A 134060-nucleotide genomic window follows, 5' to 3' on the forward strand; every position below is an offset into this window, starting at 1 on the left:
ACACTCCTTTGGTAAGAGGTTCATTGTGACCGCTCGATGCAGTGGCAACGTGTCCACGATGAAGGGAGGGGGACGGGATAAATGGAAAGCAAATGCATTCAGATCAATACTGAGTTGAAAGAGGGTGATTGGGGTTGAGAGGAGAGAGTGGAGAGGTGGTGGTGGGGGAGGGGGGGGGGGGGGGCTGTGGGGGTACTGATTAATCATTCCTGTATTGTTATTGACTTTCTGTTAAGGGGGTGAGTCAGACTCTGAATTATGTGCCACTGTGTGCTTCAGTCCTTATTGGGAGCACAAAGTAATCAATTAGTCCCAGACTTCCCAACGGTTTCATGCTCTATAAACCCTTTGGAAACTCTGCATGTAGTAACTTTTTTCACTGCCGTTTTGTAAATTCAGAACAATATCACAGGACGTTTAATTGGCAATACCACGTTGTAAAAAAAAAAAAAAGTGCAAATAATGTTTTCAACGGTGAACAGGAACAAGGAAGAGAAGGGGGCGAACAGGAAATCCCCTGTGAGGAGCTAATGAGGAGCTGACGACCGAGCAGACATAACAGAGGAGGGGGCTGGCCGGGTCACAGGGGGCAACGGGGTTAAGGGCGTTCTGACATTGGCTGCGACTTTGTTCGGAAGCGGGCAAGCGCACCTGGGCTAACATGCGAGCGCAAGATGAGGTTTATGCAGTGTGCACCCTTCACTATGTGAATGGAACCTCCACTCAGCATTACCTTGAACTTGAACAATGAGCCTGGTGTTTGTGCTGAGGCCACTTCCTGACCTTTCCATCCCTGTATGGAGGCAGCCGACCGCGGCCTCTCCTTTCATCTTACAGATGTGACCCTGCCGACCAGAATGGACGAAGGCAGCTTCGCTTCCTCCTTACTCATGACACTTGTAAAGTTTTGTTTGAGATGCTCTGCAAATAGCATGAGAAGTACGTCTATGAACCATTGTTTATATACAACAAGGTCATTTCTAGACAGACTCAAAGTGTGTGTTGGTATAAAAGGGCTGTGTAGGAAACCTACTGAATATTTTCTAACAAGAACAGACTTCCACCAAGACCTAATTTATTTAGCCACTTTCAGCGGTATAAAGTTCCTATTCTGTATATTAATCATTTGCGGAAAACAAACGTTTTATTTTCTCCGATTAACACCCCAGCCATTTGGTGGTTAAGATGTATAAGATCTGTTTTTATTGGGCTGGCAGCAGGTAAGTTTAAATGCATTCACTGCCATTGACAGCTATCCCAGTACAAAATCCATTTTAATTGGACGGGCAGCTCACAGCTCAGGTTGCGAATACCGCATGAACAAACCCAAAAAACAGGTGAACCTTCTGCACCTTGTCATTACCGGAGCCGTGAGCACAGTGATGTTATTTTCAGTCGACGGCAAGTGGCATTGATGGGAAAAGACGTCAAAGTTCCATTTTTACTTACACTGACAATCATATAAATCGAAAACACATTTTAACTGAGCTTGTGCCGAATGAGTTAAAAGACATTCATTGTACATGAAAAAAAGTTATCAAATTAAGTGTAGCAAGTTAAAGAGTTAAAAACATTAATTGTACTGTACATGAAAAAATAGTTAACAACTTAATTAAACAAATAATAACTTTGTCTTAGCCATTTTAAACATCTTTTTCACACCACTTTCTGTCAAATGAGAATGAGTTCACGTGGCTTAGGTAAGGACCAATCACAATTTTCTGGGTTTGGTCATGTGACTTTCACAACACCGGAATTGGTTGTTACTCCTACCCAGTGCACGTGATGTCATTTTCATAAAACACCACGCGGCAAAATGCGTTTTTAAAGGTACATGAAAAATAATGACGCAATCAAATGAACTCATTCACTGCCATTGACGTCAAAGATTCATTTTTACTAAGCTAGCAGCGAATGAGCTAATTATTCCATGTCCTATATGTAAGTTGCCGGCATACTATGTATGCAAAAATAAGAAAGCATTACTTGCAGTAAATAACTGATTTCACCTGACATTTTGTGGAAGAACATTTAAGTCATATTCTGTCATTGATGGCGATAGATGTCAAACTGGGCTGACAGCAAATAATTTAATTATCGACGAAATATTATTTTTTTACTGTTGAAAATGGCTTAAACATCCCTTTCAAATTCAAATCAGTAGTCGAAAACTTTCTAAGCAATAACATGGTCTACATGCCTCCCACTAGTCTAAACGTGTTATTGTGAATAATATTACATTTGTTGAATAAGAATTAAGAGTGATCCACCCATTTTCAGCCATCCAAAGAAGCTGGCATTTTATGCATTTTATGCCACCTGTTGTCGACTGACATTTGATGTCAAAGTGCCCACGAGGTCCAAACCTTGCGAACATCACGGCTTACCTGTGTTTTGGGTTTTGTCACATGACGTTTGCAAGACGTCCCCATGGACACTTTGATGTCTATCTCAGTCGACAGTAGGGGACGGAGCCATTAAAAAAGCATGGGAGGATGATATATTAATCAAAACACTAAAGGGGGCACATAGAACATACGTATACTTGAAAAGGCAATATTCAATTGACTTCTGTTCTAAGAAAAAATCATTCAAATTCAAATGAAAACAATCTGAAAATATTTTACCAATAATTAACAGGCACATACTTACTCAACATAGACTAGCAATGTAAAAGAAAGATGCACACCCACAGACCCATCTTGAAAGAGATGGTGAAGGTCACGATTTGTTGAGCAGATAATGGCCAAGAAAAAAAATGCTACTTTCCCCTCTCCAACAATTTGATCTAAGTCACAGACGGTTTGCTTCTATCTGCCTTCATCTTTCTTCACACAGAGTCCGCCTCCTCCTTCTCCTCCTCCTCCTCCTCCATGTCTGGCACCAGAGAGGTGGCACACAGGCAGATAATACTTCTGCTACTGGTGAGCATGTGTTTCACATAATGGAGAGCATTGTTTGCACAAGATGAGCCGATGTTAAGAATGATGAATTAAAAACGTCAATTTCGCACTTAACATTTTCAAAGCTGAAAAATGTTCATTTGGTAGAAACAGCCACTTCAACATAACGTGTAAAATAGTTTTGCTATGGATTACTATTCACTCTCAGTAGCCTAACTCACCAAAATCCAGACAAATACAGCAGTAAAACCAACGCAACATATTTGAGGGTGATTTAGGAAACAACAAGATAGAAAAGTTCCATCTTCGATCTGCAGGCGTCACAAATTTAACAAGATTTGGAGCCACTGAATTGCCTGGGGTTGAATTTACATGTAAATGGTTTTCTGTATCTAAATACCAGCCTTGTGACTAACTGGTAATCTGTCCAGGGTATAATTCGCCTCTCCCAGCGTCGGCTGGTATCGCCTCCAGACGGCCGTAACCAAGTACACGGTGAGCATTATGGCAAATGAGCTCAGGAAGAATACGCATAACCTCAAGCAACTGGCACAATTAGCCTGCAAGAGCACCGACTGCACAGGAAGAAAAAGTAGTAAAAGGCCTTCATTTATAGAGAGCCTTTCTAAATTCAAAATACCCAATGAGTCTTTACAAATGGTACCTCATTACCACAATGATGATGGCGTATGGTGCAGTGAAAAGAAAGTAAATGGCTCATTCACCCACTCATAAGGGTTCACTATCTAGCTCAAGGACATCAAGATCTGGGGGAATCAACCTGCAGCTTCACAGTTGAGAATGCTCCACCACCTGAGCAAAACCAGCTCATTGCACAATGCGCGTTTACATCCCAGTACAAAGTAAAAAGTTGTTAGAAGTGGTCGAACTCTGCTCTTCTTATAAGTCAGAGCTAATTGGATAATTTCATGTTCAAAGAGGAGACATGGATGGAAAAAAAGAATTCATTGTTCCAAAGGCTGATGACTTCAAATGAGTGTTTGATCATTGTTCTGAACAGGAAGATATGATGCTGAGGACAGCCCTGTTTCTCTGGGGTCGTAATTTTCTCCACATGTTGAAATAGATAAAAATAACCGATGACATGCACAATGATGGCACCGAGTCAATTAAAAAAAAAAAAAGAAGAATCAATCCACTGTCACCCTAGTGCTTTAGCCTTCACAAGAGACTTTCTAATAGGGGTTATTGGACCAAAGTTTCCACAAATTGGCATACATTGTCGAAAAAAACAAAACAGCATATGCGGTATAAAAGGAAGCGATAAAATACAAAAAGTGTTGAAAGAAGATCAAATACAAAAACATCACATTTTTAATGCTGACTTGTAAAACCTTTGCACTATTTTGAAGCTACTTATCCTTCCTCACCTCTGCCTCCAAAAGAATTCACAAAGCCACCACTCAACCTTTCTAACAGAAATTATATTTATATAAATACCGCTGTAGTATATAGTCAAATTCTTCATTACAGTCAAAAGTGAATCAGTAATATATACAAAATAAGACAAGTTAGTCTCTAAATTCCAATCCAATCAATATTATTTCCAGCATCAAGGAAATGCTTGACAATTCATTTGTGCAAAAACAAACAGGAAACATAGCAGACATGGTGCTACACATGCTATGGCATCAACCATGAGAACATGCGTACAAGGTAAACAGTTTTGCAGGTTGTTTTCAATTCAGAGAAAAAATGAAATGGCTTAGCTGTTTTAATGAAATTCTTTAAACTGGGATGTTAAAAATATTGTTTTCCCGGCAAAGATACTGTACATGGAAACCGTGAGCAATGTGATTCACCTCTTTGTCAAAGCCGCCAGACTCTAAATGACAAGCACAAATGGATGCTGGGTTAACCCGTTTGAAGATCAAGTCCATTCATCATCCGACAGTAAAAGATTTATATACCGGCTGATTTAATTTTTATCAAGAGGAGCATGTTTCATAACTGTTATCTTGTCGTACATAAAAAAAAAAAAAGATAAATTGTCTCCATGAATGCTGTAAAAAAAGACCTGCATCAACATATGTGCAATTTTGTTCTCTTTTTTTGTGCCTCAAGCACTGTCAGCAATATTTAACCTTACAAATACTTAAATACTAGAACGAGATATTCATAAAAACAGACATTTAAGTAATTTTCATATTTTTTTACTAAACACCACCACAATGGTCTCGAAATTAAATGATCACGATGTGATTTACCTGCAGGCTTTAAGCTTTAACTTGAAAGTGTTTAATGTATTTCCAAATCTGTAGAATGGTATTGAAATTAAAACAATTTGCATATGTGCCTTCTCCTTTTAAAGGAACTACAAGTAATGGAACAATCCGCTGCTCACCTGTTCCACATGGCCTGAACGGCTGCCAATGGAAGTGCTTATCTCGTACTTATTGCTGATGTGACTGCTGAAAAAAGCAGCAGGATAAATTCTTCTGTGTGGCAACACTATTTGTTCTTATAAAGCCAATTGCCTCAGGATTCATATAGGACAGCATTTCACAGTGTAGATGGACAATAACCCAAAGCACATTAGAAGAGCAACCAATATTTTCTTTTTTTTCCTCAAGCAAAAAAGAAACTTATAGAAACGTAAAGTTCCCCAAGAACAAGCAAGAACTGGAGACAGTCACAGTAGATGCCTGGCAGAGCATTATCAGGAATGAACACCATGATCTTGTGACGTCTATGAATTCCAGACTTCAGGCTGTAATTGACTGCTAAGGATTTACAACCACGTAATAAAAAGTGAAAGTCTGCAATTTACGATTGTTAATTTTTCCCATTACTTTTGGTCCTTTCAAATATGAGCGGCACATATACAAGTTATTATAACTCCTAAACCATTAACCGATTTGAATGCAACTACCCTCCAGTTAAAGCTGAAACTCTTTTTTTATATCAGCGTTTGTTTTATAATGCATTGCAGTGGTGGGTATAGCCAAAAGTTGAAAATCATGTCAAAGTCCGAATATTTATGAACCTGACTGTGAGTCAAGGTAACGCTGTTGTGATTAATGAGAACAACTGGCTTTGGAATTCCTGAAACAATTGTTGCAGGGAACACAATTTAGAGTGTTCTATAGCCGTGCAACAGTTAATTGGGGCCCTTTTACAAATCACCTGAATTATGTAAATTGTACATAAATTAAAATGTTGATATTTATTTGGGGGGGGGGCATCTATTTATGTGATCTTTCCAGGATTAATAATAATTTTAAAAAAAGAGTATATAAACGTGCCACAAAGCAAATGGTATTTGTTGTTAACTACATCACCAAAATTCAACTTTAATCTTAGTGCTCTGTCTCGCTGAGTGAAACTGTGCACATGAAGTAGGAACACCCTGTGGGTATCCAGATGGAGCTCTCCCCACGTAGCCCCATTTCAACCCTGTGTCCCAGAGAAGACAGACAAATGCAACTGGAACACTTAGTCCAGAGGGAATATATAGCACACTCAGACCGTGAGAGATTTAGCACAACACTCACTCACTCACTCACTCACTCACTCACTCACTCACTCACTCACTCACTCACTCACTCACTCACTCACTCACTCACTCACTCACTCACAAAAACCCCCTCACACCCCCAAACTGGATCATGCCTGCTGAGTGCATGTACACCTTCACACTAGGGCTGCATAACTGATGGGAAAGAACAAGTGATGTTTCATTACACAGCTGCAATCCCACAATAGTTTGGCACACGTTCATTCCAATGTTGCTGAGCTTTAATTTTCAACACTTCAAGCCAAATGTGGCAACAATCACGTTCACAATTCCGTGGCCAGACTAATCAATTTCATTTTGTCAGTAAAAGGTCAAGTTGGATCTGATTTTCTTGTAGGCTGAGCGTTGTATTAAAATTAAGCTTACTTTCAAATCTGCTTTAGAAACCCAAGTGCTCTGTTCAGAATAAAGAAATCTAAGGCCATGCTTCTCATATCTTTAGAAAGTCCTTGATAAAAGTCTTAAGGAAAATCACAGGATACAGGTGCGAACCTTGAAAAAACCTGACTCGAGATTTGCCTTCACTCGTTGGTTTAAGAGATATTTGCCACATCTTTAGACAGAATGCCTTTCAAACCTTTGTTGAAATATTTGAGATATGTTATGACATCTAGATTTTCAAATGAGTTGACAAATGGTGCGCAAGTTAACTTACAGCAGTGTCTCAAAAAAAGCCAAAAGTTGAATTGAAACATGGTCCAACAATCAATCCATCCATCCATCCATCACCACAAAGGATGCAGGCTTGCTGGTGCCTATCCCAGAACACAGACACGAACAACCATTCATCTACCCAATCACACCTAATTACAATTTAGGATGTCCAATATACCTGCCATTCATGTCTTCGGAGTGTTGGAGGAAGCCGGAGTGCCAGGAGAGAACCCATGCGAGTTCGGGGAGAACATGCAACCTCCACACACGGAGGCCAGAGTGAGCTTGGAACTCTGAACAGTGAGGCAGACAAGCTAACCACTGTCCCGCCAAGCCGCCAGTAAGAATGGTCCAAATCAGTCAAACTTGTTACATCAGTAAGGCTAATTTAAACCTTGAATAGAGGTTATCATCAAGGTATTTCAAGGACAGCTTTTGAAATTTCCACTTGGTTTTCTAAACAACAAAAGGCCAATTTCCCAGCCAATATATTTTTATGTTTACATATTGCTATTTACTGTTGTTATTAGTGAGGTTTGGGGCATGCCATATAATAATCACAAATAACATTTGGAAGCATAGTAATCTAAGCGGGACTGTGACTATTGGGTTTGTTAATCAATTATTCAATCAGTTATTACACATTTTAATTAGTTAAGCTGCCAGCACATTAGAGAATAGTAAAAGTAAGGAGCTAATGTTAGATGGAAAAAAACTACTTTCTGCCATGGAGCAATTCAAAACAATCCAAAGAGTAAATAGGCATGAATGGAATAACAGTACAGTATTTAATTTCTCAAATTTCTGAGCTACAGTATATCTTTACATCCAACTTCTTAAAGGTAAGATACAAATAGTTTTAGTTAATTACATCTCTGCGTTTAACACAGCACGAGATGTATGCAGTCTAGTGAAAGTGAGAGATAGAATAGCTCTTTATTGTCAATGAACATGTGCCGTGTACAACAAAATTTAAGTGTAGGTGTAATGTAAGTGTCATTTTTACTGTCATTTAACTACTGGTAATGACTGGTATTAACTCTCTAAATCTGTAAACATAATATTTTATGAACGTAATATTATTATAGGTTGATTGTCCCAATTGTGTTCTTGAATGAACACAGAGAAGAATTTAGAGTACGTAATTGTTAAGGTGCCATTGAAAAACTCTAGACGACTCCTTGCAAACGCTTACCTAGAAACTCCCTCAACCAAGACCACAGGTGTCAAACTCAAGGCCCAGGGGCCAGATCCGGTCCGCCACATCATTTCACGCGGCCCACGAAACGCCCATTCCAATTCAAGTTTTCGGTCAAAATATCACATTTGTAAGTCAATTTGAAATTGTTTGGGGGAAAAAGCAAGCGCTTTTTACCCTCACCCTCTTTCTGATTTCAAAACTTGTTGGAAGTGGGACAAATACACCCAAAATGTATTTTATCACGGTCATCCCGGCCCTCTGACAAAAACTGTAACTGCAACGTGGCCCTCGATAAGAACGAGTTTGACGCCCCTGATCTAGACAATGCCAGGTCAGAGTTCCAAATGAAAATCTTTTACCTGAATAAAAAAGGTCAGCAAAATAAATAAAATAAACAAGACATACATTTTCAAGTCAGATATTTGGTATGGTTCAAAATAAGTGTCAATAAAGGCTGAGCTAATGTATAGCTATGAAGACCATCAACAAGTCAGCCTCTGCGATTTTCTGCCCTCAGCTAAATGCCGTTCCCTAGCCGAGGAGCCAAGCAGAGGCATCTTTGTCAATTTGCATGCATGGGCACTGAAGTTCAAGGCCGGAGAGCTATAAGCAGGTCTCCATGGAGATAGGTAGGCTTGTTAAGAGCCTGAATTGAAAGAGGATGTATCACAGGCCCCGGAGGGCACATGTGGAGAGAAATGGTCACAATAGAGCACAGATAAGAGGGACACAATCACACAGGTACTAAGAGGTGTATGAAAACATTTTGAACCTAGGCAAAATTGGATGTTTCGTCACTGTGGAGGAAAAGGGACAGACAAATCAATAAAAATCTTGATTTCACCTTTTAGACTGATAAAAGCTCATTTGGACGGATGTCCTGTTAATTATATAATTTACAGACATCTAAAGTCAATGGAACCATTTTTCAATTCATCTAATGTGCCTTTAGCTAATAGCAAGCTGACATTGTGGCTACACCTTAAACTGGAAAACACAAGAGATAAAATTTATGGTCGGAATAGAGGAGAAGCTTGGATGCAAGGAAAATATTCCAGTTGAGTGGCAAACAGAAGCATTTACTTTACAAACTATGAAACCCATGCTCCAAATAGACAAAGCAAGTGATTACAAAAAAAGTTTAACTCTAAAATGTGTTAAATTTTCTTGTCAAAAAACTTCAAAAGAAATGTAATACTTTTTTTTTTTTTTTTTTTACCTTGTCCCGCGTTTTCAACCACTTGATTCCTCCCACTTGGCCCACTCAGGAGTTGGTCCTGTCTCTCTAAACTAGCAGGCTTACATTTCTGTTTTCCCTCCAGCCTTTGCACCAATCCACTCTTCACATTCTGTCCGCCACGAGTGGTAAAATGAGCGGGTCGAGGTGCTGCATGTGCTTCGGCCGAGCAGAACCGGTTCCTCTGGATTGGGAGAAGAGAGCCACCAAAGTCTCGGGAGCTGAGAAAAGCCAAGGAAGGAGAGTGCATCAATCGCCTCGTGTGTATGTGTGTGAATGTGTGTGTGTGTGTGCGCATGTGTAGGTGTGTGTGTTGTGTGTGTGTATGCATGGTAGGAATGAAGGAGAAGTGAGAGGGAGGGACTGCAATTCAGAGAAAGGAAGGTGGGAGGGAAAATGTGGAAAGGAAAAGGGGAGGAGACAAATATCCTCAATTTTTTCTGTTCCGATCTTTTTGAATTCCCTCCTTTTTTTTGTCCAAAATGATCCATAAACTGTGCACCAAGGAAGCTTGCCAACAAGTCATTTCTTTCTTCATTTTTGCAGCTGTTTTGTTTCCCTTTGCTATATTCTCCTTTGTCAGAGCCAGCTGTGTCTTTAAGCCCATGCACTTGAACTCCGAGTGCTTTTCTTTCTCAGTGTACTTCCCCTCTGCTGGCCCCCAGCATACAGGAAAGACACTCAGCTTGCAGGAGTGTGAGTGTGTGTGTGTGTAGGGAGAGGCAGATAGAAAGAACGCACAGAGGAGCAAAAAGGGGCCGAGGGAGAAATGCAGATGGGGGGAAGGGAAAGGTTTGTAAATGGTGGTTCAAGGCTAGGGCAGCCATTCGTGTCACATGAAACGGCATTTCCGAAGACTGTACACCGAACTGCGACATGTGCGCCATAATCAGCACAATGACGCCTTAATGAGAACATGTGTTCTTTTACTATTTTAAGGGCGGCATCAATATTAACGGGCTGCCTAATGTGTTTGACGACTGCTGCTGAAATATTGATTGGGAGGAATAACGTGTGTTTGTAGCAGCCAACAGTCAAGAAGAGAGTGCAAGGTTAATGTCAGACCACTGAATAGATCTGCTCATCTCCATAGCAACTGCTGATATGTTTCACAAGAGCGCATTTTCTTCGTGCTTGGGGTCAGATTTTTGCTTTCCAGCATTAGTCTTGAACACAACTGAGAAAAAAGGAAGAGCCGAGAGAGTGAGGACCGCCCGCTCACCTTGAGTGATTGGATTGTGAAGACAGCAAAGAGAGGAGGAGGCCAGTCAGGAGATCTGGAAAGATTCAGTCGGAGGCCAACAAGGGCACACTGTAAACTGAACCACCCTCCGCCTCTCCTCTTGCACAGGCTTGCAAATGTTCAATTGTTCTACTTGACACATGTGGCCCCTATTGAGGCACACATTTTGCCAAGACGCTCAAAATCTCTAGAATGAAACAATTGTAGGCTATTAAATAACTAAACAATAACATACAAATGTGGTTCTTGCTAATCACAGCGCATACAGTATTGTTTTAATTCATGGATCGGATCTTCATATTTTTCAATTCAAATGAATGAAAATGCCATACGTCTGTTGAAGCCTTTCTCCACATAGAAAATGAAAAAATAGTTTTTGAAAATCAAACCATTTTCATCACTGCATCATTTGAATAGCCGTTGTGCTGCTTTTCCTGTCGTGTCCACCTTGGCCAACAGGGGGCAGTCTACGACACATGCGCATACTGTTCATGACACAACACATCCTTACAGTTCTTATCCACATACAATAAAGAATACAGTCTATGACAATGACTACTGTTATATTGTCCATCCACATGCGCTGAACCATGTAATGCTTGGATGGTCATTTTAGCAGTCCTCAGAGTCAATATGTGACTAGCTGTGCTAATACCCTTTAACTCTTTCGGTGCCAAGCGTTATCGGAAAAGGCAACCTCTAGAGGGCCAGAATATTTCGCATTTTCATTCATTTTCCATTCCTTACTTTGAATTGAATGTTGGTAATACCTGTGTTGTATGTGTGGAAACACTGCCATCCAACAGTCACAGTTATCATTACAATGCTCAATTGGCTTATATTAGGTTAACATTAGTCAAGGGTCTCAGCTATCCTTCCAAAAAAGTGATGAGAATTTTATTTTTTATCATTGTTATTTCTAGTTCAAAAGATGTGAATTCTCATCCATGGCACTGAAAGAGTTAAGCGGCACAGTCTGTATCCAATCCCTTGCTTACAGATGCCATATAGCATTAGCATTATGCTAGCAAACTGAAAGGCTCAGCTTTGTGGTTGTTTTTAAATACACAAGGTGTATTTCTCTTTAGCTGAACAATAAAATTGAATTTTGAGTGGCAATAACTAAGTGAAGCCTATTTTGAGAGGTTCATTGTTTGCTAAAGAGTTAGTTCACTTCTACTAAACAGAGGGTATATCTCATGTCGACAAGTCGCAAGTCAAAGAAACAAAAAACTCTTTCAAATGATGGCATGCACTTAAAAACATGTAAATTGAGTCACATATCTCAAGGCACTAGCTGTATACAGTGACCAGAATCCTCTGCTGGGTCAAGGGTGGGTGAAATAACTAACCAGAGTGCTGTGTCTGAAAGCTAATCCAGGGTTATTTTGCCTAATAATGCATTCTGCTGATGAGTAGAGCCACCATGTTGGGTTTAAGATTTTGAATCAAAACCAATCCATGCTGCTAGGTTGAATCAAACAGGAATTGTGTTCCCCGGAAAAATGCAGATTTTTTTTACCAATATTCTTGGGAAAAAAGAAGAAAACAACATTTTAAAACAACAAGAAAAAGAAGCAGCAGCAACTGACAAAGGAACCCCTGTCGTTTGCCGCCACAGTAGGTCATTCGGAAATGTTGGAAAAAGTTGTTTTTGTTTTGTTTACGCCAGTCGCCCTTCCGGAAATCCATTTTCTGTTGGCACCCTGACCAAAATTTGAACCCGGATTCCTGTCCAAACTTTTGTGTTACCCAGTTAGCCATCCACCCATCCACCACCACCACCACTTCCTAATCATGCTACATTAAATTTACTGCAGTACCAAACCCATTCAAACACCACATACTACTCCAAATACATACAGTAATAACAGCTAAGTAAAGCACTCTTCTTGGAACCACAAGCATGTGGATTACTTGTCGCACTACTGCAATCTCTCAAGATGTGATTTATTTCTACTCCACAAGGTTTCATTCTTTTCATGTTTGTTTTGTCTATTCCCAACCCACTTTAAAGCGCAGTGTATATGTAATATATTCTGTGTTTTGATGGGACCAGAGCTAGAGTGGATCTGTAATGCTCTCTGCATTTTGAAGGCACCAAAGCAAGGAGTGGGAATGAAATATGGGCAATTAAAAAGCCACAAGCAACATTCCATCGAGTGAGAAAGAGCCAGCTTGCTGATTTAAGATGATATTGGAGTTGATTTAAGGCCAACTTAACTGCTGAGAAAACATCTTTACATCAGATATACATTCCGAGAATCCCCCCGAAAAATTAGAAGGGGTTGTAACTAAAACACTGTCAACTTAATTGATAAAATTGCATAATGGCAAGATCAAACCCAAGGGCACAGAGCTAAATGGTGGCCAGGCCACCATGTATTTAAATGTATATAATAACTTGGGTTGTCAAAGTCAAAGTGTTCAGTTTAGATATTAAATTAAAATGACGAAGCATTACAAAAAAATTAGCTCCGTTAACTCAGTTCAATTGCCATTTTGTGAGCTCTAATTAGCAAAATTTGCAACCAAATTTGGAGGCGAGACAGAAACAAACATGGATGCTGAAGTCATTTGACTTTAAAAAAGTTGGTGGCTTATTAGAAAAATCAAGAAAAACGTGCACTTTGTTAAGCCAACTTCAAAAATCAGGTCAGTTGTAGATATTTTGTGTGCCATTCAGAACAAACTACGGGTACTCTGCTCAAGTCACCACCACAAGACCTTGCAAACCTAAACCAAGCAAAAGTATGTAAAATTGTTTCTATGGAAAGACTATAAGAAAAATTGCCTGTATTATGAGTCAGGTTTGGTTATTTTGTTCAATAATTGTATTTTACTGGAAAATTCTTGTATTAAAGGATACAATCAAACTTAAAAAAGCCTTTGAAATGAAATATGTTTTTTATTTGAGGATATTACATCAAAGATTTTACGCAAGTTAATATTTGTTCCAAGCTTTGCTGAAAACAGTTGGTGAGAAAATGCGATTCATCACGATTATGGCATTTTTTTCACTGAATTAGTTAAAATGATAATCGTTTGAAAGCACTCCAAAAAATAACTTTACCACTTTACTTTTCATGAAATCATGAGTGCGTATGGTATGATAAAGAAAGAATGCAAGAATGATGCAATTATTATTCCGCTGTTATGAGATTATTATTTAAAGTTTAATTCTTTTTGGGGATTTCTATGATCAGTACAGTATAATGTCTTTTTCAGTGTGAATTGAAATGAGTAGTTTCAAACAATGCAAATACAAATAGGTATCGATCCACAGCAAAGTGGAGGAGGATATGGAGGAAAGAGGATGCTAAAGGTCAAAGGAGGAGGTGTGAGCTTCATTTGTCCTGACCTTTTGTTCAGAAGGCACAAGCGTGTCGACCGCATTGGAGGAGCAGAGTGGAGGGCCCTAATGTCACAAAGACACACTTTTGCAGGCAGACAAACCGGTCCCAGGCCCAAGGTCGGTCATTACCTGAGGGAAAGAGCCGGCATGTGACTTAGGGCGAGGAATGCTTACACTGATCTTGAAATGGCCGGACCGATCGATGGCATTAAGCTCCCTGTGAAAGAGAGAAATCGATAAGTTTTTTCAAAGCAAAGCAGGCTGCATGTGGCTTGTGCGTGTGGCCCACAGTGATGGCTCCAAATGTGTTTGGACTACAGCTGCTCGCCAAAAAGGCTAATGCTCACGTGCACTTGTGAGAAATATGTTTAAATCACAATTTTGCCGGTTTGTTACTTGCTCACAGCATAATGCGTTTGAGTAGCACAAATGCCATACCCACAGGGGAAAATCAATTCAGCATGGTGATGCACAGCTTGGAAAACAAGCATATCGTAAATACGCTGATAAATAAACTGGATGACCTATGACGCTTGGAGAAAATTAAGTGTTTGTTTAAAGACTCTTTAATGCAATAAGTGTTAAAGTTAATAAGGGGAAGGGCCTCCATGGTTTCAGCTCAAGAACTGGTGGGCTGGCCGTTTGACCCACTATGTAAACCAGTAAACAAATCAAACCACTAGGAAGCTGCATTTATACAAAACAAACAAAAATCATATACACGAATGATGATTAAGTAATGCAAATTAGTTTGATTTATGATTATAAAAATAAATTTTGCATAGCCATAAAGAAGCGCTAAAGAAGGTTAAGGGAACATAAAGTTCTTGGTAAAATACGTGAAAAAAGAGCAAAAATGGGAAATGCAAAATCAGGAGAGGAAATTAGAGTAACTAATGGTTCAGTCATTGTGAGATAATCACATACCCACAAATGGAAATATATGGGCTATAATCAGGCATGGAAATGAAAGGAATAATTTCTGACATCAAATTATTACATTTCTCAAAGTAACATGGACTAAAATACATAATGAAAGGAAAAAAACAGACACAAATGAACATCCACTAAAAGAAATAATGTTTTACGAGAACAACTCCATCTTAAAAGTTAGGTTGCAAAGCAAGCAAGGTGTCAACTGTCACTCAATTAAACTGAGTTAAAGCAGTAATTAACTTATAACATTTATGGTTTTATTTAAGATGAAGCGCGTCACGATTTTTAGATATAAATTGAGACACAAGGCTGCCCTTTAGCGGTCACAAAGAGAAACGCATGACAGTGAAAATTCTAACTGATGCATTGTTGATAGAAACACAGTAGTGCCTCCTTTTATGGGTGTGAGACATTCAGTTTTACGTACGGGTAAATAAATATAGATTTCTAGGCACATATTAGATTGGATATTTGAGTGTAGCGAAGGTAAACTGACACTAAACTAACAACAGTTGGGTCGAAAATAAACCAAAATGGATCAAATAGTTACTCATTCAACTATTTCGCGGGTGTTCATATAACCCAAAATGTCCTAAGTGACCGTTAATTCATCCGAACCCACCATTGTGGGTGTTTTATTTTATTTTATCCCAAAATGTGTGTCAGTATGCTTTTAATGATCAATATATGTTATTAACGACTTTTAAAAAAATGAAATCATGTTAATCCCTCCAAATTGTTATTTATTTATTTATTTATTTATTTATTTATTTATTTGCCGCCCGGAGGTTTTGATTTGCTATCAAGTCCGTCAGTCAGAGACATAAATCAGCCAAAAGAGGGCAGCAGATTGAAGGAGCTGGGACGGGGATCCGGTGCATCGTCCGACTTATTCGGCCTTCTCGTGTCGAGTTTCCATGTCCCCCGTCGCGAATGTGTGGGTCTTCTCCACATTCCAAAAACATGCATGGTGGGTATGTTAGGAGGTTTTCACTGCAAGTCTTAATGTTCAATTCCAACTTATTTTCTTTTTTTTGTGGAATCCGACTTTTTCGTGAGGTCATTCACATTCCCAAATAAATGAGACCTTATATGACTTGTGTGTGAACACCAAGCGGGGTACATCGTGACGTCACAAGCAGCGGGCGCACTTAACGTTCGTGTTTACGGAGGGGAGAACGGCTGTTACTCTGGAGACACAATATTTTTTAAATGTTACATTTAAGGTTGAAAGAATGGAAAAAGGTGCAGTATTTGGCCATCACATCAACTCTCTTCTCTCACTCTTTGTGCCCTGCAATTGGCTGACAACCAGTTCAGGGTGTCCGCCCACCTACTGCCCGAAGATATCCGGGTTAGGTACCAGCAAGCCAGCGACCATCGGGAGGATCAGTGGCTATAGAAAATGTTTGGATGGTTATTATAACGAGATGGTGTTATTTTTCTTATACCTGCTTTGGCGCCCCCTGGATTCTCTGGCACTCTGAGCATCTGCCTATTCGACCTAACAAACCCTGAAGTCGCGTTTGTGGGATGGCTATAAAATATGCACCAAGGTTTAGGGTCATGGCTGAGCTGGAGTCTATCTTAGCTGGCCTTGGGCAAAGGCAGTGTACACTCTGGACCAGTCACCAGAAAATTGCAGGATGTCTACTTTAGAGATAAACAAGCATTTATACTCCAATTCATACATAATTTACAATACATTTACAATGCTTAACTGTTCTAACATCTGTGTTTTTGGAATGTGGGAGGAATCTCTCACAGAACATGAAAACTCCACACAGGAAGGCCAAAGCCGTAATTCGATTGCAGAACCTTGTAACTGAGAAGCAAACATGCTAAGCACTCGTGCCAAATAGTGCAAAATATGTAAAGAAAAAAAAACATAATTTGGTGTACAATGCTAACTTTTAAACACCTTTTTTGACCATTGAAATATACATTTCACCTTTATAAATTTTTCTTTAAGCAGTGCTTAAATCTATTGTTAATATCTAACTAATGATGTAATGTACTACATTATTGATCGGTTAATGATTGACGTACAGGAATCTGTGATTGTAGGATTGTGTCATGACAATGAGTATTTATGTACACGGCGTCGTCCTTCAAAATACTGACTCACATTGTTATGGCTGGATGTCTGCGGTCTAAAGAACACCGGGCGTGTAAAAGGGAGCTGCATAAGACAGCTTTGAGATAAGCAAAAGGCCCTGAAAAAGAAACACACAGTGTCAAACCAGTGTAGTGCATTGCTCAACAAAATGACAAATTCAAAGCCTGTTGAAATTATTCACTGATTAAACCATTTCTCAACCATTTAAGATTGATCAGTTTTCTGTCATGGTTTGTTGGGTTGTGGGTTTATTTTGAGGGGTTCTGTTTCTGTTTACGTTTATAGTTCCGGTTTCTGCCCCTGTCGCGTCTCCCTGCGTTGGTTTTGATTTAGTCCACCTGTCTGTTACCTGCGCCTCGTGTCCTCCAATCTGCTCCCTTTGCCTGTTGTCCCTGCCCAGCTGCCATGTGTTAGTTTGATTAGTTTGTGAATGTATTTAAGCCTAGTGTCTGTTACAGCCCGTGTCGGATCATGTCTCTGTCGTGTCAGGTCATTGTCGTCTTGTAGTCCCGTCTCGTCTCGCCCATCAGTTTCGTGTATTCCTGCCAGCCTGCCCGTAGTGTTTGTTTTCCGTTTTTCCAGCTTGCCTGCGCCCTTAGTTTTTGCCGTCCTGTTTTTCCCGCTTTTTGTTCCCGTTCGTTGTATTAATAAACATGGATTTCATCAACCCCCTGTCCCGACGCTCCCCTGCTTTTGGGTCCTCCGCAACCACGCCGGCGTTCACACCCGCCGTGCACCCCCGTGACAGAATGATCCGACCAACGCAGGACCCAGCGGGAAGCCCGCGGCGGCGGACACGACGCCGCCGCCCCGTCCGCATCCGCTCTCAGCCCGCCGGCCAGCCCCGTTCCCCCAGTGTAAGACCTCTTGTTTTTTCTTCCGTGTCTTTCCCCTCGGAGTCCGCGCCTGTCCCCGCTTCTGATCTGTCCCCCGCGTCCGTCACTTCCGCGTTTCCCTCGTGTTCCTCCGACCTCCCTTACGACACGATTCTGTCCCCGCACGTTTTTTGTAGTTCCGATTTCGCTGATTTGCGTAGTTCACCTTCAGTCCGTCCACCTGATCACTCTTCCTCTCCTGCTCGCGCTCCTCACTACACGTTAGAGTCTAATTTTTCCGACATCGAGGATTGCCCTCCCTTCGTCACGTTTCGTTCCAGTACCGGTCCTGATTTTGTTTACCCGCGTCCCTCTTCCGTCAACACTTTTTATCATATTCCGTATTCGAGCCCGTGCACCTCTGATTATGATTTTGATTCAGATTTTGACTATCAGTCCGGCCAGTCCTTTTACAGTTCGTCCGAAGACTCCGATTCAGAGCCCCTATTTGACCGTGACCTTTTCGTGGGCTCCCGGTTGGCATTTCGTGGCCGCCGGTGGAGGGGCCCGCGAAAAGGCCACCGCCCCAGTGACCACCAGAACCCATCTGTTCAGCCTTCCGATCCGTTCCCTCCTGTCTCTGTGTCCCCCTCTTGCCGCGCCCTGCCTACTTCCTCCTGTCCTGTACCACCCTCTTCTTGCACCCTGTCCCAAGCTCCTGTCGCGTCTGTACCACCGGTCTCTGTTCCCCAAACTTCCTGCCGGCGGGCTGAAGCGGCACCCGCCCCTGTCCCAGCGCCAAGGCGGCTACCCGCCCCTGTCCCAGCGCCAAGGCGGCTACCCGTACCTGTCCCTGCGCCAAGGCGGCTACCTGTCCCTGCGCCAAGGCGGCTACCTGTCCCTGCGCCAAGGCGGCTACCTGTCCCTGCGCCAAGGCGGCTACCCGCCCCTGTCCCTGCGCCAAGGCGGCAGACCGCCCCTGTCCCACCATGTTTTCAACATTCATCCTCTCACCAGTTTATTTCAAAATGTGTGTTAGGGGAGTTTTTGGAAAATTATAAGAAGAAAAAAAATCCTCCATTCTGTTCATTAAATCAACTATATTTATATGGCACTTAAATCCATTGCTGCATGCATCGGTGTAAATCAGTGATGCAACAACAAGGTGAAAACAGTAAGGTAACACAAATCAAACAAAAAAAAAAAAAATTAAATAAATAACTAAAACTATTTAATACATGTTAGAATAATTCTATTAAATACGTTTGCCTGAGGAAAATGCACACTTTATTTGCTCATCATATTCATAGTTATTAGTAAGTAAGTATTAGTAAGTAATAGTAATTAGTGTTATTATTTTTGGCATATTTTTTTTAAATAAAATAATACCACAAAATGTATCCAACATTTATTTTACAACTCTACTACTTGAAGTCCTTCTAGAAAATAAAATCTATGCATCATACTCTACATAAATCTTGACCCTCAAATCTTGACAGTCCAACATGGCTGACATTATGCCTCTATAGTTCATTTGCATTAGAAACATCTCCATTGATGCCCCTGTCCCTCTTCGAGCAAATTAAAGAAGTGACAGTTTTCTATCACCTTAAAAATATTGCCGCATTTGCCCATCCATCTTTCTCTGCAGATGAAACCCTTAACCATGCCTTTATATCATCTCACATTGATTACTGTAAAAGCATCCTTTACGCCGGCAGACCCGCAAATCTCCTGAGCAAACTTTAATACGTACAAAACTCTGCCGCTTGTCTCCTCATCCATAGATGACTCCCATTGATCACATCACCCCTGTCCTCTACCCCTGCTGCCCTTCGTTCCTCTAACAATAATCTCCTGACCTTTCTGAGGACGAGATATCGTACTTGGGGGGGACAAAGCATTCGCTGCTACTGTGCCCTCTTAAATGTCATCTGTGACATTGTTTAAAATGTATTCACTTGCGAGGACACATTTAAATCACATCTATTCAACACTTTATTTTAAATCTCTAGTAACTACATCAATGGGAACGGATGCATCATCACTTAAATACCTGAACACTACATAAGCTGCAACCACTTTTATTTATTCTGCAGTACATACAGTATAGTATACTACTACTACATAGTACTACTTTAATCCTGGATTTAAACAATGAACTGCTTTTAAAATATATAAAATATATAAATATGCTTTTGTGTGTGTATATATACATATATATATATATATATATATATATATATATATATATATATATATATATATATATATATATATGTATATATATATATATATATATATATATATATATATATATGTCACTTCCGTACTATGTCAAAGGCGCAGTTTGCCATGACGTCGACTCGCAGTCTGTTCTGGAAGGTCAAGCCAGTGAGCAAGACGCACAATGACAATGGTGGGAATTCAAAGGCCCCGTCCTCATTGAAAGCAGTCTTGTGTGACGCACATAAGCCACCACGAATGTGAGTGCAACGTTTCACACCGCAACTAACAAAGTTTGCTCGTCACTAATCTGCTGATTAAAAGAGGCCTTTCCTTGTTGCGAGTCCCAAACACATTGATGCGTTATTTTGCCAAACTTCTATTATATAGATTGAACAACGAAAGGAATAGTGTTGTCATGTCTTTTTTTCCTCTTTCCCTCACAGGCGGCGACTATCCTTGTTCTAATGCACATGACTTAATTGCGCTGAGAGGAACATATGCAGTATTCATAAAGAACAAAGCAAATGGTCCATAATCAACTAAACTTCAGCATGTTCACAAAATAAAACAATACAGGATCAAATACAAAACAATGTATTCAAACTCCAAATTAATTCTCAAGTACATTACTCACATACATGGAAATGAATAAAAAATACTGTCTGTACTAAATAAATATGCAACTGTGACTGATAATGCTCCCGCTATGCTCACAGTGGCATGTTTCATGCTTTGCCCATGTTCTCAATTTAGCTGCTCACTACAAGAAGTACACAAGAGTATAGCAGTTGTCCCCACGCTATGTTTATGGGACAAAGCATGTTCCTTACAAATCAAAGCGCAAAATATGTAAAAAAACAAACAAACAAAAAACACTTTTGTCTCCCAGCAGTCTGATCTACGTAGTATGATAATTCTTTGCACATCTATTATATATTGAGGCAGAATTCATTTTTGATTGAATCCCATCCTATTGTTTTGAGTTGAAAATCATTTTGAATCGAATATCGATTCTAAATCGAATCGGACCTAAAAAATCAGAATCGAATAGAATTTTTAAAAAGCATTTAGTCAAAATGAAATACGTGAAAGGCATTGTTAATTTTGTTTTTGTCAATTCGTATCCAACCAGGAAAAGCTAACATTTTAGCTAGCAGAGCTGTAGCCAACACAAACTTCACACAATAAAGCTGAGCAAGCTGTCCCACCCTGTTATTGCTTGGTGTTCCTAAAAGCCCATTTGAGATCGGAGAAGAGCAGCGTACACTTTTCTTCTTTAAATGATTGGCGGATGCACGCAAGGTTCAGGAGAATACCGCCATGCTTATTTGGAAATCGCCAAGGTTTTGAGAGGCAGTTTGCCCTTATATGGTGTGGTGGGGGCGTGGCTAGTCGCGTCGGACTCGTCAGGGCGCGCTCATGACTGCTGAGTTACAGGAAGTGAGTCACACAACTGACGGTAATGTTGCGTGTTGCTTGCAGCAGCCAGCAAGCCGGACGACCACAGCCAAGAGAGAACGAGGAAGCAACATGTGCTGATCACAATAAGTCTATACCGGACAACAGAGATAAAGAGGACCAGCCCGTGATCGCGGTGAGACGAGTCGACTGGATACTCACTGAAAATACACTTTCAAGTACTCGACGGTGAGTTGATTTAAAGTCCGCGTGCTTTTTTTTTTTCTTTCTTTCTGTTATTTTCGGTTAACGGCTCATCTTAGAGTTGGCGTCATTTGCAGCCACATCTACAATATGGAACATGCGCAGAAAATATTACTAAGTTAAACCATTGATTTTAAAGTATACATTATTGTCTTATCAGTGTTAGACTTCGGCGTCGTTTGCAGTTGTCAATTAATTTCATATAGCCACCCACTTGATTTTCCACTGAGGGGGTTTCCACACCGCCGCCAACGTCAAATGTAGCATTTCGCTTTTCATCGAAACAAATCTCTGTACATATTAATAGTGTTAAAAGTTTTTGATTAGCGCGCTTCTCGCGAAGTCCATCCGAGCACGGCCACGTGTTGCCCCTGCTGTTTTATTTGTTTGCTCTTCTTTGTGGGTCGCGATGATGCCAAAACAAGTTTGTTGGGTTTCATCAGAGCTTAAATAACAATAAAACAGTCAAGTATCAAATTCACCTACAATATAACAATCACGTGTCAAATTCACCAGCCGCACTTGCCATCAGAAATTGGTGATTGGGTATTATAAATATAAGGTGGACTGATTATAACGATTTAAGAGAAAAAAACGACATGATTTCAAGTAGCATGTCTCCATGTTTTTAAATAAAAGAAAGCTTTTTTGTGTGATTCCAATGTTATCTGCAATTCATGTGGCCACTGGTTGGTAAACAGTGTCATTTTTGACCAGGAAACATTATTAGGTCAACCACTGATTGAATCAAACACATGAACATTATAAGCCAAATTAATCAGATCCTGCCTTGTAAAAACGTTAGCAATAATCATTTAAAGAGAGTTAGTTGCAGACCTACACATCTGGTGGCAATATGTTTGTTGCTTTTAAAAAACAAAACAAAATATTATACATACACATATATTTTTGTCTTTTATATATTATACATACACATTTAGCATATTATATTAGCAAGCCAATACTTGCTGTTTGTGATGCAGCCAAATACAACCTGCTATGAACTCATAGCCTTTCCAGACGAAATGCTCAGTCAGCCACATTTTATCTGCTTTCAGTTCCATAAACACAACTTCAGGATAAAGCCAAGTACAAGGTTGCATTTATCTGTGCCTTGAGAAGCTAGAAAGAGAAACAGTGGCAAGATGAAAAGCCAGGCGTCAGAATGGGCTTACAGTCTTATACCACTGGTAGAGAAACTGGAAGTACAAGAGCCAAGTTGTGTACGTGCAGATGTGTTTTGACCATTCAAACACAACTGAGAGCGCATGTTGACCTATCCATCCACCCTCCCATTTTCTATGCAAACCGTCATCAGGTTTGTGGGTGAGTTGGAGCCTATACCAGCTGACTGGGTAAGAGGCAGGGTACACCCTGAACTGGCATTCAGCCAATCACATGGCACATATAGATAACCATTCAGACTCACTCTCGCATTTAAGGACAATGTATAGTCTTCATTAAACCTAACGCAAAAGAACATGCAGACACAACATAGCATGGTTGGACTCTGGATGCAAAACCTCAACCTCAGAAGTATGAGGCGAATGTGCTTACTACTTGTTCACCATGTCACATTGGTCTCCCAGTTTATGTAATTAAGTACACAGAACTTAACTCTTCCAGCCCTTTTTAAAAAAAAAAAAAAGCGAACTTGCCAGCCAAGTTAGAGCATTCTGACAAGCCTAAGCTGCTGCCCCCTCAAAAAAAAATCTACATTTATTTCCATGAAGAAAAAAACTTAACGTCAAGTGACGTCGATGACACTTGTTGATGGTCAGTGTTAATTGTTAGAAACTTAAAGGTAATGCTACTATTGATTGATTTTAAATGACAACTAATCGATTATCGAATTAATTGATAACCTTTTTCATAACCGATTAATAGTTTTGAGACCCAGTTTAATTTAAAATTGTCCAAACCCTCTTAATGTCAGCTTCTCACTAGAAAATATTCTATTTCTGTAGTCCTCCTTGTAAGCAAACATATTTGTGCTGAATAAGCCCATTTTCCAAATATGTTGTGGAACAAACCAGTAACTGAATTTTAGTTTACTTATTTTATCTTACTGTCAATTTGAAATAATATATTTTTTAATAGACTTGGAATTAAATTTTATCTAGTAATCAACAATTAAAATAATCTTTATGTGCATCCCGAAACACCGTTTCTCAAATGTAGCTGTGTTCATCACATTTTTCTCGATCCCATTGCTGACACCCTTTTGCAGTTGCAAAAGCTCATTAAATCAAAAGTACAATTAGAGGTAATGCAACCAATCAGCTCATTTCCACAGATGTGTACGAGATTGGCATATGTCAAAGTGTTGATTTCATTGCCGATCACAAAAAAAAGTATCACTTTTAGCTGCACCCCGCAGCCAAGTGGAAGCTGACAAATTCTGTCAATCTCATGAGACCTAACACCTTTTTCTCTTGTGCTGCTACAATGACTAAAAAACAAGTTTTGACTTCCAAGACATTTGAGTTTGGAGGTTGCTTTTGTAGTTTCTTTTCAAAAGTCAGCACAAAATGGACGTATTTGAGGCGTACTGCCCCAATAACTTTTGACTTCAAAGTAAAACTTTGTATATACACCACATGGGCAGTTGATTCAGCCAGTTTGGCAGCCCAGCTGGAGTTGCCTTGGCCGTATATTCATCGACGTGCTCCTTTTTCCCCGGTCAGCCTGACACACGGACACATTATCTGAAGATAAACAAGCGGCTCAATGTGCAGGTCACTTGTGAGCTTGTCTGCACTGCTGTTTGACTTCATTCCAGCTTCGTTTTGCCAGCTGCGTCTGTAAGATTTCCAGTTGTTTTTTTTTGGATTAGTATACTTTTAAAGGCCATTGCAACATTACATCATGGAACATATGTGGATCAAAATGAGTGCTTGGAATAAGTTGCTAACTCTTGAGTTTTAATTTACATTTGCATCGGGATCATTTAATTCGACCCAATTGGAAATTTAAAACAGAGTAATAATCATCGTTCAGGTAACAAGAATCTGAGAATGTTAAGTAAAACCAAACACAACTGTTTGTTAAATATGTGGAATAAAAACATGGAGAATGGACAAATGTGCAACAATGTTGCATATCGCCGATTAAAGCAACAGTTGCACCACACACACACACACACACACACAAAAACCCCACAAAGAATCTTGTACATGCAGTCTGTCAGTAGACTGCTTGTAAACACGCACTCATAAAAACCAGTTATGTGTATTGTTGACAAGTGCAAGTTCTTTCTAATTTTGTCTACACAGGCAGCATGAAAAGAGAGGTGAAAGCCGGAGTCAACTTTTTCAAACGGCTTGCGCTAGCGCGTGGCAAGCTGGATGAAGCCAAAGCGCAATTGTTTGCCGAGAAACTACAGCAACTCTTGTGCGACAAGTATGACGGCCACTGGTACCCGGATTGCCCGAGCAAAGGCCAGGCTTTCAGGTGAATAGGCACTCTCACTGCAACAGTTACATTTATTTCAGCAATTTTGAAAATATAACTGTAATCGGAAATTTACATACCGTTTAATTAACTCTGACTTATTCTGTCATATTACACATGAGGGAAGATTACTGTTGTTCTGTTTACATGCTTGGTCAATTGGGCTGTACATTCTGTTCTTATTTTGTTGTTAGCATACTGTCAATTCTTCAATGAAAATAAAACTCGGCAATTCTTGTTTGTACCACCTTTTAGCGATGCTGCTATGACATCTCACTTCACGTTTCATTCATCTAGCACTTCCATAATTCAAATAAATAAATAAATACATTAAAGAGAACTTTACAATAAATAATAAGGAAGCGCATTCTGTCACAACGTGGTGTGGTAGTTAACTAATACTGAGACATTTAATTTATCAAAGAGGATCTTGTTCCAGAACCGACCTAATAGGTGAGAATCTGGTGAGAAGCCAACTTTAAAAATGGGTCAACTAAAAATACTCGCCTCGAAGCTTCGCCGGAACCATGTTTGCGCCGCCGTTTTCTACGCAGATCTTTCCTGCAGGCGTATGCCATTTTGCAATGGTGGCAAGGGACAAACACCTTCCCAAAAACTGGTCAACATAAGTTGGGGATCATTTCCTTTAAAAAAAAAAAAAAAAGTGACAAAAATAATGTTAATTCATTGCATAGTGGAATATGAAATGGTGCTCGCTTGTGCTGTAAGGGTAATCGTGATTGCTCATCGTTAGCATAGGCAAATTTTGTTGGTGTCTAAAAACTCGTGTAGAAATATGAATGAATGAATGATTGAAAAACCCTTACCCAGTGGTTCTCAACCAGGGTCGATCGACCCCTAAGGGTTTGGTGGAGCCTCCACTGGGAAGGCCAAGACACACCCGACTCATCGTATCAATTTGTGACTGGCTGCAGATAATCGCGTTACATTGCTTGCTAATCAGTGCAGTTCATGTTGTGTAGCAGAATAAAAAAAAACAAAAAAAAAAACATACAAATATCTTGAATCTGAAACATAAATCCCTAAAGAAGGGTTCGGTGAATGCCCATAGGAAACTAGTGTGGTTCCGTACCTACAAAAAGTTAAGAACCACTTTTCTAACCCTCCAAACACCTTGTAGTTTGCATTAGTTTAAAGATATTGTCTCTTGTTATGAAAGAAAATTCAGGATACGAAGGGTGAAAATGGTTGATGTATAATAATACGTAATGTAATTCCAATTTGTATTTGTTACATTTATCATTTATATTTTAAAGGGTTTAGGAGCATTTTTTTTTTTTTTTTTTTAGATGGGCGGCTTGGAACGGATTAGGCTATTAATATTATTATATATTATGTAAAGCATCTGTACTTAATGGAAAAACTCACCTTACCAAATGACTTCCGGAAGAACTTAATTTTGTAAGTACAGGTATCACTGCACTTCAAAAAAATAATCTATATTTAGAAAACAGTGAGGTCGCCTATGATGAATCAGCAGATCAATGTAATACTTACAAGAATAGGTATGTCTGTTAGGGGTTCTAAAAGGGAGCTGTTATTTATTTATTGATTGATTTTGCAGATGCATCCGGATAAATAACGGAACACCTAATGATGAAGTGCTCGTGAAGGCCTGTAAGGAGAGTGAGCTCACCCCCAGTGATCTCTGTCTTCCCCCAGAAGTTACCGTGTGGATCGACCCGCTGGAGGTGTGCGTGAGGTGAGTCACTGTCTAGGAGTTTGAGCGTGTAGTCATCTAGCCATTCATTATGCGATGAATCAACATTTCATCATCTTTCACAGATCCAGGGAGAATAGCTATCCATTCTCAATAGCATGTTTCAAAGATGAGGAAGAGCATGAGGATGGAAGTGTAAAAAAAGGGGAGGAGGATTCTCCTGCGGACTCCACAAACCAAGACACGTCCGACTATCACTCTGCTACATCTTCTGATTGTGGTTCGGCTGTGTCCAGCGACACAGAAGAGGAGGCAAAGGACGGAGAGATAGAAGACAAGCTAGAAAAAAAGGCACCAGTGAAAAAACAACAAGTGGCAGATGACACTTTCAAGATAATAAAGGTTCCCAGAATTCGGAAACGTCACGGAGTTGGATCACATAGAGTCAGATACAGCAGAAACTTGGTAAGCTATGTTTTTTTTTTTTGGTGGGTGGTATATATTTGTCTCCAACCTTTTAATGTTTGAGAAAAAATTGCTTGGTTCACACAATGTTTGGTTCACATATTGTACAGTATTCTAATCCATTTTAACCACGCACCGATATACAATGCACAAGTATAACTTTGGTCTGGGCTTAAACGGGTGAATTGCATTTTGGGTCATTTCAACTGAGAAACATTACCTAGGTTTACAAATGTTTTTAAAAAACGTTTCCTCACCATCTTACCAAGTGACGTCACAGGTCAAGACCCAAAGCAAGCCCAAATATCCGTTCTACTGGGTAAATTAGTTCAATCTGCCGGGTTTTGCAAAACAGCTGACCAAGACAAAGGCAAGTATGAAATTGTCTGAAGTAGGGCCCAGCAAGCCAGACTGTAATATGGAAATTAAATGACGTGTCACACAAGCTGGCAGCAGTCAACCATCCATAATAGACTTGTTTTCATACAATTTATCAACCAAGTATGATATCATGTAAGTAAAAGCTGAGAAGCTTAACAACAAGGTAAACAAAATTGTCCATTTTTTTTGTCCATAATTTCTATATTTATGTACTATCACATTTCATGACATACCTGTTCAAATTGTGTATTTCTGAATATGCACATCATAAATTACCTAGAAATTATGCACTTAAATCAATGGCAAATAGTGTTTGTTTTCGCTTGACGCATTCTTCCAAAGTATGGTTTCTCTGCGACGCTGTAGTATGCGCGCTGCATTCATGTAACACCAGTAAACGGCCTCTCTCAATAATCTGGCGGAAAAAAAGGACATTTTCAAACCTTTTTCGTCAGCCCACTAACAATTTAATCTAGTTCTCATCAGACAAAAACGTACTCGATTTTCGCCACATTTTAGTCTTTACAGGGCAATGGTGACGTGGTTAGTTTTGCCTGAAGAAAACACAGTTATTGATGGTCTTCACATTTAAAATTCTCAACCAGGGGGTGGAACACATGGTTGATGTTTTATCAGGCTTAGTCAACAGGTGCGTGAAAAAAATCAGGATTGGTTAACTCTGATTTTTTTCCCAGTCAGAGCTAGTAAAGGGACAAGGCAGTATTTATACATGCAATGGCTTTAGCATTGGACTTACAGTAAATGGGATATGCGTATGATTTAGACTGATTGGTAGTCTTAAATAGCAGATACGTACGAAAGGACATTACCAACATATTAATGACTTGATTTTCTTCCGATGTTCAGGTTCCAGCAAACCTCCAATATTTCTGCCAACCTGTACCAGTCTGGTCCCATTGCATGGCTGGCGCCCCGATGTTTGTCACCACAGTTATGGCCCCTCCCCCGCCGCCCCCACCCCATCATCTACTTGTGCGCTACATCTTGCCACAGGCTTCCCAACATTTCGTTGTTCCTCGGGCCCCGCTACACTCATGGGAACCTGCGAAAGATGAAACTGCCAGGCGGCGCTCCTCAGATCAGCCGGTTTAGCAAAACACAAGCCAGAAGAAGAACTTTTCCACAACAGTAATGTTGAAAGTTATTCCTCGCACATAATGTGTCTTTTGTGTCAAATGTTTGATTCTATATTCTGAGTTACTTATCCTCAGCTGAAGTTTTGCTGAAATGTGGTTAATCTACTGCTTTATTGCGTGGGACCTATCCAATCTGCACAGGCACTTGGGTGCTTGAATAAGCTCAGGGATTGTCTGCAATACACTTTATGCCAGATAATTGCCATTTTCAGGTATTTTTCCATGTTCTGCAAATGCCATGATGTAGTGGTCCACTGTACACACACACACACGCACATAATTTTTCATCTTTGTAAAATGTGATTTTAGTGTTTTTTAAGCTATTTACGTCTATTTTGGGAAGAAAAATATTTTCACTCGACTGCCTGTAAATAATACAAATACTGGATATAACAGACTAATTTTCACCTTTAACAGGTTTCTTTGATCACTGTTGGAGATAACTTAACTCAAAACGTACCAACATTGTAAATTGTTTAGATTTTACTAACAGGAGTTGCTGTATGTTGCTTTTAGAGCCCGGTTTAGGTTTTCAGTCTGTTGTGATGTTGATGTGGGAAACCAGAGCTGCTGCTTTATATATATATATATATATATATATATATATATATATATATATATATATATTAGAATACTGTGCATGTTGGGTTTTTCATCTGCTGTCATTTCACAATATTAATTACTTAGTCAATTTTCAGACAGCGTACATTTATTTCTAATTAATTTAGCTATGACATGATACCATGCTTTCTGGCTTGAATATAAATGGGTGCCCACTGATTCTTACATTCTGTTATTTAATTTTTTTATTGCTATTTAATTACTATGCAGTTGCAAAATGTTTTAATTTAGTTTTGCATTGTTTTACTTGCACCATTTATCTATTTGATATTTCTCAAGGAATAAACTGACGCCAAACTCGTGGTATTTTTGTCTTTTTGTGTATATACATGCTTGGAATGCGTCATGCTAAGAAGTGTCCCGTTGTCTAAATACGAACAAATCAATTAAAATCGGAGTATGTGTATAGCAGCATGACGTGCAGTTCGCCGTTTTGCAAAACGGGATCAGACGTGAAGGAAAAGACCACCAGGGGGCCCTCAAGAGTGATTAAAAGTAAACGAGTACTTAAGGAAGCTTTTGCACATTTGCAGCTACTGTACTTTGAAGACGTTATTCACTTTTATCCGTTTATTTGGACCGGTTTGTGTTATTAGCTGAATGTAATTGTTGCACATATTGTCCTGGCACTTAGTTTTTTTGGACAATACCGTTACAGTAACTAAACCAAACTACACATGCCTAGTGTAAATGCGTAGTGGGTTTTTTTTGTTTGTTTGTTTTTTAAAGTGGGCCCAGATTATGCTAATCATCACATGGAATGTTCAAACTCTGCTCTTCTCGAAACGAATTGCTAATACTAAGTTCATATGAGTTGAAGTATATGAATGATCACCAACTTAATTAAAATAGCAAGAACTGCATCACCTAAAGTAATCGATTACTTAAGTGCTTTCTTTTATTGAGCACCAAACATTTTTTAGACCGTGGATTGAATGTCTGAACTCTTGAAAAACGTAAGAATATGTCTTGATTTGAATGAGTTAAGACTCCTCATAAATAAGCACCTGCTCAGGGCTGCCACTAGGGGCCACCCAATGTTTTTTTTGTTTGTTTTTTAAATATGGTTGCGGCAGGACAAAGTATATATTCAGGTACCGCGCTGTCCAGTTATATCACAATTAGAATTGACTCGACATTTAATGTAGTTTTGTTTGTGTTGTTGCTTGCATGTTGTTAACTTCTCCGTGCTGTACATTTTATTATTTGTATACTGGTATATGATATAATTTGTTGTTGCACTTCATTGTTACTTTTGCTGTAGCATTTATTTCTTTTTAAATCCGCCAATATGATAAATATAATTCCTCAAGAGAAATCAAAATTTATTTTACAATCTCCTTTGTGGTTTGGGCTATAGTGATGCAATTTTTGCCTCACTTTGACTCTGTGTGTGAACAGAACATTCCTTGAAGTTGGGCATTCTTAAACCCATCCCGGCCTGGTTGCAAACACACGCCGCGTGAATCGTGCGTAGCGCAGCATATGCTGCACACGCACACATGCAAATAAGATAAGATAAAAGGTAGGCTAGGGACTGGCTGGCATGCAGCGGTGTGCGCAAACAGCAACAGTGCCGCGCCTCTCTTTTTCTAAAGGGAGTTAAGTTGACTTCCACAATTCGCGGCTTCCATGAACGTCAAACGAGACAAGGACCGTGCACACCTGCTACTATGTCCGGGGGCCGGGAGGGGACCGGACACGCGGGGGAGAGATCCCGATCACCGGCGCGCGACGAGAGGCACAAGGGCCGCCTCGTGTGCGCTCTCGAGATGGAGATGACCAAGCGCGCCATGCACGCAAACTCCAAGGTGGATTGTGACAACTACGACGGCTTGGTGCACAGAAACGGCGGGGACTCGGCGGAGGTGTCGGTGCCCGTGACTCTCGCCGGTAAGAGGGCTACTCAAATGGAGGGGGACGACCTGTACAGGCTGCGGGACAGAAAGTTTTTGTTGGAGGACAAGAAGCGGTTGTGCGCGCTCGCTTTGGGCGCAGCTCTGCTCGGAATACTGCTCATGATACTCCACACGGAGATGTGCCCCTTCTTCTACAAACCGGTACGTGCAACTACACTTATTTTTTTTCTATTAAAACGAACGTGCGTTTATATAAGAGGGTCTCTTGCGTTACACAAAGGTAACAACAATGTTCCCGTTAAAATGGCAATGTCATTTGACAAGGGGAGGTGGTGAAAGAGCCCATGCTTTGTAGAAACGCAGGACACCTGTGTAAAACAAAAGATAGATAAAAGTGGGAGTCCGGATTCAACTTCTTTACTCAACTAGAAATACAGACTTGTACCACGGAACAAAAGTATTTCTTTAAACCTGCATGTTGTTGGAGGTACTCAGAAAAAACATTCATTTGGGCAATATTTGGGGAACACCATGCTTCAACAAGTAAGTTGCCAGTCGTTCATCGTTCACATATTGTAAAAGTCTTCTAAAAAGACCCAAGTAAGGCTGAACAAAGTATCTAGCCCATTGTGACCAGGTAAGAAGAACAAAGTGGCTATATCTGTCTTCAAAACTTGTCAAAAAACTTCATCCATTTTCTACAGCCATTTATCCTTGTCAGAAAACTACTCAAATAAAATACACACCAAAAAAACGTCAAGAAAAGTGCAAATCACAAAAAACACAAAAAACAAAAAAGCTCATCACAAACAAAAGAAAAACACACTACCAAACATAAAACCCAAACAAAAACAACAAAAACACATTACAAGAAAGAGGCACACACAAAAAGGGAAAAAAAAGAACAAAGGACAACACAAGACACGAGTACACAAAAAAGGAGCACACGAGAAAAAGAGCACAAAAGAAAATAAGAGCGTGTAAAAAATAAAACTAAAGAAAAAGGAACACACAAGAAAAAAAAGCATAAAAAAGAGAGCATGCAAGAAAAAAAGGAGCACACAAAAAAAAAGAGCACATTAACTATTCCCTACTGGAAGTGATTGGTGTGGGTGGAGCAAAGATGGGTGTGGATTGGACAACAGGGGGCACCTTGATTGGATGTACACAAAGTTCGTCTCAATCTTGTGAGAACGTTTTTTGCTTTTTATAATTGAACGCTACCGGCGATTCCAGGACTCAGTCAAAATGGGGCATATACAAATTAAGCACCATATTTTGTGCCTTCGCATTTAATGAACACTATAGTTGAACGTCAAATATAAAATATCATCAAATAAAACAACTCTCAAACTGTCGCCACAGTCATTGTCCGATGTACTTCTTAGACATACAAAACAGTGAATCTGCATGCTTTTTAATGCTAGATTATTTTCTTTCCTGTGCGGCAGTGTGGTATTTTTTTCGGCCAACAGTTTGATATATTCCCTCTGTGGTTATTTGTATCATGTAGGATATTTATTTGAAAAGCAGTCGGGCAGAACGTCTGTGGGTGATCATGAGATTCCTTCATCTATCATGCAATTAATCTCCAACATTACATCATCGCACACTTCGGTAATGCCTGCAAAGCCAGATGCTCTTAAATCCTTACTAAATTTTATTTAGCAATTTCCAACAGGAAATATGTCAGTGATTTGTCTTTAAATAAATTGATAACTACATTATTTTTCTTGATTTTAATTCATACTTTTAAAAACACATTTTTCACTAAATTATTTTTCTTCTTAATTAAGACTTTTAAAAACACATTTTTCACTAAATTATTTTTCTTCTTAATTAAGACTTTTAAAAACACATTTTTCCACTTGCGGTTGTCCCATTCTGAAGGGTCACGTAATGAACAATCAAGGCTCATCTATTTTCTGGATTTGATCATGTGACATTTGCAAGCTGAGTAGTGATTGGTCATTACTTTAGCCTTGAAAATTTGAAGTCATTTTCATTTGAGAACAAATTATTGAATATGAAAAGTAATTGTGCTATCATATAAATTATAGACACATTATTAATTTTAATTTATAAAAGCTGACGTATATCTAGAAGAATGATGGGGAGAAATTACTTTTATATTTTCCAATAAATGGTCCATCAAGTCACTTACATTTATGATTCCTTAACCAAATAACAAGGTTTCCATTTTCCATTTAGTGGTTGGTTTTTCAATGACTCAAAATAAAGAATAGAATACTAAATCACTAAAAAAATCACTTTCCTCATAATTCCAAACATAATACATGTAAAAAACACAGGCACTTATTTGCCTCCATTTGTCATTCTGTCTTGCAAAGCAGACTGGGACACATAATGACGATTCTTTGCCAAACTCATTGTCAATCAAATCATTTTGGATCGAAAATTGATTTTGATTTGAATCATAGACCTAAAAATCAGAATCTAAACGAATTGCGAGAGTCAATGATTCCCAAGTAATTACAAAATAAGCCATGCGCCACATTTATTGGTCCTCATTGTTAAACTGTCATCACATTTAACACACGCAGAAAAGCACTGCAGTTAGTTTCTCTAGGCTCTTTGTCCCTTCACAACAATTAATCACGGATGCTGAAATATGTTACTATTTTACTATACATGATAGTGCAGAAAACCACCCACTTTGTTATTTGTCATCATAACAACTTCCATTAGCAGACAGGAAAAGCCCTGTCAAACCTGCACAGGGCCTTTGAAGCCCTCGCTGATTAGCGAGTCCATTTCCAGACACATAAGCTCATGGCATTAATATGCAGATCGCAGTGGATAATAAAGGCAGGCTTGTGCAATCAACACACGGAAAAAAAGGTTCCCATGCATGCAGCAAAACATGAGACCACCTTGCTGTGGAGTCCGTGATAGACGGACCCACTAGTGAAACCAAATAAGATGCAATTGTCTCCAGGGCGGGGGAAGTCAGCGTCAGGTGTTTAAATTAAGATGGAGAAATATCCTCAGAAAGCAGATTTGTCACTGATGGGGATCTTTCTCCTGGACACTGACTGAGGAACAAGGTGGAAAATTGCTGACGTTTCCGTGCGGAACTAACATACAGAATATTCTTCTGAAAGGCTGGCTTTGTTCATGTTATATGTATAAGCCCTCATGTTACAGCATAAAGTAAACCTATTAGTCATGCAGAGTCTTTGTGCTCGGCCAAGTAATCCAGCATTGATTGCAGTCTAATTGGCTTTTGTTTTGAAAACCACTCCAGTGCACTAATGCTGCCTGGTAGTGAAAGTGGAGGGCCCATCAAAGTTAATGGCAGCATACAAAAGTTATATTTTAAGATCGACCCTAATGCTTGTGCACGAAAAAGGGGTTATTTTGGGAGGATTTTTTCCACATTTGGCTTCTTCCCCCTGCAGCTAGATTAACCTCAGAACTTTCCGCGTCATTTAGTGTATAATGTGAGTGTTTGCACGGGCAGGCTGAAAGTCAATATAGTGTATGGTGAGTTTGTTGGCAAGAGGCTGCACTTGCCTTTTGCACTGTAAAGCCTGCATGTTGTTGTTTTCCCCCCACTGATTATTTAATTATGAGTGCCAGATTAACAGACTAATTGCAATCAATCAATGACAGTCAAAGCTAAAGTGTTGTGTTTTTTAATATCTATTAATCTCTATGCTGATGTATGCTGATTAGATCACTTTTTTATGCATCAGGCTTCTGTGCTTAAATTGTTGAGCGTTGGAACCCAAAGGTCAATCACTCCCTGAAGCGGACACTGGCTGTAATTGTGTTTGATTGGCTCCTTTCGTGGGGGGGCATGAAAATGAATGCAAATGTGAACGTTGTCTTTCCCATCAATGGTGAATTTATTTAACTACTGAATGAAAATGCTCCGACGGCACTTTTAACAAGATAGAGTGACAAGCATTTTTGTGAGGAGTTGGCTTACTACAAGAAGCAGCTCAAGTTGAGCCTACACATAAATGCAAAGCACCTACTGTAGTTGCAACTACAGCCACAATTTGGCATACCACAGAAATGTTGTCTGCCAAAATAAACTCAAGAACGAGTGTGCAATGGACAGGATGGGTGATGTTTTATTTTAATGTTCATTTCTAATTTGATGATCGGCAAAAGAAAAGTCCCGTTTTTCGTGATGGTTGTAACCTAATCTCTCATTTAAAAAAAATCTCTTACTAGCACTATTTACAAATATTAAATTAATAAAGACTTATTGGGGACAGCGCCGTAAAAGAGTGTTTAGAAAGTCGTTCTCTGAATTCTAATTCCCAGGTTTGATTCGTGCCTCCGGTCTTCCTATGAGGAGACTTCATGTTGTTTGTGTGTGTTCTAATTATTCCTGCTTCCTTCCACATTCCAAAAACATGTGTGTGAGGTTCATTGAGGACGTTAACACGTACAAAAGAGGGAATGCCAGTGTTAAGGGTTATTTGTAGTTATGTGTCCTGTGATTGGTTGGCAATTAGTCCAGCTACAACCCGAGTGATGCCTTAGGTAATGGATGTATGGATTTTGGCATTTTTTCAACAGAATGGAGAATCTCTCTCTGAATGTTCTGTTTCAATGCCAGTCCGCATAGATGCACCTCAATTTATGTCGCGATGTTATATAATTCTTCAGACGTCAAACTACAAGAAACAAGTCAATGCAAATCAATTGCACGTGTGTTGTTTGCAAGTCGAGTAGAAGTGCAACAACCATCCGCAACCATACACAAGAAATGATGGATTATCAAATTAATCTATCATTATTTGATAGATAATTTATTCTTTCAATATTTATTGATTGAATGATTGAGTTATTTATCATTAAACATGAACCCCAAACTCTGAATTTCAGAGAGAATCTCAGTTTCTCAACAATAAACTTTTTGTGGAATTAAAGTCAAATTGAAACATTTGCATTTGCTTTGGAAAACAATGATCAATGTTTTTGCTCAAAATAATTCAGGTTATGCTAGTAATTGATTTATAACGTACCTATGTGATCTGCACTGTTGAATTGAGCAATGTTTCTGTTTTTTGTTTTTAAGGTTTAAAAACAGATAAACCAGATAAACCAACCAAACAATCAGCAGATTTAGCAATCATTGAAAAAGTCGTAAGTTGCAGCTCTTCAGTCATTGCATCATGTCATCTATCACAGGTGTCAAACTCAAGGCCTGGGGGTCAGATCTGGCCCACTCATCATCACTCATCATCATCACTCATCAATCATGAGCTCAGACGTCAGGCTAAAATACAGAATCTGCAAGTTTTCTTCAACTTTTACACATAATTTTTGTGACCAGTACCCCTTTTGAACAGTTTTTATCGGCCTGACAGAAACTACAACTACGATGTGGCCCATGATAAAAATGAGTTAGAACACCCCTGTCAGATATTCTCAAATTGCATTTAAATGACTGAAACAGGAAACATCAATTAAAATTAATCAATTAATTGAGCGGAACGCCCATCTCCATTTGTTAGAAAAGGAGTTCAATGATGAAACATTCAAATGAACATGAGAATAATTTTACCTGAATGTTTTTTGATTTTTATTTACTTATTTATTTATTATGAGAATAGATGTAGGGAAGGTTTAGGAAAAAAAAAAAAAAAAAAAAAAATATATATATATATATATATATATATATATATATTTTTTTATTACTTATTTATTTATTATGCGAATAGATGTAGGGAAGGTTTGGGAAAAAAAATATATTTATATATATGTATATATATATATATATAATACTATATATAATATATAATACTAGGAGACATTTTAAATTGACTGTAACATTTTTAACTTGTCATAATTGATGTGACAGGACAATGTTAGACAATAGCAGCCTAAAGTGTACATAGAAAAAAGGATTGTATTGAATTGTTACTCACTGTGTGAAACTTACAATCCCCAAATCAGGTGCACGTGACCAGTCTTGGCTTCCATTTATTTATTACATTACTAACAAACCAGACAAATACCTTTGCATTGGATTTTCATTATGTTTTCCTCTCACTATTGCCCGGGGGAGGGCAGACCTGCTGACGATGTCTCGTCCAAGATTGTGAGAAACAATCTGCGCGAAGGTTAACCCCAAATTAAACTCATCAGGCTTGAGATGACTATTTCCAGCAGGAAAACATTACAAAAACACTTTTAGAAAACTGGCAGGAAACATGCCGTTGAACTCTGTGTTATGGAATGTGGTGAAATGTTCAGCCTTTTTTGTGGAGTCTGCTAATTAGAACCCTGACAGAATACAGACACAGTGTGGACGCTATTGCAAAAACGGGAGGAAAAATATAGGGAATGCCAACGAGGGCGTCACATCATACCACCTACACGCTCAACTTTCCTCAATGTCGAATGTTTGTCATTAACTTTTCAAATGTAAATCACATTTGAGTGCGTCAAAACTTCCACTGACCTTGCAATGCTTGGTGAATTTGAAAGAAAATGGATGAATCAATTCTGACTAGACAGTTTCGCTACTGTGAATTAGCCACCCATTTCCTACAGCCCTCGTCTTTATTCGGGCTGCGGGTGAGATGAAGATTTTTTTTACAGGGTGTCCGAAATCTCACTGTACATTTCTTTTTCTTTTGTCGGATATTATTTGGACAGACGTGAGGCCGTCAACGTTTGATCGTTTAGGTTTTCATTCATTTGCCGCTGGCCGGCCAATTGAAATTGGAGCAGCGTTGCAAATTTGCAAGAAATTTGAAAGACATTTTTGTTCCCGAACCGCAGTTCAATTTTATGGTCATCACTTGCAACGCGGCATAGCAAAAGCTCAATTCCACAGATGCTTCAGAGAATGATAAAGCTTTGTCGTTATTCAGGTTGTTCAAAGGCTCGGAGCGGGAGAGCCACTCTACTAAATGAGCCACAGCTTCCCTGACAACCCGCAGTGGGTACAAGGGAAGCTTCGTGACTCTGAAGCATTTACTGAATTGAGCTTTTGTTGAATCTGATGCTCTTCTAGTGCAGCCGCCCGGATAACTTTGATGATTTGTCTTGTAAATGTACAAGATTTGCACATGTGAAAAAAGTGTGTTCTTTAAAAGGTTTTGGCTACTATATGGATGGATCTCACAAACAGAAACCTTAAAAATAAAACTGATGATGTTTTATGATCTGTGTTCTGGAGTTGTTGAATAAATTAGATACCACTGCAATTGTATATTCAATCAAACGGAGATGGCACAGCATCAATTGTTTTTTTTTCATCCATAAATACTTTACGCTGTTGTGTTTGAGAATACATTTTTGAGAGTATAATTTAGTCGCTTCCTATTGATTAAAATAACAATTTTCTATACTTGTTCACAATGTTGTTTTTTTTACTTTATCCAGGGCACCGACATTGCCTTAATCATCAACTGTTGCATCACCCTGTCGACTGGATGTCTTCTCATCTTCATCATCGCGTTCCATTACAAGGACATCAGAGTGAGTTCCTCTGTTTCTAAAAAGTTTGGATTCCCTCATGGTACTGTTTGCCATATTTTGTGCAATATGCCAAAAAATGTCTAAAACAGTTTACTGTGACTTGGAGGACAATTATTGGAAGTCTCACTCCACCGATGATAGTCTCAACACCAATTACTCAGGCCCTTTTTATTTAAATTTATATATATTTTAAAATAGAAGTCCATGGTCCAAAACTTTTCCCACGGACACATACGAGTACACATTATGTGGGCCTGCAACATGTTTCCAATCCACATGGTCGTTGTGTGTGAACACAGTATGCATAAAGGGATTGGACTGGGATTAAACATAATAAACCCTCTCTCACAATTATAGCATGCATGTTATCATTATGTGCATCACAAAAAGAGTGCACACGTCTTTCCACACTCCAAAGTGGGCGGTCAGAGCAGGCCTGGTCTAAACACTATTAGAAGCCATGACTTGCATTTGCTCCCTAAATTTCAATATCGGTTCCATGAAATTGTAGTAATTAATTTTAGAGTTTCAGAGTTTACGTGGCTCTGATTGGCTTGGTTATGATCGGCCAATATTTGCCATTTTATGCAAGCTTGCAATTGGCTGTAATCTCATAATTTGCATAGTGATCAATGATCTCTTTAATTGAATTGAATATAGATTAAGTTACGATGGCCTATATATATATATATATATATATATATATATATATATATATATATATACACACATATATATATACTCACACACACACACACACACACACACACACACACACACACACACACACACACACACATATATTGGCCATTGTACTTTATTAGCAATTTAGCAATGTTTTTTAAACCAATCAGACTTGCCCTATCAAGCTCAGCAAGCTTCAGTGTCTTCAGCATTTTCCATCCTGTGAATGGTCACAGAAATACCTTAAATTCACCTGACTAATACTACTTCTGATATTAATAGTAATTCTCAACAATACAAAAACGTGAATCTTGTATTGGTAATTTGTGGTGTATTAAGTTGGGTGTCCCCATTGAAGACCCAGTCAGAAACATCTCACTATTGACTATCCTGCATGCTTCTCGTACTCTTTAGACGGACCAGTTGCTGATGCACATTGGCCTAAAGTGTTTTTAAATATGGTTAGAAGCCGTGTGCGATACAAGGAGGGGTACATGCATGGTGAGAGAAGATAAGGAGAAGTTAACACAGTCGGTGTTTTAAGGCCTGTAGTGTTATTTTTTTGGGTCCTTTATTGTCAGCAATGATAAACTCATCACATTAATGTTCTTACCGTTTAGATTAGTGCAAGCAAACAACATTAACTGCATTAATCATTTATGGATATACTGTATATGGTTGTGTTGATGTTTGTAGTTTTCATTGCTAAGCTTAAATGGTTATGTTGTCCTGAAAGATAATCCTGAGCACGATGCAGCACCCAACCTGATTTTGTTGGGAAAAACTACTAAAATGACAAATGTTTTTCAGCTCTTCATCATCGATCAAAACCAAGTGGACTGGCGAATTGCCATGACAAGCCACAGGATTTTCCTGATCACACTCGAGCTATTAGCCTGCGCCATCCATCCCGTTGGCACATATTGGGAGGTGGGCCTCTACGGCAACTCGTCTTTCTCACCTCCACTATGTGACTCCAACCATCACAACACGGCCTTGGCGGATTTGGAGCTGCTCCTGTCGGTGTTGATGTTCCTGCGCCTGTACCTGGTGCATCGGGCCGTCCTGTTGCACAGCAAAGTGTTGCTGAGCGCCTCCTACAGGAGCATCGGCTCGCTCAACAATATCAACTTTACCTTCCGCTTCGTACTCAAGGTGCTGATGAACAAGTACCCGGCTCGCACCTTGCTGGTCTTCATCCTCTTCTTCTGGCTAACAGCATCCTGGATGCTTACTCTGTGTGAGCGGTAAGAAACACATCAACACAACATATCCTAATCAATACGGGGGGACTATCGGAAGTGGATTTGGTTGCTTTATTTATATTGCATAAACATGATATTAATCTGAATGCTGTGTTTTGAGTAGTGGTGGATTATATAACATTGGACTGTAATCACCACACATGACCATTTGCAATGTTGCTGTATTTTATAAGATTAGAGCATAGTCATTTGTTTTCCAATATCTCTCTATAGCATTATTTTGATGCTAAAAAATGTTACAGAAGCAAGGAGTGGCTAATCTGGAGTAAACAATTTTGACTAGCAAACTCATTTGAATTTTCTTGGAAGTACTTTAAAAAATGTTTGCTAGTATATTGGAATGTACTTGCAAATAAATTCAAATGTACTATTAAATTCAACTATACATGTGGACTAAATGCTTAAAACTTTGTATTTTTTTTCCCATAATGCCACAGGGTACTGACGAGCACAGACGCAAGCAAAAGGGAAAAAAAAACTGGTGCTTTAAGCATTTACATTATAGCATTTTTTTAAATTAAGTAAACACTGTTTATTAGTACTTTTTACAGTTTATAAATATACCTATTTTAGTATTTTCCCTATAAACTTAGGTTTTTGCACATGCAAAAAATGCTGTTTATAGCATTTGGCCTGCCTATGTAATCAAATACATTCAAATCTATTTGCAAGTATTGTATATTTGAATGTACATTAAATACACACATTTAAACATATACTTCTGATGTTACTTGTGAACCAAAATGCTAATTAAAAAAAAACATCTTCTTCCATAAAGCCGCGTGTATTTACTTGAGCCACATTATTCACGTGCTTGTCTTAAAAAACATACAAATTACAATAAAACAATGGTTATTTACATAATTCTTTGTAAGTACTGGTGCAAAGGAGGTCAAATTTACACCAAAGTCATTTTACATCAAAAGGAAAACATTGAAAGAAGACACTGGGGTGCTGAAATTTCACCCAGATGGTGACAACATGTCATAGTTCAACATGGTACAACCACTTAGTTATCACACCACCAGGAGTGTGCCTACCTTTGGCTAAAATACTGATATGGAAGAAAATGACCCAAAAAGGGTCAAAATAACACCATATCTAAATTTTTTTAATACAATCGTATAATCGGTCTAGCAATTGCTAATTAAATGGTTTGCGCTGTGGCTAACAGAGGGTTGGCATGTTTTGTCAACATTTTTGTTACGGACGCACTGCACCACGGTCTAATAGAAATTTAAGAAGACGTTCCACACTATTGATTCCGCTCTATTGCAGGCAGACTACAGGCTCGACTGATCACATGGAAACGGCATTGTGGCTCATCGCCATCACCTTCCTGACGGTGGGCTACGGCGACGTGGCGCCCAACACTCGCTGTGGCAAGTCGGTGTGTCTCTTCACCGGAGTCATGGTAACTAACTCATTCTCCTTTTGTTCACCTTTCTTGCAGAGCCATGTTTCTAATAACCTCTGAGATGCTTTATCTCGCTTTGACTTTGATTTGAAAGATGCTTCTTTTTTCATGCGGAAACACACTTGATAAGAAAAAGCTTAGAAATGTTCCATTGACGTTCTGTTTCATCAGATTGCATCATGTGTCTTTTCCTGCTTTGTTTGCATTTTCTGTGGCGAGAAAGCAGCACAGTATTCATTTCTTCTTTAGTCACTTTGTTTTTAATAACACACTTTTGTACCAGCTTTTTGTAATTTAATCCTCATAGATTTTATTCTTGATTCTTCTGCCTTTCAGTCAATTACATCCTATTCTAATCATTCTATGCCACATTGTGCCTTCATTTCGCGTTCATTTATGCCTCTTTCTAGGAGTTGGAATGCTTCATAGTCTGACAAGGGATTAGGTGCCATTAAATTAAATGTTCATTCTATATTGAAAGGTGTGAGAGTACATATTTGAGTCCTGAATTTGTGGCTCATTTAAATCTGTTTTGGATATTGTCTTTGCTCAGTACTGTGTAAAGGCCTTGTGCCACAAAATCAATGAGTTTTTGTTTAATATGGGGAGGGGGGGTGTCATTGATGGCCTTATTTCAAGGCATCGGTACACGCAATGAAGCCGATACCAGTGTCACTCTCTTGGAGCAGTTTTACAATCTTGAACTTATGAATGACAAACTACGAACTAAGAAATGACAAATTAGAATAATAGAAAATAGCAATTAAATGTAGGAACTTTTAAGGCAAGTCTTTCATTAAAAAGATCTGGAATTGTTTTTGTGGGGAAATTCTGTGTATCAGAAGTACTGTTGGTATCATTACTTAGTATCAGCATCGATTACTACCCAAGGGTTGAGTACTGGTAACTGGAAAAGTGGTTTCAAACATCACTAATATTTAGTATGCAAAAGTGTCAAGACTTGTTTTGGAGTGTAGGTTTGAATTGGATTTTGGTTGAGATTAAGGTAAGCATTAGGGTTACATAGTCGGTTGTTTTGGTTAGGGTTAGGAGCGAGGAAGTGCATTATGTCAGTGGGATGTCCTCACTACGACACAAAACAACCCTTGTGTGTGTTCGTGCGTGCATGTGTGAGTGTGTGTGAGTGAGTGTGAGAGAGACCTTCATATTTTACTCCACCCATGCCTGCTTTAGGGAAAATTTCTCTGTTCCATCATTATCTAATAATAAGGTTTTAAATAACCAAAATGAGTTAAACTTGTTATACACTATTCTACACAAGCAAAACAAATATCTCACTTCTCATGGGAATAAGTAAGATAATATTTGACTAAATTTCATTGTAAAAGGGCGGCTAAAAAGAACCTGCCCGCATAGTGACATCCAGGTGTTGAAAGAGGAAGTGTGCAAGTATAACAGGTAGAGCAGTGAGTGAGCAGTTCGCTGTACTGTATGTGGGAGAGCAGATTAGTGGCGCTGCCAAAGTGAATGGGAATGAGACTGGAGTACAGTGGAAAAGTATCATTTCTATTTCTCCATCAGCTTTTTATAAGCTCCCCTTATAAGGCAAAACTTTCCATCCTATCCATTTTTAGGGTCTTTTTATTGCCTTTGGCAGCACTACAACGAGGGTGTGCCAACCTGTGCCCACCACTTGGAAAAGATAAATGTCCATTTCCCAACGGGGCCTTGGTGGGAGCTTGCGACTGGAGCTGTGCACACCTGAAAGATGGTGGAAAGTGGTTGGTGGTTGAACGGAATCATGGCAAAGATAGCAAGAGAAAAAAGAGAAAAAAAACAAGGGGTTCTGCTAAGGTTTTGCTAAGGCAAATTTAAACAGGCAAAAGAAAACAAGAGAGAGCCCCGTTTTTCAGCATTGGCTGGACTTTGTTGTTGCTGTGTATGGATCTTGTGCTCGCTGCTACTGGCCTGGACCGCGTTACAACTCAGGCAACAATGTATTGCAAAACACTAAACACGAGTCAATGGCAACAGCAGGATAAACTGTTTGGCATCAACAGTAAAGATTGTGAACATACTTTGTTGTGCTTTTTCTTTCACAATTAGGGCATCGTTTAAAAATAAAATAACATGGTTTTACAACTTGTATTGATAATTTGGAATTGTGAAACCCGGCAATTTTTGAGGGATCATGACTAAGCAATTCAAATAATAACAAGTAATAAGCCACACAAAATGGTTTATTGTATATTTGCCTAAAAAAGCCACATGGCAGCAAAGGAATACTTTTGCCTAAGTGAAGCTCCAAACTTCACATCAGCGTGGTTCTACAAGACACAAAATCCAATCTTATTTCTTTCTTCCGGAAGACATCAGTGACTTGGTTGAAGTTTTCATCTACTTTAGCCATTGTGGGTCGATATGTTTGTTTTTTTCCGGCTCTTTCTCTGATGTGTTCTACACTGTTTAAGCAGATCAACCAAGCTGTTGATTCTGAAGGCCTCGGGCAGATTTCGTACACCATGGAAACAAAAATTTGCGGAATTCTGATTGGACAAAAAATTGAACCTAAAACTGCAACACTGGAAGGAGGGTAACCAACTTGATAGAATATGACATGAAGAGAACAGGAACAAAATGAAACTGACTTTTATTATAATTATGATAATGATGTCAGGTTATGTTAGGCTAGCAGAGAAGGAAAGCCTTGATGGCTACATATATAGTGTATATTTTATACTTTTTTCCAAATAGTGTATATGAATTGAACAAATGGTGTCTTACATTTTCCTTTGTCCTTCTCTCTCTGACGCAAACTGAAGAAAACAAAAATAAAAGGTAAAACGTGCTTTTTGTTATTAACTGTGCAAGTCACGGGGTTCCAGCCGTGTTTTCAGTGTGTGTTCTGTGACGTGTGTGTTTGTGTTACAGTGTATTTTTGTTTTGTGGCCCATCTTAATCATTCTGTTGTGCGCTGCCCAGTAAAAGCAGCAAGCTATTCTCACAGGGAACCTGCACTATTATAGCTGTGCCACACAGGCTTATGTTTATTGAACTCTATGTGTAAATAGAAGTTTAATATGTTCGACAAAACCATAAGCGGTATGAGAAGTGACACTGACCTATTTTTTTCTCCTTCAAGATATTGTGTCACTATGGTATTAATATTTGTTGATGGTACAACTAGAGCATTTATTACATTTTGTGTGTTTGTGTATTTGTGTTGGTTTTTAGGGTGTAGCCTGCACCGCTATGCTGGTCGCTGTGGTAACCAAGAAGCTGGCGCTGAATAAAGGAGAGAAGCATGTGCACTTTTTTATGTTGGACATCCAAATCTCAAAAGGGGTAAGAGCTACAAAAACACATTTGTAACGCAGGTGGCATTCATTTACTCACAATATAACAATTTGATGGCCATTTCATTGGTATATGGAAAATTGCACTGGAATGACATTGCAAGTCAAGTTGTGATGTTTTACTATGAGGTTGAACAGCAATAAATGAGTGTGACTGTGCTTAACTGTATATATATATATATATATATATATATATATATATATATATATATATATATATATATATATATATATATATATATAAACATTTTGTCATCATTATATAAGTATATAAGAGTGGAAATTACAAACCATAACATGACAATACATTAACAAATTCTATTCGACCATCACCCAAGGCCTCAGCTACTCACCCTTTTTGTAATACATAATATAAGCAAATAAAAATGTTAAAATATAATTATTATAACATCATAAATCCATGATTTTTCAAATAAGTTTCAAAAAATTGGTAATATTTTAGATATTGTACATTAATATTTCTCTAGATGTAAATTATAGTATATATTTACTTGCATCCTAAAAAGGGAAAAAGTTTCAGTAACTAATTGTGTCTGATTAAGTTCTGATTTTTGAGCGAAGCATCAAAGTTCGGTATACAGTGAAATGAGGACTATAGTCTGAAACTATAGTCTATTATAGTTAGCATTAATAAACAATAGTCTAAAGAATGCCGAGGGTTCTAAAATGTGGAAATATCTGAGTCAGCATTCAATCACTTAAAATACAATTGCTAAGCACTGTATTTTCTGTTTATAACTACGTGGTTTTATGTTTACAGCACAAGATTTACATTATTTTCAAACTATTATGGTGACTCTATTTTATTCATCTTCACCTCGTTGCTTTGGAAAGCATTGTGAACGAAGAGGAAGAACTTGACCAAGTTCCACTTGACATGTGCATGTTTTGGTTAGTAGGTCTTTTCCTATTTATTTTTAGCCCGGCGAACCTTTTTACAGCCTTTTCAAGGCGTCAAACAGAGGAAACCATCTTTACTCTGGAAAGCAACATATGTCAGTTCAGGACGGCAGTAGTGATCGGCAGGAAATTGTATGCGTGTTTATAAAATGGTGGGGAAGAAAATGATGTACAAATGCATTCTGCAAGAGCTCCTTTTTGTCACATGGTTGCAAAAACTCATTTATGTACACCGAGTCATTGATGAAACCAGCAAAGTAGTGATCATATAATATGTATGAATTGGAAATATAATTTCTACAATTAATAAAAATGAGAAGAAAGTATATTGCATTATATAACTCGACCAGGAATTGTATCAAATGATTTCACAAGAAACTCTTGCAAGATGGAAGTCATAACTTCAGGTATTTGCCCTTCAGGTTCTTCCAAATTTCATGATTTGGTTGAGTAGGTTTGCTCTTTCAACTAACCCCAGAAATTAGGACTTCTGGCTGGTCATTCGTGCGGACCTTGACAACCCATCCATCTTCGAGTGTCAGCCACAGATCCTGTGATCATGAGTTTTTCATGACAATTCTTGATTGACTTTGTGTCAATTTGAGCATGTCTTACCTGAATGGTTCTCCACCATCTTTGCACTCGAAATAATTGATCTCCAAACTTTGTAATGTGCAGCTACAGTATCTGGGCATGCTCCTGCAGGGTAAGAGGTCTAGCCATGTTCATTTTTTGTAGGGTTTAGAAAATGGATGAATGGATTCCAAAGAAGATGTGATGACAAAAGAAAAATGACACTGGGAGTATGTGTTCTATTTGGACTGACTTATTGAATGTTTACTAAGCACTCCGATAAAGGGAGGAGTTTAATTCTAAACTCTTACTGTACAAAGAAAATACCGTGCGAAAGCTTGTTCGGCCTCATGATTGCTTTTGTGAGGTCTGATTCATACAAAGCGTTCTTAGCAAGCTAGTGCCTTTCGGTGCAATGTTTTGGAGGATACAACCGTTTCCTCTCTTCCACTGGCTGCATCCTGTCACAAGGTGCATCTTTACACATTGCTCACTGATTGTTTTGGTCCGTGTGTGTGTGCGTGCATCCTTCGAGGCCAGATTTACACTGACGGGAACAAGGGAAGACACCTGGCTGTGGGTACTGACAGACTCTATTAATAACCCTCGCAATGGGGCCGGTGTGACATCATCACAGGGCAGCTACGGTGATTGGGCAGGAAAACACGCACGCATGAACAGAATCAAAGAAAAAAATCTGCAAAATGTGATGCAATAGGCGGCAATCTTGCATAAGGCGTAGCCGGGCTTTTTTTTTTTTCTAGCGCCATTTCGATTTGTTTCCTGTAAATAGTGACTCACAAAAAACAAACTATGTTAAAGTACGTTGAGGAGCTTAGTTAGCATTTGAAGCGGCAATTATGTTTTGCTATTCACAGAAAGGAATAGCAAGGAAATAGTGTACAGTGGAGCTGTCAAGATAAATTGGTTATCCATTTTCGACAGCTGCTTATCCTCAGAGGCGGGGGACACCCTAGACTAGTAGCCAGCCAATAGCAGTATAAATCAATTATTCGACAACTAATTGATTATCAAATAATCAACAGCTATTTTATTAACTGAGTAATAATCGTTTAGAGCTATTCTGCAATTCTCCAATGTCATTTTCTCAAGAGTTTGTTTTTCATCAATAACAATACATAATAAACCACAATAAACTCCGAAAGGGAAAAATGGTGTTGCAATACCCTTTAGTAAAATGATTTTCAAAAATCTGATTAGTTGAATAAACCATCGATTATGACATTCTTACCCGCAATAGGGGAATACAGATATTTACAGTATGGAGTATTTTTGAAGACTTTCATTCCTCTTGCAAACCTTAAGTATAATTTTAAAACACTTAAGTTCATAACACACCAATGTTTGTTTTCAATTTCTACATATAAAAGAAAAGACATTCCTACATCATGCCCTTAGTCACTCCCTGTTAAAGTGTAATATAAAATTGACATAAAAACAAACACGAATTGTGTATTCACCTACTGTATCAAATGTTCACCTATGAATGTCTGCTAGCTTAATGCTAACATACTTACTAACATGAATAGAAATTAGCATAAATGACTCTTCAATGACGAGAGCTTCTGTTACACACGCACACCAAGAAATCAAATGGTGCATTAAGGATAACTGGGATATTGGAAACTTCCACATTCAGATTCTCTCGAAGTACACAAATAAAAATGAAAAATGAAAAAAGTCAGGCGACCACAAAAGGCAATAGTTGGGCATTCGGTGCACATTGCTGAAAATCAAAAAGAAAATAAACATTTTTTAGAAATCCTCTTCTATTTTTGGTCAGCATTAACTTTGACATGTAGGAGAGGAGAATCTAGTGACATATCTTTACACCTAAAAATTCAAAATTCAAAATTCATTGATGAAGCTCGGTCGGTCACATCTTTCTTTCCTTTTTGAGCAGATCCGCCATGCTGCTGCAAATGTGCTGCGGGAGTGCTGGCTTCTGCATCGAGCTAACCTGACCAAAGGAACCCGAGGGGAACACCGAAGACACCAGAGATGTCTTCTTGAGGCTATCAGAGTGTACGTTATGACGGCTGCAAGCAGGACGTGCATATGTTTGTGTGTGTGTTTGTGTTTGTTGTATTTGTGCACTTTGCTGTCATTGTGTAAAGATATATATTTAAGTGATCAATTTTCACCCAGAGGTGGGCAGTCCATCAGAACTAATGGACTGCTCAGAGGTCTGTCATTGATGGATTTCATTGATGGCCATCTTGCCAACAAATGATGTACAGTACCATCAAAAATATGTAAAACGCCTACCTCTGGTGGTGATGAAGTAATGACTACTTTGTTAAAATTATACCATAATTCCACGTTATGTACTCTTGTGTATGTATGCCGCAATGCTACCAGGAACCGTAGAGGGAACATTCTTTATCCTTTGAAAACCAGATAACATGAAAGGAAGGGAAGAAAATGTGCTCATAACTAAACTTGTGTGTGTGTTTTCCATTGATTTTTGCTACATAGTAGGGACCAATGCCCAGATTTTATTGTCTTTGTGGGGACTTCTTGCATTTCTGGGGACCATTTTAGTGGACTCTACAAGTTCTGACCCTTTTTTGAGGGTCAAGGCTTGCTTTTAGTGCGCTGTATTGGTTTGAATTGGATATCGGTTGAGGTTAGGTTAGGGTAGGCAATCGGTCATGATGGTGGAGTTTAAGGGCTAGGTAATGCATTTATGTCAATGACGTGTCCTCACTACATAGAAAAAAAAACGTGTGCATGAGTGCCTCACAGTGTATGTGCTTGTAGAATCTTCTCATAAATATTTTGTCATCATTTTCTTGTTAAAATCAAAGGCCCTTTACTAAGTTAGTTGTGATTTTTTTTTTTTTTTTTTACAATATGAAAATTGGCATTAATGTTTGATTGTGGCAATATTGGAAGTAGTGCTTCACATAGCTGACTGTGACTAACATTGAATGGGATAAGTAAAAAAAATCACATGTATGTTCGATTATGCAGACACAGAATATGTGAGAAAAAAAAAATGATTTAAAAGTTCCAATTTAGGGCAGCACAATGGCCGAGACGTTAGCATGTGTGTCTCACAGTTCTGAGGTCCCAGGTATGCTTCCAGCCCTAATCTTCCTGCGTGGATTTAGCATGTTCTCCCCTTGCCCGCGTGGGTTTTCTCCAGGTACTCCGATTTCCTCCCACAATCTCAAACACATGCACGGTCGACATGTTGGATCCTCCAAATTGCCCTTAGGTGTGTTTGTGAGTGTGAGTGTTGATTCGTCTGTGTGCCCTGCTATTGGCTGACAACCAGTCCAGCACGTGCCTGAACTATTGCCCAAAGATAGCTGGGATAGGCACCAGGAAGGCCACAAATCTTGTGAGGACAAGCAGTTATGCAAAACGGATGGATGGAAATTCCACTTGTTCTTTGCAGATTTCGTCACTTGCGACTCAAACAGAGGAAACTGCGGGATTACGTCAGCGAGATGGTGGACCTCCCCAAGGTAAACCACTAATAATTGATTGATTTTATTGCTAACGCTTGACCAAATGGAAAAATTGATGCAGGACCTGCCCGGAACAAAGAATGCAATGTTTCGGTTTGTCAATAGGTGCTGAAACACCAATTGACGTTATTATTAAAAACGTCAGTTGGAAAGCCAACGTAGAGAACCGGTTTATATGGAAAATTGGACCTGTTTATTTTTCTTGACTCTTGACAAGTGTAGGGATTCTTAGGACTTAAGCCTTTGAATTTGTTGACCAGATGCAGATGATCATGTGCGACCTGAGCGCCAATTGGAATAACTCGTATCGAGAGCTCGAGCAACGTATCCTGTCTATGGAGCAGAAACTTGAAGAGCTGAGTCGCTGCTTCCAAGAAACCTCAAAGCTGCTGTCTCAGGTCCTACGTCACCGCAACCAGGAGATCAGGTAAACAAAGCTCACAACACTCGCGGTTGATGTTGTGCAGATCAGCAACTTTCGACAAGATGGCTAAGAAGGGGCATCGTAATACAGTAGCGGGCTGTGTATTTCGTGGCCTTCAGTGAGGACTACTTGACCATATCCACCTCTAAATAATACTATGATGTTGCATTTAGCAATACTATCGAAGAAAATGTATACAGCATAGGCGGGAAATGCAGTCATGTCACCAAAAACAAACAAGACTTTCACAACTACCTTAAGTAACTCAATAAATTGTGAAAATATTAGTCATTTTTCGCTACAATAAAAGAACTATACCTAATGGGTATTGTGACATTGTCGGTCTACATGTGCTGATGCGACGTTTGTGTTCAAGCAACCATTATTTGAATAGAATACCTTCATCAAGGCTAGATTTTTTTGTTTTGTTTTGTTTTAGAGGCAGTTTTAACATTTTCTGGAGCTTTTTTGCCGGTTAACCCAGTTTGTTTTAATTAAACAATAAGTATATTACATCATTAACAATTATTATTATTACAGTTATTGATGTTTAATGCATCAGTGGCCTTTATTTCTGTATGAGTTTAAAATAGCTGACTGCATTTAAATGCGCCATACGTCTCGTGTTCACCTCAGTGGCTACTATAGAATTGTGCCGTATACGATGACAGTGAACGTGCTAAGCGGTTTCTTAGCGTTCGGAATCAGCAACTGAATATGATGTTTAATGCCGGTTTATTGGTAGCAAAGTAATGGACGTGTCAATCAGATCAGAATGCAATCGATGCTCAGAGGAAAAACTTCAAAATAAAAGCCTGATCAAGTTATTGTATTATTCGGTGTGCTTATTATGAAGTTGGCTCAAGTAGCACTTTGGTGGCATGTCACATTATGTTGTTGCGGAACTCGACTTGGCTACTGCTCCTACGCTTCTTGCTCCTCCTCTGACAACAAATTTGCAGTGTTACTTTACCATGCAGCCATCATGAGAGCGCTGACACTCTTAACCACAAATGGGCTGTCGTTCAAAACCATTTGTTTCCATATGTTATATGAGTCATAAGGCCAATATTTACATCGTAAATAACGACGTTAACCCGTTTATTTTGAGGCTTGCTTCATCCTCATTGTATAGCAGGTGTACAAAGAAACTGGGAAAAAAGTTTGAAACTTTTCTAAAGTAGAAAAAAAAAAAAAAACAATAAAGCCAGGAATGGCTTTTTGATTATTTTTTTTTTTTTTACAATATGCCATACATCTGCATTAGCTTAAATTTTGCTAGCAAACCAAAGCAAAAAACAAAAAACACAAACATAATGACAGATTATACCTCAAAATTCCCTTAAAGGGATAGTGTGTAAGATTTAGACTGTTTTTCATTACGGACAGAAGGAGGTTCTGCAGGTGCTGCATTTACCATTGTCCGTAGTTATAACAAACATGGCCGCCTCCGGAGAAGTGCCACCTGCCATGTAATATGATTTCATGACAATTAGACATACTGTTGGTCATTAAGAACACATTCCTTTGCAAGTTTTTGAAATGTACAACCATTTAATTTATTCCTTTTTAATGAAAAATGGTCTAAATCTTACGCACTGTCCCTTTAAGTCCGGTCACTTATATCTTAAGGCACCATTGAATAGTCAGTCCGTAGTTGGCTGTAACAACAACAGCATGATTGATTCTGAAGGCCCAAGCTGATTAGATTGGAGGTTGAAATTAGACGTAAATAAATTAATGAATATCCAACACACACAACACATACTGTAAACAGTGTGGTCGCGAGAAGCAGTACAAAATGAAGATGGTAAAACACTGTAAATTTTTAAAAAAAAATTTCCTGAAACAATTAACAAACACCAGAGTTTAAGTTGCGAACAATATGTGTAGGGCCTTGATGGTCCAGACTTAACTCCACTACCATAATGTGATGTTTCCTCTGCAGGTGACACAATCACCGCACACGCTTCAGAAAATCAGCGTTTGTTTAACAAAGCCTACAAAAGAAGGCGGTGATCATCTCCACCTGTGCAGAGCTACTTGCTTCCACTATTTGGAGGAGCGGAACAACCTTCTAAGAGTTCATCTTCAGGCCCGGTTTAGGCTATCCTTTACCAATGACTGAAGAAGAACTCATCGAGACCTTTCTAATCTGCACTGTCAAGCTTCAAGACTTGCTCCGCATTATTAATTTTATTATAGTAAGCCATTATTTAAAGGCTTTTTTTTTTTTTTTGATTGGACTCATTGTGCCTTATTTATTTTAAATTCTTTGGAGAGGTTGTTCAGTTTCTTGAACGATATGCACAAGTCAAAATGTTTCAACAAGACATAACAAAAATGCAGTAATGCATTAGAAGACGCCTTTATTTTAAAAGTGTTAAAACCTCGCCATGTTCATCTCAAACGTAAGACTGTCATAATGGGATGCAGGAGATCGAGTTTGTGTGGGGACATTGACAACAGTGCAGGCTGGCTGCTTCAGTAGCCCAACTGCTCCACCTAGCGGACACTGAGTAGGTCGAATACCTTTGTAATCAAAACATAATTTACATAAAGGATCATCAAACATATGAAAATATAAACCACCCAATATTTGACACACAGTGAACCCCCCATATTCGCTTTCACCTTTCTCATTTTTTTCAGGAATATGTCCTATTGTGCACTAAAAATGTAGTTGCTCTTTTTGTGGTTTTAATGAAGCATCTTTTGTGGTCATGTGTTTTTGGCGGTCCTTAAAATGATTAATAGTTTTAAGGAAACATAAATACATTGAAGCAGTTTATTTTCTCTTAGGTTTGCAAAGTAATCAAAGTTCCAGCTTGGATAATCACAAAGGGTACTTAAGTGTCAAAACTACATCATATGGCAAAATATGATGATCATTTTGGAAGCCTATTGCAAACAAATGACAAATTGTATGCTACCAAACTTAGTCACAAACTAATTTGTCCTCCTTAAAATTGAATGACAGTTTGATGGAATGGACCCGTTTGTATTTGTTGTGTATTAATGCCATTTATCACTTCATGCCGTTTATGTAACATGCTGGTGCACTTTTCATTTGTGTAATGTCAGGCTAATATGGTAGCTACCAATATTGGGATCTTATTTGAGGGTAGCTTCTTTGAATATTTACATAACTTATGAATCCTCATTATGTAATTTATTCATAATTGAATACAACCTAAAAGAATTCTGCTGTGACCAATTTTGAGTTTTTTTCTAGGGCTGCCACTTACCATTATTGTATTGTCAATTTTTCAATGAAATGAAAAATGTAATTTTCATTCCGCTTTTTGAAACTCTTTCATTCTGACAATGCAGAAAATGCACACAAAAATTGCTTAAAATTCTGTTGCAGATATGGTCTGAAACGTGTCAGAAAAAAAGAAAAGTTAAGAAAGAATTTGAGAATGGAGTTCCAAAGTAATAGCAGATGTTTGCACTCTTGTGATTAACGCAAAGATTATTGGCCTGCATTCGTTGAGGGCTACATAAATCAGAATATTTAAAAATAAGAGCCTAAAGTTTAGATATTTGAATACATTTAAGTTAAACAAGTTTTTTTTTTTGAATAATGGATTATATATGAACGGTTTATTTGATCAATTGAGTCAATTAATTGTTGCTCCATAAGCATTCTTTGCAACTATGTTGTGGCATCTATACTACCGTTGAATTCCTTTTTGCGGGGGCGTTAATTACTTGCACGTTTTCTCAATTGGCGGCAAGGCTGGGTTCCCATCCCTTGTGAATAGTGGGGGTTCACTGTATATTTTCCTAAAACTTATACCTCACTGGAAAGGAAGCACCCTCTGGGGAAACCTCACACTACTGGACAAACTAGCTATAAGGGAAGTATCAACTGGACATAGTTTAATGCATTGATGATCTGAGTAACATTTCTTGTATCTGCTATGTTGTCAAAATAAATTGGAATTTGCACGTCATTAAAACTGTCCAGGACATGCTTGGAATTAAAAGCTGTGTGGGGTGTTGACATGAGTGTTATCGCTAATTATTTCCAAACAAAAGGGCGGTAATACAATAATAAATAAGATATTCTTCTTGGGTTTCACACTTGCGCTCGTCATTTACAGACACTTTCAAAATGTTTAGTTTTGATATTGTTTTTAATCTGATGCCATATATAGGCAGATGCCCTATAAAAGAAGTGTCCGCAGCTGCATGCAAGGGGCATCTTGCACTTCCCTTTGCATTTTGTCTTTTTCCATGTCTTTCCCGTCAAATGCTCGGCTAAAAGTCTCGCTCCGGTAAAGGTGTTGCCACAGTTGACGCAAATGTAACTCTTGGCCTCAGCGTGCTGCACGCAGTGCCGCAAAAGGTGCAGTCGGTGCTTGAAGGCCCGGCCGCACTGACACCGGTGTGAGCGGCGGCCCCGGTGGAGGTAGCGATGGCTAATGGCGAGGTAGGGCTGCCGTAGGATAGCGCCGCACTGACGGCAGGTGCGCGGCGCTCCCCCGTTGGCACGCTTCGGCAGGGGCAACTCTTGGCTTTGATTGTCCAACAAGGCCAGAATGGTGGGACGTGGAGCTGACCCTCCTGGGTTATGGTGGCTTGTCTCAACCTCTGCAGAATAAGAATATGTATGGTCCGTGGGGAGTCGCCCATTAAGGACCTGTTTGGGAATACTCTCTGCGACCATGTTTGACAACTCCTTATTGTCGGTCAAAGCCGGCGATTTCTTGATGATGCACAACTTGGTGCTGACCACTGACGTGTGAACTCGGGTGACGTGGCTAAACAGGGATTTTTCATTGACAAAAAAGGATTTGCATATGGTGCAGGTTTTGGGCATGGATTCGGAGCAGAAGCAGACCAAGCGCAAGCCCGGGTTGGGAGGCGGGTGCTGATGGTGCGGGTTCCACTTACTGAACACTTGACCGCAGCCGTCACAGGAGTACAAGATGGTGCAGTGCTCCTTGAGAGCCGTCTCGTTAGGAAAAAACATCTCGCAGCGGAAGCATTGACATTTTTTACCCACAAGGTTGGTGCAGTGGCGCAGATGCAACTTGATGGACTTGAAGGGGCCTTGCCCGCAATTTTTGCACATGGAGTCCTTGCTATCAGGAAAGGCGGCCTTGCCTTGACTGAGACTGTCTGTAAAATCAGCAGACTCCGCCGAGCTTGAATTTGTCTCACCATCTGATTCTGCGTCACTGAGGTCGCTTTGAGGCGCTTTGAAGTCACAGTCACTTTTGTCCTCCGAGACACTGCTTGTTGAATCATCTGTACTCACGTCAGAGTCCAGGGGATTTCCCAATCCGTAGTCCACACTATTTCCAGACGTTCCAGGACTAGTTGCCAGCTCCATGTCTGATGCGAGGTCACTCCTTTCATCCGCAGAGTCCCAGCATTGTTCTTCCGCGTGCTTGTTAAGTTCCCACACGTTACTAAAAGACTGAGAACACTTCCAGCACACAGGCGGACAATGTGCATTGTCCAAGTGTAAGGAGAGTGATGTGATGCGTTGGAAGGTGATCTTGCAGATATGGCACGTGGTTGCGATGCTGTGGCTGGTGTTGCGGGACATCAAGCTGCTCATTCTGAGGAAACATTTACCACACTCCCAGGATTTCGCTTGCCATTGACCGGAAACCTCCTGCGCTTGCGTGACCACATGGCATTCATCACTACTTTGGTCCTCTGACCTAAGTGGTCCAGGGTTAATCTGAAAGCAAAGCATCAAATTGACATTTTTTTTAACTGTCATGAAATACAGTACAGCAAAACTCCTTCCCTTCTTTTACTGATGAGGTGACTGTTGGCTAACATCCTAAATTAACAAAAATGAGAAAACAGTGAAAATACGACTCCAAGAATATTAGCATTAATGAAACAAAAATTAAAAAAAAAAATACTGTCACTATGGCTTACATATAAATTAATTACAATTATAGCTGAATTGCACTCTGGATTTGCTTTTCTAAATTAATATCATGCATCCGCATTCTAGGTTCATTTTAAATCAATAAGTAATTATTTTTGTCTTGTTGCATATCTGTAGCTACAGAAGAACCAAGGTCATTCTGACTCTTGACTAACCCTAACCCTTTCATTAATCTTCCACTCAGCAATTAATCAATAAGTACTTTAAAACATGAGTAAAACTAATATTAAAATGAATAAAAACTAAACTAAAACAAGGCACAACCAAATTGATGATTAATGACAATACAAAAGTGACTTAGTCATAGATGACCGGGAAATTTCCACAGCTTCCTTTCACTATTTTACTCTGTACAAATGAGAGTAATGCAATGAATGCGTAAAAAGTGGTGGGTTTTTTTTCTCCCAAACGCGCCAAAAACACAGTGAGATCGGAGGAGAAAAGTCTGGGGTTTAATGTTTACTTGCTGTTGTTAGTGACTACTAACAGCAGAGATGACTGTGGTCGCAGCAGACCACAGGCTGGATATGAACAATAGATGGACAATAGATGGACGTGTGTCCATTACTTTCAATTAATCAGAAATAAGGACAAGAATAATATAATAGTTAAGTGCACTTTGTTTGTAATACCTAAAGAGCTGTCCACTTTGCAAAATAGCACCAGTAATTTGATGAACCATTTAGAACGGTGCCTTAGTAACCTTAAGTTAGCAAAAACAAAACACACAGATGATTGAGAGTGGGTATAAAACAAAGCAGGCAACATCAGCATGCTCAGGGATGCCACTTCGACCTCAAGAGGAGACTCGTGGTGGAGCATGTTGTACGTAGACGATATGCTTTCCGCTTTCCACAGTGGATTCACCAGCATTTTAAAACCTTGTCAGCAAGATCCCTGTCCCAACCAGCAATAATGACAAGGATAAAGTAACGCTAATTTTCACTGTACAATTGATATTAATAATAGTCTATAAATAGTTCTGGTCAAATTGTATCAAGATGAAGCAAACCAAAAGTTATGTTAAACAGTACACTAAACACAATAACGATGATGTAGGTTAGCTGCTAACTTTAGCCTCACGAAACCATTTAAATGTTTGTCCTTAACCTAGCTGACTGATCTTAAATTTGAATACTAACACTAAAATTGTGCAGTAAACCAACCTTCCACTTGATGTGTAATGAGCGTAATGGGCTCCATATAGAATGGCAAATCTATATTTCCAGTTATGGTGATGAGAGTAGTATAAAAGTAAAGCAGTAGTAGTGTAATGCATTACATTTCAAATACAGTAATATTGTAATGTAACTAATTACTTTGAAATGACAGTAATAAATAATAAAAAATGCACTACAGTTCTGAAGTAACTAGCACAACACTGCTTATTATTTGTTTAGCCGGCAGGAAACCACGATAACCTGAATGTATTACACAGAACATTTCGATTGTACAGTAAGTTAAACGACGTTGCGTAGTGGCTTATGCATGTGATGCCACTTTAGAAATTGTAATCCCTCTCAGCCACCGTAGCAATGCGAGTCAGGCAACAAAAATTCTAGTTTCGGCATCCTATTGTGTTGAATTATTTGATAACAAATCTTTGTCTTGATAACAAAATTGCAGTGAAAAACGCACACACTGTGATGCTTGCATTTTACACAATGCGCATTTCTTTGAGATAAAAATAAACACGTCTTTATGTAATACTGAGCACAGTATTGCGACAGAAATAATAGTACGTATAACTGTCATTTACAGACAACAGCTAACATAAAACCCCGTTGGAGACAAGTGTATTGGTTGGTTCAAATGTTTCCATTATTGTAGACAACTCGACTCACACTTAGCTAAATAAGGTGCAGCCGGGGAATTTATCTGGAATTAAATGGCGTATGTATCCATTTTGTGCTCGGGACGATTAAATATCTGATGAGCGTGCTTCTATGAAGCTACCCACACTAATAAAGGAAAAACACATTCTTACATTTCTTCATTTGATGACAGCGAAGTAGATGACGGCGGCACTCTTACAACCGGAACAATAATGCAGCCGTTTCCTGTTCCCAGAATGCACCGTCACAGACGGTACAAGTTCATTAAGCGAACGAGGCGTTTATAAGACGAATTGACAATGACATGTTAAGAAAAAAAATAATATTCTATTCATATGAATTATATTTTCTGTTGTTCAAGTGAAAATATTACAGTACGAAAACAAATCAAATGTGTCGGAACTACTAGTGTTCCAAACTGTTTCATAACGTCAAGATTCATGGACACATCGGCATTGAACGTCTAAGACAGAAAAATATCAAGAGGCTGGAGATAATTGTGTTTACTAACAAGCAACGCGTTCGATCCAAAGATCTTTACTCCTAAATTAATTTCAAAACCTACATCAGAACGCTGGCATTGTTTGTGTTTATTGACTGGCGCTGTTTTTTTTTACCCGTATAACATTCCGAGAGACAATCGTGATATGTTATGAATATGTTCGACGAGAATAAGGTTTGTTCTTGTCGATACAATTCGGGGGGACACAAAGTCCTGATTTTGTTTCTGTGTGAATCGGGCAGCGCTTCCTAGTGTCCCAAAAACTGGACATTTCAATCACTGGCTATTTGTATGTAATTATTGATTACCGTGAACTGCGTGACAAACATGTCAGAATCGGGCCACAGCCAGCCTGGCTTATATGGACCGGGACGCAGGAGAAGGCGACGTCGTGGCGAAAGAGACATCGGACCTCCGGGACAAAACCTGTCCGGCCCTAGTCGGGATCGAGAATACCTACCACGGGAACGAAGGGTAACGCTTCACAGAAACACCGATTATTCGGGCGTCCGCTTCACTGCCCTCTTAACTGAAACGATTGATTTATTTTAAGGATGGAAGTGAGGAACCACCAGGTCCCCAGATTCAGAAGACTCCCATCATTCTGGCGAAGCCTCCCGGGGAGAGGGTATTTGAACTATTCACACATTAACTACTTTACCACAAGTATATTTCTCTCTAGTGTCACTTAATATGTCCAAAAAAGTTTTGAAGGCTAAAAATAACTTATCTTTGCACATGCCACGTGTATTAGAATAAAATAGAATGTCTTTTATTGTCATTGTACAGCATGTATAAAACAAAATTGGGAGCGCTTCTTTGATTTGTGCACGTTAAACATGAACAATAAATAGGATGTAGTAGAATGATAGTTTCACAGAGTGCAATCATTATTGGTATTTTCAATATATTTTTGTAAAGGCGCACACATTAAACATTATTTCAATAGATGCCAGAAGGTGCAATTAACGTAACTATCAAATGCAATACTTGTGTTTTGCTAGTCTAACTTGGCAGTAGTAATCTTTGCTCTGACTCACAATAGCTTGGTCATTAATGTAAAATAATCAAATGAAAAAGTTTTGCAGTACCTTAGCAGGCCCTCTTGTGACAAATTATTCCTGTGCAAATTTACCAGTCGCATTTGTAATCTTAAGATAAATTTTGAATGAATGTTTGAATGTGAGTAATTCTTTTTTGAACACTTTTGAAGGCCAAGCCATTACAGAACGCACCTGTCAGCAGCGCTCCAGTTCTTGACAAGCCAATCATGCTCATGAAGGCTCGGGATGACACAGGAAAGACAGCACCTCCTCCAGAACCGATACCTCAGACTTCAGGTACTGGGCCCTCCAAGGTGGAGAGGGAAGGCCAACGACCAACCCAGCCCGTTTACCAGATCCAGAACCGAGGAATGAGTGCCTCTGCAACAAGCAGCGCTGTAGATCGTGAGTTAAAATTGATTTCACTTTAAAAATACAGAGAAAATTTTTAAATGAATCAATAATGTATTCATTTGAATGCAGCCTTGGTTGGCCAGTCTAAACTTATCCCGCCAGAGAAGATGAAGCACAGCATCAAGCTAGTGGACGAGCAGATGAACTGGTGTGACAGTGCCATGGAGGTGAAGTCAGTGCATAGACTTGCCTTTCATGCTTAAGCTTTCAGTAGTTTATACAGTATGTTGTATACTGTTCTGCAGTACTTACGAGACCAAACTGATATGCTGGTGGTTGGCGTCATTGGCCTGCAGGGAACTGGAAAATCGACTGTCATGTCTCTGCTATCTGCAAACACGCCTGAAGAAGACCAAAGGTAAAGAACACACATCATAAGTGATGCTTGATGATATTCATGTTTGGTCAGGACACGCCAAGGTTGGGCTGGAAACAGAAGAAAAATGAAATCACTTAACTTTAATTCCTATGTTGGTTCCACCACATGGATGTGACCTGCAATCAGCAGTGTGTGACCTGACAGTTTTATGCAGTGGATGTCAGTAAATAGCTTTAATTGTAAAAACAGTGGCATCAAATCCAGCCATCAAAAGACAACATAAACAACTAGTTTGCCTAAGGAACAAAGCACGTTAGGGTTAGAAAAACTAGTTGCCATCATTATCATTTTTTTTTCTTTAGGGCTTAAAGAGTGAAGAGAAACTTAAATTTGAGATTAAGTTTGTTGATATAAAATATTAATTATTTGTGAATTAAAGTGGTGAATGACAGAGGTTGGAACTTTTTTAACATTTCCTCCTGGGACCCAGTCACCTAGCCCATTTATTTATGTCCACTGTTGTGTCCAGTTTGTCTCAGCAAAGCATAATTAATTGTATCCCACCCAAACACACAATCAAATGATATAACCCCAAATCAAATGTCCACTACCGTGGACACAAATAAGCTAGGTTTCAGGAAGTTATGGAAAAATACATGTGACTCCGTTACACTTTTGGCATGCGGGTCCACTTTTTTAACACACAGGGACATTGTAGCTATCCATCCAGCCATCAATCCATTCATTATCTGGAGCCACTTATCCTCACTAGGGTCGCTGGCTCGCTGGTGGCTATCCCAGCAGTCAGGCGTGGGACACCCTGGACTGTTTGGTAGCCAATCGCAGGACACACAGCGACAAAATACCATTCGAGCACCAAACTACACCTAAGGACAATCTAGTATGTCCATTGCACCTGCCATGCATGTTTTTGGAATGTGGGAGGAAGCCGGAGTGCTCGGAGAAAACCCACGCGGGCTCGGGAAGAACAAGTAAACTCCAGACAGGAAGGCGGGAGCGAGCTGGATTTGAACTTGGGGCTCTGAACTGTAAGGCAAACATGCCAACCATTCTTCCACCAAGCCGCGCGTTGTAGCTATCCGGCCATTATCGAAAGTGGCTTATCCTCACTCGGTTCACTGGCTTGCTGGTGCTTACCCCGGTTAGTTGCAGGGTAACCTCTGTAGTGCTGATAAAGAGCAATTTTTTATGACAGTGCATTCATGCAAGAAATAAAACATTTCAAACCTGGGTGTGGGTTTCTTTAAATGTAGACAAACAAACTCAGCCGTATAAGTGAGAGTTTCCCAGGTGAGATCAGTGGCAAAGGGTTTCAAATTGCAAATTTGGCACCATGCCCTCTTCCTGTCACCACAGGATTAAAAGCTTTCCCACACACCAGCCTTCAATTACCATTCAAGTGAAGTGAAAAAAAATAAGCACATTTATTTTTAGTCAGATATTTCAATAATGGCGATAGAAAATGCATGGTTGTTTTTTTTTTTAGGTTTCACACCGGCAAAATGTTTTTCATTGAATGCAAAGCTTATTGAACATTGATGCTTGGGAATAACCTGGTTGTTTGTGTGCACAGGGGTTACGTATTCAGAGCCCAAACTCAAGAAATTAAGGAGCGAGGAGGAAACCAGAGCACGGGAATTGACTTCTTCATCACGCAGGAGAGGATTATCTTCTTGGACACCCAGGTGGGAATCAAAATAATGGAAGGATAGTATTATCTGGTTTAGTGTGACAAGCTTTGAAAAAGAATGTTTAATTTCTGCAGCCAATGCTCAGTCCCTCTATCCTGGACCACCTCATCAACAACGATCGCAAGTTGCCCCCGGAATACAATCTGCCTTACACATATGTGGAGATGCAGGTTAGAGGCCACCCAATGCTAAAAATATTAGCTGTGAATGGAGACAATGAGGTCATTCTGAATTAACAAGAGAACTTCCTCCCGTTAACCTCTGTACAGTCTCTTCAGATTGCCTCCTTCCTGTTTACGGTGTGCCATGTGGTCATTGTGGTTCAAGACTGGTTCACTGACTTAAACCTCTACAGGTGGGCACTTGTTTATTCCAGACGTGTCTGTGTTTAAAAAGAAAATAAAGTGAATAGACAGGGAGACAATAACTCCAAACCTACCAAGTCTCCCCTCAGGAATGTTGGGCATCTTTTCCTGTACAGTGATAGGATATTTGTCTTCTGCTCTTTCATAACTTCAGTAATGTTGATCTAAAGGAAGGCACGTGGACAAATCCAGGCTTGTTGAGAACAATTTGCATTGCATCAATTAGATTTGTGCTATTATTAATGCAATTATCTACTGAGAATTCCCGTGTAGAGAGATTATGCCAGCTAGAAGGATTAGTATTACAATAATAAGCTTCTTGAAGCTTGAACTAGAGTATTATATGCCGGTATGTTAAAATTGAGTGGCAGAGCCTTGGATTTGACACCTGTGCTGTCAGTGTGGACTGCTCATAAGAACAATGACCACTGTCACGTTGCAAATGTACAAAACAAGAAATCAATGCTGTTAAGACAAAACACTATCCAACTTGCAACTGTGCTGCTTGAATCAATTAAAAATCAGTATTTCTCTAATAACATGATAAAAATGTAACATCATGTAAAGTACATTATACTTACCAGAGATGATTTTTTAAATGAACCCATTCCTTCTGTTTGCATATTGCTGCAGTCGTGTTGTGTTAGTCAGACTTGGCTCGCTCTAACCAATCAAACAGTGACCTGAAAAACGCCAAATTTGATCAGATCGTATCAGATTAAAGAAACTGTCGCATTTATAACATAGGTTAAATTTCAGTTTTACAGATTCTGAAAGGTGACATGGCATCACACAGAGGCCACAGTCTGATTGGACTAAAGATGTTATGAAATGGAGTGAATACACGATTAGGAATAAATGAATAATTTCTATTTCATAGAACACACATTTCAGTTTTGTTTACAAATGTAGGTCAACGCATCTGATACTCATGCCGGCAGGGAAGTTGTTGCTGGCTCTAACATCACTCTTAAAAATATAAGCATACGCCGTCTTTTTTGTGTTAGGTTTCTTCAAACGGCTGAAATGCTGAAACCTTCCACGCCGTCTGCAAGCCACGACAGCTCGGGCTCATCTGGCAGTGAGGACGGCGCTGAGTACTATCCGCATATAGGTGGGACTTGCTTACTTATGTGCCCACCACCTTTACAATAGCATTTAATTTAATTAAAAAAAAAAAAAAAAACTTGCACTACTTTTGCTTCCAGTGTTCCTCCAGAATAAGAGCAGGCGCGAGGACTTCTGCCCGAGGAATCTAAAGGACATGCATTTGGTGGTGGACAAATTAATGGCACACTCTCACCTCAAATATAAAGGTATGTTAACTTCCCTTTTTATATTTACTGTGCTTTGTCAAAGCTTACTTTTAGTACAAGAAGAACAAATGCAAAAGTGGGGAAAAATAAATGGATAGATAGCTGAATAGTGCAACCTCGAGGGCATTCCACACAAGAGATGCTACTGTATGAGTTTTGATCATGGGCAAGTGCCGCCTCATGTAACATGTTTTAAGGTTCACTTTCCATGCTGGACTGCAATATTTTTCCTGGCCTGAGCCAGAACTACATGACAACTGAAGTCAACATGTTCCTGCTGCCCATGCAGGACACTGACGGAGAGGATAACCTCACTAAAACAGGTCAGAAAAAATAAAGGTGGCTGTCTTCTTAAGAACTCAGCTTTCTGTGTGTGTAGCTCATCAATGTGCTTTGTTTAGGTTCCACAATGACATATCCCCTCTTCTCCTTGCTCCCGGGTTACAAGGGACACCCTTCCTTTGCCACCATGGTCTCCAAGCTGCGCAGCCAAATAATGGCCATGCCCCGTTGTCAGCTGTCACATACCATCCTCACTGAAAAAAACTGGTGTGTAAACCCTGTTACATGTATTATGAGACATTTGTGAATCACACACATACAAAACCAATTCATTGCTGTTGCACATTAGGTAATCTGTTGCCCATGCTACCTTTCTCGCCAGTTATTCTCCATCTGTGCTCGTTGAGTTTTTTGACCAAGTGTCGGCATTTGAAACAGGACTCTAATTTTGGCAAAAATGTCTCACAGTTTTGGTCCGCTTGAAAAAATTGGTGGATATTTTTATTGAAATTTGTCAGCCAATTGGAGAAGAGGGTTCCCTGAGTAGAAAACAAAATTGAGGAAGTGTGAAGAACATTGAGGAATGAAGACGTTATTCCGGTTTACTCTTTGAAGGTGTTTATTGACCAGATTTGCATTAGGTAATATCTTGCAATTTATTCTTTATTCTTTATTCTTTATTCTTCCCCACACACTTTCTCCAGAATGATTCATTTGATTTTCAGAATTCTTTTTGAGTTGTATTCAGGTTCAAGAGGCCTTATTTACATGTTAACCGATTCTCATTTTTCGTCTCTTCAGGTTTCACTATGCCGCTCGAATCTGGGATGGCGTCAAAAAATCCTCCGCTCTCTCCGAATACAGCCGCTTGGTGGGCTAGAATGGAAATCCCGACGCTTTTCCAAAGCAGTGGGCCACAGAAGTCGGCAGAAACAGGATGCACGACTTTTGAGATGTTTGCAGCCCTGAGGCAAGAAAAGATGTGCTGCCGATGGCTAAAGATGACAGCACCCAGGAATGTGGACCGTTTGGAGCTCCTTGTCACGTTACCTGAACTGTATCTTCTTTCCCAGGGGAATCAGTGAAGTTTAGCAGTGGGAGCTGCACCCTGCACCGCACTGGTGGGAAAGTGGGAAAAGCAGTTTTGTGGACATGCCTCCACACGATGAAATGTTCGTTACTGACCCATAGGACAGTGTGGCTGCACTGTTGTGCTTGAACAGCCTGAGCAAGTCTTTTCTGATATCAAAGGAAAAGCTTTTCATGAATGTGATGTTTGAATAAAGTTGGAACGTCGCTCAACTCAACTCAAATGTATTTATGTTTAAAAAATACTTTGCTACAACAAAGTACCGTGCATACGCTTATACATCGATTATGTATCAGCTTCTTTCACATTAGTGTACAGGAGGTGAATTTTTATTGCTTATTTTGCACAGTCTGCATGTGCAACGTTGTAGTCGCCACTGCAAAATATATTTGTGGTGGGTTGCTGAAATGTTATTAAACTTCAAGATCATTGTGAAGTGATAATGGCATTAAAGAAAAAAAAATGTGGCTCAAAAACTGCCCGGCACATTTCACTAGTTTTGTTTTCATGTGATTCTGTGCCAGTTCATCGCGGAATCAGCTGAATATTTTAACATTTTTTAAGATGGTTATTGTAGCATATGGTATATGAATTTTGAGGGCTTTGATGCATGACCAAAAATGACACTTAAATGGATCTTGTTTTCTGTAGGTTAGTTTAGAAAGACGACAAAAAAATCAGGCTGCGAATGATTGCGTACCAATACATGTGCAATAGAGCATAGCGGGCATTTTTAGCATGGGAATGTTTCCTGGTGGGTTTTAAATTGTTTTTCAAGTAAAGAGAAGCATGGATGGGAGTGGCTGTAACTGAAACCCTCCTTCTGGAAGAGGATGACTACATAAAGGCGAAACAAATCCAATGAAAATTCACTTGCATGCCATTGAACAATGCATCACCTGCTGCTGCTGCTCCTTGGGATTTTACTCCTTCCTAAAGGCAAGTTTTTGTTTGTATGTGTGTGCGTTTGCCAACCTACTACAGATATTGAGTTTTTTTTTTCTTTTTTTTCTGTTGCCCAGCCTACACGTTGACGTGTTATGAGTGTGCGGCTGGAAGCTCAGCCACCTGCATGGAGACCAGAAAAGAATGTCCCCCACTGGCAACACAGTGTAGTGCACTCCGAATTATTATGTTTTCAGGTATGTGAGTTAGTGGTCTAAACACACTGACCTTGTTGTTGCTAACATGCAGCTTAGCTCTTAGGTTTACTCATGGCATGTCTGTAAAGTGAGACTATTACATTTGTAATGTATTTTTATCATTGGTCAGGTGGAAACTAAATCCTGGTTTGTGTTTGTTGACCTGATATGGTAATTGCTAGCATGCTAATGCTACTCGCAATGCCTAACCGTTTAGCTCTGGCACATTTTTGTAAGTGTAAAAGTTAATCAATTATAACATTTATTTCCACTCATTTCACTCACATCCATCCCAAGTAAACTTGTAAAAAGAACTACCTAAATGTATGTAAAGGTATGTGAGTTAGTGGTCTAAACACACTGACCTTGTTGTTGCTAACATGCAGCTTAGCTCTTAGGTTTACTCATGGCATGTCTGTAAAGTGAGACTATTACATTTGTAATGTATTTTTATCATTGGTCAGGTGGAAACTAAATCCTGGTTTGTGTTTGTTGACCTGATATGGTAATTGCTAGCATGCTAATGCTACTCGCAATGCCTAACCGTTTAGCTCTGGCACATTTTTGTAAGTGTAAAAGTTAATCAATTATAACATTTATTTCCACTCATTTCACTCACATCCATCCCAAGTAAACTTGTAAAAAGAACTACCTAAATAAACAAATACATGGATATCATTTAAAAATGGGGGAAGATTATCCAATAGAATGATTATTAGGATAATCAATTACGAAAAATTGATATTGACTGCTCCGTGTGACATTCGAGTCATTTTGGTTGTTTCTATAATCAAGATGTGACAGTAGTGGTATTCAGAGACGTACAGCTCAACAGACACGACCTGCCAATGGCTTTTGATGAAATTCTAAAGGCTTGTGCTACTTGGTGTAGGCGAGTCCGTTATTGCAGACATCAATGGGAAAAGCTGCAGCTTCACTGAACATTGTGCACAAGCCTCCGTCAATTTTGGAGTGAGCAGGACTGTACTCACCAACCAGTGCTGCACCACAGACCTGTGTAACAGCCTTCCCGCACCAGGTCATGCATTTGCATACACCAGATTTTTTCTTACTCTTTATTTAACATCTCTCAACACCTTTCAGTTGTGAGATGAAAATGTCAAGTGAGAACGACCAAACTGTCAGTGAGTCAAAGCGCAACTGGAATATTTTATTTTACAGATTACAGCAAGAGCAGGCCCAGTGGGAGAAAATGCTTCACCTGCAATGGGCGACAGTGCACTGCAACTGTGGAATGTCAAGGCAACGAGTACCACTGCATCTCAACCACAGGTAACCCACCTGTGCAACTCCCCAAAATATGACACAGGACACTCACAAGTCCGACTTTGTCTCTCAGTGGACATCAAGGGCCAAAAGACGACCATGAAGGGCTGTGCCTCCAAGCAGATGTGCACCAAGACGGAAGAACTGGAAGGTCTCATTGGAACCCAAATCAGCTGCTGCGAAGGCGACTACTGCAACAGCGGCAGTAGACCAAGAGCAGGCTTCCTGCTTTTAGTAGCGTCACTGCTCTCTTTGATGATGTGGCCTTAAAACTTTGGGCCTGTCCTGTTTAACTACAGTATAAGCTTTTCTACCATGCCGCTGTTAAGTTTCAAGTTGTAGAAACCAGGCCATATATAAGTAAAGTACTTTTTTTTTTCTAGAAATTAAGCCATGCTAAAAACTGTTCACCAGCCACCAGTGTTGCACCACCGACATGTGCAACAGCCTTCCCGCACCTGCTTGCACATTTCTGATACTTACCGGAGCTTTTTTTCGCCTTAGTACAATATTGCATAATTCAGATGCCAGATTGGGGAATGTGCTGCGTGACTTTAAAGGGAAATAAAAATGAATGGCCATCTTTTTCTCAGAATCTTGAAATAAGTGTCAGGTGTGAGAACTGAAGGGAAAGTGGGAGGTGTCCTTATTTTGGTGTATGCATGTGATGGAGATAGTGTTGTGATCGTCCCCTCACCACACACGTCCTTTCAATTGTGGAGTGAAAAAGGAAACTTGCACAACTCAAAAATTGTTAGGTCGAATTCAGGATTAACCTAAAATGTAAATGCATTTGACTTTAAGCTTTTCAGTGTACTTATACAACTGCTAGAATTTTAATCTTGCATGTTGAACTTGAAGAAATTCTCAATCGGGAAGAGAGTCATTTCCATAAGTAGTGAAATACATACTGTACTGTTGTAATGCTTTTGTTAGTTTTCTATTGCAATTCAAGCACATGTTTTCTAGATGTCCCACATTATTTTCTCTTATGAGGTTTACGTAATCAAAACACTCAATCCATCTGCTCCTGGCCCTTTTGTCAAATTCTAGAACCCTTTGCGGCCTTCGAGTCAAAAGGTTTGCCCACCCCTGGCTGAGGTCGTTGTTCTCGAATACACATTATAACATGCCAAAAATTTAATAGCTTTGCATATATTTCAATTGATGAAAACAGCAATGTCACTGGAATGTAAATACACGTTTATGAGCTTTAAACTTCAGAAGTTCCTGTACATGTTGAGCTCTCCTGTGTTCTCGTAATCGTCAGCATCGGAAACATCCTGTGAAAGGTCAAAAGATGCTCCCGTCAAAAAGGAGAGTCTTTAAGGCTTGTGGAATTATTGGGAGTAAGGCTCTTACTGGTTTGTTCTTGCAAGTTCTGGGCTGGCTGTTAGTCAACATCGAAAAGATGAAAAGAAAAAGAACATTAGAAACAATTACTATCACTCTTTTAAGTGAGCGTTTAGGTCGCCACCAGAAAAAAAAAAATAAATACAAACTAAGTCATAATTTTTAAAAAAAAATGTTGGAATATTCCAGATAGAACATATGTTTTAAATTACAATTATTATTATAATTAGTATTATTATTTTACATTTCTAACTCATAAATTCCAACTTAATCCTCGAAAATTTGTTGTTTTAACCTTGGTGCACAAAAATTTTGACTTGGACAACTTTATTATAGAAAAGCCTGTATGAAGTGTATTTTTTCATTTATTTTTTTGTAGTACTGTGACAGCAAGCTTACGCCATACTATTCCAGCATCATCCGCACAACAAATGCAGCTAGTTTTGTATTATTGATTGTTGATTATTATTACATTTTTCCTACTTTTTTGATGGAATATTACTGGGAAAAAGATTCATTTCACTCCCTCTCCTTGAATAATTCACTTTTCTCATTCTTTTCCACCTAGCCTAAAAACTGCGTCTGCAAGTTGATACCTTTTTGGAGATGGCAGACGAGGTTCCCAGAACTTCTGTCCAGCTCCAGGTGTGAAAGTATTTGGCCTGTTTGGATCACATTCACAATATGTTACATTTAAGGTTGAACCCATTTTTTTCATATACCTTTCTTTGCTTTTAAGTCACTTACGAATGATTCATTTGCATCATGTTCTCTCTCAGCCTCCTGCAATACAACATGTAGTGAATAATAACAGAGCATTTTAATTGAATTCAAATTAAAGCTAAAAGAAATGTAATTGAACGGATTAAAGTTCCATTGTAAACCAGCTCACAGCTGAACTGGTACACCTGCAAATTCAGAAGTCAGAAAAAAAAAACAGCCGCAAATGGACCAGCAGTTTGGAAGAGAGAACAGAAACTATTCAAATGAGGCATACCTATAAATAAAAATAAATAAATAGCTGAACTTCCTTTCTGCACAGTAGGGATTGTACACAAGAATGCCCCGTGGTTTATACGTGAAAGTTTAATATTAAAGCTTAATATTGTGTGTTTGTGCATGTGTGTGTGCGTGCATGCGGCTTGCCTTTGGTTAGCTCGGCCAAGCTCCAAATGATTAGCTTGGGTCCTGCAAATAGGATAAATTATGTTAAATGTAAATAGACAACGGACAACGAAGATAAAGTCTCTCACCTGCGAGACAATCTTGAAAGCCTGTACCGTTTGCTAGATGACAGAAACATTTGAAATTTTCAAAATTGTAATGCAGAGCTACTAATGGGTTCTCATCAGCACTCACCTGTATTGCTCTTGGAGTTCTGTAATGCGCTTCCTTGAAAAGGAAGCACACACACTTTGCTGACAAGCACAAAAGCTAAAAATGATAACACTCTATTCCTTAAAAATGTTTCTAAAATGTCTTACTTGTATTTTTTTACTATTACAATGAATAGTCCTCCAAAAAGTGCAATGATCCCAACTGTTACTACAGTCGGAATGATGATGTGGTCATATTTTTTGGTGCCTGAAAACATAAGCTTTGCTCAGAACAATCTGCATACTATTTATACTTAAAATATGTTTTAACCAAATTTATGCAAATGATTGACGTTTTCATGATAAAGTAGTAATTTTTTTACATCCACCATATCAAAATAAAACTGCAGACAAACCAATTACTTGTAATATTTCGAAGAAGACATGAAATAACTCACGTTTGACAAAAAGAGTGAACTTGTCAGAGGATGACCTCCCTCCGTAAAAGGTGGCCTCGCAAGTGACTTCATCGTGGTCGTCCTTTGCATTGGGAATGATGATGAGAATGGACTGAACCTCCCAAAAACCGGGGTGAATTTCTTTGATGATCGTCGTGGTGACGTCATGTTGGTTATCCCTGCTCCACTTTAGTGAGGGCGTGTGGGTGGGGCAAGTGTAAGTCACTGAGCAGATGATGGTGTAGGGACGTCCTTCATATGGGATGTTGGCATGGGTCAATGTGGGTTTGGGAGGGTCAGCTACATGAGAAAAAAAATCAGTTATAAAAAAGCATAATTGTACAGTATATTGACGTGATGTGGGACGGGCATTTGACTACACTCGCTTTGATCGACTGAGGTATCTTAACCATCGATTAAAGCTAACATGAAGTCAAAACGATGGCCCGAACGATTAATCATCCAGCCGATTACATCAGCCAATCATGGCCCTTCAAATATTCACGCAAATGCCTGCTAATTACCGAATATTTTAACAGGAGTTTTGTGCAAGTAACCGAAGTGTCATTTTTTTCTTAAACATATATCCATATTAAAATTATGTATATTTAAAATATATGTCATAAAGTTTGTTGTGGACCTGTCTTTTAAAACACAGCAAATTTTCTCCTTCACCATCAATAATTAGGTGACCAATACAAGAAAATTGTGCAAAGAATTGAACTGGATGTCACTACTTTACACACAACATAACACCACTGTTTGACAAAAAAAATTATAAATAACATAATTTAAATTAAGCAAGCAGCAAAATCCACCAGTTTTCCTCCTTATCACATTTTGTAATTTCCTGCCACTTGCTGTCGAGTGAAAATGACATCACCTGTTTTGTGTTGTGGGTCATGTGTCATTCATAAGTTGTGCTGGATTGATTGTTCCCAGATACTTGAGCAACTGTGATTTCCTTGTCTTTCGACAGCATGTGGCAAAATGGCCACCCCTTGAGATGGATAGAAGTAAAGTTTCCACCACACTGGTGAATCAGGTACTGTTATTTACTTGCGGATAAAAGCAACATGTTTTTTTTACTAGTTATGGTTATTGCACCGTATTTTTTCCTTTCTAAATTTGAGGGGTTTATTCCGCTTAAATGAATATGATATTCCATCCTAATTTGAGGGGTTTATTCCGCTTAAATGAATATGATATTCCATCCATCCATTTTCTTAGCTACTTGTCCGCTCGAGGTTTGCAGGCATGCTGGTGCCTATCTCAGCTGTCTTTGGGCAGTAGATTGCCAGCCGATTGCAGGGCACACGGATGAACGATCACTCTCACAAACAGACCTAAGGGCAATATGGAGTGTCCAATATACCTACCATGCATGTTTTTGTGAGTGTGGGAAGAAAACATAGTACTGTACCTGGAGAAAACTCACACAGAAACAGGGGAGAACACACAAAATCTACACAAGAAGCCCGAATCCTATACTGTATTTTATATTCCATAGCAGTGTTGTAATGCACTGTAATGCATTTCTTTTTGCTGTAACGCGGTAGAGTAATTTTTTTACACACAGAAGCAGTAATATTGCACTCATGACAAAAAGAGAGTAACACAATGCATTACAATGCATTTTTTGCCTGAAAGTGGTGGGTTTTTTCCCCCGAACTTGCCAAAAACTCCGTAAACATAGTAACGTCTAGTTAGCGAAAAGAAAACACAGGGTTGCGCTCTCTCGCTGAGGGATGCCACTTTCACCTCAAGAGGTTAGGTGATTTGTTAGGAGATATGCTGCCGCTTTCCACAGTGGATTCACCAGTATTTGGAAACCTTGTCAGCAAGATTCCTGTTGCAACTAGCAATAATGACAAGGTAAGCTAACGCAAATTTTAGAATATCGAATTCATATTTCCAGCTATGGTGGTGAGAGTAATATAAATATAATGCATTAGTAGTGTGATGCATTACATTTCAAATACAGTAATCTTGTAATGTAACTAATTACTTTGAAATGACAGGAATGAGTCGTAAATAACGCATTACAGTTTTGAAATAACTTGCCCGACACTGTTCCATAGAACGGAATTAGAATTCTCGATTTATACCCATCGGTAATAAAGATCTAGAAATCCTCGCTGACTTACGTAACATTTTCAACTTGACGCAATCTTCAACAAAGGAGAATTTGTCAGCATTGTATGCATCATTTTCTACTGGCGCCAATTCAATGCGGAAACAGAAAGGCCCATTGTCATAATCCTTAATTTGAGTAATCTCCAAACTGCAGTTCCCTTGGCCCAAATGCCCCAACAATCGAGTGCGACCCCGAAAGCTCGTCAGGACGTTTGTGTCATCCTGATGGTATATACGATGATCACGTTTGTCTTGCTGATGCCAGATTCCTCTGAGCCTGGAACTGGGGAGTTCCTCTTTCGGGTGGCTGAACGAGCAAGGAAACACAACACAGGAAGTTACCAGGGCGTCAATGCGCTCGACAACCCTGGCCTCCCATTCACCACTGTAAGCATTAGGGCAGGCTGAAAGAGAAATGTTGAAAATGATCTTGATAGCTCTCACAGGTAAAATACTGAATATAATGGAGAAGACACCGTTACCTGCTATCAGCGCACACAACACAACCAGCCTTTTTTTGATATTCATACTTTTATGATTTTATTCAGCTGCAACAGTTTCTGCAAAAAATAAACACATTATCACATTCGAAATATTTGGTTTGCAATATACGCTTCTTAAGAGTAGTAGTATTTTTTTATTGCACTCATATGACAATTATTATTATTATTATTATTTTTAATAATGATAAAAATGTCAATGACATTCTGCTTCAGCGATTTCAACCTGAACAATTTTCTTGCTGTCCCTTTCATTTTAAACATCTAGCAACGACTTAACATTTACTGTACATATTTATTTGACTAGAAACTGTAATGACTAAAAAATGAGACGCATGCAAGTTTTTTAAATGTGAGAGAAAATTTTGCTTTCCTACCTGCTGGAGGCTTCAGTTTAGATGACGAATCAATTGGAAGTGGCAAAAAAAAAACAAAAAAAAACTTTTTTTCCTTTAAATAGAATTGTGCTATTTTCTTTCAGACAAACTGATCATATGAGCTACAGGAGAAAACCCCCAGACTGTTTCTATGTAAAGAAGAGTTTCATCATATAAAAAAAATGCAGCGAGAACTAATGATGCAAATAAGTAGGTGGTGTCAATAATTGGCCAAAGGTCATACACATTTTCATTTTAGTACAGCATACATGTAATTTAAGCAACAGTGTCTCCATTAGATTAAAATTTCCCCCTAATTTATTTTTTTTAATTCATCCGTGGTCACCAATTGGCCAACTTTCTCTAAAATTATGCAAAATGTTGCTTCTTACAAACAAGTAAAAAAAAAAAAATGTACATCAAAATGTAGTCATTTCAAAATGTCAAACATACTTGGCCTGTTATAAATTTTCTTTCAGCTGAACTGTACATGAACCAGCTTCCCCAAAAGTAGATTTTCCCATGCAAAGCAAACTTAACCTATAGACTACATTTCCTTTTTAAAACTGATTGTGTGCTCCTGTTTGAGTGATTGATTGACTGTGTCTTTACTATAGAAATTGAATTATTCAGAGCCTTTAATCAGCAGTGATCAAGATTTATTGTTCCTGCCATGATTAAATCAAATTCCCTCATTCAAACAGGATTAATAGCAGACACACCTTAAAATGGGGAGGGAAGCAACTTCGGATTCAGCGTTGGAACATTAAGAATATGTAAGGACCTAGAACATGTCATTGTTGAATGTGCATATTTTTGTACTAATACTTCTTTTTTTTAAATAAAGAACTTTTCCTGTGATGGGTAACCTGGCATCCTCCAGCTTCATCACCCCAAATCCCAGGAGACTATCTTGGGGGCGACCCAAAGAAGACACCGTCAAGCTGGAGGATTTCTTCACCCAAAGTGAAAAAGATCTCTGGAATATCAAAGAAAAGCAAAGCTACTCTGTGAAAAAATTGCATTTGACCGAGAGCGTTCGTTATGTCCACTTAACTCTTCAAGAAGAAGGCGTTTGTCATCCAAACGGCAGTGGAATTCTGAACCCCGCTTTTGTTGCGGAATCATGATTTGCTCCAGTCACCAACGGGATGCTCCGAAATGGAGTTTTGTCAGGAAATCAACGGGACGAGAGACCTCAGTGGAAAGGCAGCGCAAAAATGGAAAACTGGGCTTCATCTTTTTTGTGTGTTTTAATATATTGTTATGATAATTTGTTGCTTCAACATTTGTTTTGGAGCAAAATGACCCAGGAGCAAGGCCTTCCTGTCTTTTGTGCACCATGTGAGAATAGGAAATCCTGTCGTGATGACACCTCTGACTTCAGGTACTGCTAGTAGAGAATTCATCTCAGTTTGAAAGACATTATTTAAAAATGAGCTGCTGTTTTCAACAACACTGTATCACGTATATTATCAAGCGTTGGTCTTGACATTTGTGAGACATAAAACTGAAATATCAGTGTTTTATTATTATATATCGCATTCTAATATATTGAGATACACAGGGTGTATATTTTAAATGTTTACAAGATTCAGGTTGAATGCATCAAATGAAAGAAAATAACCTTACTTTTAAGACAATTTAATTTACAAGAATAAGTCATAATTTGTTATAATTAAACTACACACAAAAAAAATCTGAATGCTAACAGGCAGTTTAGAGCAATTACCTTTTTAGTTTTTTTTCTGAAGGGGTGGTATAGTTGTAAAGCCACAGAGATGAACCTTACATGCTGGCATGTATCAATTCAGATGTCCACTGTTAAGTTGATTTGATTCATACAGTTACATCAATCATGTAAGTTTAACCCTTGTGCACACACTTTGCAAACTATTGCATTTTTTTCAAGTTATTTAGGATTTTTTTTCTTTCAACCACTTAAATTGTTCAGTGGCTTTTGTTCTATCCATTCATATGTAGGTTAAATGTATTACACCCACAAAAAAATAAAAAAATGCGATTGTCTGTCTTTCTAGTCTGTGACGTGATGATGACATTTAATACATAGCCATTAACTGGTCTCTATCGCCACCTACTGTCTTGAGGTGAAACACAAGTCAACAAAGAATTTTCTGTCTGCTGACATAGTTTGACCGCCGCTCAAAGGAATGTTGCAAAAATCGCAGGAAAATTCAGGTCATATACCCTATTGTAATGCATCTCAAAAATTGCAATTGGAATGGTTTTATATGGTCCAAAATTTGGACAATGGATATTTTTTCAAACAAAATCTCACACGTCATGCTGCAATCACATAGAAATATTGTTGCATTTTAAAAAGTAACGTGTTAATCACATGCTACAATTTTCAGCTCCCTAGTGTTTTTCTTTCCCATCGATTCTTTTACGCTGTCCTAAAAAAACAACAACAACAAAAAACAACAAAGGAGATTCCATAATTTGGGATGTAATGCCACAAGGTTTAATATGACCTGATCAAAATGTTAAATAATTTAAATCAGTTTCAACCACAGCAATATATGTTATAAGCAATATATGTTCCCTTAAATGTGTGTGTATCTGTGTACACTTTTGTGTGTGTTTCCTTGTCATTGTGAAGAATAAATATGAAGTCTGATATGAAGTCTGATGCCCCCAGGGCAGATGTCTCCACTGGCCACTCTACGGGCTTTGGCTCACCACTAAACCACAAGTTTCAGAATTTTAGTTAGATTCAAAATTCGGCAAAATTAAAAAACGATGGCACACTATGAAACATATATGATCTTCCTCAAATCAAATTGGTTATGTTACTTAATGTATGTCTCGTCATATAAAGCCTAAACTTACAATAAATAAGGAATTACAAAATGATTCGGTAGACCTACACATAATTATTGTACTGTATCATAACCACAATGTAATACCATACATTGACCAAAGGCAATGATTAATATTATCCACAAAGCAAGCATAAAAATACAAATAGGGAAGTCATGGTGACTAAAATAAAGATCTTCCTTTTACAAAGGTAGAAACGATACCAACAAAGTTCACCCAGGCACTTAAAAAGATATAATTTGGCAATCACAAATAAAACCTAAATGAAGTTAAAAATGTCTACATTTCTTCGAGTTACTTTATGTAAAATGAAAACAGGAGGAACATACGCATTACTCACTACTACAACTATTCGTACTACTAGTAGTAATAGTATTACTACTACTATGGTTTTTTATGACAAAAACAAAAAGGTAGGTGCAGTAAAAGTTAAGATAAAGATTCAGTCATCTTTGCAGTTGTCTTTTTTTCACACGTGGTTGCATGTGTTGCTTCCTGCTGGCATATTGTAGTCATCATGTCACATTTAGGGAGGTTGTACTTGTGCCACAGCCTAAAAATCTCTGGGACTTTGTAAATCACATCGCAAGAGGATACAATGAATATTGTAAATAGTTCTCTGTTATTTCTTTGCTTTTTCTCCGAAGGTAATGGCATCACCACTTCATTTACGTGTTTCAGCCTCATTACTGAATAATTACATTGGCGTGTTACATTCCGTTCCAGTCATATGTGTAATGGCATCTTCCTGGACAATTGAGGTGCCATCTTCAGTGAACGGACTCCCTGGATCCTGTGTGGTGATTCCTTGCTCATTTAACTACCCAACTCCACAGAAGGCCATCAACAAACTCATCGGAATTTGGCTGGATGCAGAACATCACCTAACCTATCATCCCAATGGCTCAAAGATAAACGAGTTGTATCAAGGTCGAACTGAGCTGGTGGGAGACGTCGGGCAGAAGGATTGCTCGCTGAAGATCGATCCTCTTGAAGAAAGCGACAAGGGGCCTTTTCATTTCAGGGTCGAAATGAAAAATTTTGAAAAGTTCTCTTACTTACGAAAGACAGTCGCCATACAAATGATACGTAAGTATAAACCTTTTAATTATAGCATACCTGTATGATAGTATTGTGTATACACACTGTATTTAGAAATGTTGTTATTATTTAGTAATGACTTGGCTATCTTAATAGTAGTAAGTATTAGCAGTAGTTAGTTTGTGAGTACTGTATATTAGCTATTTTATAGTCAAGTGAAGTAGTTTACTATGAAGTATACACCATGCATAATTACCAAGGATGGGACGAGATATTGGCTGAAAATAAACCTCACCATAACAAATAATATAAAGACACCAATGCCTTGGTACGCTTTTATTTTAAAGTTGTTCCCAACAGCTTTTGTGAAACGGACTCCTCTTTCAACTGCACAAACTGTTGCTTCTGGAGTGAGTTGTGACTCCAGATGTAAACAAAAACAACATTGGTCTGAAATGATATTCAAACACCAATTCGGGGAACTAAAAGAAAATTTCACTATGCTGACTGCTTTGTATGGCACCTGTTGTCTGCGTTTAGTGCAGAGTCTAGCATAAATTAGCGGCTATCGAGAAGATCTTGAAGCTCAAAGCTATCAAGAGTGTTAGGTTATGTTTCAAAGGCAGTTTAATAAATATAAATGACCCTGCATGCAGCCGCTGACAATCTGACACAGTTCTGTTGCCATTCCTTGCGCCTGTGGTTTGATGTCACTTTATCCCATTCGTCGAGAATTGATGAGAATTGTTGTGGGGGCATAATAAAGCCTTTAGAAGGTAAGTTGTGACTAAGATTTAGCGTACTCTGTACCTGCTTTGCTGTTTATTTTACGTGGATCTTTTGATCTAAATAAATAATTTGAGCTCCCATGTACTTCAATGTCAACTGAATCTTATTAGACCCTTGAGAATCAGTCATGCAAACTGACTAACTTTGCTAGCGATGGAAGTGCATTTTGTAAACGAAAATGACGTTGTAACTCTGTACCACTGCCAGATTTTCTGATGTCGTTTTAGGTAGTTTTTTTTTCAACTCATTATTACAACCAACCATTTTTCTGTTACATCCAGGTGAAGTAAGTCCTGTCGATTTGACGGTGATGCAGAACTTGGCAAATCAATTTGTGACTGCTTCCTGTTCTGTCATTCACTCATGCCCCACCTCTCCTCCTGTCATCCTCTGGAGTCACTCTGGACATCAACATTATGTGTCAAAACCCCTAGAGAACGGCCAATGGGAAGCTACTTCCACGTTGACCTTACATCCTGCCTACGCTAATAACGACACACATTTGCAGTGCCACGTCACATTCAAGGGGGGGCAGCAACAAGTGGCATCCAAGATCATAAATGTGAACTGTAAGTAGAATGCATATTGCTATGGAAGTGCCAGCATTATAACCTGCTTAGTACATTTGGTACCTTGGATTTCAGTGGGGACTTCTTAATACCACCAGTCTCTCATCATAGAAGTCATCATTATGATCTAAAAAAAAAAAAAAAAAATTCCCGAATGCAGTTAAAATAATCTACGGACATTCCCCTGTGAACATCTCACACAAACAGCACACTCGTGTTAAGCTCAGACGTTTCATGCGTCATTCTCAGGAGATTCCATAGATGGGTAGGAAAAACATGAAATGTGTCAAATTGTGCATAAGAGGAAGCTACAAACCAACTATGTTTATTGTACATGTTTCAATATTTTAACTTCTATATGTTCAGTCATTTCGTCGTTTTTTTTTCGAAATGTATGAAGAATATAGATGGTGATCTAGAAGTCTCGGGCACATTTCAAGTCCTCATGAATTGTCGTAGGATGAAATTGGTACCATTTTAAAACCACATTAATTTCTAATGCTAATATATTTTTTTCACTTTTTTTTTTTTCTAAATTCAGTAATGATGCTCACGCAACCCGAAAAGGTATTTTGCGTCCTTGAATTTGTTTTGATGTGTGCCATATGACCCAAAGGTGCGCTTTGAAAAATCCATGTAAAACTTGAGATGAAATGCTTTTGAATACATATGTCAGGCATATTTTTACATCCGTAATAGGTTTTGAGATATTCAATGTCAAAATGTGCCCAAAACTTTGGGAACTTTTGGACTTTTTTTGTTTTTAATGAAAATTATTCTCAACTCTCACCCAAAGCAATTTGTAGTTGTTAATCCGTTCACCAATCAAATACTGTAGTATTCAAAGAACTTTACTTTTTCCACACAATACCCCATTTTGTCAATGTGATTTTTTTTTTAACTTATTAAAAATAGTAAATGAAGAACTCACATTTACATAAGCATTCACAGCCATTGCCACGAAGCTAAAAATTGAGCTCAGTTGCATCCCTTTTCTACTGATTATCCTTGAGATCATTCTCCATCTTAATGTGAGAATTTACCTGTGGTAAATTCAGTTGATTAGACATGATTTGGAAAGGCATACACCAGTCTATACAAGGTTGACCATGCACGATGTTGAAGGAATTGTCTAGGCCTGCGGGACAGTTTGGCTTGAGGCACAAATCCGGGGAGGGACACAAAAACAATTTTGCTGTTTTGAAGGTCCCAATGAGCACATGGGTCTCCGTTATTCATAAATGGAAGACGTTTGGAAAAACCAGGACTCTTTCTTGTGCTGGCCATCTAAACTGAGCAATTGGGAAACAAGGACCTTAGTCATGGAGGTGACCGAGAACTTTTTTCTACAGATGCCCCTTTCAATGTTGACGTTCAGTACAAAGCAAATGTGCAGGAAGGCGAGGCCGTACGTCTCAAGTGCAGCTGCATCGCCAACCCACCTGCCAGCAGCTACGTGTGGCATAATGAAAGCGGTGGCGAGCTGCACAAAGGCAGCGTCTTTGTCCTGGCAAATGTGTCCAGACACACAGGCGCCCTGTACTGCACCGCCATCAATATCATGGGAAAAGCTATTTCATCACCTGTGCAATTTGATGTCACATGTAAGTAAACAATAAACTTTTTTTTAATTATATTTAACCAATCAGATTTCATTCAGTGAATTGAAATTGACATATAAAGTACCATATGGATTTTTTTATATGGATGGATGGATGTATTTCACTATGTTAAACACCAGAGTTCCCTTTGTTAGTACCTCTACAATTTATAGTTATTTCTTTAGAGATTTCAGCGAGTACTTTAGAGTTAGGGATCAAATATCATAGCATATAAAAACATAACTACTTGCGGGAAGTTTAACTGATCAACATGTCCTGTTAGCCTTGATCTCCGCTGTATAAACCTGTGCTTGTTTGATTTATTTATCTCTTTCTATACACCTGTTCGTTTATTTAAGCTTCTTTTTCCCAGTTCATTTAAGTTTTTGCCGCTTGGAAACTGTCATGTAGATTTACATATACTCCCTTTTCAATCAATAGCGATTGGCGACTTGAGTGTCCCTGACGTTTAGTAGTATAGTTCTTTGTTATTGACGTTGGAGAATTATTTACAGGGATATGTTTTAATACAACAATCTTGGGGTGTATGCATGACAAATGAACAGTATTTAAGGGTTAAAATGCCACTCCCGACCACTACTTTTTTTTTTTTTTTTTATTAATAGATGCCCCTGGGATTAAGAGCATCTCATCCTGCTCCTCCGAGGGGGAGATGGTAAAGTGTGTGTGCATTGCAGAGTCCAGACCCCCCAGCAGGATCCACTTCTTACTGCCTGACGCAGTTCTTCCTAGAACCAACGTAGAACAACATGATTCCATTACTATCGGCACACTGCAAGCTTTGATTTCTTCTTCTGAGTTCATCATCTGCGTGGCTAACAACACCATGGGCAGCACCAGCGCCAATATCACTTTACCTGTTCGAAGTATGGAAGAAAGTGTATAATCTGAATTAACTTGTTAGATGACATAAATTCTGAATTTTTCATCAGCTTTTTGTTTAATTACAGGCAATATGCTGCATTTTTATATGATTATTGCAGCTGGAGCTGTTGTGATGCTGGTGATTCTTTTAGTAGTGATTATAAAAAAATGGTAAGCTATCTCAAGACTATAGGAAACCTTGAAAATTGAATGCTCCAAAAGTCAAAACATCGATTTAAGATTTTCAAATATTGCAGCATGCTTCCATGTTTCCCATCTGCAAGTGCATTTTGGAAAATATTCACTTTATTCATTCTGAACTCATTGTGACTCTTGCAAATTATAAAGACAATCTGAAATGCTCAGTATTAAATATATACAGTACATGCAAACATCTATAACAGTCTATAAACCCTGACAACCTTTCAACTCAAGTAGTTCACCAAAAATGTGCAGTAGTCAGCCCCAAAAGTCTCCACACCAAGGTCGAAAAAGTGACAATTTTGTGGAAGAAAGTTAAACTGTCAAAATTTTCAAAACTGGTCAAGCGCTACATATTTAATTCAGAAATATGTGAACAATGAACATCAAACTCTCCAAATCTTTTTTTTTTCAGTCATCCACTCATGACTAGACGTAATTGTTATGGGAAAACACGATTAATCAGGGAGGTGTGGTGGTTTCAAAGTGTCCACTTCACAGCACATATGTACAGTAGTTACGTTCTGGTGTGCAACTAGCATGGCACATTTAAAAGAAATGGAAGCTGCATTGATTAACAATGACTTAAGCTGGTTGTGACCACTTCTACACTAGCACAGCCCTTCCTCTTTTAGATCTGTTCTTGCATGGGTTTGCCATATTACCAACATCAGGTCTGACCTGCCTCCGCGCAGCTTAGCGCACATGCTGTTTATGATGAACTCATATGGCTTCACACGTTTTGATTAGTGTATATTGGTCAGTTCACACACGTTTGTACTACTTTAAAAAATGATTGGCAATCTAAAGTGTTGAATCTAGCTTGCTCTCATTGACAAAGCAATGTACAAACCTGCCATTCTGATGAACTCAAAAGGCTGACATACTGTTGTTTTGCCACCAGGGGTAGACCAAGAGACGTACCTATTCCGAAACCTGAATCCCTTCACACTGTCGCGTCAGCAAGGTTCGAATTCTCATTTCAGTCTTTATCATGGAAATATTTCCCATAAGCAATTAAAAAACAAAATCTAATTCCTTTCTTGGCTACCTTCAAGGAAAAGCATCAAGGCTGATCAAGATGAAAGCAGCATGTGGAATGATCATATCTATGACAACACGAATGAGGTGTGTTAACGCGTCCTGTGAGTTATTTCATTTAATATCTGCTCGGGATGAATCAATCTCATTTCTGTCACAGGATGAGTGGACTATAGACTGTGATCCAGTTTATGCAAATGTATAGAGGGTTTTCACTGACGTCACATTGTGGGGAGTAACCCAGATGCGCCGCCATTATGGAGGGACTCGACAAACGGAGTGCAATGCCATCATGTGTTTCTTGGACGGATGAAACAAAATTATCAATGTCAAGAAAAAAAAACTTAGCAAAGCCTGTCGCCGATGCGAAGGCATACATCGAAGGACTCAGAACACAAGAGAAGGCCCGGTATGTGGAAACATTACAGTTTATCGGCTGACTCATCCTGGATAAACGACGATCCGACTATTCTTCCCACAATTACATTTCCAGATATAGTCAACTACTTTTTTTTTTTTTTTTTTTTTTTTTTACCGAGCCCATACACAGCCGAAGATCTTAAATCCTACAAAGGTTTGGAGGCTTATTACCAGATGGCGTGCGGATGGGTGAGGGAGACGCAACATTTTCCGAAGAATCAGAACAACACAACTCATTTATGCAACACGTGGTAGCTTGATAATAATAAATATGCCAAGATCAGTTTTATTTATGTCATAGCAAAGTCCCTTACAATAAAATAAGCAAACAGTCAGAAAAACACCACAAGCAATAAACGTTTTTACAAGTTACTATTAAAATGTCATAATTGCATTACAAACTTTGTTTTTAGTTGCTTGCAATCAAAATTTTCTTAACTGAAAAAAAATGAGCGGAACAAATTCGGATGTTGTCCCGATTTTCTCCTCTCAGATCCTGGTTGAGCTTTGCCAACCACAGGCGTCTCCTTCCCCCGATAATTTCTGGCATTCCTCTCCTTGATATTTGATCACAATTGGAAGCCTGTAATCGTCTAAATGTTTTTTTCGGCCTGCCCGATTTGTGCAACCCGAAACACGGCAACAATTTACCTTTTTTCCTAACGATGTTACAGCTAAACGTAGTGCCCATCCTGTGTTATATGGGACCTAGTACCTCCAAGATGGCAGCTTTCGGGTTTATGACGCGACGTGAAACCCCTCCATAGGGAAGCTCGAGCCTTCGTACGCCATCACTTCAAGTTTTTTTTGTATTCTTTTTGTTTGTACAAATGCTGGTTTTGTTTAATATTTTCAGTGGAAGTAAGTCTATGTGATGTTTTTGTATTCGAGAATAACCATGTAATTACTGTACTGCACAAATTCTTTGACTGTACATTAACACAAACAGTTCAAATGTGGATAAGACATAGCTGCATCAATTAAAGGAGGCATACATGTTCCCCAAGTGTCTCTCTCTCTCTCTCTCTCTCTCTCTCTCTCTCGCCCCCCCCCCCTCTCTCTCTCTGTTGGTTGTGTTTGTTGCAGCTAACAAGCTGTTCATGTTAGCCAAGGTTGTTACAGCATAATTTTCAACTAAAGAAGCAAGCAGACTGAACCAGCGTCAGAGTCTATCCTTGTTCACACACGTGTCTTATTACAGTAGCTTTCAAGAAGAAAGTGATTCTTGTAACAGAGCAGGTTACAAACTGTGTGGCTGGTACATGGATTGGGCTAACAGGCTAACGGCCCTAGCACTCAGTCATGAGACATCTCCTGCCCACACATACATAAATACACATAGCTATATACATACTTACACAATAGTCAAGTTACTGTGTGCGTGTGTCTCTGGACACATTGCACAACTATGCAAATAAGTATTTGGCCTGAAACTCTGGTCAAGAAAATGTCTTAAAGTCTATGCTGGGATCTCAAACATTTATCATTTGTCTCGCATAGCCAACACCATTACAGAATGAGTTAGTTCCCTGTGTGTTTTGATTTTCTGGGAAGCGTTGGTATTTGGGTTTGCAATACTTTTTACGAAAGAACAATGGTGGTACAAGAAGCGTTTAACATATACCAGTTGCCTGTGTTTATTATTCTAATTGTACCTAAATATAAACTAGAGAACAATTTAGATCCCTCGAAAGGAACAGAACAGAAGTTTCATAAGTGCTCACAACACAGGAAGTGAGTTGGCAAACCCATTGACATATTGTGCAAGGCAAAGAAGGCGATTCCACTTAACTGTTATCAACTTACAGATATGAATTTGATTACTGACAATTTTGAAAAGCAGGACAGCCCAATTTGTTACATTTTTACTTTTATACATTACCCGCTTGTTTGATTGTCTAAAATCGGATGTATGTTATACTGTATTGCATTTCTTCGAGCAAATGCCATGGACAGACATTTGATTGAATATCCTTCCTTAAGAAACTAAGTAACTTGTACATTTAATGAGTTCGGAGAGTGTTTCTCAATGTTCTGAACACCTCTTTTGATCCCAGTGATGTCTATTGTATATCCATATATATAGTATATATAGTATAGTATATCTATTGTATATCCATTTTCTATGCTTGTCCGCATCATATTCTTGGGTAAGCTGGAGCCAATCTCGGCTGGCTTTTGGGCACCCTGAAATGGAAGGCCAGAACTGACGTTGGAATTGTCACCGCTGTCAGACCATGCTGACCCAGCGTTGTTGTAGGCGGTTAATGCAACTCAGGGGAGTGGCCATGATGGGGATCCAGCTCAACTTCCCCTAAGTGACATCATGCTGTTAGACTGAATCAGGAGTATTTCATTTAGTTTCATTTGCTTCAAGATGAGATGAATCACTTTTATTCCAAAAAAGTGACATAATAGTTGACTATAAACTAATCGGCTATTGGGTCGAGACCTGGCAAAGCAAACATTAAGTGAAAACAGTGATTCCACGCGAAACGTGGTCTGTCATATGTGATGACATAAAAGCAAACACAAAAAACACTAAACAAATTAGATTTCACGATAGTCTTATCTGTGGTTCAACCAATCATATGAACATATCTCAGTAATTGCAAATGTATGTTTTGTTTGTTTGTGTGTTTAAGCAAACATTTAAACCCAGCTGGTGCTGGGACACAAAAAAAGACACATAAAAATGCAATATACAGTAAGTTTAGTTTCCCTTGAATTAAATCCTTAAGATAAATCTCACAGTGTACAGTGATCATATAGGAGTTTTTATTTTTCACAAATACAAAAATAAATGTTTGTTTGCTCACAAATGTATAATAAAGCACCTTTATTTATTAGCTGTGTTTTTCTAACTGTGCACTTTCAGCAATAGACGAACAAGATATACGCTAGATTGCGCTACTTAGCGTGAGTCACATTTTCATAGATGTTTTGATCCCCTCCTCGTGCATCCGTCTGACCCGCAGCGTGCTGCAAAGACATAAGGCAAAATTAGCTCCATTCAGGATTAATATGATTTTCGTGGGGTGTCTCCTACCTGCACATTAACATAAATAGGCTCCTCTATAACCTTCTTGTCAGGGAGAGTTTTCTTGTCTTTCTTGCTAATTTCTTTTCTAGAAAAACAAAGAGAAAAATCAGAACCTTTTTGGCTTTAATTGGAGTTGTGGTTTGATCCTTTCCCCTTTTTGTCTGTTTTTTTTTGTTGTTTTATTTGTGAAAAAACTGTGTCTAATGTTGGAATGTGTTAACACAATGTGTAAGATTTAGACCTTTTCATGAAAAAGGAATGAATTAAATGATTATACATTTCAAAAACTTGAAATAAATGTGTTCTTAACGACCAACAGTATGTTTTAAATATAATTGTAGGTCTAGTTATCATTAAATTATATTACATGTGGGGTGGCACTCCTCCAGAGGCAGCCATGTCTGTTATAGCTACAGACAATGGTAAATGCAGCACCTCCTGCTGTCTGGAATGAAAAACAGTCTAAATCTTACACATAGTCTCTTTATAAAACAAAACAAAACAAAACAAAAAAAACTTCAAACACAAATATCAGTGTCAGTAATCAATTAAATTGGCTACCCGATTATTTAATACATTTGTAATAAATATATCATGTAAATTGTTAATAAACTCCTCAAAAATTTGAACTTTTGGGAGATGATGACTTATTAGGTCCCTGGATTATTGCGATTAGCGTTTGACCATTTTTGCAGACTATTTATGTAGACCCCTGAAATGGTGGTATACTGTACATACCTTGTGGCTTGGTTTGGCGATGCCCTGCTAAAATTCGCATAATATCCAGAGCCCTCCCTCACAAACGATTGTGACCTGTGAAAAATAATGACTTTCTTATTTTTGTGTTGCAGACATAGATATTTACAGACGGACAGACGGACAAGCCATTTGATTAGTGGATAGATAACTACAGACAGAAGGATGGATGGGCGGGCAGCTATTGGGTTTGGGCAGTGCTTCTCCAATAGTGGGGCGAAGTGATCCCAGGGGGTATGCCAGAGTTTTTTTTTGTTATGTGAAGTGTTATTGCAATAAAATAGGAATTTTCAGCTTTTTTTGTTTGTTTCTTTTGTTTTAAGGTACTTTGGCGCACTTTGTTATTTTTTTCTGTTTTAGACTAAGCTGTAACTGAGCTGTAGAAGTACTGTAAAAAAATAATTAACATTTGTTGAAAGTTGATTAATATTACTTTTTTCTTTTGTTAAAGTGAAAAAGGATACAGGTTTAGGTATATGTCTACAATTTTTATAGATAATAATCTTATTTATGGACGGCGTGGCAAGTAGTGCGATAGATTTTTTTCATTTCTAGGGGGACTAGGCAAAATCTAACTGAGAAGCACTGGGTTAGGGGTGGATGGATTCATTGATTGATTTCATTTCAATACAATATCACCTTGTGTGCTTTTTCCAAATAAGAAATCCCGCGGCTAAAAGGATCCCAGCCGCTGCAAGCGGGACGAAGATAGCAATGTAGATTGTCTGTAACATGTCCCTGTTCATTAGATCTGTCAAGAAAATAGACATTATTGTCAACAATGAAGGAATTTGCTATTTGGATTTGATTTAGAGGTATACACATACGCTGTAGCTCACTTGGCATAGCTGAAGTTGGGAAAATCATTTCTGGAAAAAACAAAACAAAACGACGCCTATTGTAATGAATTGGTTAAAGCATCAATAGTGAATGTTAAAGACTAGGCTTTTACCTGGATTCAGAGTGACTGGTACTGCACCTGGGCCTAAATGGGAAATTGAAATGAAATACAGTATACTCAATAATACAACAACGATTTGAAACAACTATGACGGTATTTTGCCGTACTTCTTACCTGATGCAGATATGGTGACGCGCTGTCGGTAAAAACTATAGTTCTCCTTGGCAATAATCCTTAAATAAATAACCAGTCGGCTGTCCATTAGGTTTGCAATCCTGAGGGTGCAACTACTGTTTTTCTCTCGCGGCATCTGTGTCTTTCCTTGGTACTTGGCCACCACAAAAGTGTCATTGGGGTGATAAATGAACGCGTTGCCATCCCTGTCGTGGGTATTAAATGTGCTTTTCAGGCGCAGTTTCCAAAAGAGCTGAAGGTTTTCTGTGTGATATTTGTGCGGGTAACTAAACATACACGGTATAGTCAATCTTTGGCCTCTCACTGCTGTGATGCTTTGGTTGACAGTCACACCCCATGTTTCACCTGGCGATGACGAAAAAAAACAACAATTCAATGTGCTATAGTACAGAGCCCATGTGACAACATCCAAATCAAATCCCGATACTACCCACCATTTGAATGAGCGGCCAGGATCAGAGCGACGGCAAGCTCAAACAAAGGTTGCAGACGATCCATTACAGATATTCCGAGTCCAGATTCCAGTCTTGTTGATTTTGGAGAGCACGGTCCGCTACATGTGTCCACTTTGGCGCGAGCACAATCAGAAGTCAACAGGACAGCTCATTTAACTGTGTGTTAATGCTTTAGAGGAGAGGTCATTGCTCATGAATCCTGACGGTAATGTGAAATTTTTGGGTGTGTTTCCTGTTGCTTTGCAGTGGTGAATAAAAAAAGGAAGTCAGAACAGTGCAGTGAATGTTCATTTTCTCTCAGTGAGTTTAAGTAAGATTGGTTAAGAACACCTCAATATTGAATCCTGTCAAACAACTTTTTTTTTTTTGCGTAATTTGAAAATCTACATTTGTGGACCATTGTTGAACAAGGAAGCATATATGGTGATTATTCAAAATGGACACTGCCTCACTTATGGGAATTGAGAACAAAATTAGAGCCTTGTCAGTCCTATCCAAATGAATGAATGAATAAATGAGTGAATGAAGGTCAAGAGGGCACACATGTGACACCTGCGGCATAACACAAGGCAGCCAATCAAATAGCTTGTTCAAAAGCAGTTTTGCAAGTGGAGTGATGAGGTGTGTGTGAGTCAGGCAAGGAGTAGGGGAGAGAAATCCCAAGAAGAGGTTCGATGTAAATAGAAAATTAGGTTCTTAAATCAGGAAAGAATTTCAATGGAGTTTAGTTGTTGATATTTTTTCATATCAATCATAACTGAAACATCAATGGTTTCACATGTTCCGCACCTCCATTTTTGAGGCAGCTAATCAGAGTTGTGGCCATAAGGTCGTGGTCTCTTCGGGCACGCTGGCTTCCTCCCACACTCCAAAAAAAAACAAAAAAAAAAAACAGGTGTATTGGACATACTAAATTATCCTTAGGTAAATTGTCCTTAGGTGTGATTAGGTGTGTAAATGGTCGGCCGTCCCTCTGTGCCCTGCAATTGGCTGGCAACCAGTTCAGGGTGTCCCCTGCCCGGTGCCCGAAGTCAGTTGGGATCGGCACCAGCAAGCTTGCAACCCTTGTGAGGATAAGTGGCTAGAAACTTTATGAATATTTTGTCATTTCTAGTTTGTGAACATAAAATTGCTCCAACTGAGTTGCTAGTCTCAGTATTGCCTGTCATTGTGATTACTGAAACCCTAAAATCAGGACAGGTACCAGACCGTTATAGAGAATTGGTATCTCCCATTCCTAATTATTACTTATGGCATTTTACTGTAAAAAGTCAAAATATTGTATCTCTGGGGGGCAGTCACTTGGTGACAACAAAATATTTGTGTTTCAAGGTTGACTCAACTGTGGTGGTTTCAACAACGCTGACTCGAAAAGGGCTTAACACCCACACATTTTCCATTTGTGCGATTGCGTGTATACATATATGTACACAACTACTGAGTGTGCATTTATGTAACATACGTACATACATACATACATACATACATACATACATACATACATACATACATACATACATACATACATACATACTGTACATGTAAAATGTATGTAAAAACGAAAGAAAGAAAGAAAGAAAGAAAGAAAGAAAGAAAGAAAGAAAGAAAGAAAGAAAGAAAGAAAGAAAGCAAGCTTTCTTTTAACGGGTGTTTTGTGGTTAATGCGCCACTAGGTGAAGCGCGATATTGACAAAAGGAGAGTGAACTTGAGTCCAGACTCCATCCGGAAAACAGTGGAGTCAGTGGAACCCTTCAGTCTCATGACGCATGAGTGCAGTTTGCAGAAGAATTCCAAAAGAACCCAGAATGAAGTCCGAGAGGCTTGTTGTTGACGATGGATGACGGGATGTGTTCCGGTGCGGTTCAGCGGCTGTCTGGCAGTGTGCGAAGAGCACGCAGATGGAGCGTCTGACTTCAGCGGATGAGAGCAGCCAAGAAGGACGCCCGCAGCAGCAGCAGCTGCGCGTCGGTTCCAGGAGGAGGCTGGCCGACGTCGGCTCACCCGCTCTGGCAGCCGCACGGCTCACCCTGCCGGGGGTCATGGACGCCGAGGGGAGGGTGGATGAGTCACGACTGAGAATGCACATTTTCCAAAACGGTATTGATTCTTCACTCTGTCATGACAAAAGAATATATGATCATAATGATGTTTCCTACAACCGCATTTAGCCATTACCGTTTTGCAAGGTATAATTCCATTACTGGATTCTATTGTTAGCATGTTCCTGATCCTGAATGATAATTAATTAACAATTATACATTGTTTTATACAATTTCCTTAAAAACTGACCCCAAAACAATAAATTCCATAGTTTTTGTGACCAAAATAAAAAAAAATACAACATTTTAATATTATGACAAAAACAAGCTTACAACTCACCTAAAACTGGTCTAAAATCACAAATAACAACAATTTAGCTATTATATCAGTTAATGTAATTTGTTGGAACATGCATGTGATTTTGAACCCTTGTTAAAGCAATATTAATAATAGTTATACAATTTTTTTTTTATATCATCTCCCCCACAAATGGACAATTAAAGACTTTGTTGTTTAACTATACTAATATTTATAAAGGTTCTGATGTGGTTTATTCCAGTAATAAACAATTTACCATGCCTGTGACACTAAATAATTACTGATAAATAGTAGAAATTATGCTTATTTTCTTATTATGATACAATTTGCAACACCAAATATAGTAGATACAGTTTGCAACACCAAATATACTGGAATTAATGTTTGCATTGTTTGCATGCTAATATTTGTTAAATAAATAAATACACCAATACATAAATCAATTAAAACGCTTACTAAAGAGAGACATACATTGTATTTTTTAAAAATATTTTATTTGTGTCAATATATGAATGTGAGGGAGACAGTCGATCCCTGCCCTCAGAACAACAAAATAATACAAAGGTATTAACACTGATGATCAAAACTGAATTTATTGTCAGTCAGAACATGAACGTGCTTGTTAGAAAACTCACATAAGTCCTGTGGCTACCTAAACAAAGTATTGGTTGTGGTCACATGCACAGCGGTTGAAGTGCTTGTTCCTAAAAGTAGTCAAGTGATGCTTTGCCCTCAGTGTTTTAGTGGCTGTCAGACATGGACATGCACAGTCAACCAGGCCTCAAGCAAGAGTTTCTGGGAAAGTAAAAAGGCATTTCAAAAGAGGGCAAGGCTTATACAAAATCACATGAGTTTGAACAGAGATGTTCAGTGAAGTGTAAAAGCTAAAAAAGAGGCTGCATTGGCACTAACATTTCAGAACCCGGAATTTGTGATGTGAATATTACTTACAGAAGCCATCAATGTGGAATTACAATTATTGTTTTCCTGGGTAAATTGGAACAATAACAATTGATGTAGATATTCAAGGAAAGTGATTAAAGCAGCAGTGAAAAACATTGCGTAACAGCATCTCAAATCCTCTGGAAGCAGAGCAAAGGTCACTACATTATTGTGTTCCACTTCATTGATTTCCTTATGACCTGCTTTGAGGATGATTTCTTAAAAATGTGCAGTCTTTTGGAATTGTTCAATGAGAAGTTAAGATGGAAAATTATTATTATACGTCCCACATTGATTAAGAAGTTTAAGAACAGTATTAAACATAAATATAACATGATTTTTGATGTTATGGGACCCACAAGTAACTGTATTTTCCATGGATTTTAATGCAAAAGAAATCATGACCTTTTGCAGCCTTATCCCCCATCAAAAGTCTGGCCAATTTCAATCCCTGTCTAGGAGGCGTCTCCCCCTCTGAGCGTGGCCTGGCATGGCGCTTCCTGTTCGGAATGTATCCTTGTGGCTCGACGGCTTCGGAGCGTCCTCTGCTTCAGGAGCAGCTAGCTGTGCGTTACCAGGTTATGAAGGCCAAGTGGCAGAGCTTCCTCCCCTCGGCTGTGCGGATACACCTCAATGGCACCGATGGTAAACACCCAAAATATTCTGTCACCCAGAAGGAAGTCTCAATCACAATTCCGATTGCCTACCTTTTGTGCTCGACAGCCGAGCTGGTGGCCGCAGTCGAATATTTTAACCAGAGGCAGGCTCTTATCCAGCAACAGGCTGACAACTTGAGGGACGAGGTCCGAGAGAGGTTTGTGTTTTTGGAGCTGCAAGCACAGGTTTGTTTGATGAGCATAATTTTTGGTTCGATGAAGATAACACTTTTTCAAAATAATATTTGTAAACTCCTTGATTTATCTTTCTTGGAGCAACCTCTTTATGTTGTGAACTAACAGCAAGACTTTCTAGGATCAAGGCCATTCATTGCAATTTACTGCTTCGTTCTTGGCAGAGCATGCGCTGCTGGTTGCACAAAAACCTACCTAAACTAAACAAAAAAGTCTTCCAGTATCTGGTCAAAAAATAAATAAATAAATAAAAGCCTTGTTGTCAGTTTGACGTAGCAGTTTGGACAATTTTAGTAAAATAATGTGAATGTCGCTTTAATATAGAAAGTGTGATTCATAGGGCTACAACTCAGGATCATTTTAATATTGATTAATCTGCGGATTATTTTGTTGATTAATCCTCAAATATAGGAGTAAAAGAAACAAGTTTTATTTCAAATTGGCAGTGAAATAACATAAATGTATAATTAAATGTGCTACAATGTTTTATTTTTTTATTCAGCACAACAAGAACATGGCTGCTTACATGGAGCACTACAGAAATAGCTGAATATTTACTGGTGGAACACAAATGTACAGAGGACTTGAACAATTTAAATTAAAGTCTCAAAACAATTATTCGATCATCAGAAATGGCATTGTTTATTTGATACATTGTTAATTATTCGATGAATCATCGGAGTGATATGTCATAAAATTGTTCTCTGCGTGTCTTCAGATATTGTTTGAGCGTATCACATTTGACCAAGAGGAGCTGCAGGAAGCTATCCGAATTATTAACAAAGATGTCCCAAGAACTAACAGAGACTTGAGCTTCTACCAGTATGTATTAACAGACGTTTTGTATATTTTCATTTTTATAGTATTTTAATTGGAATTTCACAACTACACTAATTTGAAATAAGTTATGTTTGTGCATTTGGAAATTTTCAGTGGTTAGGATGAGTAGGTATTCATCTTTGATACAGTGGAAATTAAGTTGGAATATTTACTCACTAATTCTTTGAGTAGCCTTATTAACTTTCTTCTGTTTTTTTTTTTCTCAGAGGAGAAGGTTTAGGAAATCTGCTGGTGCTGAGAGACATCCTCATCACCTATGCTGCTTTCCATCCAGGTAAACCGAAACGGAAGAACTTGTTTTTTTTAGCGCGGCCTTGACTGCAGCTGCAGCTTTTGATCTGTTAATATGGCAGAGGTGAGTTACGCCCAAGGAATGAACGATCTTTGCAGCCGATTCCTGGAGGTCATGGACTGCGAGGTTGACAGTTTCTGGAGTTTTTCGTGCTACATGGAGAAATTTGCCAAAGATTTTCGTGAAGATGGCCTGCACAGAAAAATAGGTGAGGTCGACTGTGAGTTCTTTGAAGTACCTGGTGGTTCTATATTGTGAAATAGAGTTTGGTTGAATGTCTTTAAGAGTTGGAGGCAGCCCTGTTAAAGGAATTGGACCCTCAACTTCATGTCCACTTGGTTACGGATAGCATGGAGAGCTTCACCTTTTGTCACAGGTAACATTTAAAAGCAGAACACTAGATTCAGTTGTCAGCCTTGAGGGCGCACATTATAATATTTGGTCATTCAGATCATTGTGATTTTCTTTGTTTAACCAACATTTCTTTCCTGTTTCGGGGGCACAACAGATGGCTGCTGTTAGGCTTCCAGAGAGAATTTGAGTACAGTGATGCACTACGTTTGTTTGAGATACTGAGCTGTGACCACCTAGAGCTCATTTCCCAGCAAGTAGACAGAGCCCGTTATCAGGAAAGGTTGGCTCAAAAGTGTTGTACAGGTGAGACCTTGTGCTCCATTTTTGCACTTAGCATGTCAACATGCCAACAAATCCTGATTTACATATTTTTTTATAATTTTTTTTTAATCTCAGCAAGGCTCATAATGCGTCTTTGCCAATTTGGAAGAACGTTTCTTTTCAATGGGGGTTCTCTGACTGCCCATTTCAATGCACAGGTGTTGTTCTTCTGACAGGGGTGGCCAAGTCCGGTCCACAATTCAGTCTGTTTTCAATCAATCAATCAATCAAATTTTATTTGTATAGACCTAAATCACCAAAGTCTCAAAGGGCTTCACAGATGAAAATAGGTCATGTGGAGACTTCTTTCGAAAAAACAAGTCATACAGAGGCATCTTTTCGGTGTAAGGTACACAACAGCATCTCTAGTAAGCAGCCACCATGTCACTTTGAAAGTGGATGAAAGGAAGTGGTTTGAGTAGCCATGATTGAAATTTACCGTGACCACATCCACAGCGGCGCAACATTAGCACCAGATCTAAGCTGCCCTGCAGGATTCTATGTCAGTCATGAAAACACAGCCCTTTGAGTAAGAGTTGAAGTACAAATAAACACACTCGATTTACACAGATCTTTGCCTTGTCTGCAGACGACGAATGCGAATCGGAGCTGCAGGCGGTCAACACTGACTTTACATTTGAGCTGTTCATCTGTGCAGCCATCCTTTTAGACCACAGAGACACTCTGCTGCAATGTCAAGATGAAGTGCAGCTGATCCAGTTCACCAGCAGGTTTGTGTTATAATAACTGGCCATAGCATGGAGTACACAAAGTGATGCAACCTGAGTTTAAAACAGTGTCAGTTGGCTTAGTTCCGATTGACACTGGCAGTTTCTAATAGTGTAAACTTTACAGCACTGTACTTATACAGTAGATGTTTCTAATACTATGTAGGTGTTATTAAAGGCAAGTACCGGTAATGTGTACCCTTTGACGTTTCACAGCCTCCAGGGAACACTGGATTTGAACAGCACGCTGAAGAAAGCAGAGCATCATTTCTTTAACTACTGCAAACGCTGTGCTTGGGACTCCATGAACTGGCGCTGTAGAGCACACAAAAGCAAAGAAGAAGACTTTTTATTTCAACTTCGCAGTTTATTTACTTTAAGATGACTACTTCAGTCCCTATCACACTGTTAGTATAAAAGACCAAACATGTTTAAAGGAACACATTCGTTTTTTTTTTTTGCCTTAATTTTCCTAAGGTAAAATGATATACAGTATTAGTTTTAGTGTTGATTGTTTATTTGATCACTAATGAGAACATAGATGAACACAATGTGATTTTTTTTTTTTAGTTTGTAACTTAACATCGGCCTTTTTAAGACTTGTTACAAAGGGTTCATGCAATATTTAGCTATTGGAAGGTGACAGACAACAGGTGGTGTGAGTAACGTACTCCGGTTATATTTATAATGACTTATGTAACAAGTGTGTATATCCACGTTTTAGACACTGACAGAAAGAATGGGGTAGTGAGGCAAATTTAAAGGATGGAAAGAAAAAAAAATATGAGCCTAAGTTATATTAATGTTAATTATCCATATCATGTGCAAATGATGAATTATATTGCAACGTGATCAACTGTAATGTGATAAAAAGTTGAAAGAAGTTAATTGTCAGAGTAACTACACAGTGGATTTCAAGTCTACTTATCTCTGGTTTTTGTTGTGAAATAAAAAGAAAAAAAATCAACATTTCAAATCATTAACACACACTATTAATGTTACCTGTACTTGTGCAAACAACATTTTTCATTGATAATTTTATGAAAGGATGTATAAATAACTTGAAACAATGTGGTGACATTTTTGGAGGACAATTCTTACAGTTGTCAAATCATTTCCATCAATGACAATTACAAAGAAGAAACCATCAGCCATCAGTTTAACTCTGGATACAAGGTACTGTACTGCAAATGGTCTTTCATTTGGAAAAAAAAAACAAAAAAAACACAAGTCAAAATTCTCTTCATATCAAACCTAAAATTTATTCTTTAGCGACATTTGTCAGGAATACAGTAGAATACTATTTCAAGGTAGGAGCCATCAATTGTGCTTGAATTTTGAGTGACTTTTTTTTAGAAATATTTGGACAATTTTGTTTGGAATTTGTGAGAGCAGTTTGGGAAAGCCCCTTTTCATTTCCAGCGTGGTTGTGCCTCGGTGCACAAAGCAAAGTTCATGAGTTCAAACAGATTTGGAATGAACTAGAACAGATATTGTGAGACTTCAGAGAGAATCATGGAGAAAGTCTTCCCAGAATAGAAGCTGTCATAGCAGCAAAAGGAGGGGCCGTTTCTGTTCCTCGCACTGGATGTCTAAAGGTCAGCTGTCCCGATAGTTTCGTCCACTTATTAGAAGACCAACAAGCTTATTTAGGTGGGTCAGAAGGTTCTAGAACTTTCTGTGGAGGGTCACCTGATACCCAGTAGGGCTCCCCCTGCATAGCGCTCTATAAACACTGGGTGAGCACATGCACTCGGCCTCTTACGCTGCCTACCAGGACGCGGAAAGGAGCACTGGAGAGGAAGTCAGGGGTCGCTAGCACAAACTAATCTCAGTTAAGGTTGAACAGCTGACACAACAAGGTAACACGACTTCTAGCTGTGCTGCATCAAGCCTGGCTTCATAGTTTGTCTCGCTTCATTGCTACATTGAAAAGCTTAACTGCTACGTGTGAGAGGTTTTTAGTTTAATCACTGTGCTTGCATGGACTATTGACTGCAGGCGCAAATAGAATCAATAAGCTGCATTTTAGGTCTGGAAGGTCCAGCCCACTAAGTCTACATTGAAAGTAGGTTAATTGAATTATCCAGCAGGAAAAGCTTGAAAAAAGGCAAATAAATGTAAAGTGGGGACTAAATAATTATATAGCTTACATATCAATATTACAGTGTGTTTTTGGTGATGATGATGATCTTTTGTAGCTGGAGAAGCAACTGAGCTGTGTCAGCAATCTCTTTTTGGTGTTGCAAAACAAGATAACAAGTGAAAATTCAATATTCTGTAGCACCCTCTAAAAGTAAGTCCTGGCAACAAGCTTTCACAGCAATTATAATTAGAGGAAAAGAAAATATCAAGCAAAAATATGATTGTCAGCTTCATTAGCTAGCTAATTGAGAGGGTCTGTCCCATCTGTTTGCTGCTATGAGTGTGGCCCCAGAAAGTGAGCAAATAACCTGGCATGTACAAAATATGTTATCTTGAAATATATGATAATATAAATATATACATTTATCTGAAATCAGTGTGTGTATTTCATTGCCTTTTACTTGAATAAGAGTTTCACATTTCCAATGATTCATGTTTTTTTTTTTTTTTTTTTTTTTACACACTAATCATTTTCATATAGATACGATGACGCTTATTATAGTAACAGCAAAGTATTTAGAGTCAGCTGTTGGAAAACACAAGCACGCACGCACCCTGCATTCATACACACACAGGCAAACACCAATTACTGCTCTGGGATCAGTGTTACCGTCACATGATAGTGCTATGATCATGAGGGAGGTGTGGCAAACCAAAGTACAGAGAGGGAAATGAATCTGGCGTAGGCGTCACTTAAAAGTGATCAGAATTATCGTTAAAAAAAAATGAATACAGAAATGTTAAACTAACACTGTTTGCATAATTTATTATATATATATATATATATATATATATATATATATATATATATATATATATATATATATATATATATATATATATATATATATATATATATATATACATATATGTGATCATACCAATAAATAAATATCCCTGTAACTATCCTTCTGTATCCGTCTTTGTTTAATTCAGGATTTCGGGATGTCTAAAGGACCAGCAGTAGGCATTGATCTTGGTACCACGTATTCCTGTGTGGGGATCTTCCAGCATGGGAAAGTGGAGATCATTGCCAATGACCAAGGAAACAGGACCACACCTAGCTATGTGGCTTTTACAGACACTGAGAGACTGATTGGAGACGCGGCCAAGAACCAAGTGGCCATGAACCCATCTAATACAGTGTTTGGTAAACACGGCACAGTGATACGGCTTTAAAATTCTCCAAAGTCAGTTGAGAATAATTGGCTGATATCTTGTATTGGTCTGTCTGCAGATGCTAAGCGTTTGATCGGCCGTAAGTTTGACGACTCTGTTGTCCAGGCAGACATGAAGCACTGGCCCTTCAAGGTTGTCAATGACTCAACTAAACCTAAGGTGGAGGTTGAGTACAAGGGTGAGATCAAGACTTTCTACCCCGAAGAGATTTCCTCAATGGTCCTTACCAAGATGAAGGAGATCTCTGAAGCCTATCTTGGCAAGGTAAGAACACATACAGTAAGGCAAAAGAGAGCTTCATAGGGCAGCAATAAATGTTTACCAAGACAAATCTTTCTATCGTCTAGTCTGTGACCAACGCAGTCATCACCGTTCCTGCTTACTTCAACGACTCCCAGCGCCAAGCCACCAAGGACGCAGGAGCCATTTCAGGTCTTAATGTACTGCGCATCATCAATGAACCCACTGCAGCAGCCATTGCCTATGGCTTGGACAAAAAGGTAACCAAAAAAGTAGAAACCCTTAATTCCATTTTTTTTCACAATCCATAACCTATACAGGATGATGGGTGAGCAATAGCCTAATTCACTTGAGTTTGGCCGTGGTATAACGCGAACCAATTGTTATTTAAATGTAGGCGTAGCACACTACTATGTTACAGGGCTGCTACCAGTTTGGAGCCATAAAATAAGATGGCCGCAGTAGATCAGAACATCCAGTGAGATCAACTGTGATTTACATTTATTTTAGGTTGGAAGTGAGCGCAATGTGCTTATCTTTGACCTTGGAGGAGGCACTTTCGATGTTTCCATCCTGACCATTGAGGATGGCATCTTTGAGGTGAAGTCCACTGCAGGTGACACTCACTTGGGTGGTGAAGATTTTGACAACAGAATGGTGAATCACTTCATTGGCGAATTCAAACGGAAGTTCAAAAAGGAAATCAACACCAACAAACGAGCCGTGCGTCGCCTGCGCACCGCCTGCGAGCGCGCCAAGCGCACCCTCTCCAGCAGCACCCAGGCCAGCATTGAGATCGATTCACTCTACGAGGGAACCGACTTCTACACTTCCATCACGAGAGCCCGTTTTGAGGAACTCAATGCCGACCTGTTCCGCGGAACCCTGGAGCCCGTGGAAAAGGCCCTCAGAGACGCGAAGATGGACAAGTCCCAGATCCATGATATTGTCCTGGTGGGTGGCTCCACGCGTATCCCCAAGATCCAAAAGCTTCTGCAGGACTTCTTCAATGGCCGTGACCTCAATAAGAGCATCAACCCTGATGAGGCTGTGGCCTATGGAGCTGGTAAATATTTCTACTGCGAATATACTTGAACTTTTAAAAATGCATGTGTTGAATGTGGAAACTCTTTCCAGCTGTGCAGGCTGCCATCTTGGCCGGTGATAAGTCTGAGAACGTACAGGACCTGCTCCTGCTGGATGTCACCCCCCTGTCCCTGGGAATTGAGACCGCTGGAGGAGTAATGACTGTGCTTATCAAAAGGAACACAACAATTCCCACAAAGCAAACTCAGACTTTTACCACTTACTCTGACAACCAGCCTGGTGTGCTCATTCAGGTAGCGCCAAGACCATATTCCCAATTTATTACTCCTGTGGCACCACAGAATAAGAGTAGGCATTGTATTTCAGGTTTTTGAAGGCGAGCGAGCCATGACCAAGGATAATAACATCCTGGGCAAATTTGAGCTTACCGGAATTCCACCTGCTCCCAGGGGCGTCCCCCAGATTGAAGTGACTTTTGACATTGATGCTAATGGTATTCTCAATGTGTCTGCTGTGGACAAAAGCACCGGAAAAGAGAACAAAATAACCATCACCAATGACAAAGGTGCATTGATTTTTTTCCTTGGTATTTTTACACCTCGTGAGAGGATGGGTTTAGGGCTAACCCTAATCCGAACCTCTAACCCTGACCCTAACTCAAAGAGGTTTCTTATCCTATCAGGGCGACTGAGCAAGGAGGACATCGAGAGGATGGTGCAGGAGGCCGAGCAGTTCAAGAGTGAAGATGAAGCCCAGAGAGAAAAGGTGACAGCCAAGAACTCCCTTGAGTCCCTGGCCTTCAACTTGAAGAACACCGTGGAGGACGAGAAGCTCAAGGACAAGATCAGCCCAGAGGACAAAAAGGCCATCATAGACAAGTGCAACGAGGTTATTTCCTGGCTGGACAGGAACCAGGTAACTGAAGTCCAAGAGAAGCACTGGTTATTTTCAAAATACTGTCTCATAATACTCTTAGCTTTCAGACAAGCTACTCAAATGCTTGCTCTCTTTGCTTCTTCTGTTCTTTAGACTGCAGAGAAGGACGAGTACGAGCACCAGCAGAAGGAACTAGAGAAAGTTTGCAACCCCATAATGTCCAAGCTTTACCAAGGAGGCATGCCTGGTGGGATGCCAGGAGGCATGCCTGGTGGTTTCCCTGGTGGAGCTGAAGGAGGCTCCGCTGGCCCGACTATTGAGGAGGTTGACTAAACACTCGCTCTTTGCACTGCTGGAATTTCATGTCCTGTCATGACTCTTTCAAGGTTTTTTTCAGAAGGCTAATTGAATAAAAAGAAAAACGGGTAAACAAAAACAATTGTATCTCGCAAAAACTAAACAGCATACAATTTCAAGAAATAATCTTTATAATAAAGGGCATCCAAATATTTATTTATTTTACCAAAGATTAAAGTATCAGACAAATGATAAATGTCTCAATTTTGATTCATCCATTGATGAGATGGAGTAATATTGAACTGAAGTAATATTTCCTGAATTAAAATACTGTATATCAATAAAGATTGATGGCAACACCTGTGCTTTTCTTCTCTTAAACTGTTTTGTTGAAAAGCTCCACACTCAAAGAAAATGCTTTATGCATTTAACATACCTTAGTGGCATGCAAACATACGAGCACAAATGTTTGCAGGATTATAAGAATTCACCATCAAATGGCAAAAATACCATTGTGCTCATGTTCACATTCCCCTAGATTATCTAATTTATGAGCACAAAAGAGGTGTTTCTATAATTGTGCCACAACTGTATACCATAATCACCAATTGTATGGACACACCTCATTCAATGTGTTTCTGCATTTTCATGAGTATTTATATATAAGGTTGTCATGGAAGGTTTCAACACTATGAATGAACAACTAGAGGCACATACTTAACAAATAAAGGTCAACTCAAGACATGTTTGGTATTCTAGTTTCTTCAAAATAGCCATCCTTTGCTCTGATTACTGCTTTGCACACTCTCAATGAGCTTCAAGAGGTAGTTACCTGAAAGGGGTTTTCAACAACAGATATTAACAAATATAATAGTAAAAATTTATTATAATAATGGAATGAACTTACATGCAGCATCTATCATCATCTTCTTAATATTGCAACCACTGATATAACGTGGTCCATTTTGGTACAAAAGGCTGCTTTTTATCTTATATGTGTTGATTTGTTTGGTCTCAACATGTTTGTTTTGTTCCTCTTCTTCGGCTTCCGAAGCATTTAATTTTCGCTTCTTTACTTTCTGGCTCGTTATCACCTGATTGTGTATTATTTTGACTTGTGATACTGCAAATAGCAATATACTTATACTAACAAAAAATTGCAGTATTTATTTTGTTTCAGGCCTAAAGATAGCACCTTTTAGAAGGCATTTTAGAAGGGAGGATGTGGGAGCTTTAAAAAAAAAAAAAAATCCCAGAATCTTTGTAAGGAGCTATTGTTGATATCCCAATAACAAGTGTTGCAAATAGACCAAAATATATTAAGATAATATCTCCTCATTCACAGTGATATCACAGTATGCGTAAAATTGACCTGTATGTGTCTTGGACGCAGGCAAGCGAGAGCACTGCGGCATAGAAAATGAATGGAGAAATGGATGCAATTTTATGCTGTTTAAGTAAAATACCAAACCGATTTGAATACATTCCAAGTGCTTATCTGCACTTGTTCCATTCCCACACCTATCACAAATGAACATATGGTGCTCATGGTCAGTGTAGGTCAGGCTCTTATAAAAGCAAGTGTCCCACGCGTCAGAAGCTCACGGACGTGATTCACAGCCCGGACAAAGCCATGTTGTTGTTCATCACTTGTTTTGCACTTGTTGCCTCCGCACTGGGTGAGTCACATGCACTCATTTACTCTTGCTGTGGTTATTAATCCAAAGGTTCGGCGGTGCACATTTATAAAACCTAAAAACCTTTAACGGTTTATTTGAGACTTTTTGTTATATTATATATATAATATTGTGATCGGGTGTCAGGATGTGGAAGGCCTTCAATCACTCCCCAAGTCAGCGGCTACAACAAGATTGTAAACGGAGAGAATGCTGTGCCTGGGTCCTGGCCTTGGCAGGTCTCACTTCAGGTACCCCCAATCCATTGCACATTCACTCATAAATACCATTGTCAATAAAAGAAAAAAGTTAAATGTAAAGAATCTCTCTTTCCTAGGATGGCAGGGGATTCCACTTCTGTGGCGGATCTCTGATTAACCAGAACTGGGTTGTTACTGCAGCTCACTGCCGTGTGTCGTAAGCACCACCCTTCTGTTTTTTTTTTGTTTTTTTTTCCCAAACACTTGGCTGATGCCAAATTTGTAGCCAATGTTTGTCTGCTTTTATTTTCATTAGTAATTGTCGAAAATGTTAGGTATCATTATCTTGATTGTAAATCAGCACAGGTGTCCTTATCATTAAACACGTTCATTTTTTAAATAGGTTTTGGAAACAATACAGCATTAGAAAGAGAAACAAAATCTGGAGAGGCATTTTCACAATCCACTGGTCATTTCACTTTTTGAGGTTTAATGACTTGTACACTAGTATTTTATTATTACTAATGTTGACTCTTCCTGGTTAAATTTTTCTATTCATCATCAGTCAGAATCAGAAATTAAACTGACATTTCTTGTAATTTTTTTGAATTTATAATTCAATAACTTCTCCTGGAGTTACTGAATAAAGAATGCCTTTATATTTCTACAAAATCTCTCTCTATAAATCAGACACAGATGGCATGGTACTCTTTAAAATCTTTTTTTTCCCCCAGTACAAAAATGGTTTGTGCTTGTTATGGATTACTTGACTGAAAAAAAAAATCACAGAGGCTATGTCTTTGGAAAAAAGGATGAAGCTATGATTCTGAATTTTGTGCAGTCCCAGAAGCCATCGTGTGATCCTGGGTGAGCACGATCGTCAATCCAACAGCGAGCAACTTCAGGTCAAGACCATCTCCAGGGTAAGTGGCGCCAACATTTCACGTGCATTTACAGTACTGAGAACTTTGCTCGCACGACGACGATGTTGAATTTGATGTTTCTGTTCAGGCCATCTCACATCCCTACTACAACTCCCAGAACTTCAACAATGACATTACCCTTCTGAAGCTGTCCTCTCCAGTTCAGATCACCAGGACTGTGGCTCCCGTGTGCCTGGCCAGCTCCAGCACCAGCATCCCAACCGGAACCAGATGTGTCACCACTGGATGGGGCAGGACCGGACAAACCTGTTAGTCATGAATACCTATGTAAAATGGTGAAAGGCACTGCGGAAGATGAGATGAAACACACCCCTCTGTGCTTTGGGTTTACAGCAAGCCCTCGCTACCTGCAGCAGACTTCCTTGCCTATGCTCAGCCCAGCTCAGTGCAAGCAGTACTGGGGTTTCAACAGAATCACTGATGCTATGATCTGTGCTGGTGCTTCTGGAGTCTCCTCTTGCCAGGTAAGAGAAAAAAAAAAGTTATATATATATATATATATATATATATATATATATATATATATATATATATATATATATATATATATATATATATATATATATATGCACTGCTTGTTACTGCTCTGCACAACAGTAAAATACACTGCGTAACATGGTAAGAAGGTCAGCCAACGTAAAAATAAATCTCACCATAGCAAATACTGTACGGTCACCAATACCTTGGTGTGCTTTTAATTTGAAGCTGTTTCTGGCAGCAGGTCATGACAATGGCTGACTTGATCTTTCTACAGCACAAAATGTTGCTCCTGGATTGAGCCGCAAAAACCAATAGAAACAGCTCAATATTCTGAAATCGTGTTCGTTCTCAAGTTCGGGGTGTAAAAAAAAAAAAAAAAAAAAAAAAAAAAACTTACTTACCTTGATGTTTTATTGTTATGGTGCCTTGTTGCCATTTTTTTTTTTAATCTCAGTGTCTTCATAAATTAGCCACTAACTGGCAGTGCTCAGGTGCTTCATATCATCTGGCGGGAGAAGTCGAAAACTTTTCAAAGGCAGTTGGGTACATAGAAGTCAATGACTCTCCTTTGATAGGGAAAGCCTGACACAATTGCAGTTCCTACTGATCACTGTTTAAACATCCCAGGCTGCCTCAAATGGGTGTTATGTGGTTCTGACATCACTTTATCCCGGTGACTAAAATTCACGTTATCTTAAATCTGAGTTTAATTTACAAAAGTTTTCAAAAGATATAAATATCAAAACATAAAGTTGGTCATTCATAATTAAGTGGAAGTTTACCTTCTGTGTTTTTGCTTTTTAGAATATGCACTACCCAAAAAGGACTGATGGATAAACTGACAAAATGTTATTTCATATCGTCTTTCGCATATTTAACGGAACAATGGTTGTGGGTTTCATAGGGTGATTCTGGCGGTCCACTGGTGTGCCAGAATGGTGGAGCTTGGAGCCTTGTGGGTATCGTGTCCTGGGGCACCTCCAACTGCAACGTGCGGACACCTGCTGTGTACGCCCGTGTCTCCTACCTGCGCAGCTGGATTGACAGGACCATCGCCTCCAATTAAGTTGTGAACCATTCCTGTAAACTGACGACATAATGTGTCCGTTCATATGTCATCTAAGTGGCCTTCTATGGTCATTCCTATTTCAATAGAACTGGAATTCTTGCAACTATTTCTGTCCATCTAATCGGTGCATAAAATATAACGTTTGAAGTTTCACATGGGTCTTGCATTCCTGTCTGCTTAATTATTTGAAGAGTGAAACCCAAATCCTAAGTAGATTAAGCAGCATATTTTTAATCAGATGGTATAGTTAATTTGAAATTGGCATGGTGGAAGATTGGTTAGCACGTCCACAGTGTTAATTTAATTCAGGAGAGTACTTTTTTTCTGATTGATTGAAAAAAATAATCATCTAAAAAAAGTCTCAAGAACAAACTTGCCAAAAGTGAATCATGTTATTTATTTAGACCTTAACGTTAGCAATGTATTCAATATAAAATACCTCAATTCAAGAAATTGTGTTTGCGCTGCATAGAATATCTGGTCCATCTGTTGCTTAAAGTGTATATGTAGTGCTAATAAGTAAACATGGTTTATTCCCCCCAAAAAAGTGCACCAAAACATGTTTTTTTTTCGTCTGTTGTATTGAAGCAAACTTATCAAATCTTGGGAAACCCATTTTGAGACATCAAGCGCACACCTGCCAGTGGTCCTTACCAGCAGGGGACGCAGACGAGACATGGCATTGTTGACAACCAGTCTTTCCCGCCACTGCTTCCCGTTCAATGCATGTCATTTTCTTGACAATACTCTGGCAAATATCAGACTTTCAATTTTCGACGGAAGGTCCTTGAATCCAGCAGCACTGACTGAAAAATTGCAAGAGTGAGTCAGATTTGTCAGACTATGAGGAAGAAAATGTGGTGTAATGAACGATGTAAGGAAACACTGTCAACGATTGCCATGACATGTCTCTGCCCCCTACTGGCAAGTATGGCTGTCCGCATGCTGCCTCGAATTTTATAAGCTTACTTTTAAACCCGTAAAAGCAAGAACGTGGTTGGATGCAGATTTTTAATTTTTTTCATACACTGTACTATGCTTCCTCCTCATCACCACAAGTACACTTTAAGGTTCTTTTATACTTTGTAAATGGAGATGGGGTGGAATTTTAGCACTGACTGGTGCACCAATCACAGTATCAATGCACTGCACTCCAGAAGCATTAGAACAGTGAGGCCAATTTCTTTATTTTTGCTGTAGATGTTTTGAGATCAAAAGATGTGTATGGTAAAACAAGATAGTAAGGGGGAGGTGCCAACTTCTTTTAGTATCTCTATGCCAATGTTGAGCAAAAGAGTGTCTACTATTAAGAGCCTCATTGTATTTCTGCCTTAGTGTTGTTTGTTTCTTCCGTTGCAAATTTGGTAGCCAAATGTCCCTCGTAGGCGCGGCTGCGGAACAAGCGGCATGATCCAGATATGTGTTCGGCACCTCGAGACTTTCGCGTCTCAGTCATGGGCATGTAAGCTCCTTGTGGTTAAGACAGGTTAGGCATTGCATTTGGTATTAACTGTCATCTACATCCAGACACATTAGGAGTAAAGGCTCTGCGTCTGGGCTAAAATAGGCTGGTGGACTCTTCCAACCAGATCCATCCAACTGCTTTGTGTTAAATCTTACACACTTATAAAGCGCTTTTATCAACACCGTATGTTGCTCAAAGTGCTTTATTTTCAGCCATATTGCCCAGACATACTTTTGATGTTCTTACTGGCAGTGCATTTTAGATACTTAGGTCTTGAAATCTGCAACCAAGAAATATGTTGATCTCTTGTCTCATTCATCTCTTGATGTCAGACCCAAATGTTCTAAGTCCAAAGAAAAACCAAAAAAAATTGCTTTGCTTTTACAATATTTTTGAAAGGGAAAGAATAAGAACTTGCAAAGTCTTCAACTAGTGGTCATAAAAGTCCTTCATTTCTTTCAGGATCTTGATGCTCTCACTGTATCGCAACTGGTTTTTGTTTGAACATTCCTTCCACCTGAGGAAAAAGAAAAAGTACATTTTACTGATATCAACACTTGATCCACATTGTACAAAAATATGGACAGTAGAATTCATCACATTCTACAACCTTTACATTTTTTTAAGATTTTAATAGTGTCTCATAACTTAGATTTTCATCAATAGCATGTGTGTCTAGAGCAGGTGTGTCCAAACTATTTTCCAAGACGGCCATATTTGGTAAGGTGAACACCTGTGACTACTGTAGTTAAACTAATATAACTAAGTTATAATTTAATACCCCGATCAATATTTTTTTAATTAATAAACATTGAGTAATATTTAAGTTTTCAACAAATGCACATTTGAATAAACTGGCTTTGTTTGCTGCAAACTCTTAGACATTGTAAATAAACTGCAGTATACAATACAGTATGTTGCTGATAGCATCATTAAAAACTGTATATACACTTCATATAATATATGATAATAATATGAGTCACATACTTCTGCCTGATTTTTTTCCATCGTTCCATGTGATCACATATGAAGGAGTTGGGCCCAGGCGCAAAATCTGTTAACTGGAAAGAAGATAAAACATGATTTATTAATTTACTATCATTAGCATGTGTAAAAATTAGGGCTGTGCAAACGGTGTATCTTGGAGCTATAGTAGAAATTCAGTTTAACTTTTTTTTTTTTCTCTTTATACAGATTTAAAAACTGCAATTTGTGACTGATTAAAAAAAAAAAAAAAACTTATGTAGAGAACCGTGGTGACTGTGGGCTTTTCAGTTGGTGGGATCCTGAGGTTGATGGGTTCACCAGAAGGGCTGATGGGAGAAGCGGTTGGAGGAGGTAGTCTGTATACAATTTGCTCTTTGCCGTTGATCATGTCTGTGACCTGCAAACACAAGTTCAGTGAAGCTTTTCTCATTATCTCAGGTCAATACTGATTTCAAATAGGTGGCTCTTACCTCTTCCTCAAGCATGACTTGAGGAGATCTTGGGGATTCTTCACTAGGCTCTCGGACGGACGGATTATTTCTCATCCATGCACGACAAATAGGATAAAGGGGGGTGCTGGCATTAAACTGTGCCAAATCTACACTTCGGTCAAACAACTTAATAATGTAAGCATCTGGAAAAACAGACACAGTGAGGAAAAAGTCAGGATAAAACGTCAAAAAAAAAAAAATCTTTGAAAAGTGTATTTTCTGACTTTGTTTTTGAGTGTTGCTCTCTGTTATGCTTTCATCCATCTCTTTGCGCTTTTTGCGACGATGCAGCGGGAATCTTGCAGAAGGCCTAAGAATTCAAATAGGGCAATAAGCATGATATGCATATCTGTCTTTTTACTGAAAAATGAAACCCAAACAAACAACATGTAGATATTTTACCGTTTTCCAGCAGACAATGGGGACAATTCCCTATGAAACAGAAACTTATAATAAGATGACACACATTTTGGGGTATGTACACTGAAACATTATTCTAACATTTACTCTCACCACAGTGCCATGTATGATATAGGCTACAGTGAACTGTATACATCTTGTACTTACTTGTTCATTGGGTCAACTGATATTTTTCCAGCCTCACTTTCATTTTGCTCCCTGTTTCAAACGCAGCAGCATATCAGTTGAGGCAGTCGGATTATTATCAGTTGATTTAAAATTAATTAAAATACTAACCTTTCATTTTCAGTCTTCTCTACCAGTCCCTTCAAAATAGAGTCTAGTCTGTTGCGTGCTGTGGCCCCCTCCACATCTGCAGAGAAAGTGTTATTTATTTGATACAAATACATTTATCACCATATGTGGTCAAGGAGGACAGAGTCCCGATGCGCTTCAGTTGCCATAATACCATGAGAGGTAATAGAATATTTTCAACCGAGAATCGCTATCAGCCACAACTCACGCCGAGCCCTCCTCACACAGACTAGCTCTCCCGGGCTCCCAGAGTTGAACCAACGTGCACGATTAAAAGACCCAGTCTACATTTAAAATGTTCCACCGTTACTTGGTTTTCATCTTCGGGTGATGTCACAAGCGCCATTCAACAAAATCGCTCCAGCCCAACATTTAACAGTTGCAGATATAACTTCACGTGTACCTGCGATAGTTCGAGGAAAGAAAGTGTAATAGGAGCAAAAAAGCTTACCTGGTCTTTCGACTTTGATCTTGATGTGATGCATTATAAGCCTAAAAGTAGCACTGTCCTTCGATTAGAGTAAACAGAATAAAGGACTGTACAGTGGACCGTATGTATTCAAGCAGCTAGCAAGTCTTAACATTAGCTTCAGTCGACAACAGCGGTTGGCTACTCGGCTATTTCACCTTGAATCCAAATGCGGCAAAAAAACAACAATAAAAAAACCAAAACGGGTTCCGTATATTTCATTCAAATGTGTGTTAAAGAAGTAGTTCAATTTATGAAGTGGATGTTGTGTAGCTAAGGGATAGCATTACAGCTTTCTAAACAGACTTTCCTCTTCCGCGCGCTGCCCTTTTCCTATTTGCCGATTGGTGTTTTGGTATCAATAATGATCATCCTGATTGGCCAACTGCTATGTCAGTCATTACAAGGCCGCGTGTATTGGATAATCGCGTTTACGTAAAAAACGACCGGTAGTTTCAGACAATTGTTCGATTGTCAACAGCAGGACTAGAATTGCCACTGTAGTCTTGGAATTTAACCAAATTTATTGCAGTTATTCAAAGGAGTACAAGTAGCAGATTTCTATGCTGGCCAGCGTAGAATTTGTATATGTTGAGTGCGTAACCCATAGTAGATCTTTTTGTAAAACTGTTGTAAATTGCCGTAAGAAACTTTAATGCGCGCTAAACGTCCTTTGTTGTCCGCATTTGGTTGACGACGTGTTCTGGTTTTTATTTGACACCATCATCTATTATTAAATCGAGGTAAGATCGAGAACCTCGTTTTATGCCCCAAACTAATTGTTCTTGTTCGTTTTCTGATCTGGGGTGCCTTGCTCAAAGTCAAAGTAGCTTCTCACCAATAAGCTGTTGACATTTTGCATCTTTTAGAAACTGTGCGACAAGGCACCACTCATCTGAGCCTGCAACTTTTCCAATGACGAAGCCATCCTTCAGCCAGTCCCTCACCAAGGACTTAGTGAACAAAAGGAACAAACAGGTATAACTGGGTTAACATGTAACAAACATATGGACGTTAAACTACATGTTTTTGTTTACAGAAGCATGTTTTTCACTTTTTAGAGTTTGGTTCCTGTACGCTCACACCAGCGAAGTCATCCAAAAGTACTCACGGCTGACAAAAATGAGAATCATTTGGCTGACAAATATGGATCATCTTTCATCGCACATTCTGAAGGTTCCATTGCTCGAGTTTCTTCTCCTACCTTAACTGACGTGGAAAGACCTCCATTATCTTTCAGAGCTCCAAAATCGACTGTTTCCTCTCAGCCAGAAGTTCATCAAGATTCAGTAGTTTCAAAGTATGATTCCAATTTAAAAGCCAAATGAAATCATGCTACCTTAGTATGTAAAATTGTATGTTCTCATGGGTACATTGCAGGTACATTGATCGTTTTCGCTACGGACAACCACTGAGTCGAGAAGAGCGCCAACTGAAGTCCCCTGAATTTGAAGAGGAGATGGTGCCTTTGTGGTGGATGTCTTCGTCATCTTTACCTCCTAGTTCCACTCCAACTAAAACATCACACAAAGGTAAAGTTCAACATTTTGATCAAATGGTCATGTTTCTAAAATATTAAAATAGTTTTTTTTAATTGTATTTTTTCTGCTGTATCCAAAAGACTATAATAGCCAAGCTAGCTCTAGTCCAGCAAGACATCCACTTGATGAGGACCTTAATTCTTCACCATGCAGAGGAGACTATAACACAAATACACATGTGAGTTCACTGGGCATGTGGTTGTTTTTATGTCACCTGAGGAAAACGATAGAGAAAAAGAAAGCACAGCTGTGCCCTTAGAATTAACATTTTAGCAGTATGGTACTGAATGATGTTTGTAGTAATGTTTGTAGTTTAGGGACTTTTGTTTTTTTGTTGCCATTTATTAGCATTTACAAATGAATATTGATGAACTAGACTATCATAGAAAAGTTATTTTATTTCAGTTTTGTAATTCCTTTTAAAAAGTGAAACTCAATACTGCAATACTGAGTATCGTATGTAATACAGCATGTTTGAGTGTGAATTTTCTGTTTTCTTTAGCTGCATGCCAAAATCATCCAAATTATTTGGAAGAAGGTGGCTCGGTGTTGTAGTAATTAGCCGGTCCGCCTCACAGTTCAAAGTCCCGAGTTTGATTTCAGCTGGCTCCGACCTTCTCGTTTGGGTTTTGCATGTTCTCCCTGAACCCGCATGTGTTCTCTCCAGGCACTCCAGCTTTTTCCCACACTCCAAAAACATGCATGGCAGGTGTATTGGACACTATAATATAGAGTGTCCAATGGACACTCTTAAGCAAGCACACCTAAGGACAATATATAGACTCTATATTGTCCTTAGGTGTGCTTGGATGCGTGAATGGTGGTTTGTCCCTATGTGCCCTCCAATTGGCTGGCAACCAGTTCAGGGTGTCCCCTGTCTACTGCCCAAAGACAGGTGGGATCGGCACCAGCGAGTCAGTGACCCTAGTGAGCGGCTATAGAAAATGGATGGATGGATATTCAAAAGAAAATGTTCACAGTGTTTAATGACTCTATACAGTTTGTGATATGAGCTTCACTTTTTGAATTGAACTACTGACATGAATTAGTTCATCGTAAAGTTTCCAGTGCAATTTTTAGAGATGCATCTCCATATTTTTGAAGCTCCTCTCAGAAACATGGAGGCAGGCCTTTTTTTTTTCTTTCCCAAATGCAGTCCAAAGCTTTGTGGTGTTCTTTTAAAAATGTCTCCTGTTTTCCTTCAATATCTTTTATTTTTAACCCAGATTCTGTCAGACACATCTCAGAGTGAATTTGAGGACACAGAGATACGTCACCTTCAAGAAAGGGCCAGTAGACTTCTGCAGAGAGGGTTTGCAATGCATATAGCGTCCAACAATGATGTCGCATTACTTGAATCCCGCACAGATTATAATTTGGTTTCTTTCCTCACAGTGAGAGTATTCTCAGCAATGGATCGATTCCTGTCAGTTCAGAGGGCCTGGGATGCTCAGATTGTTCTTCTCCAGTCAATATAAATAAGACACCAGTGATTCATACTTCAATAAAATCTACAGCCAGTAAGAGATGAGTCTTCTCAGTATTTATTCACATTATTTTTATTTACTGTGTTCTTCCAATTTAAACTTGCTGCTCTTATGTGTATTGTGGCCTTTGCAGCAATGGCCGCGTTAGACTCAACACCAGCAGTGCCCCTCCATCAATACTCTGTCCCTTCAGTAATGGCACCACCAGTATTCCTGGAAGACGACATCCTCTCCCAGTGGCGTTTGAGAAGAAAGATGGAGCAGGCTAGTGAACAAAGACTGTTCGGGCAAAACTCCAGACTCTGTATGCCCACTTATGGGAATCTTGGCCCCAGTCTTCACTCCTCCTCAGTAATTTCACATCCCTACAAGGTAGGAGTCATAGTTGCAACATTCTTTAAATACTGAACCCTAACAGTCATTAATTTTAATTTTATTGTATCGTCTAAAGCAACAGCCATGTATTCAATACACCGAACCATTACAAGGAGCGTTTCCTGAGCACAAAGAAGTCCATGGACAGCTACAATCAAATTCCACGAACCTTGCCAGTGCTGTCACTGACACATCGGTTGCTCAACCACAGGCTCTTGCGCATGTTCCTGCACACATGCATCTCCTTTGCGATATTCTACCCTGCCCCGCTCAATCACCTAATTCTAACGTGTTCCAAGGAAATTCACACAAACCGGAAGAGACTTTAAGTAAAGAAACCAAAGTCTCTGGAAATTTAAAGCAGAGTTACATGGATGAGCCTCCTCACAGACACATTCCATCACCACCACTTCCTCCTTATAGACCTACAGATGTAGGTTGTCATTTTAGACCTACAGATGGCGATCTTTTGAAGCCTAGAGAAGGTAGAAGTTCATCTAGACCTTTGGAAGCGCACTGTAGTTCCAGATGTACAGAAGTCAAAGTCAGCGATCCTTTGAAACCCAAGGAGAAAAGGAGTCCGTCAAGACCTGGAGAAGAAGGTCATCAAGCGACACCCAGAATGATAAATGAGACGGCTAAAACGGAAAAAGATCAAGCAGAGCAAGTTGGAGAAAGTGAGAAGGGGGAGAGGGTTATCAGAAAGCAGAAGAAATCAACAAGGTAAAACTCAAGTCATGATTCCCCTTGACCCTTAGGCTACATTTTGCCAGCTGTTTGAAGTGACTCAATTCCGATTTTTATGCGATTATGCAGCCTGTATCTGATTATTTAATGGCAGTTTGAACGACACACATTTTCAAATGCAACCCATGCCATTTGGGTTTGTGGTCCTGAAACTGATCCATATCCATTTGTCATGCGCCTTCATCCGACCCGCACATTCTAATGTGAATAACCATGCTGTCAGCGAAACAAAGCACATCTCTCTCAACCACGCTTTGCTTCGACTCCTCACCCACAAGCTTCTCTACACACATCGCTGCCACTTTGCCACAAAATGCCAAGGTCCCCGGTTTGACAGCCATTCCAACATTGCTAGCTACTCAATTAGGTCATCCATTGTGGTACTTTCGTAAACACTAACATTAAGCGCACCTGCTGTGTGTGACTATGGTATCCTCTAGGTGCATGCATGGCATTTTGGGGTATTTTATAGTTCACACACAGGTCAAGTACAGGTCACGTTTATTTTGAAACATGATTGAACTCACAAAAAAAAAATCGTATTTCACAAAAAAAAAATCTGAATTGAGCATTTAGCCCTGCTGCATGAGCACGGCCTGAAATTGAAAAAAATATGTGATGTGACATTCCTGCAGGTGTACTGGATGTAATGAGCATGCTGATGCACCAAACAAAACTAGGTCTGTCCATCAGAAGCTTCCAAAAAAGACCAAGACGCGGGCAGATTCCCAGCATCAGGAAAGGCGCAAAGATTCAGGCAATCATGCATCACCATCTCCAGTCCATCGTGCCTTAAAACAGGTCAGCGTTTAAGCAACATCATCACTCGTCCTAAAGTTATTACATGCCTCATACACAGCATTATGTAAATTATGTATAATGTATGACAGGTGGAGTTAGTGGCTTTAAAACTGCTTGCAAGATTTTGAATGTAGCCTCACTTTCAGTCTTCCCCTGCTGCGTGTTTGATCCAAGCCATGCCTGTCACCGACGTAATTGTGCATGTTCATAAGCCAATTTTAGCCACAGTGCCTCATTGCTAGCATAATTTACTCGTGGTGGAATGTTGTAAAAAGCTAAATGTTACAATTTTTATGTTGTCATTCCTGGAATGTACAATGGACACCAAGGCTGATGGGTGTTCCTGCGTGGCGGCAGTGTGTGCCTACAAAACCCCTTGGCCACGCCTTCTGTCTCTATGGTTTCTAATAATACAATTCTTATCAAGGTGTGGTGTATTTTAAAATGCTAATTATAATAAAATCAGAGGGGTGAAATAGCGACGGAGAGCGATGATTTTTCTCATTATTTTATTAATATTCTAGTTAGGTCATCAGGTCTTGTGTGGGTCTTCTCCGGGCACAGTCAAAAAACATGTATGGTAGTTGTATTGGATGCTCCAAATTGCCCTTAGGTGTGATTTTGCATGGTTGTTTATCTGTACGTGCCCTGCAATTGGTTGCCACCCATTCGAGGGTGTTTCTTGCCTACTGCCCGAAGAAAGCTGGGATAGGTACCAACTAGCCAGCGACCCCAGTGAGGATAAGTGGCTATGGATGGATGTAATCAGTGTTTTTTTTTTTTTTTTTTTTTATTGAATCTGTCAGGTTGTTTCAGAGGTCCTGTTCCCAGAAGATGATTCTTCTCTTCAAGATGCAGCTGTCCCATCGCCATTTGAGCCTCCACAATCCTCACTTCCTCCTTGCAACGCACACACCTCACTGGAGGTCGCGTCTCAGCTGCTGCAAGAAGCCGAAGGTGAGCTAAGGGGGTACTCAACCGTTATCCCGCTCTTAATTTTGAGCACTGCATTTTGTTCGGCTGTCATCCCTCCACATTTCTAAACATCTTGTGTCAAAGCTCCCGCAAGTACTTGATGTTGTATTCTGTGTGGAATATAAAATAGATGGAACAAATTTGATTGAAAATCCCATTATTATTCATTGTTGTCAGATTCGGATGAGAAAGAATTTGAAGACGACACTTTACTACGAGTGCTTCGCGCACAAAGAAAATGGGTCAAGGAGCAAATCGGGTAATATCGTAACTCAAATAACACTTTTTCATTTGACCATATCATATCCTTGTGTGAGACCCATTAGTTTATTTTGTTTCCTTTCGTGAGGGCTAATCTGTTCTCTTAATTCTTTCCAGTCAAGTGGACTTCATGTTGCACAATTTCCTGGATAAGCAAGAAGATACCCCAAGTTGACTCAGGAACTTTTTTTGATTTGAATTTGTATGTAATTTATTGACATTTAAGGAGGAAATACAATACATTAAAAAGTTCATCATCAAAACTTGGTTGCTGAAAATAGAAACAGCTTTTAAATTGTGGACCCAGTATTTACAGTGTGCATTCTTGAAATACAATGGAAGGGTGGAAGGCTAACCCTAACCCTTTAAAAGCATTATTTACAAATCTTAGAGACTAGGCCATGTTAGAACCTAACAAACATGGGTTTTATGAGAATGGCTGAGACGTGGACATCTCTGTTGGCAGCATGGGTGCAGATATGATAAGGACACCATCTGGAGAAACAGCTGATTCCAAAGCCATAGTGTCCACTCCCTTTGGAATTCGATAGCGACGGTTAAACTGGCGTGTTGTCATCCTGGGACTATCTTTCTAAAAGAACACAGCAACGGAATATTATGCTCCGTGACATGTTCCATCGTTCATCACTCATAATACTGCAACTAACCATACACAACACCAACCTTTTTTTCTTCGTGCTTTCCTTGTACCTCGATGAAATCCCCTATCACTTTGACCAGCAGATCCTTGGGGTTAAAATGTTTGACATCCACTTGAATTGTCAATCCGCTATCATCGCAGGTTGCCTGTCAACATATATTAGCACAATTATATCATTGGAATAAAATCATATGAATCACACCACAGCACTTTTTTTTTATCTTTACACATGTAGATTTGAGATAGAGCTTTACTCTCCTCTTAATAGGTATTAAGTTGCATTTAGTGAGCATTGTTAAAGCCCGCACAGAATTAGACTCATTGTTTATTTTGTCCAACTATATTTACAGTTACTTTGGTTTCACATCAAACATAATTAATTACCTCTGCAGCAGTAGTACTATCAATCTCTGGAATTAGCAGTTTGGGTGTCCAGCTATATAGGTCAGAGGTCCCATGGAGACGGGGAAAAAGTGGCGGTAGAACCTTATCCCATTGGATGCCACCAACTGGAAGTGTGGTTGGTAGGATAAAATCCATGTCAGATCTGAGAAAAAAAAAAAATTGGAAAAAGTCAGTTGTGGCAGCTGAATATCAGAGGACAAGTCATCCTACCGTTCTCGTCAGGATGCGTTTCAGAATCAAGGATTCCTTCTGCTGAGCGTGACTTTAGAGTGGCTGTGTGACTCAGACCACTGAGCATAGCTGGGTTATATACTGGAGTTGCATAATGAGTTGGGAATTCATAGGGACACCTTGCTTCTCTTATGTTCTGAGCATGTGTACCCTTGGGATTCTGTTCGTGCAACAGGACAGTTTGTTTTGGGACTGAAGCAGCTGTCATAGGCTTATTAGTGAATTAATGGGATCATTGTTATCTAGATTGTATCCACCAACTGTTTGTTCAGGGTGGATAATGGCACCGTCGTCATGAACTAACTGCTGTCATTGTCATCAAACCGAACATGCACGAAATGTAGGTTTTCAAGATAAGCATATCTAAAAATAAGTTCAAAAGCCGTTGTGGTTGAAAGCCTGAGAGACGGCGACAGACGGCACGAGTGCTTCAAACACATGCCACTGCGTGTAGGCTGCCAGTAGTTTGCCGCTCAATTAAGTCAGTGTACCAAGTCAAAACATTCTCCTACGATTAGTAAAAATCCCACTTTATTATCTTAACTTGAAAGTGGCTTATGGAGTTTAAATGTACTTATGAGGCTGACAATTTGGACCAGTCATCATTGGTAACGGATGTCCTATTTTGTTGATGGATGGAGGACATCACATATTTTTGTGATGAGTTTTTCTTCAGATCTCTTCAAAAACTAATAACAACCTATAATGGATCCTTGAAAGACTGTCAGTTGTAACGGGCTCGATCAGAGATTGCAGGTACATTATTATCATTATTTTTGCCATTTAAAGGCAAACAATTTGCAGATTGAATGTCAAGCGATCAGTCCTTAACTGCCTGAATATTGGCTACGAAGGACTACCTCAATATTTTTAAGATAAGCTCGTGTTTTCTCTTTTTTAATGTACATGGATCATGGTCCAAGCTACACAAAACATGGTTTGTTGACATCATGTTGTTTCAACTACAATGTAATTCATGTTAAAATGGTAAATAGACTTTGTCTAAGTGCGTTTCTACCTTAGATACTCAAATTGCTTCGCGAACTCCAGTCCTCGAGGGCCAGTATCCTGCATGTTTTCAAACCCTTTCTGTCAAACACACCGGATTCAAATGATTAGGATCATTTTCAAGCTCCTGCAGAACTTTCTAAACTAATCATTTGAATCACGTGTGTTTGAGGACAGTGTTGGACAAATTACTTCAAAACGAATGCAAAACGAATACTTATTACTGTCATTTCAAATACTGTATTTAAAATGTAATGCATTACACTACTATTGCATTACTTTTATATTACTCTCACCACAACTGGAAATATGGATCAGCCATTTAAATGCACTTCATTATGCTCATTACACATCCGGTGAAAGTTTGGCTTAAATCTAAAACCAGTACAAATCATTTCATCTGTATTGTATTGTAAACCTTTAAGGACAAGCTATAATTTTTTTTTTTGTATTTTAATCCACTTAGCCTCACCGCATAGTGATGCATTGTTTATGCTGTAGGCAAAAACTGCATTTTACAATTTCAACATTAATATTCAAATTCAAGTTCAGTCAGCTGGGTTAGGGACAGATGTTTAAAAAAATAGATGGTTTCGGTGGGACGAAACAAAGTTTTCAAATGCTGGTGAATCCACTGTAGGAAGCGGCAGCATCTCTTCTACGTACGACATAGTCCATGAATCTCCTAACCTTTTGAGGTCAAAGTGGCATCCCTCAGTGAGAGAGCGCAATCCTCCATGTGTTTTCTATTTGCTAACTTTACGTTACTGTGGCACCACTTTAAATGGTTTGTCAAATCAATTGTCCCATTTCACTAAGTGGACAGCTCTTTGAGTGTTGCGCACAACGTGCACTTAATGATAGTATTATTCTCTATCTCTGACGAACTGAAAATAATGAGCATATGTCCGTCTTGTGAACGCATTGTGAATACTCAATCTGTTGTCTGCTGCTGCCACATTCATCTCTGCTTTAGTAGATACTAACAACAGCAAATAAACATTTTGCCCTTTTTTTTTTGGAGAAAAAACTGGAAAACATGCAGGATACCGGCCCTCGAGGACTAGAGTTTGACACCTATGTTTTAAACTAAAAACTTATTTACCTACTGATTTTGCAGCATCATGAAGAACTAGTATCTTCTTGATAATGATAACAGTCACAATGTTAAGAGGATCAAACCAACATCCTCTCAGTTGGGAGAAAAGCACTCTACCACTGGGTCAGCTTGCTTTTTATGAAAACCTTTGGGTTTGTAACTGAATTTATAGGATTACCATTATAAAATGTCAACAGGTAAGACCAGTGTCATCGTTAAAATTTTGAGAGACTGTACCTCATCCACTCTAACAAAAATAAATTCATAAAGGACCTAATTTATTCCCTATTATAAGTCTGTCTCTACCCTCTGAAAAGAACAGAATGTTCTGACACATCTAGTCACATTGGAGTGACACAGTAAGTAGAACCTGTCACCTTAGTTTTGACTGCACTGTCTAAATATGGCACTGAGTATGTTATGACTCAAAAGGATGACAGGGAAGTGAGGGCACATTTTAAGGGGATTAAGGTATTGGGTTTCACAACAGGCGCCAATAATGGTCCAGACTTTAGGGGACCTCTACTGCACTTCAGATTATGCATGTCCACAACATACCTCACAGATGAGTCAAAAGAACATATCTGTCTATCCACATGTCATACAGTATTATTGTGCTACACTGCTTTATGTTGGCATCTGTTACTGTTTCATGCAGGAATGTACAACATACGGATTGTTCAGAAGTTTTATTTCAGTAAAATGGTACTCATACACAAAGAAGAAGAAAAAAAAAGGTAAAGGTAAGCATGGATTCATCATTTACAAGTGGTTTTTAACTTTGTCGGAACTAATGAGCCCTGCAAAGTTCATGATGTCGCTTCCAGCATTCTATGGTCCCACACACTCAGCACATACACCCATCACCAAGCCCCGGGGCTCAAATGATATTTTGTTAAGAACCAATAGTCTAGCACAGTAGTGCTCAGGATCTATCTTGAGAAGCCCTCTCCAGCCTGATGTTTATAATTCCCTGCTACAACACACCTGATTGAAATAATCAGGATCGTTATCAGGCTTCTGCTGCGATTGTTCCAAACGTGTTGTTGAGGGAAACATCAAAAATAGCCTAGATGGGGGCTTTCAAAGACCAGGCTCAACACAATCTACCTGCAATAACATTAAACCTGAACGTTACATTGTTTTTCACATTTACAAATGCAAACATACTTGGGGACATACTTGTTGAGCATGTTTAATGCAAAACAAAAAGACTTTAAAGGACTTATATTTTGGCATTTTAAACTTCCCAGTTAGATTTATACATATAAATCATGAAATCTTACCCTTGGCACATTCGTGATTTAAGATTTTTGTGAAATGTGCATGTTTTTTAAAAGAGACATTTCTAAACAGCAAGTGAAATGTCAACGTTTTAACGGCAGTGCGGGGGGTGTAGAGGCAGTACGACACTGTTCATCCTCACTGTGACGTTACATAGAGAGATTCGACAACGTTATCTGCCGGTGAGGCCGGTGCTGGGAGCACATGAACGAGCAAGGATAATCAGCCATAGGTTCAGGAAGTAAAATAACTAAGGGTGGTTAGGGAAAGTAATTGACAATGTGACACTGTCATAGGCTTTGATACAGGCCCTTCAAGGAATTCCCAGTGGAATTGTGAAGGAGATGAGGTCCCCCACTTCCCCCCACTGAGCTCTGTAATGTTGATAAATGGTGATCCAAGTGGTGAGGACTGCAACCCATAACAGCAATCCCACTGCCGAGCGCTTCACATCTACGTGGAATTGAAACCAAACACAAAATGACACATTGTCAGTTGTCAGACACACTCACACTGGTGCCTTGACATTTGAGTGACTTTCGAATTTTTCCAATCACGAACCATCATTCAGCCGATTCTTTTGAGTTGCGAGCACAAACTTGAGATAAAATATTTGTATACTGGCAGTGAAATCAACTCATTTCATATCCAGCATTAATTTGGCAGATGGAATAAGCAAGCAATTCGTAGAGGCCTCCAATTGTCAATTGCTGAACATACAATAAATCAAAATATTATATGTGTATTTACACAGTCTAGCCTTTAAATTTGCAAGCTTTATTGCAAATGCTAACATATAATGGGAAATGCCACAGGCGGGCTAATAATAATCTGAATGGTGGCGTTACAACGCATTAACTCTTTTCAGTGACAATCGTTATTTGAAAAGGGAACCTTTAGAGTGCCAGTATATAGAGCATTTTCACTCATCATGGCTGACAGAATGTGTACTATGTCTATGTAAACATGGGTGGTATATGAAAGATTGATCTCCATTCCTTACTTGCAAGTATGTAATGTGTTGTATATATGGCAACACTGCCATCCAATGGTCATAGTTCTCACTACAGTGCTCAATTGGCTTAGTTTTAGATAAACACTAGTCAAAGGTGCCAGCTACCCTTCCTAAAAAAAAATTATTTGACGAGAACTTTATTTTTTTTGTTACTATTTTGAAAGATGGGAATTCTCGTCCATGGCACTGAAAGAGTTAAGCAATGAATATTTGGCCACAAGTAAACAGCCAATATGTTCTTTATCCTCTGTATTTACCATTTTAGTTAAGGGTATTTACTGTATGTGAAGACACTGGTCATGCTAATCTATAATTATGAAACAGATTAACATTACCATGCAACAGATTTGATGATCCTGACAGAATTCATTTTTAAATTGATCACTTTGACAATATTCCTAGAAAATTAGGAAATATCTCATAAGTGATAAGATATTTTTAGGGACAGGCCTGCAGGCTACGAATGTGGCGCTTGCAGGCAACCAGGTGACCACAATGGGAAAATTTAGAGGTATTTAACGTTTTGCATTCAGAATAAGGTTGACTGTAAGACATACCGACAATTATAATAAAATACAACCTTATATAATGTTTTTCTTCATAAGCATTTAATTTACAGAAAAGCATTACCAGTCTGCACTCACATGTTTTTATCTGCAGTTGTTCAGTATAGGCTGGTTTTACAAACGCTTCTCGGAAAAACCAAACAACGTTGACGAGCCACAGGAATGGCAGGAAAGCAAATCCACCTGAGAAAAACACAAAGTATAAATAATACAAAGAGTATTTGTGCTGTGTTTAGGTTGGCCTTTCTAGCACCTGAAGCATATAACTCACTCTGCTGACACTTTGGTGAGCTTAAATAACTACACTCACTGGCCAATTGGACTGTCCTGTCCTTGGTCGAGATTTCCCTCCCACTCCACTTCTGTACAGAATTGGTCTTCGTTGACCACTATTGCTCAGTCATCATCTCGTTATTTTAATGTGTTATTAACAATTTGTAAGAACAGCAACTTACAATTATCACATGTTTAACTTGTGCTTGTGTGTACTCATTTATATTACCATAATCTTGAGTAAAATCCAAGTCCAAAAAACAAAGTCCACGCTTACTGGACTCTTGGTGGTGAGTATGCCAAAGCACTGCACAGTTATGATTGGCCCAGCAACACTGATGCATTGGCACATGTCAAGCTCACAGAGCGAAATCCCATGTCTGTGCGCATATTGCTTTAAGAAAAACCAGGTGACCAACGATGCTGCTCATATTGAATCACATGACCAAGACAGCAACTTGTATTGGATCACGCGACCAATACAATCGCTGTATCGGTCAATCAATACCAATAACTGAGGCGCCAAAGTTAATAGGAAATGCACATGTTTGTGGGTTGCGTCTTTATCCGCAATGAAGATTAAATATTCCAGCTTGAGGGCCCATTTTGATCTCATATTGGCAAATCTCAGTAATTTAGTTTCTCATCCTTTGCCTTTACTTTGGCGCATTTCACAAACATATTTGAAGACATTTAGAGCAATGGTTAACATGTTGCGCTGAAATAAACATGTATATAACCAATGTGGGTTCCCAAAAATACTAGTTTACTGTCAAATTAGATTGATGGGTTTCATTTATTAGAACTTTTAAGTTATTTTCTTTTTTTTTTAATAAATTCTTTAAAATCTGTGACATCACACGTTTTGTCATAAACAAAGGTTTTTTTCCCCCCCACATGTAACAATAAAGGGTGACTTAAATGTTAATTGGAAAGTTCGTAAAATTATTTGGAAAAAATGAATCGTTTAGGGCTAATGGATATGACACAGATAATTATTGGCTCTACAAGACAAAACAATACAATTAAGAAAAACGTTTATAGGTTGGATGTAATCGAAACACGAGCCATCAGGTGTCCCATTGATCAACAAAATGGCCCAGTGCCAACACAGTATCCATTAATTGCACAAATTTGCCAATTGTATGCCTAACCTTCTCCCTAAACACATTAGGAATGTAAACAATTCCAAGTTTCGCACGCACAACAACAAAGCCATATTTAGATCTCCTCTGTGGCGTTGTCATCAACAGCACGGTGACGTTTCATTAAAAAATAACTGTCTATTGCTCTCACCGAGATAATATTTTCTGCATAAGCCAAGTTTCTCCTCATTTGGCAGTCTTTCCAGATTCATTGTGGCTGTGCGGCCGCTCCTGTGATAAATGCAGAGAAAAACAAATCTTAAGACAACATGACGCCGAGATTTATGCAAAAAAATACTATAATGGTGGAGCTTCTAATGTAAAATGAGTGGTGAATTCGTGGACTATGTAGCTTCAGAGGCTAGACCGCTAGCTAGATAAAGCAACATCATCTTCGTCGACAATCATCAAATCCCTTGAACCACTTATTGGCATGCTAACACATACTCACATTTCTTACAATAATAAGAACAACGTACCAGTGGTTCTTTTCGAGGGAAAATGCTGATTGTGAAGCAAAGCGAAATAGACGTTTAAACTCAAGTTACTTCCGCGTGCCTTTGTCTGCCGACTTGTTTGAGTCGTCACTTCTTCTTTGCCGCGCTCTGCAACTCAAGGTACAAAAGCGCCATCTAGTAGTGTACATGCATATTACAGCTCGATGGCACTTTGCATGACTGTGTGTACGGTAGTAGTTTTTTGTGCACTACATACACGAATGAAGTGGCTCAGATTTGCCTCCTTCGCCTTGAGTTCGCCACTTGCCTAGATAATCAATATTCAGCAACCTACTTAGAGATTTATAACTTTGAATGTTGTGATATTGAAATCAAACATAGGCTGCTTTTGCGGATTTTTTTCAGTTTTTAATTCAATGCCTCCTAATTCCACCTAATTCATTAGCACGTCCGCCTCACAGTTCAGTCCCCAGTTCAATTCGACCTCGCTCCGGCATTCCTGGGTGGAGTTTGCATGTTCTCCCCGCGCCCACATGGGTTCTGTACGGGCACTCCGGCTTCCTCCAAACTTTCCAAAAATATGCATGGTAGGTGTATTTGACAGCTTAATTGTCCTTAGGTGTGATTGGTTGCGTGACTGGCTGTTTGTTCGCGTGTGCCCTGCAATTGGCTGGCAACTGGGGCAGGCACCAGCAAACTAGCGACCCTATAGTGAGGATAAGCGGCTATGAAAAATAATGGATTGATGGATAATTCATCATAACTATTATTCTCCCTCGAGCCGAAATTCAACAAATCCCAATACGACCGGGAGGAATATAGAGCTACCTTGATAGTAGTATAATGAGAAGTATAATGACCTAATTTTTAAAAGAATAAACATAAACTGTATTTTAAGTGTCTTGTTTATTTATTTGTTTGTTTATTTGTTTATTTATTTCACAGTTTGCAACAAGCGCCACCAAAATCTACCAAACGTAACCTCGCCTTTCTGGTCTGAGGGGAAAACTCAATTTCCCACAGAGCCTCGCGCATACCCCCTCCCATCTCGCGCCTTCCCTCTTGTCTCGTCGCTCGAGCCTGCTAGCCGTCGGTGTGTGTTGTTGTCGAAGCAATGATGGCGGCAGCGGGATGCGGATCAGCAACCGCGGCTGCCGGAGGAGGCCAAGGTGGAACCGCTACGGCCAGAGGTCGTTTTCCCGGTCGGCCTTGGTCATCTCGTAGTCGTTTGCGCTCCGAGAAGCGCTGGCAACTCGGACGCTCGGGCTTAGAAGCTGATGATGTGACTTACGGAGGGCCAAGGCCCGCAAACCTGGTTGTATCGTTAAACGAAGACCAGTCTCACTTGCGCTTACTTGGAATAGAGGCGAGCCACAAGACCCTTGGCCAGGCTGGGTACAGCTCTAGTGGGAGTGAAGAGGTGAGGTCCCAAACCGACTCAGGAGTTAGTATCCTTATTTTATTTTTTCCACTCACTACAATACAGATAAATGTGTCTAAATGAATGTTGTCTCCAACTGAGTGTCTATTGGTGCCATGGAGAAATGTCAACATCCCTGTGCTAGGCTAACCTGTTAGCGCGCCACCCCCCATGCTAACATGAAATGCTAATCAATGTTAGCGGGGCTTTTCGTGACATTTCGTGAGTGGCACCGTAAAACACAACATGATAGGGGGATAGTGCAGTAACATTAACGCTGGTGCTGCTGCGACCGTTACACACGTTGTAAATGTCACCGCGCGATACTTTGCTCTTGAATATTTAATGAAAGCTAGTGAGTGAGTACGCCAATTTGTAAACAGCAAACGCAATTAGCCCTCCAGTGGCCCACTCCTTATCGGGCCAAAGTAGCTGGTAGCTAATCGTAGCGAACACAAAGAACGGGGAAGCTAGCACTCGTGCCCCGCTCAGCAGCTAGCCGTAATGCTAACTTGTGTTTCACTAACGCGCTTGTCATTTTTAAAAGTAAATACGCAATATCGTGCGTAACCACAGTGCTTATCTTTAAATACTACTGTGTTATGGACCCGCATGAAGTGAATTTTATCCAACTTATAATGTCCCGCACAAAGGCTACATGTTTACAAGCACAAGAAACAACTTTTTTTTACGTACAAACATACTTTTTGAAAAATGTAACCAAATTAGAAAAGCTTCAGTAATCAAGTTAAGTTCTTATTCACGCTGTTCCTGTCTCAATACGTCATAGATGCGGTACTTTGAAGGAAACGTCATTATAAACTTATCTTGCATGTTTAGTTTGGTTACTTCATCTCGAGTTGTCGTTCTTTGATAATAGTTACACTATTCCTATGTCATTTAAATTGAACTTATTACTGTATGATTATTTCATCAGCAGCTCAAATTAGTTCCCAGAAAATAATCTTTGTCGATCTAGTAACTTCAGTTAAATTGTCAATTGCAGTCAATGTCATCTCTGTTGTCTACAAAAACGTTGTGTAAAAGAATTTGTATTGGATCCTTAAATAAGTATTAATTCGTTAAAACAAGTGAATGTGCAATTGGGGCATATATTCACTCATGGCATCTCTCAAGTTATATTAATATTTTTTGGCAATATTACTCCTTTTTATAACCACCTGCTGTCAATATTGTGTGTGCATGAATTTGTGTGCATTTGTGTTTGGACATTGATTTTGCTGAGTTTTATTCCATAACGTTTTTGCACATGTTAATCATTGTTTTTCTTTTGAAGGGCGATGACTTTCAAGGTTTTGAGGCTTTTAGAAAAAGCTCTAAAGGAGCTCTACGGTCTCGGCAAAATGCTTCCAAAGGTAGAAAACACATCATATGCATGTTTTAATTACTTATGAAAAAGTTAGAATGTAAACTCACCAGTATATACAGACATGCTTCTTACCTCAAATGTTTGTTTTACAAGTTGCTGGATATTTACAATACATTATATGTTTTGTAGGTGATGTCAACACAAAATCTAAACGACAAAGTAAGAAGGTTGCGCCTGTTACGCCAGCTGAGGAGGTAGCTATTTGTCCTATTGACCCTGTTGATGATGAACATTTGTTCGAGGAGAAACATACTGCATCTTCCAAATCTGAGCACGCTAAAGGTTCCAGAAAACGTTCTAAAGTCAAGAACACCGTGGATCAGGAGTTGACCAAAGGCGAAGTCTTATCACCAGCTCCAAGGATTACTATAAAGTTGGTGGCGAAAAAGAAAATTAAAACAGTAAAGGAACCTCATGAAAAGTCTGCCAAGAAGATGAAGCAAAAAGGCAGTGCGGTAAAGCCCCAATCCGTGAACATTCAGGCTGACAATATTTCTAATGCTCATGTTAAATTAAAACTTGAACCACATGAGAACGTTGAAGATGGTAAAAGTGTGGTGGCTTTACCTGCTAGAAGACGTGGGCGATCTGCTTCAAAAGGGACCGTATCACTTGACAAGCCTGATACTGAAATTGTGGCTGACGACCAGGAATCGCAAGAGACAACATCAATGGATCAACCTGACACTGTAAAAGAGACTGTTGAGCAGAAAACAACTGCAAAGCAGTCGAAGCGTAATCAACAAGCTGTTCGACGGAGCAATAGAGTTACCAACCCGCTCTCGCAACCTGTTGTCGATGCTGCTGCTGCTGCTGCATCTGCTGCTGAACCTAAAGATACGTTGAAAAGCGATACAGTTTTATCAAAGTCAAAAGTGTCCAGAAAAGCTGAGCCAAAAGGGTCCATGGTGAGGGTCAGACAAAGACAAAGTAAAAGACTAAACAAGGATGTTCCAGTCCCAGAAAACCACATTCCATCATCCACAGAGACTGATCCATTAGGCGTGCATCCCAACGATAGTTTGCCTTCAAACAAGGAAGGGCGGGTCCCAAGTTTGAAATTGATAAAAATGAGAAACCCCAAATATGATGCACAGTCCAGCGGGAAGTCAGCTCGAAAAAAGAAGCGGAAAAAGTTCATCTGGACTTTATCATTAGTTAAGTTAGTGAGTAAGCTCCAGCCTGCTGAAAACACTGTCAAGCTGACAGAGAGTGTTAGAGAAAGTTCTGAAGTGGATCTGTCCACTCTAAATGACAGTCATGTTGACAAGAGTTTGATGGGGTTAGAGAAGCCGTTAAAATTGGACAATTTGGCCCCACAGGACAGCATCACAGCAGGCAGTGAAGAGAAAAACTACCAAAACAAGCCAGCTGGAACATGCCCCAAAACGTCTGCTTTACAAGTTGAAGTCAACAAGGATGGAAATGAAAGCTCTCTGCAAGAAGCCTCTCAGCCAAACTGTGGAAAAGTTGTCCCACCTTTTCAAATAAAGAAACTCTCATCTCCCGGCAAACATAAAAAATCCAAGATGTCATTTTTGGTTCAGCAGGTTAGCCCTGTGTTTGAAAAATCAGATGATGCCACTAAAGAGGTAGACAGTGTTCAAGAGGAAATTGCCCATTCTCCCAAGCCGGACATTCTACCACCCAGGAAATTACGGAGGAGAACATTAAGTCTTGATTTACCTCCAAAAAAGTCGGTCAGTCGTAAACCTGTCATGGCTATGCCAAAGCGACGTTTGAGAACGAGTCCACAAGTTGAAAATACACCGCAGTTGAGTATTGAGGCACCTGCTCACATTTTAACAGAAGAGTCAAGCACACAAGTTCTTCCAGAAAACACCTCACACGAAACAATTATAAAATCTCCGCAGGAATCTTGCATAGTTTCTGAAATTCTTGAGGAGTCTGCACAGATAACGGATGCTGCTCTCACGGTGCCTGTTGAAGCTTTGACACAGAAGATGGAGAATGAGGCTGAACCACAAATTATTGAGGCCAAACCGTTGCCAGCTCCTTCTAAACCTAAGCGACGTCACAATAACAAATTAGGAAAAAAGAGGTCTATTCAAAGGAAAAAAGCTGTTGCACCTCAAGAAAGTGTGGTCAGGACAGAATTGGTTGTTGTGGAACCTGCAAACACAGATACTCCACAAAAGGAAGGCAAGGCTGTAGAAATAGAAGCAAGTCAGCCCGAGGCAAAAGAAAGCGCAGAGCCTGAAGAAAATCAGGTCATGATATCTGTGGAGGAAGAGCCAAGTCAGCCCCCAGTAAAAGAAGAAACGGACATTCACTTGATAGATTTTCAGCCACCGTTGGATTTGGAAAGTCAAGTAAGTGATCCAAACACATCACAATGCTCGAAGAAGAAATCCCACAAGAAAGGAAAAAAGAGGCGTAAAACTCTAATTGGGCAGCGTCAGAAGCACAAACACAGGAACACAGATGGAAAGTTTGCTCCTCTCAACTCATCAGAAAAGCAGGGAACGTTTGAAGAGGTCATTTCCAGCCAGTCAGAAAGTGGCACTCCAGCCCCTGGTCCGAAACTCGTTGGTGTGCAGAAAAAGTACAAAAGGAAAGCTTCCCGCATCAAGCTCGACCCCAAAAGGCCACAAGCTGAGTCTATTCTTTCTACGTTGATAGAATTTGGGCTTGACAAAGAGGGCAGTGATTTGAAAGAAGAAGAAACAGACTCCGTTGTGGATGGGCCACGAGCAGATGCAGTTGATGTGCCGTCTGGCAAAACAAAGTTTGTCAAAAACATCAAACACTTCATCATGCCTGTTGTAAGTGCCAGATCCTCTCGAGTGATCAAGACCCCACAAAGATTTATGGATGATGTTGGAATGTCCATGTTGCCGCGTCGAAACTCCCCCAAAAAAGGTTTGCAACTGGGCTTACAAATACGAACAGGAAAGAGGCGAGATGAAGTGATTGGACAAGCCATTTCCCCAATCCTACCCGTTGATGAGGAGGACATATTGCGAGAAGCTCAATTGGATCTGGACCTGTTTTCATCCGATGATTTGGATGATACAGCAGATATAACAGCCAATTTGTTTCCTGTGACAAAAAGCATCAAAATGGAAAAGAAGGGCTCACTTGAGAAAGATTCAACTTCTAGGTGGGATCTTCCTGCAGAGTTGACAGAAGAAATTTTTACTCTGGATAAAACTCCAGCAGACCAATGTGAAGATCTGTTCTTATCTCCTCCTAATGAAAAACCACAAGAAGTAATTTCTCCTGGCCTTCTGGATGCTCAGAAAAAGACCAAACCTCTAAAGTTTGGTAAGCAAGCTGCTCACTTTAAGATATATCAAAGACTGAACAAGCTGCAAAAAGGACTACCCCAAAGCAAAAGTGCAACAGATATGGAAAGTAGCAAATCTCTTCAGCCACCTGTTGATTTAGCTGAAGGTCTTGATGATGAGGTCATGAGCATTAGTCTGCGGCAGCGCAACACGGACACTGGTATGGAAAAGTCCAAGCTCAAGATAGAAGACTTAGGAACACCAGGAGTTGTGCGAAAAGTTTGTATTAAGACCACAAAGTCCAAGTTGCTTGCTGTTGGGAACTGTGAAAAAGAGGATCCAGCAGGGAAGGATGAAATCAAGCTTCATTCAGGTACAAGAAACCATTATTCACCTATGTTATGTGTAAGGATCAAATCTGTTGTTTACATATAACAATATTTAATGATTTGCAAACTTCAAAATGTTCCTTCATAGCCAAGCCGCAGTCAGGAAAGGAGTCAATTGAAGACGAGCATCCTCCATCTATGGGAAAAGGAGCTTCACAGAGAGCGCGTCTAACTGGAGCGAATAAAAGAATGTTCAACCTGCTCAAAAAAGCTAAAGTTCAGCTCATGAAGATTGACCAGCAGAAACAGATGAAGTCCTCCGGGGTAAATAAATGTTCTCAAACACATAATTTATAACAATGATTTATAATATTTTTTTAGATGTTTTTTCAGGCATTTAATACTATGCAAATATGGTGAAACCAAACACGCAGTAAAATAAACAAAACATTAAACATCAATTGAAATGGCAAATGATATGGGACCGATGAAGCAAAAATACTTAGTAGGTAATTGTTGTCCATTGTTTTTTAACAAATCAAATCAAATTTTATTTGTACAGCCCTGACTCACTGAAGTCTCGAAGGGCTTCACAGGTGAAAAGAAGTCATATCGAGACTTCTTTTGCAAAAAAGAAGTCATACAGACTTGTTTTCATCATAAGTACATATTGCTGGTCTGTCTGGTGACACAATGTGGAAGCTATCAGACAAAGTCCAAAATAAGTCGAAAGCTAATGATGTTTCCCCCTACCACTGCTAGTTTTAATATTAGTGGCAAGAAATAAAGTCGATGGCACTAAGTGAAACTTTATTGGCAGATTATTTTCATTGATGTTCAGATAACTGTATGATCAATATAACATTGGAAGTGTAGATTGAATTTATGGTAGATTTTGAATGTGTCTGAGATATTGTCAGAAGCTACAGCCAGATCATGGAGTTTCAGGATAGTAAATAGACGATCGCTGCTAGAGTTGGTTGTTGGCGATACTAATGACTGCTCTTTCAGTACTACAACAGATGGGGAGGAAAACAGACAGGAATTGTTCATTAAGATTTTTGGACTTGAGGTAGAAATGGAGTTGAGAGGTGATTGTAGATAAAAAAACAAAAAGTGATTAAAACTAAAGAGTAAAAATTTAAAACGAATCTTAAGAAAGAAGAGATTCTTAAGAAAGAAGCGATGCTTCAAAAACATAATTAAAGCTTACATTAATGCTTTTTTCCCCTGAAGCTGTTATCTGGAAGTGCGAGTGTCCGATCAAGAAATTTGACCTCTAAGAGACAAAGGAGGAAGCAGAGAGTGCAGCTCGAGACTGAGGTTCCAATCAAAGCGGAGCCATCTCAAGGACAAGTAAGTGCGCAAATCAATAAGTCTTGTGCAGAACAATTGATTAACTAAATATCTTACATCTTTCTCCATTACCTTTATCTGTTGGGTGCTCAAGATTACAAATACATTTTCATTTGGGTTATGTTTAAAGATGTCCCTACGGGACACACATTTTATTTACTGCAATGAAGTTGTGTCATATTTAATGCTTGAGCAATTATTCCAATTTCTTCCTGACAGTTCTCTCATCTTGGTGTACCTCTCTCAGCAGTTGAGCATTTCTTTTGTTTTGTCACACCTCTAGCTGCAACTCATCTCGCCACTCTGCCAAGAGTTCCGCCAAGCAGGAGGTCCACGCATCAAGCACGTTTGCCGCGCCGCTTCTGTAGTGCTCGGGCAGCCTCGGGCATTGGTACCAGATGACATTCCCAGGCTCAGTGCACTGCCTCTGCATGAAAGAACAGGCATCTCTCCTTCAGCTGTCGCAAAGGGTAGGAAAACCAAACGATGATCAGACACTTCAGTTTCTTTTCTTATATTATTTCTGTGACGTACTGCACCCCTAGTATTTGTTTGAAAATTAACATTTCAATATAAATTCAGCCAATATCCCATAGTTTATTTGAAAAGGGGAAAAGACCCCTGTTCTATCAATTCACTTAAATAAATATTATACTGTATCCCTTATTCCCAATCTCCATTGCTTTCATGTGTCGCAGATGTTGCAGATGGCTCGCTATCAGAATCTGACGGTCCTGATTTCTCAGATTCAAAAGTCACTAAGGTCAGGAAGACTTCCAGCTTTGTGAAAAGAAAAGGACTTGGGCCTTTTGGGTACCGATCTCGGAGGTGCGGCGTATGCAAGGGTTGCAACCATGAAGAGGATTGTGGGAGATGCATCAACTGCCTAGATAAACCCAAGTTTGGTGGTCCCAACACTAAACGACAGTGTTGTGTGTAAGTGGTTAAATATTACAAGTTATGTTGGAATTGGAAGTGGATTGCTATTAATAATCCTTACTTTTACCCCTTCAAGGTTTAAAAGATGTGATCAAATTGAAGAGAGAAAAGCCCGAAGACTAAGTGGAAGAACGGCACCTAAAGGTGATTTCTTACTCCTGTCCATATTTAAAAAAAAAAAAAAAAAAAAAAAAGCTATTGTGGTAATGAGTTTTGCACCCCTTTTTTTCCGCTCTCTCTTTTTTAAGGTTCAAAACGACGGCGATCTTTCAGTGGAGGACACTCAAGCAACGATGAAGGGATAGAGGGTCCGGCTGACTCGCCTGCTAGCCTCCAGGCAGACGGCAACAGTCCGTCTGTGAGAAAGCAGCCGAAACGTGTTGTAAAACCACGCGTTTACTTTGACCTGGTGGACTATGACTCTGAACTGGATGAAAAGGACCTAAGCTCAGCCTCACCCGCCAGAAGGAGAGGCAACGGGTCTCGCGTGAGTCCAGGTGAAGTAAAACAGCGGATCAATCCTGAGCTATCACTGGCTTGTTGGCATGTTGCACAATTATTTACAATATACAGTTTGAACAAGACTCACATTTATAGTTTGATGCATTGTTAACCCTTACATTTTTATTACTCCCCTGTAAAGATTTTGTTTCACTGGATGGATTTTTGGGAGATATATCAGATGATGAGATCCGGCATCGGAAATCTGGCTCACATCGTGTGCCATCTGTTCGACGCAAACCTGAAAAGGTTAGAAGAATTAATACTTGAACAACCTTCATTCTGTGTATAGTTTAAAATCCGTTGTTGTTTTCTTCTTTATCAGACAGTAGCAAGGCTTAAAAACTTTGAAATTCGAAAGTAAAAAACTTTAAAATCTTAACAT

The 134060-nt window shown here is 39.2% G+C and overlaps 16 protein-coding genes and 1 long non-coding RNA gene across 21 annotated transcripts in view; 10 read left to right on the top strand and 7 right to left on the bottom strand.

Moving 5' to 3' along the window:
- The first annotated feature begins 21679 nt into the window (after positions 1-21679).
- Positions 21680-29952, top strand: LOC148425510 (uncharacterized). Its single transcript, XM_088410748.1, has 5 exons — positions 21680-21877; positions 25168-25345; positions 26931-27068; positions 27152-27491; positions 28740-29952. Exons 2-5 carry the CDS (start codon positions 25173-25175, stop codon positions 28983-28985), a joined length of 897 nt encoding a protein of 298 aa, XP_088266874.1. The 5' UTR covers positions 21680-21877; positions 25168-25172; the 3' UTR covers positions 28986-29952.
- Positions 29953-31288: 1336 nt separating this feature from the next.
- Positions 31289-55251, top strand: LOC148425511 (intermediate conductance calcium-activated potassium channel protein 4-like). 2 transcript variants are annotated; one of them, XM_088411488.1, is made up of 9 exons: positions 31289-31710; positions 38887-38982; positions 40477-40913; positions 42210-42345; positions 45544-45654; positions 49084-49205; positions 50587-50656; positions 50920-51086; positions 53032-55251. In XM_088411488.1, the coding sequence occupies exons 1-9, from the start codon at positions 31324-31326 to the stop codon at positions 53033-53035; spliced, it is 1530 nt and encodes a 509-aa protein (XP_088267614.1). In that variant the 5' UTR covers positions 31289-31323; the 3' UTR covers positions 53036-55251. The 2 variants fall into 2 exon arrangements, with proteins under 2 accessions (XP_088267614.1, XP_088267615.1); XM_088411489.1 differs by lacking the exon at positions 53032-55251 and having other exon boundaries at positions 50920-51090.
- LOC148425512 (uncharacterized) lies at positions 53436-59064 on the bottom strand. The gene is made up of 2 exons (XM_088411490.1): positions 58991-59064; positions 53436-56784 (listed from the first exon to the last, which is right to left on the bottom strand). Exon 2 carries the CDS (start codon positions 56656-56658, stop codon positions 55183-55185), a length of 1476 nt encoding a protein of 491 aa, XP_088267616.1. The 5' UTR covers positions 56659-56784; positions 58991-59064; the 3' UTR covers positions 53436-55182.
- A 69-nt stretch (positions 59065-59133) lies between these two features.
- Positions 59134-66093, top strand: LOC148425513 (nonsense-mediated mRNA decay factor SMG9-like). Its single transcript, XM_088410740.1, has 13 exons — positions 59134-59814; positions 59894-59968; positions 60554-60788; positions 60867-60964; positions 61043-61155; positions 62711-62822; positions 62903-62998; positions 63098-63183; positions 64201-64307; positions 64402-64509; positions 64707-64832; positions 64911-65058; positions 65593-66093. Exons 1-13 carry the CDS (start codon positions 59668-59670, stop codon positions 65669-65671), a joined length of 1530 nt encoding a protein of 509 aa, XP_088266866.1. The 5' UTR covers positions 59134-59667; the 3' UTR covers positions 65672-66093.
- Positions 66094-66567: 474 nt separating this feature from the next.
- Positions 66568-68905, top strand: LOC148425514 (uncharacterized). The gene is made up of 5 exons (XM_088410629.1): positions 66568-66820; positions 66904-67023; positions 67916-68062; positions 68206-68316; positions 68384-68905. Exons 1-5 carry the CDS (start codon positions 66772-66774, stop codon positions 68578-68580), a joined length of 624 nt encoding a protein of 207 aa, XP_088266755.1. The 5' UTR covers positions 66568-66771; the 3' UTR covers positions 68581-68905.
- A 287-nt stretch (positions 68906-69192) lies between these two features.
- LOC148425515 (sialic acid-binding Ig-like lectin 13) lies at positions 69193-74579 on the bottom strand. The gene is made up of 12 exons (XM_088410628.1): positions 74451-74579; positions 74056-74133; positions 73585-73977; positions 71438-71737; positions 71148-71247; positions 71023-71055; positions 70917-70949; positions 70810-70851; positions 70411-70446; positions 70260-70325; positions 69673-69700; positions 69193-69593 (listed from the first exon to the last, which is right to left on the bottom strand). Exons 2-12 carry the CDS (start codon positions 74099-74101, stop codon positions 69531-69533), a joined length of 1140 nt encoding a protein of 379 aa, XP_088266754.1. The 5' UTR covers positions 74102-74133; positions 74451-74579; the 3' UTR covers positions 69193-69530.
- Positions 74580-78031: 3452 nt separating this feature from the next.
- LOC148425516 (sialic acid-binding Ig-like lectin 14) lies at positions 78032-83660 on the top strand. The gene is given in 7 exon segments (XM_088409479.1): positions 78032-78383; positions 79406-79693; positions 81046-81297; positions 82038-82181; positions 83285-83347; positions 83439-83508; positions 83582-83660. Coding segments are annotated over 7 exon segments (1248 nt in total).
- Positions 83661-86638: 2978 nt separating this feature from the next.
- On the bottom strand, positions 86639-90065 carry LOC148425517 (uncharacterized). 3 transcript variants are annotated; one of them, XM_088411141.1, is made up of 9 exons: positions 89171-90065; positions 88716-89081; positions 88593-88625; positions 88480-88509; positions 88280-88391; positions 87623-87697; positions 87252-87329; positions 86891-86969; positions 86639-86823 (listed from the first exon to the last, which is right to left on the bottom strand). In XM_088411141.1, the coding sequence occupies exons 1-9, from the start codon at positions 89232-89234 to the stop codon at positions 86752-86754; spliced, it is 909 nt and encodes a 302-aa protein (XP_088267267.1). In that variant the 5' UTR covers positions 89235-90065; the 3' UTR covers positions 86639-86751. The 3 variants fall into 3 exon arrangements, with proteins under 3 accessions (XP_088267267.1, XP_088267266.1, XP_088267268.1); XM_088411140.1 differs by having other exon boundaries at positions 88468-88509; XM_088411142.1 differs by lacking the exon at positions 87252-87329 and having other exon boundaries at positions 88468-88509.
- An 801-nt stretch (positions 90066-90866) lies between these two features.
- Positions 90867-96855, top strand: LOC148425518 (TBC1 domain family member 15-like). Its single transcript, XM_088410877.1, has 10 exons — positions 90867-91289; positions 92952-93137; positions 93216-93334; positions 94062-94165; positions 94390-94457; positions 94537-94683; positions 94761-94851; positions 94984-95132; positions 95740-95881; positions 96095-96855. The coding sequence occupies exons 1-10, from the start codon at positions 91091-91093 to the stop codon at positions 96261-96263; spliced, it is 1374 nt and encodes a 457-aa protein (XP_088267003.1). The 5' UTR covers positions 90867-91090; the 3' UTR covers positions 96264-96855.
- LOC148425519 (uncharacterized) lies at positions 92203-96152 on the bottom strand. The gene is made up of 3 exons (XR_015865095.1): positions 96065-96152; positions 93200-93322; positions 92203-93121 (listed from the first exon to the last, which is right to left on the bottom strand). It is a non-coding gene; the product is annotated as an uncharacterized LOC148425519 (long non-coding RNA).
- Positions 96856-97607: 752 nt separating the features above from the next.
- Positions 97608-102019, top strand: LOC148425520 (heat shock cognate 71 kDa protein-like). Its single transcript, XM_088410935.1, has 9 exons — positions 97608-97740; positions 98960-99173; positions 99261-99466; positions 99550-99702; positions 99953-100508; positions 100580-100782; positions 100856-101054; positions 101172-101404; positions 101519-102019. The coding sequence occupies exons 2-9, from the start codon at positions 98969-98971 to the stop codon at positions 101696-101698; spliced, it is 1935 nt and encodes a 644-aa protein (XP_088267061.1). The 5' UTR covers positions 97608-97740; positions 98960-98968; the 3' UTR covers positions 101699-102019.
- A 1180-nt stretch (positions 102020-103199) lies between these two features.
- Positions 103200-106184, top strand: LOC148425521 (chymotrypsin-like protease CTRL-1). Its single transcript, XM_088409317.1, has 7 exons — positions 103200-103341; positions 103486-103589; positions 103676-103755; positions 104380-104461; positions 104550-104730; positions 104816-104946; positions 105867-106184. The coding sequence occupies exons 1-7, from the start codon at positions 103296-103298 to the stop codon at positions 106026-106028; spliced, it is 786 nt and encodes a 261-aa protein (XP_088265443.1). The 5' UTR covers positions 103200-103295; the 3' UTR covers positions 106029-106184.
- Positions 106185-106404: 220 nt separating this feature from the next.
- On the bottom strand, positions 106405-110479 carry LOC148425522 (protein lin-37 homolog). The gene is made up of 9 exons (XM_088409318.1): positions 110140-110479; positions 109671-109746; positions 109542-109592; positions 109377-109406; positions 109199-109284; positions 108954-109117; positions 108749-108880; positions 108484-108557; positions 106405-108013 (listed from the first exon to the last, which is right to left on the bottom strand). Exons 1-9 carry the CDS (start codon positions 110171-110173, stop codon positions 107926-107928), a joined length of 735 nt encoding a protein of 244 aa, XP_088265444.1. The 5' UTR covers positions 110174-110479; the 3' UTR covers positions 106405-107925.
- Positions 110480-110636: 157 nt separating this feature from the next.
- LOC148425523 (uncharacterized) lies at positions 110637-117206 on the top strand. Of its 2 annotated transcripts, none has more exons than XM_088409311.1 (13): positions 110637-110900; positions 111027-111135; positions 111219-111457; positions 111538-111689; positions 111779-111876; positions 112925-113010; positions 113094-113218; positions 113319-113557; positions 113637-114283; positions 114943-115108; positions 115915-116065; positions 116261-116342; positions 116462-117206. In XM_088409311.1, the coding sequence occupies exons 2-13, from the start codon at positions 111073-111075 to the stop codon at positions 116517-116519; spliced, it is 2106 nt and encodes a 701-aa protein (XP_088265437.1). In that variant the 5' UTR covers positions 110637-110900; positions 111027-111072; the 3' UTR covers positions 116520-117206. The 2 variants fall into 2 exon arrangements, with proteins under 2 accessions (XP_088265437.1, XP_088265436.1); XM_088409310.1 differs by having other exon boundaries at positions 115925-116065.
- LOC148425524 (alpha-crystallin B chain-like) lies at positions 116541-117745 on the bottom strand. Its single transcript, XM_088409320.1, has 4 exons — positions 117621-117745; positions 117390-117552; positions 117029-117151; positions 116541-116936 (listed from the first exon to the last, which is right to left on the bottom strand). The coding sequence occupies exons 2-4, from the start codon at positions 117543-117545 to the stop codon at positions 116772-116774; spliced, it is 444 nt and encodes a 147-aa protein (XP_088265446.1). The 5' UTR covers positions 117546-117552; positions 117621-117745; the 3' UTR covers positions 116541-116771.
- A 2677-nt stretch (positions 117746-120422) lies between these two features.
- LOC148425525 (gamma-secretase subunit PEN-2) lies at positions 120423-124649 on the bottom strand. The gene is made up of 4 exons (XM_088409321.1): positions 124511-124649; positions 124183-124262; positions 122692-122796; positions 120423-121485 (listed from the first exon to the last, which is right to left on the bottom strand). The coding sequence occupies exons 2-4, from the start codon at positions 124241-124243 to the stop codon at positions 121346-121348; spliced, it is 306 nt and encodes a 101-aa protein (XP_088265447.1). The 5' UTR covers positions 124244-124262; positions 124511-124649; the 3' UTR covers positions 120423-121345.
- Positions 124650-125600: 951 nt separating this feature from the next.
- Positions 125601-134060, top strand: part of LOC148425526 (histone-lysine N-methyltransferase 2A-like) — a 27075-nt gene continuing 18615 nt past the window's right edge. The window contains exons 1-10 of the mRNA XM_088409322.1: positions 125601-125933; positions 127207-127285; positions 127429-130923; positions 131028-131203; positions 132116-132235; positions 132519-132705; positions 132934-133171; positions 133251-133318; positions 133423-133671; positions 133818-133924. Of these exons, the coding sequence (XP_088265448.1) occupies positions 125604-125933; positions 127207-127285; positions 127429-130923; positions 131028-131203; positions 132116-132235; positions 132519-132705; positions 132934-133171; positions 133251-133318; positions 133423-133671; positions 133818-133924 (5049 nt within the window). The 5' untranslated portion in view covers positions 125601-125603. The remainder of the gene's footprint in view (positions 125934-127206; positions 127286-127428; positions 130924-131027; positions 131204-132115; positions 132236-132518; positions 132706-132933; positions 133172-133250; positions 133319-133422; positions 133672-133817; positions 133925-134060) is intronic.

The sequence above is a fragment of the Hippichthys cyanospilos genome, chromosome 3 (genome assembly GCF_059441005.1).
Source record: "Hippichthys cyanospilos isolate Australia breed blue-spotted pipefish chromosome 3, RoL_Hcya_1.0, whole genome shotgun sequence".
NCBI classification, from domain to species: Eukaryota; Metazoa; Chordata; class Actinopteri; order Syngnathiformes; family Syngnathidae; genus Hippichthys; species Hippichthys cyanospilos.

Excerpts from the sequence above, each read along its gene's own strand:
- LOC148425521 (XM_088409317.1), top strand. The coding sequence starts at position 103,296 with ATGTTGTTGTTCATCACTTGTTTTGCACTTGTTGCCTCCGCACTGG. Across the intron at positions 103,342-103,485 it reads ACTTGTTGCCTCCGCACTGG|GATGTGGAAGGCCTTCAATC; the intron begins GTGAGTCACATG and ends ATCGGGTGTCAG. Across the intron at positions 103,590-103,675 it reads CTTGGCAGGTCTCACTTCAG|GATGGCAGGGGATTCCACTT; the intron begins GTACCCCCAATC and ends TCTCTTTCCTAG.
- LOC148425522 (XM_088409318.1), bottom strand. The coding sequence starts at position 110,173 with ATGCATCACATCAAGATCAAAGTCGAAAGACCAG. Across the intron at positions 109,593-109,670 it reads GAGAAGACTGAAAATGAAAG|GGAGCAAAATGAAAGTGAGG; the intron begins GTTAGTATTTTA and ends CGTTTGAAACAG. Across the intron at positions 108,558-108,748 it reads AAAAGCCCACAGTCACCACG|TTAACAGATTTTGCGCCTGG; the intron begins GTTCTCTACATA and ends TCTTCTTTCCAG.
- LOC148425517 (XM_088411140.1), bottom strand. The coding sequence starts at position 89,234 with ATGGATCGTCTGCAACCTTTGTTTGAGCTTGCCGTCGCTCTGATCCTG. Across the intron at positions 88,392-88,467 it reads TATGCCAAGTGAGCTACAGC|ATCTAATGAACAGGGACATG; the intron begins GTATGTGTATAC and ends TTTTCTTGACAG. Across the intron at positions 87,330-87,622 it reads TCGCCAAACCAAGCCACAAG|ACAGCAGGAGGTGCTGCATT; the intron begins GTATGTACAGTA and ends TTTTCATTCCAG.
- LOC148425513 (XM_088410740.1), top strand. The coding sequence starts at position 59,668 with ATGTCAGAATCGGGCCACAGCCAGCCTGGCTTATATGGACCGGGACGC. Across the intron at positions 62,823-62,902 it reads TTATCTTCTTGGACACCCAG|CCAATGCTCAGTCCCTCTAT; the intron begins GTGGGAATCAAA and ends TAATTTCTGCAG. Across the intron at positions 63,184-64,200 it reads ACTGACTTAAACCTCTACAG|GTTTCTTCAAACGGCTGAAA; the intron begins GTGGGCACTTGT and ends TTTTTGTGTTAG.
- LOC148425518 (XM_088410877.1), top strand. The coding sequence starts at position 91,091 with ATGGAGCGTCTGACTTCAGCGGATGAGAGCAGCCAAGAAGGACGCCCG. Across the intron at positions 94,684-94,760 it reads TGGCCTGCACAGAAAAATAG|AGTTGGAGGCAGCCCTGTTA; the intron begins GTGAGGTCGACT and ends AATGTCTTTAAG. Across the intron at positions 95,882-96,094 it reads CTGATCCAGTTCACCAGCAG|CCTCCAGGGAACACTGGATT; the intron begins GTTTGTGTTATA and ends GACGTTTCACAG.
- LOC148425512 (XM_088411490.1), bottom strand. The coding sequence starts at position 56,658 with ATGAGCAGCTTGATGTCCCGCAACACCAGCCACAGCATCGCAACCACG.
- LOC148425524 (XM_088409320.1), bottom strand. The coding sequence starts at position 117,545 with ATGGATTTTATCCTACCAACCACACTTCCAGTTGGTGGCATCCAATGG. Across the intron at positions 117,152-117,389 it reads ATAGTACTACTGCTGCAGAG|GCAACCTGCGATGATAGCGG; the intron begins GTAATTAATTAT and ends ATATGTTGACAG. Across the intron at positions 116,937-117,028 it reads GAAAGCACGAAGAAAAAAAG|AAAGATAGTCCCAGGATGAC; the intron begins GTTGGTGTTGTG and ends GTGTTCTTTTAG.
- LOC148425511 (XM_088411488.1), top strand. The coding sequence starts at position 31,324 with ATGTCCGGGGGCCGGGAGGGGACCGGACACGCGGGGGAGAGATCCCGA. Across the intron at positions 40,914-42,209 it reads ATGCTTACTCTGTGTGAGCG|GCAGACTACAGGCTCGACTG; the intron begins GTAAGAAACACA and ends GCTCTATTGCAG. Across the intron at positions 42,346-45,543 it reads GTCTCTTCACCGGAGTCATG|GGTGTAGCCTGCACCGCTAT; the intron begins GTAACTAACTCA and ends GTTGGTTTTTAG.
- LOC148425510 (XM_088410748.1), top strand. The coding sequence starts at position 25,173 with ATGAAAAGAGAGGTGAAAGCCGGAGTCAACTTTTTCAAACGGCTTGCG. Across the intron at positions 27,069-27,151 it reads CCGCTGGAGGTGTGCGTGAG|ATCCAGGGAGAATAGCTATC; the intron begins GTGAGTCACTGT and ends CATCTTTCACAG. Across the intron at positions 27,492-28,739 it reads TCAGATACAGCAGAAACTTG|GTTCCAGCAAACCTCCAATA; the intron begins GTAAGCTATGTT and ends TCCGATGTTCAG.
- LOC148425523 (XM_088409310.1), top strand. The coding sequence starts at position 111,073 with ATGACGAAGCCATCCTTCAGCCAGTCCCTCACCAAGGACTTAGTGAAC. Across the intron at positions 111,877-112,924 it reads ACTATAACACAAATACACAT|ATTCTGTCAGACACATCTCA; the intron begins GTGAGTTCACTG and ends TTTTTAACCCAG. Across the intron at positions 114,284-114,942 it reads AAGCAGAAGAAATCAACAAG|GTGTACTGGATGTAATGAGC; the intron begins GTAAAACTCAAG and ends ACATTCCTGCAG.
- LOC148425525 (XM_088409321.1), bottom strand. The coding sequence starts at position 124,243 with ATGAATCTGGAAAGACTGCCAAATGAGGAGAAACTTGGCTTATGCAGA. Across the intron at positions 122,797-124,182 it reads ATGCAGAAAATATTATCTCG|GTGGATTTGCTTTCCTGCCA; the intron begins GTGAGAGCAATA and ends TGTTTTTCTCAG. Across the intron at positions 121,486-122,691 it reads ACAACTGCAGATAAAAACAT|ATGTGAAGCGCTCGGCAGTG; the intron begins GTGAGTGCAGAC and ends AATTCCACGTAG.
- LOC148425515 (XM_088410628.1), bottom strand. The coding sequence starts at position 74,101 with ATGAATATCAAAAAAAGGCTGGTTGTGTTGTGTGCGCTGATAGCAG. Across the intron at positions 71,056-71,147 it reads GTAATAGTAAAAAAATACAA|GAAGCGCATTACAGAACTCC; the intron begins GTAAGACATTTT and ends TTCCTTTTCAAG. Across the intron at positions 70,852-70,916 it reads CTTTCAAGATTGTCTCGCAG|GACCCAAGCTAATCATTTGG; the intron begins GTGAGAGACTTT and ends TCCTATTTGCAG.
- LOC148425520 (XM_088410935.1), top strand. The coding sequence starts at position 98,969 with ATGTCTAAAGGACCAGCAGTAGGCATTGATCTTGGTACCACGTATTCC. Across the intron at positions 99,467-99,549 it reads CTGAAGCCTATCTTGGCAAG|TCTGTGACCAACGCAGTCAT; the intron begins GTAAGAACACAT and ends TCTATCGTCTAG. Across the intron at positions 101,405-101,518 it reads CCTGGCTGGACAGGAACCAG|ACTGCAGAGAAGGACGAGTA; the intron begins GTAACTGAAGTC and ends TCTGTTCTTTAG.
- LOC148425514 (XM_088410629.1), top strand. The coding sequence starts at position 66,772 with ATGCATCACCTGCTGCTGCTGCTCCTTGGGATTTTACTCCTTCCTAAA. Across the intron at positions 66,821-66,903 it reads GATTTTACTCCTTCCTAAAG|CCTACACGTTGACGTGTTAT; the intron begins GCAAGTTTTTGT and ends TCTGTTGCCCAG. Across the intron at positions 67,024-67,915 it reads CCGAATTATTATGTTTTCAG|GCGAGTCCGTTATTGCAGAC; the intron begins GTATGTGAGTTA and ends TACTTGGTGTAG.